Here is a 144,179-nt window from a genome sequence, read left to right on the forward strand (position 1 = left end):
ATATATATATATATATATATATATATATATATATATATATATATATATATATATATATATATATATATATATATGTATGTATATAAATATATACAGGCCTGGATCCAAGGGGGGCTATAGGGGTTATAGCCCTCCCTTGACGCTCAGGTATACACTGGATAAAATAGCCTTCAATCCTGCTTTACACTACGTAAAGCGGAAAACTATGGAAAAGCTCCTCCCTTGATCATATCTTGGATCTGCCACTGTATATATATATATATATATATATATATATATATATATATATAGATAGATAGATAGATAGATAGATAGATAGATAGATAGATAGATAGATAGATAATATAAATAAAATAAGAGTTTGCGTGTTTGTCCGTCTGGCTGTGTGAGGTCTGGGGCCTGATGAATGGTCCGAGAGTTGTCAAATTTTGGTCATGGATACCTTGATCCAGGCCCCAGACCAAGACGAAGTGTTTTGTTTTCAAACCAGAGAGTCTCAGGGGAAGTGACTTCCAAATTCACCCCATTAGGCTGTGGTCGCTGTGTTTTCGCGGTATGCGAGTCAATTCCAGTTTTTGCGGTCGCTGAGATCAATAGTGACACTTCCATAAGCGATGACTTTCAAATTCAGCTACCATTGTATGCGACCGGGGGGCCGCTTACGGCGTGCTTACTGATAAGTAGTAGAAAGTGACCGATATTAGTGTCGAATTCATAGTTTTCTCGGTCGCTGAGATCAATGGTGACACTTCCATTAGCGATGACATTCAAACTCAGCTACCATTGTATGCGACCCAGGAGGTTCCTAACACCACAATCACATAGCAGGCATATACCTATCATGTTTTCTCAGGAATATGGGAATGTGTCCAGTATGTGCCTTATGTATCTCTGAGAGACAAATCATATGGATGGCAAGTGATAGTCACAGTCCATGTCCGTCCCTAGGCACATGAATGACATGTACCTGGGGTACGTACCTAGTAGGTCTATGTTCTATGTATGTTCCTCATACCGTAAGCGTCAATGAACAACAAAATTACTCCCCAAAAATATGTTAAATCGCCTATATGCGTAATGTGTTTATATTAAGGAGAGTCTAAAACCACTTTAAACAGGTAAAAAAATGTACCCCAGAGTGGGCGCGAACCACCAACCTTTGGATTACTATCCGCGTGCTCTTCCGACTTGGCCACGGAAGTTTTTTTTTTAAAAAAAAGGAAAAAAAGATTACCGATCATACCTCAGTTTCCTGAGCAACTCGAGTTTCCTCTATAGAAGGCCCCTTTGATCTTTGACCTGGTATACGGACAAAATCTCGCGGCCGAAACATCGCCGCCCAAAATCTCGCCGGCCAAAACCTCGCGGGACAAAATCTCGCCGGGCCAAAACCTCGAGTGGCCAAAACCTCGCCGCCCAAAACCTTGCGGGACAAAATCTCGCCGGGCCAAAACCTCGCGTGGCCAAAACCTCGCCGCCCAAAACCTCGCGGGACAAAATCTCGCCGGGCCAAAACCTCGCGTGGCCAAAACCTCGCCGCCCAAAACCTCGCGGGACAAAATCTCGCCGGGCCAAAACCTCGCGTGGCCAAAACCTCGCCGCCCAAAACCTCGCCACCCAAAACCTCGCGGGACAAAATCTCGCCGTGCCAAAACCTCGCCGCGAATGAAACTTTTCTTTAAAATTTACCCAATGTGTTTCCTAATATGCAATTCCACATTACAAATAATAATAATAATAATAATAATAATAATAATAATAATAATAATAATAATAATAACATACAAAACATCGTGTGCGTGGGTTTTCTCGGATTATTCCCGTTTCCTCCCACTTTCTTTATTCGATCATTTCCTTCATCCTGGTCATCTACGTCTTCTTTAACCTATAGGACATAATCAAGGGATGTCGTAAAAACTCATATATTGTTTCATATTTTCATAAATATTATTAGATTTTTGTTAAAATTTTAAGTTTTTGGATGTTCCAAAGTTCAGGAAACTAACCTCGTTAGTTGTCATTACTTTCCTTATGCAGACTTTCTTTCCCTATAACCAGTTTAAAAACATCCTGTCGCCCTACCTTCACATTGAAATCCTCTAATACAGAAATAGAATTTTCATATGGTATCGCGGGACTTGGTCAAATACCCGTGATACTTCTTCTGAAACAGCGTCTTTTATACCGTCATCCTTATCATCTGTTGGAACATTTACATTTTGGTCATTCGAGATTTTGGGTATGGCGATATTTTGGGGCGCGAGGTTTTGGCCCGGCGAGATTTTGGCCCGCGAGGTTTTGGGTGGCGAGGTTTTGGCCAGGCGAGGTTTTGGCCCCGCGAGATTTTGGCCCGCGACGTTTTGGGCGGCGAGGTTTTGGTCAGGCGGGATTTTGGCCCGGCGAGATTTTGTCCCGCGAGGTTTTGGGCGGCGAGGTTTTGACAAGGCGAGGTTTCGGCCCGGCGAGATTTTGGGCCGCGAGGTTTGGGAGGCGAGGTTCTGGCCGCGAGGTTTTGTACCCAAACCCTTTGACCTTATTCGACAAGGACACGAACACATACATATCCAGGACAGTTAAAATTCCGACCTTGCTCTTCAGAGGGATTCGAACCCCCAGTGGATGCACCTCAGGATCCGAAGCCGAACGCTCGAGACCACTCGGCTATCGCCACCGGCTCAGAAGTAATGAAACGAACGTCGCTTGTAGAGGGATAGATAAATTCATGAGGTCTTTTGAATTTGACTAATCAGAGTTTTCCTTTAACCGCGTATATTCGACGATAACCGTTTGGGATCAGGAAAAATCTGCTCACCATGTAATTTTATAACAAAATGGCGAGTGTCTATTTACTTTATTTCATGGTTCTTACATATTCACTTTCAAGTGATCGGCGACAATTGCCATCTAATAAAGTTGATGCGTTTATTGCTTCTAGTACACAATCGTTTAGAAAAAGAAGTAACAAATGCATCAAATGTAGGAGATCAATTTAGAACACCTAAATAGCGCATGCCTACACATCTTTACTGTTAGGTTATCCGCAACAGTATGTACCTAAAGGACGTACTTATAACATGACACATATATGTCCCAAGCGACGACGTAAAAACAAATGACTGATAGAGTGCAAAACTGGGCCAGGTATATGAATGCTCTATTTGTGGTACATAGTTTCAAATATCAATTAGATGTAACAAGTAGCTGAAGTACATACATAGCATATGAATATCATATGTACCAAGTGTTGGGTACCTAAAACGTAGCTGGGACACCTAAATGGCACATACCTAGCAAATCTTGTGCTGTTAGGGCAATTGCGGGGTGGTTACCGATATGTGTAAAAGTAGTAGAATGACCAATATTAGTGTCGAATTCATAGTTTTCGTGGTCGCTGAGATCAATGGTGATACTCCCACAAGCGTTGAGTTCCAAATAAAGTCGCCATCAGCTGGAAAACAGGTGGTCTCAGGGGGCGTTTACCGGGACATGTAAAAGTAGTATTGACTGATATTAGTGCCGAATTCAGTTTTCGCGGTCGCTGAGGTTAATGGTGAAACTCGGATCGCATTTACTTCCAAATTCATCCCATTCGGCTTCGGGCCGGGGGTCACCGGGATTTTACCGAGAAATGTAAAAAAAATCAAAAATGACCGATATTAGTGCCAAATTCATAGTTTTGGCCGTCGCTAAGTTGAATGGTGATACTCCCACAGGCGTTGATTTTCAAATACAGCCCCCATAGGCTTGGAACCAGGGGGTCTCAGGGAGTGTTTACCAGGATATGTAACAGTAGTAGAAAATGGCCGATATCTTTTTCTTCCGTTGTTCTGTTTTGTTTACATAGATATTTTTTGTGATCCGTGCAAAGAATGGGTATTTCAGCTAGTGTATATATAGACCCTAGTGATACTGTACTTCCGTAGTACAATTCGTTTTCCAGACACGAGTCATTGACACATTGACTTTTTGATCGGCCATATTTGGTTCAATACGTCAACGTACGCGAAATTTCAAACCAATAGTGTTCATACTTATATCAATCTGCAAAAAATTAAGTCAATCTGCCCATGGGAAGTGGATGAGAGATTGCTTGCAAAAGTCGATTGGAATGACCTCCGTAACAGCACAATTACATAGCAGGCATATGCCTATCATGTTCCCTCAGGTACATGGGAATGTGTCCAGTATGTGCCTTTTATACTACTGCACACACAATCACAAGTGATGCAAGTGATAGTCACAGTCTATGTCTTCACCTAGGCACATGTCTGACATGTACCTGGAGAACGTGTCTAGTATGTTCCCTATGCAGAAAACGTCAATGAACCACAAAATTACTCCCCCAAAATGTGTTAAATCGCTTATATGCGTAATGTGTTTACATTAAGGTAAATCTATACAACACTTTAAACAAATAAAAAATGCAGGGATAGCCTAGGGTGGGCTCCAACCACCAACCTTTGGATTACTAGCCGTCTGCTCTTCAGAGATGACCACAGAAACGATAAAAGAAACGTCGCTTCTAGAGGAATAAATTATTCAGGTCTTTTGCATTCGGCTAATAAGAGTGCTCCTTTAATCGCATATATTCGACTATAACCGTTTTGGATTAGATAAAATCTACTCGCCATGTAATTTTATAACAAATTGATGAGTGTCTATTTACTTTATTTCATGGTTCTTACATATTCACTTTCAAATGATCTGCGACAATTGTCATCTAATAAAGTTGATGCGTTTATTGCTTCTAGTACACAATCGCTTAGAAAAGGAAGCAACAAATGCATCAAATGTAGGAGAAGAATTTAGAACATCTAAATGGCAAATGCCTAGCATATCTTGAGCTGTTAGGGTATCTGCTACAGTATGTACCTAAAGGACGTACCTATAACATGACAGATATATGTCCCAAGTGACCACATAAAAACAAATGACTGTTAGAGTGTGAAACTGAGCCAGGTATATAAATGTTATATTTGTGGTACATGGTTGCAAATATCAATTAGGTGTGAGAAATTTTAGGTACAAGTTTTAGTAGGTTGCTGAATATCATATGCGCGAAGTGTCGGGTACATAAACAATAGCTGGGACACCTAAATGGCACATGCGTAGCAAATCTTGTGCTGTTAGGGCTTCGGGTGGCCATATTGGATTTATCTTTTGCTGTCAGCCCGGCATATTTCCCCAGTATTCCTTCGTGGCCCTCCTCTATCTAAATATATGCGCAGTCTCCGAATCCCCGATTCTTGGGAGAGAACCTTTACTTGTTAGGCCTGGTATACACTTTAGATTAAAACCGTGCTTAATTAAAAGTTCTAATTACATTAGTTTAACCATCGACCGCCTCAAACTCGATCCATATCATTTAGCTACAATGAAAAAAGCGAAGTCCAGGTATAAGGAGGAAACGAGGATAAAATGCTTTCTGTTGGGAACACCATGACAAGACGGTGATGTCAATTGTAATACTGGGTGCAACACTCTTATTTCATGTGGCTACGTACGTCAGTAAGTGAGAGCACTAATTATTCCTGTGAAAACCGTAAGCACCGCTCTCACTTAATGAATATATCGCCATAGGAAATAAGGGTGTTTCACCCAGTATTACGATTGACACCACCATCTTGTCATGGTGTTCCCATCAGAAAGCATACGGGGTTTTCATAAAGTCTGGACGGATTTAATTCGCTTGTAATTTACATAAAAATGCTCATATTGAAAAACAATAAAGTGCAAACTTTAGCGGAAGGATTAAAGTTTTACCTGTAATCTGCACCAGCGCAGTTCATTCACCGCCACACCTCCAACTGGGCGCCATTTACGTCCACACATTCGCGTAGGCGGCGCTGGAATCCACTCACAGCGTTCCGCCGTGTTTGATCCGAAATGCCAGCCACAGACGCCCTGATTTTGTCCTTGAAGTTCTCCAAAACACTTGGCTTCTTTGCCTAAACTTCCGTTTTCACATGACCCCAAAGCCAGAAGTCGCAGGGGTAAGGTCGGGTGATCTTGGCGGCCAAGCGCTCGGGCCACAGCGGCCAATCCATCGGTTAGGGAATTTATCGTCAAGGAACTGTGCACTGTACATTTTATTTATTTATTTCTTTAAAAGACTCACACCAATACAGCTTACAACTTACTTTTAACAGTCAACATTGAAACAAGAATGAAAACAACAATGGATGGAATTTGGAATGGATAAGACACTGACCCTTGCCCTCCCTCTCCCTCTCTCAACGTGTTCAGAGTTGCCGCTTATCTAACAGTGTTGCCAACTAAAAATTTGATCCTTCCCCTACCGTTTGCACTTTATTTGATTTCATTATGAGCATTTTTATGAAAATTATAAGCAAATTAAATCCATCCAGACTTTATGAAAACCCTGTATTATCCTAGTTTTCTCCTGAAATCTGGACTTGGCTTTTTTCAGTGTATATGCAATTATTCAAATACTTATACGTAGTAATATGCATTGTGTTGGTTTTTGGGTTATTTTGTTTTAGTTTAACGTCCCAGGGTTATGCTAGGGCAGCTAAAGGAGATGTGGAGCTACTGATTATAGTGGAACCATTTCGGTCGTTCAATTGTACCTACACCGGGAATCCAACTTTGGACCACGCGAATTGTAGTCAAGCGTGCTGCTTACGGCTCTGCTGTAGCCAAGCGTGCTGTAGTCTGCTTATGTCTCTGCGTGACATCATTGAAATTCTATGGTTAATCAGAATAAAAAATAAATAAAATAAAATAAATAAATAATTTTTAAAACTTTTTTATACTTCACATAAACTACTGCAAAGAAATTATTGTTTTGTCCTACTTACATAAGTAACAATAACTCTGTGGGCCCCCAAAGCTGATTTCGTCGCCACCGAGGGGCGACATTTTTCCTGGTGTACAAAGAGATAGATTTGCAGTTTCCATGACAATTTATTTAAATTATAGCACTAAACTCTTCAATTTCTTACGTATTACCCTTCCTTTAGTTCTCAGAGTAGAAATTTTGTAAACCTGACTGGATTTTTCGACGTCCTTATGGGTGAGGATCCCGAGACACTGTCCCAATTGCTCCTGCCTAGTTACGGCTCTAGATATATGCTTATGTAATGCATTCCGACCTTATGAACTTGTATAAGAAACAGAACGTACTTAAATTGAGACGCGAACTATGCGAAATATCGGACTTTGAATCTAACTTGTTTGGTGATCCAACCCAAGACCACACATAGCAAAGGTGAGTCCCTTAGCTTCCACCACGAGGTTCAGGAAGTTCGTATTATAAAGTGTAAATTAAACACGGAGATGTGAAACGCTAATAAAGCATTTGGTCAATTAGAAACAAAATATATTGTAGTAATAATTTATCCTATTTGTTAAGACCATGAATGTTATATTCTGTTTTTAAAATGACAGTCAAAGCAGATTGTATTGGATAATAAATGAGAGATTGTAAAATTTCAATTTTGGTGCGATTTAATACATTCGTGCTGTTATGTGTTGCGTTATCCATTGGGAGGTATTGATCAATTCTGATTCAAAGGAAGGAAATAAACTACTGTATAGTACTGGAGTTAATTTAATAGACTTTAATTGTATAGGCAGTACTGAGGCTATATGAGACAAAGTCTATTGCTAAAAAGTGAAATATGGGTTACTATTAGGGTTTTATCCCACATGTGATATACCCACTGATGATTGGACCTGGATGATATACACACATGGAAAGCATTAGCGCTAGCAAATTAGCTATGAAGAGGCACAGCATACCATAATTGTCAAACACGAAGGCAAAAAATAAGAAGCGGAAACGACAGAATGTACAATAATAATACTTTCACAATTGTAATTTCACACTATTTATTTCGAGACTTTCGAGACGAGACCGAGACCGAGATCGAGACAAGCATCTGTTGACCGAGACGAGACCAAGACGGTAATTTTTTACTCGAGACGAGACCGAGACCGCTATTTATCAACCGAGACTGTACCAAGTCTCGTCTCTTCTCGTCTCGATACCATCCCTAGTATCCATGGAATTGCAACATTTTGAAATAGATTCTCCGTCGTCATCAATGACTTAATTCTGCGCAATACCAGTGCTACCAGGTTCACTGGGATTAATTTCCGATTTGACTTAGTCAGTTATGTAGTCGGATTAGGAGTCGTGGGTGGAGAGCATATCGTCGTTCTATGACGTTCACAATGGAACTTACAACATCAAATTCCTGTTCGTGGCACTGTTTAACTATGATGAACACAATTGTTTCTCGGGATTTCTACAATGTAACTATTTCAAAATTGATTTACCTTCAGCACAATTACATACTTCACATAACATGACTGTTTTTTAGTGTCTCAGTGGTGTAGATTTCATGTTTTTGCTCTGCGTCATGCGCATACCAAGCTTACCACCCTCAGTATGAGGACAATACTAAAGTTAGAACTATACTTACTGACAGTTATTCTTATATGTTTTAGTTATTCACTTGTGTATCCCTAATTTTCTCATTAATAAATTCCCTAATCAAAGATACAATTATAAAGATATAATTCAAAACATATTCAACACAAGAGGGAACACTCTGCCTTAATTGGAGGGCGCGGACCTTTTGCGCAGGGCATTGTAGGTTGATCTCAGTACATGTGAGTTTATTGGGAGAAAAGTATACTTGTGGCTATTGTTCTTCTCTCGTGCCCATCAACATTCTCATTCTACCATTTTCCATAATCATACGTTTTCATTGATCATATCATCCCTGTCGAGAGAAAGAGGCGTATTGAATTTTCTTCAAATTTTCCAGGAGAAAGGTTAAAACATGTTGTCATAATTTATTCTATCTTGTTCGGTTAAAATTTAATTGGATCTCCATAAGTAAGAGAAAAGGTTAAAACTTGTCTCTTGCAAATGTTAAGAAAATGCTTAAGAGGGACGATATGTTCTCCTTATTCTATACGGCATAATCGTAGGATATAAAACTAGAAGTAGAATTTCACATTTAATGTAAAATATTACGTAATTAAGATATATAATTGTATTTGTAATCCATTTATTGGTTAATTCATATATTTATACATCCATGTTTACAATTTATTCCCTCATTCTTACATTCACAGTAAACAATACGTTGAATAAATGGAAGATGTCTCAAATCAAAATGTATTTAATGATACCTGTTACTGTTAATTCAATCTCTTCTTCATGTATTTATATGTACACTCTTAGAAGAGTAAATTCAAAGCAAAACATTAAAATCAGGAAAATACAGACAGTGTGATCAGAATAAAACTAATACATTGAAATCTGTTATATTTCTTTACAGCATTCTTCCATTATTTGATTTTTAATTTAAGTATATACATAACTGCGATTAAATTATATTCAAAACAGTCAACAAACACATACTAGTTTTCTCTTCATACTTTGAGCATATGTCATGGAGGGGTCCTTAACTTCACTTTGATGCTAGTGGGATGAAAGCAGCATTTCTGTTCAAGTTAAAGGTATTTTCGTAATTCTTATGTTTTGTGTAGAACTGTTTGTCAAAATAGAATAACGAAAATGTCCTACTAATGTTCTATTTCTTAGCGTAATCTTTATTACAAATAAACGCAAAACATTTTGATTTATTTGTTTTAATTTATTTTTTGCTTTATTAATAATTTTTAAACACCTGCAAAACAGATATCCAAGAACAAACTCTTAAACACCTGTTTGACGTCGTAGAATCTCAATCGCAAACTGTGGATTATCTTTAGGAACCTAGAAAAAAAGTGAATAAACAAAGAATAAATGTAAAACGTAATTACGAATAAAATTATAAGATTTTCTCGGGGTTTTCCCCTTTCTTCTTACATTCTCATTCCACTAATTATTTCAAAGATATTTGAAATTATTAATTTTCCCTCTCCTTTAGCTTAAGGAGCATAAGCGTGGGTCATAAACACTGATAGGCTTCACTCCACTTTTCCACCGTTTAATGTCTTAATAATGCAGTATGAAGTTTGTATAAACAAATGTTTTAATATGATTTATTTAATTTTGTATTTTTAGTGATTACTTTTGTTGTAATGTAGCTTGACTTCTATAGTTATTTGCTGATTGATTATTATTTTATAATTTAGAAATTATCAATAAAACTAACTGTTGTTTTTGCTATAAGCACAAGTGTTCACAAAATTTTGATATTTACTGTGTGACACAATAATACGGATTGCTAACTTGATTGGAACAATCCAAGAAATACGGATTGCTATTAGATTGGAACAATTGAACACTCTATCTTAAGTTTGGTGAGAGACCATCTTCTGTAACACAGCAAATGGATGGACGAAGAACACCTGTATGATGTAGCAAATTCAGTAGATTTTCAGATTACAGACAGGGCGCGCAGCCAGTCAAGAATCTGCATGTTATTGAACAGGGCCGTGTGAAAGTGCACGAAGAACTCGCAATTGTGACTAATTTTGCTTCATGAGTTCTAACTTTAACATTGAGCACATCATCTGCGGAAAACGTCAATTGTGCATTTGGACCAGGAATGATGAGCAAACGCTATGCCATGTTGGTTTGTGAGATTTAGTGCTGGAGACTCAAAAGTGAAAAAATGAACTAGGCCCATCAAGTAATAGAATGTTATGAATTTCTCACAAACACTATGGAAGCAGACTCTTGGAAAAAAGTTTGTGAAATTGTAGGCGTGTTACGAATACACCATACCATTGTCGTTCAGCCCTTATACGAAATCGGTAAAGTGAGAATGTTGGACTCATGACTTATATAAGTTGACACCTGATCACTGTCTGCTTGTCTGCAGTTCTCTAAATGTATGGAATAACCGAAAAAGTTGCTTCATCAGATCATTTGTCATGCGAAGTGGCATGGATTCCTGCGGCAATTCTAAAAGTTGAAAACATTGATTGAAATGTGATCAAAGTCCAGAATGGTTTGCAAAACCAACCTCCTCCGTAGAAGTTGTTGTTTGTACATTGGTTTATAACAGACGTGATCTATCATCTCTTTCCCTGTAGTGGTAAAACGATCACTGCGAATTTTCGATAATGCTGAGATCCATGAATTACATCGTAGACTTGTCCGCAAACATCCAACAATGTTCAATAGGCGTAATGTCCTTATGTTAGATAGAGTCTACAATCCGGAAATACAATTAATTTGATACCGTTAATTTGATAAACTTAAAGATGTCGAACTTGCTTGAAAGACGATTAGAGTTGTAACTTATAAAATACAGCTGTAAACTATATTAAAATGGTTGATGTGACGACCCGCTTATAAGATGGTAGATATGCAACCATTTTCTGAAGTCAATGCCAACACGAATACGTTTATAATAGAAGTTCATTACATTCTGAACGAACATTTAGAGGTGGGATGTTACTGGATATTTTTCCTTTTGGGAACACAATGTATGTTCCGAGACTTACTATTAATTTCAGAAGCTGTTAGCTCATTATGGGGTTGCTCATATAATAAAATTCCACTACCATTAGGTTTAGCTAGGCTGGCAGTTGCAATTTCAATGCGCAAGAGCAAGTTTCTTTTTTCATTTTTCACTGGTACTTGTCACAGTTAATCTTCAACAGAAAATCAAAAGGTGCAGAGCTTTATACTGTATAATTATTTTTTAAAATGAAACCAGGTAGAAAGCTACCGATTTTCAGCACAGCTATCGCTGCGTTACAGCATTTCGGATGTCACCACCAACATGCTCCCCCAAGTCTCTGAATGATCTGGTCCCACTATTCCATTGAAATATCAAAACGGTAGAAAACCCACACTAGGAAAAACACATAGAGCTACAGGTTTCAAGTATACAGAGGTATAATTATCATGAAAGTAAATAGGATCAAAGATGCCTGTAGTGTGAGTTTGCGAACGGAGCAGAGTACCGGGAGTGAGATAAAAAAAAATAGCCTATTGCAGTGAACATTTCTGGGTTGACGTGCATCTTTCAAAGATGGGTTAGGTATTAACAAATTTACGAATAAAATGTAAATTAATGTTTAGTATTTCCATTGGTATAGTAGCTAGTGCGAAAGACACTTGAAAAGTCTTGAAAAACTTGAAAATATTACGGTGGTTTGGATTCAACTTTAAACTATACTGTAGGTTCCAATGTCATATACCCTCTGTGCTCAATCGTGACGCTGAGATCCAATAATTGAACAAACATTAATTTGGAAGAGTTATCTTTATTTTCATTTCATTACAAAGTCATTGCACTAATTAAAAATAGCATTTAAAACTAACTTTGTAGTTTGTTTAGTACCTACGGAACTTCAACCTTCTTAGCCCCATTGATGTTACAGATAGTGCTCTAAACGGGTCGGGTCGGGTTGAAGACCGACCCGTGATCCGACCCGAGCTGACCCGATTGAACACACCCGACAACTCGACCCGAATAACCCGACCAGAGCTGACCCGACCCGATAACCCAACCAAACTAACCTGGCCCGACAACCCGAACGGTAATCCGACTCGAGTCGGGTCATGGGTCGGGTCGGGTAAACCCGACCCGTTTGAGAGCACTACAGTCACGACACTGGGTAAAAGCCAAAATGCACTCCCATTGGGAATTAAACCCAGACCACGTGTACCGAAGTCTTACACGTTAACCACCAGCAAGATCAAGCGGGGGATTTGTATATGCATCTTAGGGAATATTTGACACTTTTGAGGTTTGGTTATTTCTTTTTATAACTGATACCAATGTCCGACGTGGGAGATTTTTTTCTTGCTTTAGTTCTATGTGACGAAAGTTTTCTTGAAGGTCAGTGTTCTCACCTGCTCGCAAGGCAGGGGGTCTTGTCGGAAGGCAGTAGCAAGAGTCTCTTGGCGGAGACAAAAGGAATTCGTTTAACTACAATAATAAGGGTTGAGGAAACAGGCGAACACCTGTTATGTTTTCCAACACTTCAACTTTCATTCCAAAATAGGTTCTTATGATTCCGGGAACCGCGCCACTTTGATGTTTCTTTCTCGGTAATTAAACGTATTTTACAGTATATATAATAGCAGGTAAGAAGATACATAATATTAATTTTGTAATTTAAAATTTAAAAATACAGTATGATAATTAATTATAAAGTACTAATTATATTTCATCACTTTCAGCCCACCAAATGAAATTCAAACAATTCGCACCTTGGGTCTTAGTCATCAATACTGCATCTTATTCTTTGTCTTGCACAGTCTTGGTCCTGCATTCCGTAGTCTTGGTGGCCTTTAATGATATACAAGAGCCAAGAATGCTCGCCTCACCGGTACAAATGAAGACCAAGTGTGATTTTGATTATGGTCTTTAACACTTTACGGAAAGCAAGAAAGTTTGCTCATCGCTACTTGGTGATCACCAAAACAAGGTCAAGAGCAAGATTACTATGCACTTCGTCTTGCATATCCAATCTTTATCTCGTTCTTGTATCGACGTTGTTGGGCTTGGTGAAACGAAATGAAATATTCAGTTTAAGGTCCCTCGATTCTGCACCGAGGCTAAGGGGATGGTGACTATGAGAAATGGCTTGCGCTTCGTTGTCCATATCTAATCTTTCTTTTCGCCTTGCTTAAAAAAACTTCTAGTGTTGTTCTAAATCCAGACTCCATATTGGCGTAGATATTAATGTTACAGTCGATTGGTAAAATCAATCTTACACATTTAAAAATTACAGTACACACAAGTACAAAAATAAGCATTTACCATAAAAACACTAGCTGTAAGTGTTCAAAATAGTTTTATGGTTTCTATAAGATCAATTGAAAATTGCTATTTTTAATTAGGCAGCTAGTGAGAAACAGCAGCTTTCGACTCCAGCCGAGTTTAAGCTCAACCTAAACTCAGTTGACCAAAGTCAACTGACCCGAGCTGACCCGACTTATCCGACCCGACAACTCGACCCGAACTGACCCGACCGACCCGACCCGAATAGCCTGACCCGACAACCCGACCCGAGCTGACCCGACTGACACCACCCGACCCATTTGAGAGCACTAGTTACAGTGTTTGCTATATTTCAAAACGTGCGTTTAATGAAATAAGAATTATTTAATATTATGCACATAAAAGAATCAGTTTTTTTCCTATGACAACAAGTATATAATAGACAATGAAGAGATCGACATTAAGGTGGCCAGAAGGCATTGAATAAAAAGCTGGACACTTTGACTTAGAAAGCCGGACTCCATGAATTTGCAAATCTTTTTTTTCACATATGACAATTCATTAATTGCATTTAAGCATCTTTGGCTCAAGTAAACTGGGAAAGGTACATTTTATTAAAATTCTTACTTCGTTTATACTTCTCTGCTCCTCTAGCAGCTTTCAATAGACGCTTCTTTTGTAAGAATTCTTCAAACATGTCATTGCAAGTTCTGTTCTCATTTTTCCTTTAAAGTTGAAACAAACAAAGACTCAGTGTGGAGATATTTTGTCGGTTACGTTCTTTTATCCAAGCAGTATTCATTAATGAAAATACCGGTTCCAATAAGCATTAGTAATTTGTATGGAAATAATAAATAAACCGACCTCCTTCGAATTCTCAAAACCTTTTTCGCTTGGTGTTTTCGTACGTTCGAAAAGTTTTAAATACCCGTCTTCAATAGTTGCATAGTTCTTGACATATATGAGGCTGCTACTTGTTGCAACACCTTCAATTCTTTGTAAAGCCCGTCTTTGCCAATGGACTTAATATTACACGCCTCAACAGAACTAACAAAATTTTCAAAAGAACAGTCGAGATTTCCAACGAAAGCAACCAGAGTCTCATATGTAAACTTGTTTCACTGAAATCATACCTTCGATTTTCTATCAAATTTCGGAACTCCAAACTTTTTTTTACCTTAAAACCTAAAATATGTACTGGGATAATTTGCAAATTCTGAAATATCTGAGACTGAAGCCATCGAGCAAAGGAAAGTTAAACATTTATAATGAGACAAAAGGGTGTCCGGCTCGACTACTAAGCCGGACACGAGACAGAACCTCCAGAAGCAGGACTGCCTAGCCAAAAGTAAGATATCTGACCATCCTAATATAAATGCGATACTGTACTTGAATTGTTTGTTTAAAGTTCTTTTTCTGATTGAAAATTAAAGTTCAAGAAAGAATGATTATTTAACTATTAGCAACAAAAAATGTAGATGTGATCAACATTTTATAATATACTCAATTACAAATTGAAGGAAACAGAAGGTAGATACGTAGAACAGAGCCAAATATTATGAGCGATTTGATTTGGTTGCTTTGTCATCTCTATTTTTAAATTGAGCTAAAGCTTTCGTATCCCAAAACCACTCCTAGGGCAACGTTGGATCAAGTTCTGTCAGGTATGCTGCGCAGTGGGTTAGCAGGCGATCTGCCATTCGATTTGCTCCCGAATCTAGTTATTAAATTAGTACAGGAGATGATACACGAAATTTAATACTTATTCGTCAATAGTAAAGACGATTGGAGACTCAAAATTGGGAAAAGGACGCTTACCGTTATCAATGTATTGTGAATGTATCAAAGAGGAACTCTTCCTTCATTAAATATTTCATTGTCAGTCAGAAACGAAGTATTTCATCCTGTTAATCACTATTACCTTTCTCAAATTGAAAGTTTAGAAAGAATAGGTAAACTCCTCTCCGATTATGACACTAACATAGTTTTCGTAATATACGGACTAAAATGTTCGCTGGTTGCGGTCTTAAGTAGATACTTCTTGGTAGGTTGTATCATTTCATCGGTCAATGTTTGCAGATCACCGTAGTAATATATATTGCATTCATGCTTGAAAACTTGATCATAAGATTTTTAATACTGCCTGCATGTTAAATTACTTTGTCTACCATGTGCGTAGATCATCGTAGTATTTGTCATATTCACACCAGAATACTCACTTAACCGTATTTTAAATATCACTTGTATGTTGTACTATTTCAAAATAAAGAGGCGATTGGGTTACTAGGGAAGAAAATTTTCATTGTCAAATTCCTAACATTGTTGGAATAATAATATATTAAAATAATATCTAATACTGTTTTGCTATTTGTTGATTTTAACTTTACTTTCCTGGCAATTGCTATAGTTTTGATTTCGAGTGTGAATTTAGTTTTCTATGTTCGAACTATTTTATACGACATCACTTATGTAGAGAAAATCTCATATTGGGACAGCAAGAGCTTCAATTAAATAAGAAAATGTTAGCGTAACTTTAAAACAATTAAATGGCGCGTCAGTTCCATTGTTTCAGAGGTTCAGTACCTAACCATAAGTGATAGATTTATCACACTCGGGATAGTTGATATTCCTAGGACACCTAGTTAATTGAAACACGTATATCGAAACTGGAAATCGTCAATTTATGAGTTCTATTTTAAACGTACAAAAAAGGGCAGAAATGAAATCACATTTGAAATGTTGGAATACTCGCAATTTTTTATAGCTTTTGCTCCTCAGGGATCCAAAACACAAAGTGAAAGTATCAAAGGTAAATATAGGAACCAATTCTTTGAATGTTTAATAAAAAAATGATTTGACTCTGATTAAAGATTTGATTGATTACAGAAGTGGTTCTCAACCTTTTTCGACTGAAGACACACTTTACTGTACATCGACGACATCGCGATACACTTGTTTGATATTTTTATTACAAATAATAATAATAATAATAATAATAATAATAATAATAATAATAATAATAATAATAATAATAATAATAATAATAATATATTTCTTATAATAGTGAACTCAATTAGTTTTTATAATGAGTCTCCAGTATATGACACTGAGCACTACTGGTACAGCTGGAGGTGATGAGCCGTACAATATGTCTTGATTTTAATTAATTATCATTAAATTTTGAATGATTTTTAAATTCTAAAATTTTGCCGCACACCTTAGAGACCTGCCTGCCACACCAGTGTGTCGCAACACCAGGGCCGGCCTTAGCTGGTGCGGGGCCCGATCGGGAACATTATGCGGGGCCCCAGGTTTACAATTAACTTGCAGCAAACGAAGGTCTATGGGACGAAGGTGTATATATATATATATATATATATATATATATATATATATATATATATATATATATATATATATATATATATATTTATATATATATCCCTTAGTCGGTAATATCCGTCTCCTAGGCGGATGTACGATATATTTTTTTAGAGTTGGTAACCATGTTCGCGGTATGTACTGATATTTTACCTATGCTTCAGTTGTGAGTTGACTGTGCTGTTTTGTGCAGGTGGTCACGTGTCTGGCTCATTGTTGCGAACTTCGAAGTGTATAAAGTTATTCCACGCCACCTTGCATGCGGATATTACTGTAAAAGAAATATATTTTATCCGTCTAAGGGACGGATATTACTTTATACTGACAACAATTAATATTTGCGTGTTTCTTTCGTTTCAATAATCTCATTATTTTAAGATGCCAAGTACCAAAGGTATACCACAAAGGAGCAGGGCTATACTACAAATGGATCTAGAACATTTAGAAGAAACTGATGATAATTACGGATCCGATGATTCGAATGTTCCTGAAGAAGATCATTTATCCGATACAGATCATGACAGCAACCCGGAAATAGATTTGAATGATGTCAAGAACATATCGAATGAAGAAGAAAACAGCAGGGATCAGAATAATGTGAACCAAAGTACAAGCGAAACTGAAGGGACGGATATTACTTTATACTGACAACAATTAATATTTGCGTGTTTCTTTCGTTTCAATAATCTCATTATTTTAAGATGTCAAGTACCAAAGGTATACCACAAAGGAGCAGGGCTATACTACAAATGGATCTAGAACATTTAGAAGAAACTGATGATAATTACGGATCCGATGATTCGAATGTTCCTGAAGAAGATCATTTATCCGATACAGATCATGACAGCAACCCGGAAATAGATTTGAATGATGTCAAGAACATATCGAATGAAGAAGAAAACAGCAGGGATCAGAATAATGTGAACCAAAGTACAAGCGAAAGTGAGGGACGGATATTACTTTATACTGACAACAATTAATATTTGCGTGTTTCTTTCGTTTCAATAATCTCATTATTTTAAGATGTCAAGTACCAAAGGTATACCACAAAGGAGCAGGGCTATACTACAAATGGATCTAGAACATTTAGAAGAAACTGATGATAATTACGGATCCGATGATTCGAATGTTCCTGAAGAAGATCATTTATCCGCTACAGATCATGACAGCAACCCGGAAATAGATCCAGTACTAAAACACCTCAGAAAAACATTATAAAAATTAAATTGTCATCATGGTTTGGACCTGCGAATCAGTTAGGCAATTCTCAAATCCAGAGGACATCTGGCGTTTGTTCTCTAGTGATGACATTTTGAATGAAATTGTAGACCGCACTAATGCAAAACTGGAAGCGATGAGAAGTAAGTTACATAATTTGCCCTCAAGTTATAAGAATACTGATAAGACTGAAATTTAAGCTCTTATTGGTTTGATGGTTTTATGTTCCATTTTCAAGTCTGGGCGTGAGAGCTTGGCGTCACTTTTTTTCTGCTGACTGTACTGGACGTCATATTTTCCGTGCAACCATGTCTCTCAAAAGATGTGAAGTTTTGCTGGCAGCTCTTAGGTTTGATGATTCATCTACTCGTGAAAAAAGGAAAAGAGAGGATCCTGCAGCAGCAGTGTCTAACATTGTCAATAAGTTCATATCCAATTGCCAGAAGTCATATCCTATTGGGGCGCATGCATGTGTTGATGAAACTCTAATTCCATTTAGAGGACGATGTACATTCCGTGTATATATGCCAAAGAAACCTCTCAGTATGGTATAAAAATAATGTGTCTAACTGATGCTCATTCATCATATTTATTAAATGCTTATATTTATGTTGGAAAAGACAGTGATGGGGCAACATTATCAGAGAAAGAAAAGCAATTCACAAAACCCACTCAGTCTGTGATTCATCTTGCCAAATGTATATACGGAACCAACAGAAATATCACAGCAGATAATTGTTTCTCGTCCATGTAGTTAACTGAAGAATTACTGAAAAACAAACTAACGTATGTTGGAACACTCAAAGCTAACAAGAGAGAAATTCCTCAAGAGTTTCTGCCCATTAGACAGAAAGAAGTAGGTTCAACCATGTATGGATTTACAAAGAACGTTACAATTTTGTCATATGTTAAAAAAAAGTCAGTTATAATACCCTCATCATTTCACCACTCTAAGTTTACGGATGAAAAGACAAAGAAGCCAGAAATAATTAGTTTTTATAATACCACCAAGGGTGGTGTTGATGCTCTTGACATGAAGTGCAGTAACTATTCAGCTAATCGACGTACCAGAAGATGGCCACTAGCAATATTTTATTTCCTAATCTCAGTCAGTTGCTCAAATGCCTACGTGATGAATCTTCATAAAGGCAACATGACAATATTTTACTTCATGAAGGAGATAGGAATGAGTCTGTTGGGAAAACTTTTGCAGAGAAGACTGCAAGCACCTAATCTTTCAGATGACCTGAGGAAAATAATTTCAGAAGTACTAGGAAGTGGACAAAGGGATCAAAACTTGGTAGTACAAGGAAAAGAAAGAAGTGACAAATTAGAAAAGTGCAAGAATTGTCGATATTGTCCCTACACCTTGAACAGAATGACAGCATACAAGTGTGTAAAGTGCGAAACTCTCTGATTTTTGCAGTGCTCTAGACAACTGTGCAAAACTCGGGTGAGACTGTGAACAAAGTGTATGGAAAATGAACATATATATATATATATATATATATATATATATATATATATATATATATATATATATATATATATATATATATATATATTTATTATACGTAGAAACTTCTTGTGGATATTTTTATATTAGAAATTATAGTGAATATAATATTATAATAATATATCTAAAACTGGACAGAAACGTATGAAAATTTAAAATATTTGTCATAATATAAATGAGAGAGAAACAATGTACACAGAACATGACCATTGTAAATGTATGTAAACTACAGTATGTAAGTTAGAATAACACTATTGTATAAAATTATTCGATAAGTAATTATTATGTAAATTTTATCAAGGGAAATAATTAATTAAGACTCGTGAAAGCAAGTAGTGTGAGTTAGTTTTCAGTACGGGCGTTCCTGGCGGAGGCACAAGGGTGACGCATCCCCCCCAATATTTTGAAGTATAAAACATTCAATTTTATTCTAATTTACTTCATTTAGTAACGACAGAATAACATATAAATAATAATAATTATGTTTATTTTTAATATAATATTCAGGCGGTGAAACGATTATAACAGAGTTCTTGATATAGCTCAGGGGGGTCCTTGAGGGTATGCAGAAAAGTAACAAATGATGTCGAAGAAAATATACAGGTTGGGCTAGGTAGTGCCATTTAAATCACTTTCTTTGAAGCCCCTTTCCCACAAATTTTACATACCAGAGAAGCCAGTGGTTTTCAGTAAAAGGTATAATGTTTAGAAATGGATTATCAAGTGAAATATCATGTGCTTCAATTATCCAGTTTGTGAATTTTATTACGTAGAATCAATTTTCTGAGTGTAACTAAACCTTATTGAAAACTAAATTACACCGCTTTGACTTCAAGTGCCTCAATTATGTTTGTCCGTCTCCCAGGCGGATGTTACTGCTATAGTTTATTTTTTGGATGTTACCAACTAAGGGATATATATATATATATATATATATATATATATATAGTGCTCTCCCTGCTGATCTAGTGGTTAGCGACGTGAAGGGGGGAATCCATTGCACCTTAATTGAAAACTATCAATAACATAATAGAAGCCACGGATATATTTACATATGTATTTTTACATATAGTTTCAGTAATAAGCTTTGTAGCACTGATAACAGATGTCTACAAATTTTGACTTTCAAAAATGGGCAGAGAGAAAACAATGGAATCCTTACTAAATGAAACATCCTGAAAACGAAAATGAAGTCAGTTTTTTCGTCTCACACTCAGATTTTCTGCTATGATAGTGATGATGATTAACTGCTGAGAGGAGTAAATGTAATTTGATATACAAAATAAAAGGTGTTTATGAAGATAAATTCTAAGTTTTAATGAAATAAATACATGTACGTGATATTCAACATTACAAACACATTTACAAACTTATGCGTATATCGTTATTACGTATTCATATACAGAATTTTCCAGGAAAAGCGGACAAACTTTGCATATGTGTTCAGAAATTTAATACAAGAAAAAAATTGCAACTTTGTCGAAAACGCTTACTTACGGAGATAGGCATAATAAAAGGGTAAGAAGAAGAATATTTCCAGTAATTACTTTCAATTAGCTGTCTCTCCGCAATTAAGCATTTTTGACTAAAGTCGCAGAAAAACATTCTTCTTGTATTGAGAACCCGAACACACATGACAAGTTTGTCAGGTTATCCCCAGAACACGCTACATGTTTACATATAAGCTTAAGAAAAATGATTAACGGCAAAGACAGTTTCGAAACATTTTCCAGTTTCTACGTTGTGGAAAGTTGTGCAGTCCTCTTTCAGGAAGAACTAACAGTAATCTCTCATCATGGACGGGTCCCATTTCCCTTTATAACGTCTTTCCATCTGCAAAATGTTCTGGGAAAACGCTCACCTTATTCATTGCTTACATCAGGTAATTTTTCAGAGAAATAACTCAAATGGAAATGCAGACAGTGAATTAATTTTAAAATACATATTTTATCCTTGTGCCTTGCAATTTCTCAAGAAGTTTCTTTACCAGTATTTCATAGTTTTTTTCTCTTACAAGTAAACCCATCGACGTAGAAGTCTAGTTTCTTGACCAAACATGGCAGAGAAGTGTGAACTATCAAGAAACGAGCGTAAGCAAAATTTTAAATGTTTCCGTACATAAAGAGGCCGCAGTGGCGAAAAACCTGATTGATTAGAAGAAGCCCACAACAATGTGTTTCAAGTTTGAAAATTTCATTTTATTTGTAAAACGGGGTAAGGGATGAAAAACAAAAACGCATTAACCGACACCGGAAGGAAGTAGAGATGTATGTGAGGACATGATTATCATGGCCGCCATCATGAAGTCGGCCATCTTGTATCTCACTCGAATTTTTTAAGTAGTAAAGAGGTCATGTTATACACCAAATTGGATTAGAATTGTACGAAAAATACAATGGTGAAGTTTATGTTTCCATAAGTTTATATTTGTAAGACAAAATTCCCATTGATATGAATTAGTTGGTTCAAATATTCCTTAACAGCTGTATCTTTTTTCAAAAGAATTCAAATCAGGAAAATATAATGTACACTAGTGAGAACACCATATGTAGCTACTTACGAAGAGTATAATCAGCTTGAAATCATTAAAGAGTGCAGACAAAATGAAATGATGATGAGACGATCATAGGAACTAATGGAAGATGGATGATATATTTTCCATCGGATTATTCGAGTTAGAAAACAAACTAGCATAATTTCATAAGCAGCCACCTATTCATTACGCAAACAGAGAAAATCCGTTCTCCGGACAGCAGTATGTTGTACAAATATACGGTATTTTCTTGCTTATTATAGAAATCAGTACGGAGCATACGTTGTCCGTATGCTACATAGGACTGCCCTTAGATGTTACATCGTGCCGTTGCAGGATGTCTGACATCTAACAGTTTTCCTTATGTCACATGTATATACTTATGTTACCTTCGTCAGCTATATGTTATATACATCCATTTGTATGTGAGATCCTGACCGCCTACATTGTTTTATACGAAAAGTACGTATAGATGGAACACTTATACAGAAAGTATTATAAGACATGCGTTTTCAGTTATACGTCTGGTGTACGCTAAGTCCAAAAACTACAGGAATTACGCATGTAACCTATCTTTTTAAGTACGCCACCTATTTTTTTTCCAGTGTAATAGTATACATTCGGTTTCCTGATCTGATTTTTTAAAAATAAAATACATCCACAGTATTTTTCGCAGGAAAGAGCGAAGTTTGTTTTCTGGTTTAGTATTTTTAATATAGTATAATAAGAGAAAGGATATGCAAAGAAGTGGACTGAGGGTGACTTACTTGATATCTTGGTATTCACGGTAGTGTCACATATCATAATCAGTAAGAAACGAGGAACATTTAAACTTTTACTTAGTGAGGTGTTCAAAATAAAAGAGTGTGTGCACCCAGAATAATGATATACATTTTTACTCAAACTCAAAGAAAACAATATTTTTATGCCCAGGGGGTGTGTAAGGAAATTTGGGGGAGTTGGGAGTGTGCAGAATACGCCCTCGACATAATATCTATTTTGCAACAGCAGTTTTAAACGTAAAAGAAATAAAAATAAAAATAAAAATAAATAAATAAACTACTAAATAAATATTAAACTCAGAAAATATTTGCTTATGCCCGGAAACTTAGTATAAACTATTCATTTACTTGTAAGGGAAAATATATTCTCCCTTGTGGAGTCCATGGATGTACACTCATGTCCAAAAGTATTGTCGTATGTCTATAAATGTGTTGTTGTAAGAATAAAATTTGATAAATAATTCGCCCGGTATTTCTTATAATGTTAGTATGTGTATAATCGGCAAAGAAATGTATGTGCAAATTTCATGTCAAAAGACCAGTAAGTAAGAATAATAAAACAAAAGTAAAACATTCTTGTCCATTTAGCAACATTTCGTTTTACTCATTCTAATTTTTGTATTTATAATTCTTTATAATCTACTCATTCTAATTTATGTATATGTAAACGTACCCTACAAAATCATTATCAAATTATATTCTTTTAAGATAGTTACAGTTATCGACAATCATTTTGGACATAAGTGTAATTGTATTGCAATATGTTCTTGTGTGTACTTGACAACCGAGAGTAATACAGCCATTTTAACGGTGTCATAGGCACTTGGCCGGGGGTCACGCAAGCATTGGGGGCCCCGCGAGCAGAATCGCTCGTATTAGTTACTTGTATTAGGAGCAAAATTTAGTCATAGGGACTATAACACACTAGTGTGCTCTGGGGCCTAATATGCTGTTAAAACGGCAATCGAGAGTAGATTAGACTGGAGAGTATAGTAGACAGCACTAGCACGGGGCCCCCTTAGGTGCGGGCCTAATTGGATGCAATCGGTCCAATCGGCTTAAGGCCGGCCCTGCGGAACACATATGTTGAGAAGCTCTAGATTGGGTTTTAATAGTCACGTTTTCGCTCAGGCTTTGTTCTTTCAGTCAAAGAAAAGGCTGTTCGCCTTCGTATGCACCTCATGACCTTAATTAAATAAACGGTGATCAAAAGAAGAACTAATAAAATCTTTTTGAAATATATTGTAAAACAGTATAATATTCTTAAAGTCATCAAAAACAAACACTAAAGCTTAATTAATGCGAAAGTTAAAAAAGTAAATAAAAAGCAAAGAGAAAATTCGCAAGATAACTAGAATAATATAGTAAGAATAAAACAAAACAAAACAGGTAAGAGCTGAGAGGAATAGCATCAAAGAACGATAACAACTTCAACCTTACGAATAATAATGAGAAGATCTAGTAAAAGTAGCGTTTTTGCCGAAACACAGACGGAAGTATTTACGCCGAGTAAGTTGTGAACGTTATCCGAGATCTTAGTTCTCGGGACATTCTACAAAAATATGCCGATTAATCAGACGATACTGTCTTTACAATAATGACGGTTGACATTACGCAGTAAACAAGAATGTGTGAGATTTACTGTAAATGATTAATCTAGTTAGAGTATGGAAATCGAAAATTGAAAGTGAATGGATTTTGCAGGATCAGAACTTCCGATTTTAATATAGTGATCAGTATGGTCATGGTATCTATTCATGGAGTGTTTAGTTCGAAACTATTTCCCGGTATGAGTTATTGTTCTAACCCTTTAGTGATCGAATATTTAAATTGGAAGCAGTAGATAGGTGCTATTTTTATGCTTAATTTGGCTTGGTCAAGATCACGTACAAGTTCGACTGAACTCACTCCATCGTCATTCAACTTAGCATGTAATAGACCATGACTTGATCTATAACGGGAGTGAACTGTTGTCTTGTGTAGACTTTCAGTTCGTCAGTTATGTTTGCCACATTTTCGTAAACAAAATGCAATACACCAAAGCTCATTCGATCGAAATCATACTTGGCATGGTGGTAGACTATAGCATATTTTACAAGAGTGCGAAACATTATGAGTTACGTGATTCAGGTCTCTAAGCTATTTACAAGGATATAAATCAATATATTGGGAAACGTAGTAAACAAAATAAATAAATAAATAAATACTCTTTAAATAGCTTAACAATAAAGTGAAGAATCAAAAATCAAGGAAAGAAGAGTATTCGAAAGAAAAATCAATTGGAGAATATGATTTACGATCGTGTGTATTTCACGTGTCTGTTTAAATACGTATAGGGGAAAGGTGGAACTATTATCTACTGTTGAAACACTGAATTCATATTGAAAGCCGTACTTCGGTGCGCCCTACCATTTTTGCTCTGTTATAATCAAGTGATAGTACTTTTATAGAACTCTCGGATTTAACCAGATGGTTAAAGAAGTAGATGGAAGTTATTTTTGGAAAGCCGAATTCCTATAAAATGAAGAACATTTCCAGTTATTTCTTACCGTTCTTGCTCTTTGGCAATTACTATTGAAAGCTGAAGATGATATATTGCTGTTACTTCTGTTACATAGGGATTGAAGTTATACAACTGACAATGCGTGTACTTCGAGCGCTCAATCCATATCAGAAAACTAATTTTCGCTAGATCTTACCGCTTTTACTCAAATACCTGTTAATGGGAAAACGAACGGGCATAGCCGTTCTAGGAGACTTTCCATGCACTAAGTAGGAACTAATTTAGAAGTTTAAACAATTACAATAGTACTTTCCGATCTGTATAACATATCATTAGATTTTGCAGATATGGCTTCTTAGTGGAAGATAGATAAAGATGTATTTTGAGCTTGTAACGTTCTTCTGTGTTCACCTTTTTATGTAGGACATTGCAATAAATTGTTAATCATTTTTCTTTCTCTTAATCGACCTTATACACTCATGAACCACATACACATCTTTCACGAAATAGCAAATTGTGAAGTAATGTCTTTTTCATCAATATACGTTTCTTTCGCAATACTGTATAGTTTATGCTCAAACATCCATACCAGTGGATTGTATGGAAGCTACAGTAATGATATGGAAATTCTATGTTAATTTAAACAAATTGTTAACAATGTTATTTTAACTTCGCTACTATTCTAAATTGAAAACTTACGACGTGTCCAGAGCGGCTAACCCAGTAAACGTGTAACTGTCCATAGCTCTTGACATATCCTTCTAGTGTGCCATTAATTCTAACACCTTTACGGGTGGCTTTCTTCCACTCTGTGGACCCTGGCCACTTCAGCCTCTCTAACCAATTCATCATTCCTGAAAAGTATGCAAGAAAACAACTTCGTTATCAAGATAATAGTAAACTTGGTACCGTTATGATCCAAAACAACTCTTTTCACTTATTCAAGAACTCTTATTTTGAAAGTGCACACTACCACTCATTCTACTGATAAGTTAGCCCACGCTTTGATAAACTTATAATTGCGAATAAGTAAATTTTCGAATACAGTAATTGTCTTCCTCTACCTGGTGTGTCTCACAATAAATATAATAAATAAATGCATTACTTGTTGTGCTATTGACAATATTTTCCATTTAAATTTGAAAACCTTCTTTGGGTCTTTGATCGAATCTCTGTCATCGCAAGTGTATGTTAGAGTGAAAGACTTGTCTACAAAGGTGTATTTCAGGTTAACATTATAGGCCTATTACCAATATTTTTTCGAAATATAAGAGAAAGTATTACTGTTTTGAGTTTATGCAGGAATTAACAAGGAACGTATTTGAGACCACAAAGAACTAATAATTTGACCACTTCCATTTGTAGAATCATCTTAAAATTACTTATTGTAAAATGAGTGAACTATTAGAGAAAAAGGCTATTGTTTAGCTTTGGGGCACCAGCTTTTTCACCTACTTTTTTGGGGGTGGATATTCCATTAGAATTCGTCCGTTTTATGGTTTCATACGTTAAATTAGGTTCCATAATACAGTGGAACATCTGAATAAAGGACACCAATGGGACATGAATTTTTGTACGTTACTGAGAGGTGTCCGTTACATAGAGGTGTCCGCTATAGAGAGGTTACATAAATTTAATTTCTCACAACGGTAACTGTATGCAGTAATATACAGTAAATGCATTATGTCTGAGCGTAAATACGTAAAATTCAATATGAAAATACTCTATTTAGTTCATTACTAAGAGGGATGAAGCAGAAATTCATTTCTGCTAAATAATATTATTGCTGGGGGATGTGTTAGTATATTCGTATACTGCAAAAGATAACGTGTGTATGGTAATTTTCTGAAGTACATGTCATCACCCTATAAAATATCCATTAACTTACATACCGCCTATCAACTGATGAATAACGTGCCGAAAATGAACGGATAATTTCCTACATGGGAGGGAAAAGCTGGAAGAAAAGCTTTTTCATTTATTTCAAATTCTCAGAATCCTCTTAAAACGCGTTAGGAACCAACTAAACGGTTAAACTCTTTTGTTTAGCGAAAAGGGCATGCTTTTTTCTCCCAGAAAGCAGTTTATTGCAGTCAGAAAAAAATTCAAGTTCAGCTTGAAGAGTAATATATGATGGTTAACTAGGTCTATACTTATGATAGATACACTTGTGGGGAAAAGACTTTTCTGTCTACTGTATCGCAGAACCGAGAGTAATTCCTGTCCTTTTTGAAGAGGTTATTCAAACGTTTTGGGGGGAGAAAGGACTGTCCGCGTCCGTAAATGAGAGAGTTTTGTTTTGTAAGAGAACATATATTTTTGCCAGGACTAAAAAATCTGTCCGTATTATAGAGGTGTCCGTTAAGGGTGGTTTCACTGTATAAGTAGTAGTAGTAGTAGTAGCAGTAGGAGTAGTATTAATAGTAGTAGGAGTAGATGTAGTAGTAGTATTAATAATAGGAACGGGTTAGAAGCCGCATGGTGGCACCAAGTAGATTGCTAGGTAATTGGCTGGAAATATCGCAAATCCAATGACAAAAATTCACAAATTCACTGAATATCAAATCTTCTACTTACTCGTGATTTTGTGTTTTAACTGTATTATGTAGTACACTTACATAGACATAATTTACACGATCAGTGATTAGTGTTGGTCAACACATATAATTTTTTTATATTTTATGACCTTACTGCCAAGAAAAGATTGCTCATGTCTGTAATTTAAACTAGTAAGATAACTTGTAATCGGTCGTTTGAGAAATCTGACTTGTCCATGAAACCTCAGCATATACAGTGACAGATCCAGGATATGAACAAGGGAGGGCTAAATCGTAACTTGCAGCTTTATCCACTGTAAAGTAGGAGTGAAGCCCATTATATCCAGTGTATACCTGAGCGCCAAGCGGGGGGCTGTAGCCCTATAACCCCCTTGGATCCGCATATATATATATATATATATATATATATATATATATATATACAGGGGGTCTCAAAATTTTCATGACATAGGGTAATTCTGTTATTATCAAAGCTAAAACATAATATAAAATATAAGAGGAGAAACCGTCTCGAAATATGATGTTTTCAATCTAAAGTGAAAGTATTTTTAAAGTCGGATTTGTCATTTGCGCTGTACACTCTTTCTGTGCCCAATATTAAATGAAAATGCATGTTGCCGTTTACATGGACCGACTTGAAATGGGGTCATCGACACGGTAGCGTAGAAGACTGTAAGTTCATTCACTTAAGTTGCGGCGTCCAGGTAAATGACAACGTTACATTTTTATTTAACATTGGGCGCATAAACTGTGTAGAGCCAAACGACTAATCCGATTTTAAAAATTTCTTCACTTTAGGTTGAAAACATCATATTTGGAGACGGTTTCTCCTCTTACATTTTGTTGTAACTCTGATAATAAGAGAGTTGCACTATCTCAGGAGGCTTTTGAGACACCCTATATATATATATATATATATATATATATATATATATATATATATATATATATACATATATATATATATATATATATCTTACTTGTTATTTATCTCTTGCTTTCTGACATGTCCATACCTATTACAAACAGTGTCTATACACCGCACAAGTAGATTTTCTCTTGATATCTCTAATATCGGGTTTCGAAATGAGACATACATGTCTATGATGTTAAGATATCAATATTAGTAATAGAGGCGACCATGTTAACACTATGAGTGATTACTGCAAACATATCGTTGTGTCTTATTTGAAATTTCTTGACCTACGGCAGGGATGTAACTTATTAATGGGGTCGATTTGTTGTTTCACATTCAACCGTCAGAGTTAGAGTGTTCAATCTTGAACGATAGTACTTTCGTAACATGTGTGGAAAAGATTTAATGTTATATTTATACAAGGAGGCTGATGGATGGCTCGTTGAACATACGAAGAGAAGCTTTAAGTAGCTTGCAAAAATTTATAACTATATAATACAGAAAACACCTTTCTTCGTCTACCATGCTATAAGCTATTTGTATTTGTAAGCTGTTTCTAGTTGTTCTTGCGTGTACCGATGTGACCGCTTTTGCGGTGGAGATGATTAGTATAAGAAACTGCTGCTGTTTTGTGCACTGTTCTCTTTTTCTCTTATCACTAATGATTTTGGTGTACCGAAGTAGTCCGGTAAGTTTGCAATCGAGAAATTACTAAGTTTGTTGTAGCCTTGGTTGTGTATCCAGCCGTGTAAATACAAACTTGCGCAAGGCTACAGACTTAATCTTCAAGACTTAAGTGAGACTATTAAATGTTTGGAATGCTATTAGGGTTCTTATTGATATTGCTATCGCTGGTACGCCTCCTCATAGTATCGAGTTCACAATTCAGTCCATGGTCGCACACCATACGCTTCACACTCTGTATAATTAAAAGACGAATCACAAAGAAAAAGCATCATGTCACCAGTTCGCTGACATTTCATGTATGATAGTATTACTCAAGTATCATCACATGTTAGTATCATCATTCAAGAAAGACAGCACACTTTATTTCCCACTATTGCATTACCACATTAAATATGCTATTGCACTCATAGCTCAAACTTAGTTATCATATGTAATACCTTATCTCTTCCTACGTTACTGTTCCTTGGATTTTCTTTTTGACTTTTCTGAAACATCCTAACTGAAACTGGAATAGCATATGCCTACCTCTGTACTTGAAATCTCACACTGAATTTAAAACAATGGATTTCAAAATATCGATTGGATATGTAACTCAGCGTGTTTCATCTTTATTCAGTGCTCTATAATACTATGGGAATAAGACTACTCTACCAACAAAACGTTTCACTATTACGAGATATCTTTCGTACATTCCAATAGTACAGTCTTACTATCCTCCTATCATGTCCTAACTAGTGATGGGTAAATTCCCGGGAATATATTTTTTGGGAATATTCCCTGGGAATTTTCCCGGGAAGATTCCCAAAATGGGAATTTATCCGGGAATTTATGTTCAATCAGAAAGAAAATTACATTCTATTACTATATTATGATTTCAAAGTTGAATTAATTTTTATATCACATCATATTATTACTGTTGTCCACAGAGGATTCTTTAAAATGTATATTCTGAACAGTACTATGTTCTTTATTAACACTTTATTACATTTAGAGAGTACGCATAAATGTATATTTATTTATAATATGTTCTATCAATTAAATATGTGTGAAAAAATTATATACTAAATTATATACCGTTAGTAACAGTTTAAATTTATGTGTAAGTAGATTTCCTTAATTTGACTCTATTACTGATATTATGAACACATTAAATTTATAAATGTTATGAAGCAATTAGATTGGGTAAATGCTAGAAGATACATGTCTCACCAATTTATCAACATTTGCGCATACATATTTATGTTCAAAAAATTTGCAAGATACTTACTTATCTTTATATTTTAGCACGTAACATTGCCATACACGACCTTTCATTCTACCTATTCCTCGTAATTCCATACGTTAATTAACATGTAAAAGAAGTCTGAGTACCTCTTCAGAAATTCGAGTCAGAGAGAGGAGACAGACCGACGTCTATTACTAATGGTGGTTCAGGGTTTATTAATAATACATCATCTCTATTTCTACAAAATTCTAAATTACTTTACAAAATGTTTCCTTTTCATCATTTGTAAATTAGTACTTTGCTAATTTTAGCTGTTTTTTAGGATTGGGGGCCAGCTTTTGCACCTACTTTTTTGCGATATTCTATTCCGATGCGATTGTTTTATGGTTTCATACGTTAAATTACGTTGCCAATATTAAATTCAGACAGCATTGCAGAGCGAGCGTTAGCGAATGAAGGCGGGTTAGAACCCCGTATGGCACGTTGTTTTCTATATTCATTACCAGGAATTCACTTTCTTTTCTCACATAAATCACTTCCACTTACCTTTCCGTTTTGTATAAATCCCCTACTGCCCTAAACAAAATGTGTTCGATACTTTCTTGACTACTTGAACATCACTATCAAGTCAGTTCTTCCATAAATCATCGTACTTTTTGCTAGTTTTGGCCCCCCAATAGTAAACAATTACCTTACTTTTTAGTGCAAATGGAAATGAAACTTAAAAAATCATATTATTAGTTACATAAAATACCGTCAAATAATTTTAAAGTTTTTAACCTCCAAACTCTTTAAAACCTGGAAGTAAATCATAATATATTAAAATAAAGTAATTAGTCATATGGTTCTTATAATTTAGAAGATAAAGTAAAGAAATGGAAATAAATTCCTTCCCGGGAATTTATAGGCCAGGGAAAAAAACCGGGAATATTCCCATTTTTTAAATTCCTTCCCACCGAGAATATTCCCACTGCCCATCACTAGTCCTAACCCAGTTAGTCGCATTATTTTGTTATAAAGTAATTTTATTTTATGAGCGGATAATGGTAAGACCCACTTCCGGTGAAATAGATTTATTAGATGGAATGGATTGAGACTGGACCACAAAACAATACGTAGGTAGTTTAATTTCTGAAATGCATATGTAGATGTCAGAGAAGCTTGTTTGATATGTCATATTGTTTTGAATTACATGGGGAATGATCAATCTTCATTTCCCGTTTAATCGAAAGTTAGGAAATGTGACATACCCTTGTGTTCAACAAGCCGTTAATGCGTAAATACAATAAGGCAAAACGTAGTTCTGATGTCATCAAAACCAGTTTCGGCAGATATGGTTTACCAACGTTATTGAAGTGTAATCACGAATTTCTTGGAATGCGACTTCCTTAATATAATTCAACAGAAGTCTCAATTTTGTGAGAAATATAACCTTTACATTAGAATAAAGGTTTTAAGACTCCATATTAATTATGTGAGTGCCACTTGAATATGGAGTTCCAATTTATGTTGATGATTTCTTACTCTCTACATATACTTAGATACATTAATAAACATGATTTTTAGAATTGTTAACTAAGTAAAAAAAGAGGTAGATCGTAATATGGTATTTAAAATCAACACTAATATCGCATTTTCTAAAGAACAGAAATATGCAGTTTTCTTTTCCTTTTTTTTTAAATAAGTTTAACCACTTACCTTCAACGTTAACGAGAAAGTCAAGAACTCCATTGTATATTACTACGTTGATATTTGTTTTGTTGAGCAAAGTTTCAACTGAAAATTAATAACAGGAAATATTCATAAGTATTCCTCAAATGGATGAGAAAATGTTAGCAAAACATTTATAGAGGTACGTATATGATATTGAGAGTACAAAAATTAGGACATCGTGTGTCCATAATGTAATAATAATAATAATAATAATAATAATAATAATAATAATAATAATAATAATAATAATAATAATAATAATAATAATAATAATAATAATAATAATAATATATGGGATTATCTCTACTTGGTTTTGTGATAAAGGTTGCATAATTCAGATTGTAATAGTAGAAGGGACTGACGTTTAGGATTATGCCTACAGTAACTAGTAAATCTCGTAAATGCTGAGTTTACTAAAGCTTATGTAGGTTGAGTTTTGCGTAAGTCGAATTTTTCAAGTGCTTAAGTGCCTCCGAGAAGGGACAAGTATGGTAGGATTTCGTAGGGCTGGTCTACAGAAGTGACGGGGCTGGGTGATATTCTGATGTACGATTTCGTTTGATAATTACAATAGTTTGTTCAGTGCAAGAACAAATACAGTGTTACCAGAACGTATCAGACTGTAGGAAATAATAAAATGCTCTACATATCAACATATTGTATGTATGCACCATTCGCAGGACGCATTCGTCCCGGTGATAATCAATTTCACACCAAACATTAACGAGCAATCCTGGCACAACAGTGTCAATCGCTACATTAATTTTTGTTTCCAGTTGGTTAATATTTACAATTTAACACTGTACACAGTATCTTTGATACAACCCTATAAGAAAAAATACAATTCTGTAAAATCTTTATTTTTTTCGTGGGGGGGGGACCAGGAAATATTTCCTAGATGTTCGATTCATTGATATCGAGAAAGAACATCTAACGTAAAACAATGTGAGTGAAGAGGTGACACATTGTATCCATGGTAAAATAAGTTAACTATTTCCATGGTTTGGATTTGTAAGGAAACCAACACTTCCAGCATACAAGATGGCCAGCTGTGAATTAGAGACTACGATTTAATTGATGTAGAGAATCGGTCCAATAATTTGATTTTTTTGCCACGCCACACCAGACCTTGACGTTGAGTAAGTTGTGTTGAGCTGATTTTGAATTTACCGTCGGCAGCGAGACATGGAGCTAGTGATTAACGAGGAATCCGAACCACATGAGCTCCCGCATGACGTTGAGTGAGTTTACATATTCTTGTATGACACGGTTGTTCACATCCATTATATTTGAACAGTTCTGTCCATTACTATAACATATAGGTTCACATGTAATATAGCTTCATTAAAGATTATCTTCTTGTTCACCTCAACCATAGGTTGGTGGGCAACATGGAAATTTTAAAACCTCTCTAATTAGGGAGAGCTGTTTTATACTTTGATAAGGTCTCTTCTTCCTAACTGCATATACATATTCTACCCTTAATCTTCCTCTTTCTAGTTTTCCTTCCGCCTTTCAATCTATCAGCACGGTCAAATAATCAGAGTGACGAATAAAATGGTCAAGCATGGTGTTGCTTCTTTTTCCTATTATCTTCATGATCTGTTGTCCATCAGTAGCTTTCTCCATTACATCTTCATTCCTTTTCCTTTGAGTCCATGATATGCACAGCATTCTGCACAACAATACATTTCAAATGTTTCCAGTTTGGATATTTCAGCTTTCTCAATGTCCACGTCTCTGATCCGTAAAGCGCCACGCTCCATACCAGGATCTTAATAAATCGTTTACGAATTTCCAACGACACATTTCTTGATGTTAGCGGATGATACGAGATAAAAGTTTATAATTTGCATTAATTCTCTAAAACACGGTCACACCAAATTCACGTCTCCATGTTTTTTCTTCTCGTTTTAATTCCTACTTAGTACACATACAATTGCAACCTCTTGTGAATCATATTAAAGACAGTCACTAGTGCGATGATCTAACTAGGCACTGTGGCATGCAAGTAATTTGTATTAACTGCGCACAAGAGATTGTCATATTCTCTTCACAGTTTCAGCTGATTCACATAGTCTGCCAGTAGAAGTTGTTTTGTCACAGTACCTGCTTGCTCAAATTGTTTATATCATCGCCGTTCGCTCTAAGCACTGATTTTTGTTCCGCCAGCCATAACACACAGTACGTTTTTCGCGGTCATACTTCCCGTGCTCTAAAGTATCTTTCTGCAACCGTCCGCCAACACCCGAAATGCTTCGCGATTCCACGGGCCATTTAAATGATTTTCAATAGTCTATATTGTATGCAACAAAAGCGTATAGCATCAGCTATATTGTGAATAGAGACATGAAGTAAAAAGTATTTTGTTGTCTAGAACCTCTACTTTAATGTTTTCTGGTCTCCACGATATTTTGTTTTCAAATTCAGGGGGGCACGTGGGCCAAAATCCGAAAAATCTTCAACAAAGAATAAGTTTTTTGGGAGACCTACCGCCAAAACACCCCCGTTTTCAATTTGGTTTGTAAATAATTTTATTCGTACAACTTTCCCAATGTGAAATCTGTTAGGTTTAGGTATTAGGATGAAATAGTATTATTACTATATTTTTTTTCTGAAACCTTGCAATTTCGAAAAGAATGTGTTAAATTTATGTCATTGTAGTGCTTTAGGATTTTTTTTTTTTTACGTTCCGAAATGAGGCTAAGTTATGAAATCACCATTATATTGTTGGGTAAAGTTCCTGCTATAATGTTAGGGGGCATCCATGATTTATTTTCAAATTCAGAGCGGCCATGGGGGCAAAAGCCGAAAATTCTAGAAAAAGGGATACATTTTGGGAGGAACCATTCTCAAAACAATCCTATTTTCAATTTGGTTTGTAATTTTATTTGAAATGTAGCTACAACCTTTTCAATGCGAAATCTGTTTGGTTTAGGTGTTAGGATGAAATAGTCTTATTACTATAATTTTTTTTCCTTAAACCTTACTAATTCGAAAAAATGTGTTAACTTTATGTCATTGTAGTGTGCTAGAAAAAAAAAAATAAGTTGCGAAATGCGACTAAGTTATGAAATAACCTCTCTATTGTTGAACAAAGTCCCTGCTATAATTTTAGGGTACATTCATGATATTTTTTTTTTCAAATTCAGGGGGAAAACGAGGACCAGCCGGACCGACTCCAATACTCTCAGTATCTGTTTCGTTTGTTGTGTCCCATACTAACAAGGGACGTCACCCAATTGTCCGGCTCCGATTTCAATGAGTTTTTTTTTTTTTTTTTTTTTTTTTGCTAACAGAGGACATATATTCATTATTTGTGATGACAGAAATTTTTGCCATTTTGCATGTTTTCTAGTTTATATATATAGTTTATATGCCCTAAATGGGCGTATCTGAAAACTAACTTCACCATTGTCTTTCTAATTAAATTCTAGCCTGAAATTATGTATCATATTACTCTATTCCCATTTAAAAAAAAACTTGACCTTAATTAAAAATGGCGGATTTCAAGATGGCTAACATCAAGGTCATACCTACCATACGACTTCTCTTTAGGCCTTATATGTATCTACATGGTTGTTCTTTTATTACCACTACGTTTACAAAGGTAGTAAGAGACTTCTGCAGTAATCTCTAATAACCACATCACAACTCTTAAAAACAAAGTCACTTACCTCCGCTTCTAACCCGCGTATTAATGATAATAAGTGGATCAAAGCCTCGGTAATACATATTATGCCTGGAGGGAAGTGATACGGTAATAATATCCTTGACGGCAGCCATCTTGAAATCCGCCATTTTGAATTAAAGTGATGTTTTGAAAACTAAACACCTTAGTATATGATACATCATTTTAATAGTAAATTTTCCCAAAAAGTCAGTGGTATGCTTATTTGTTTTCTATAGTTAACCAGTATGAATTTAGGACTGCTTCTAATGTGCACCAAACGTGCATTATTCGATATTTCAAATTCGTAACACTTCTAATTTCCACTGCAAGATTTAAGATTCCAACTGGCAATTTTGCAATTGTTGCCATGGCTCATGCTTTCTAAATGTATTACATTTTTTTAAGAGTTGCGATTTGTCAGTTCATGAATAGTGTTGGAATAAGTATCCAGCAATCTTTCTGAATTTTGAAGAATTGACACTTAATTATCTATTTCCTATGGAATGTAATTATTTATTTCCTACCTGCCCTTCGAAAGCTCGTTTACTCAGATGAATCATCGCACAACGACACGCTCCAATTTTGCGTTCAGGTAATGTAGAAGACTGAGTTTGTAATGGATAGTGGATGACATTAGAAATCAAACGAAAATCCACTTCAAAAAGGAAAACGAAATATGATTGTTGTGTAAGTCAATGGTCTTTTGTTTTGTTTTATATTTATTTCTTTATTGTATATTTATTTATTTATTTTCTATGGCAATAAAAGTCATTCGTTTTTTAGCGATTGTTGTCGATGGTTTATATTTGTATTGTCCGTTCACTCTAGGATGGAAAATTGTTTACAAACAACAACTTTAGTGCGAGCGTCAAAACCTTGCTTCTCACCCCTACATGGTTAATTCATGGTTGCCAGGCACATGATCGCCGAACCGAATGTACCTACTTCTGCACAGTCGTGGACGAAGTGCTATTACTACATAAATTGCTGATTTTGAGATGACTGAGATATTAACGTTATGACAAATCGAGTTAGTAATTATGTAATACAATCTTACATATAATGCACACTCAATTTTGTACAAGTGTTCTTGTTCGAAAGTGTGCGAAAACCTTATACGCCTGGCAATATTGGAAGATGGTAGTTTGTGTTGTAAACAATAAACAGAGAGAGAGAGAGAAGACCGTTAGGTTCGCTGGACAGCGTTGTTTTCATGACAAGGCGACAGAAACATATTGTACTGATTGTAAACAAAGGCTGGGAATTTCGATGCGAGTATAGTGGAAATATTCTCGCCACATATTGCCTGTTGGTGAAAGTTTGCAATGTTGCAAACTGCTAAGTTCATACTAATTGAACGAGCTTTGAGAAGGATTAGTATGATGCAATAATTATATAGCTACTAACAACCATAGACTTAAAGTATTAGGAAATAGACCATACTGCTGTAAGAAGAATATAATACACATTGAATTACGTGTTCAAAGTACAGTATAAAGCGAATTTTAACATTTAAACATTTTAAAGTTGTACACATTTGCCCTGTTTGGGCGCCCTTACCAGACACTGTACTGTGCACCACAAAAAAAAAAAAAAAAGGCATTAAAATAGGTAGATGGAGCGTGGGCATGAACCCGGCTCTGACCGGTATTCCTTATTAAGGTTTTCCTCAGTCCCACGAGATGAATGACTAGATGGTAGCTTCTGTAAGGCAGGGGCGAATCCAGGACGGACTTCTGGGGGGCGGTGGTTTTAATACTGCTACTTAGAACTACTTTTAACAGCTCCAAACTCTGGGATTGGGTTTTATTTAAATATATAAAATGAGAAAGTTTCCTTTCCTGGGGGGGGGGGGGGAAATCGCCACGATCGCCCCCTGGATCTGCCACTGCTGTAAGGTCAGAATTGGGCCAAACACTGAGGCCCCAGAATTGGCGGGAAATATATTCCTTCAGAATATTATGTTGCCAACACTTCCACAAACATCGTGGTGGGTTCCAATATCCGTTTTTCGTTTATATGTGCTTAAATTCAGTATGAAGTAAATGTAGAAGTGTTTCTTTCATTCTCTTTCTTTCTTTTTTCTTATCTTTCTCATCCTCGCTCTCCTTTCCCCACCTCCTTAAAATTTGAATACTATCCTCCTGTAAGATTGTTTCTCTCCACAGCCCAAGGTTCAAAGAGACCAACCTGATATAGTTAACTATTAGCAGAACTGTACCAATAAATTCAAATTAGAAGCAGCGCCTTAACTTAGATTTTTTTCTTAAGCATTAATACGTGTATTTGGGCCTCCTAGAAAAAGTTGATTTTCTCATTCTTGGGCCCCCCTCTTTCTATCTTTCTCTTACTATTTATGCCCCACCGGAGCCTGTGGGCCCTCCTTCACGGCAAGGTCTGCAGGGCCGTTACTTACGCCCCTGGGCCCGTTCCATACATGACAAATTAATTAAGGGGACAATATTGACAAATCTCAAAGCCATACGAATAAATGTTATTTCTAGGGCCCCTAATAATAGACGTTTCTTACTGAAGTGGGCCCACGGCTCACTTTTGTTTTATTTACCTTTTGTGCGCTGCTTTATGTAATAAAGTGAAACTGTTTGATGCTTCATTTATAATTTCATGTTCGTATTGTATATGGATTAAGAAAATTGTGTCTCCAAATTGGCCCCTTCGAACGGCGGAGAACCTCCCTGGGGGCAGTTGCCCCTCCCCTGCCCCACACAAGTTACGGTCCTGATTAGAGAAAAAGTAAACTCTTTCGAAATTTACGCAACTTGCAAATACCAAACCCTACTAGTGCTAAAATTGATGAGTTAGTGTCACTGTTACCACTGCTATAAGGGGAAAGTAGGGGAAGGGCTGCTAAGATTCGCTGGCCAGTTTTTGTGTCAAAACACAGCGCCAAGCTACAGTAAACAGACAATAAGATGTATAATCAGAAATGATCGGGAACTCGATAAAGATACACCTCTCTATAAACAAGTTACCTGTTTTCATATTATGTTCATGGTACAAACAGCGTGTTGGGAACATTCATATTATGCCTCTTTGATATTTTCAATCATTGCTGCTGTTCCTTTAAAGTTGTGTTTATTAGGTATATGTTATTGCTTGTCGTTTGCGCAACATCTAGGCTACATTTCCTGATAATTTTGTGTTCGTATACCACCAATTTGTTATAATTTCATTTGTATTCCTTTACGTCAGATAGATCCATATGTTCCTCATGTATTCTTGTTTAAAATAAATAATTACATTGCAAGTCTTCAAAATTCAGAAAGATTGTGGATGCTTATCCCAACACTACTCACGAACTGCCAAAACGCAACTTTTAAAAATGTAATAAATTTAGAAAACATGAGCCATGCAACAATTGCAAAGTGCCAATTGGAATCTTAAAACATGCAGTGAAAATTAGGAGTGTTGCCAATTTGAAAGATCAAATAATGGACGTTAGGTGCACATTAGAAGCTAAATTCATACTGGTTAACTATAGAACAAAAATAAGCATAGCATTGTTTCTTTTTTTCTTTCTTTCTTTTTCTTTTTCTTTTTCTTTTTTTTTTTGGAAAATCGCTATTAAAATGCTGTCACGAGCTAATGTTTTCATTTTTCAAACTTCACTTTAATTCAAAATTGCCGATTTCAAGATGACTGCCGTCAAGGTCATACCTACCATATGACTTCGTGTTAGGTCTTATATGTATCTACGTGATTGTTCTTTCGTTAACACTCAGTTCACAAAGGTTAGTAAGGGAAATCTGCAGTAATATCTAATAACCACATCACAGCTCCTAAAGATTATAGAAAAATAGAAAACATACACCATGGCAAAAATTTATGTCATCACAAATAATGAATACATGTCCTCTATCAGAAAAAAAAAATCATTGAAATCGGAGCCGGACAATTGGGTGATGTCCCTTGTAAGGTGGACAGTAAAAGAAAAATACATTTCGTCCAACGTAATGGGTGCCTCTATTTTGGATCGCTTGTGTCTTGCAACATATTGCTGGTAAGATCTATTTGATTCTTTCAACAGCATGTTGAATAAATTAACTTGTCTTACTTAGTCTACACACTAAATTTCTACTTGCGCAAGTGAAGGAATTAAAATTTATGAAGGTCTAAATTTTGTCAAAAATATAGGCTGGAGTTATAGGACTTGTGATATTTTGACTTCAAAATTGATGCCAGTCAATTCTACACGTCTTACAACAAAGTCTACATTCTGAATTGCAGCTTGCGCAAGCGAAGGGATCCAAAATTATGGGCGTCAAAGTTTTTGCGAAAAATATAGGGGATTTTTAGGGAAATAGTGTTCGAGAGCGCATTATATTATTACATTCTGCAGAAGAAAACAAATTTTGTAATTATCTTTATCGTTTGTGGGGAAGAAGGACTTATATTTCTGGACTGTCGGCATGTTTGGCCATTTAGCCCCTCAAGTTTATGAGGGATGACGTCCTTCGGCGAGCACACTATCCGATCATAGGAAAGGAAGAATAGATTGAGAAAGTAATAAAGGGCCTTGAGACCTATATAGAAGATACCATCCGGGCAATTGCCTGGTGTGAATGAGGGAAACTCAGAGAAAAGCTCAGTCAAGATGGCTGGCCTGAAAAAGCTGTTACACTTTTTCGACTGAGTGTTCCCACCGGGAATCGAACCCGGTACCGTTCGCACCAAAGACGAGAGCGTTAGCCACTACCTTACGTGGGGCGGCCTTTATCTTTCGTGCACTATTGGATCCACATATTACATTTCCCTTTTCAGTGGTTTCTATGTCGGAATAAGATTATATTTTGAAAGGAACGCAATTGCATCTTCTTCATTTTTGAAATAATAATTAAAATTGGTTTCATCAATGCCTTCTAGTTCTGAACACTTTTCCATTATTGGAGAAATGAGCTACGTATAATGAAAATAGAGCGTGGTTTGTATATGATTTCTCTCAGAACAGTATTGGTTTTCTACAATCACGCGAACAACAATAGCTTTAACGTATGTGAAGTTGCCCCCCCCCCCCACTTTCAAATTTCGATTCGAAACTAAAGCCAATCGATTGTTTTTCGTTTGTTATTGATTGTTTTGAAGAAAAAACCGTTTGTTTCGAAAAACGTACAGAAATATTCAAAAAATATAGTTGGGGGGCCAACTTCACACTAGCCCCCCCACTTTAAAATTTTGATTCATAACCGAAGCGAATCGTTTGTTTTTCGTTTGTTATTGAATGTTTTGAAGAAAAAATCGTTTGTTTCGAAAAACGTACTGACATATTCACAAAATAAAGTTGGGGGGGCAACTTCACGCTGCCCCCCAACTTTCAAATTTCGATTTCAAACTAATGTCAATCGTTTATTTTTCGTTTGTTATTGACTGTTTTGAAGAAAAAATTGTTTGTTTCGAAAAAGTTACGGAGATTTTCACTAAATAAAATTTGGGGGTTGGCAATTTCCCGCTGGGCTTTCTAGTATGAAATGTCGACTCAGAACTGAAGTCAATCGTTAGTTTTTCCTTGGTTATTGATTGTTTTGAAGAAACAATCGTTTGTATCGAAAAACGTACAGTAATATTCAAAAAATAAAGTTGGGGGCCAACTTCATACTAGCCCCCCCTTTCAAATTTCGATTCGAAACCGAAGCCAATCGTTTGTTTTTCGTTTGTTATTTAATGTTTTGAAGAAAAAATTGTTTGTTTCGAAAAACGTACAGACATATTCAAAAAATAAAGTTGGAGGGCCAACTTCACACTAGCCCCCCACTTTAAAATTTTGATTCGAAACCGAAGCCAATCGTTTGTTTTTGGTTGGCAATTTCCCGCTGGGCTTTCTAGTATGAAATGTCGACTCAGAACTGAAGCCAATCGTTAGTTTTTCGTTTGTTATTGATTGTTTTGAAGAAAAAATTGTTTGTTTCGAAAAACGTACAGTAATATTCAAAAAATAAAGTTGGGTGGCCAACTTCGCACTATCCCCCCACTTTAAAATTTCGATTCGAAAACGAAGCTAATCGTTTGTTTTTCGTTTGTTATTGAATGTTTTGAAGAAAAAATTGTTTGTTTCGAAAAACGTACGGACATATTCACAAAATGAAGTTGGGGGGCCAACTTCTTACTGTCCCCCCCACTTTCAAGTTTCGATTCCAAACCAATGTCAATTGTTTGTTTTTTGTTTGTTATTGATTGTTTTGAAGAAAAAATCGTTTGTTTCGAAAAAAGTTACGGAGATTTTCACTAAATAAAATTTGGGGGTTGGCAATTTCCCGCTGGGCTCTCTAGTATGAAATGTCGACTCAGAACTGAAGCCAATCGTTATTTTTTCCTTTGTTATTGATTGTTTTGAAGAAAAAATTGTTTGTTTCGAAAAACGTACAGTAATATTCAAAAAATAAAGTTGGGGGGCCAACTTCACACTAGCCTCCCCACTTTCAAATTTCGATTCGATACCGATTCGAAACCCACCAGCACGGTGTTTGTCCACCACAAAGTCCACACGGCGCGAGGTGGGATCGAACTAGGGACCACAAGCACCGGAGTAAGTAATAAAAATATATAAACAAAAGTATTGGTAAGTGGAAGAGTATTACTTGCGTCTAACAAAAGTATATAAATTGAGAAGTTAATGATACAGGCCAGTTTAGAATCTTCGTTTCTTCCCTATAGGTTTCTTCTTTTTGAGCAGCAAAATATGAAGAAATGCTTGCTTACTCTTAACAACCATTTCTCAAATTGGAATAACTTGAGACGGCGGAAATGCTTCTACGGACTATATGAACCGGATAGTCGCCGAATGGATACTGAAATCTCGAACCATGAACGGTTGTATGTGTGTTTCTGCGTGTTCGATGTATTTCTGTGTGTCTTGGCAACACCACTCATAACGTGGGCAATAAAAGGGGGGGGGGCAGAAAATAAGAAGCCTTGGTACCTGCTGTCGGTTGCTCGTCTTTTCACAAGCAGTGGCGCAACTCAGTGTTTCCTCTCAGTGGTCGCGAAAGAAGGGGACCTAACAGTCAAATTCTGGTCGCCCCTTAACGTGAGTCAATTTAAACCTCAATAGTTCACCAATAATTAAGCTAGGAAGGAAATTTTAATATCAATGTGTTTCTGAAGGATGAAGCTTTCGGCTGATATATATTTCATGTATGGGAAGGGTACCACGGTGGACAGGGCAGGGTAACTACGTGTTTTTTTTTGTTTGTTTGTTTCTTGCATCAGGATTTTGGGGAAGGCTTTTCTTCCCCAGGAGCGTCATTTCAGACTTCGCTTGAGGGGGGCAACAGCACCACCACATAAGACTTTCACGTTTTGTACTAGTATATTAGTAGACAATTGATTAAAGTAAATATATTCCTCAAACTCTTGGGAAGGCAATTGCCCCCTCCTGGCCCCCCTAAATGACGCCCCTGTACTTCCCACTTCGGGGTACACTCAAAAATTTGGTATGTCAAGCAATAAAGTAGTCCACTATATGAAACCCCAAGGGTGTGGTTTGATTATGCCAACTTGTATTCTTGGCTCTGATGATGCACATTTTGTGTTCGTAATTGTACTGATTTGAACAAAATCGTGAACTCTCACAATGGGAACTCTGGTGACACACTTAATTACTATAGAGTCATGATTCATACGTCGTTGGAAACTCTAAAGAACGCAGATCTCAACAGAAAAAGTCGCCCTGAAAATAAATGTACTTTACGACAAAAAACTGAGACTCAAAAACTCGTCCAACTTTGGCCTCCTCCCCCATACAAGCAACAAGTACGCATATAAGGGTATTAGCATGTAGTGAACTACTTCATTGCTTTGTAAACCAGTTTTTATGAGTGCACCCCAAGGGGGAAGGAACACCATCTCCAAAACCCTGATGCAAAAAAAAAAAAAAAAAAAAAGGAGTTTCCCATCCCCGTCCGTTGAAGTACTGTCAGATACATGAAATACATATCGGCGGGATGCTTCATCCTTCATAATCACATTGACACCAAAATTATCTTCCTACCTTAATTAGAGAGTAAGCTATAGAAGTTTAAATTGAATCACATCAAGAGACGACCAGAATGTATTCTACAGCATGAAACGCCTCAATGGCTCCCCTAGCTTTATTTTTTGAATATTTCTATACGTTATTCGAAACAAACGATTTTTTCTTGGAAACAATCAATAACAAACGAAAAGCAAACGATTGGCATCAGTTTGGAGTCGAAATTTGAAAGTGTGTGGGGGGGCAGCGTGGTTGGCCCCCTCCAACATTATTTTGTGAATATGTCCGTACGTTTTTCGAAACAAACGATTGTTTCTTCAAAACATTCAATAACAAACGAAAAAGAAACGATTGGTTTTGGTTTCGAATCGAAATTTGAAAGTGAGGGGATAGTGTGAATTTGGCCCCCCAATTTTTCGAAACAAATGATTTTTTCTTCAAAACAATCAATAACAAACGAAAAGCAAACGATTGGTATCAGTTTGGAGTCGATAGTTGAAATTGGGGGGGGCAGCGTGAAGTTGGCCCCCTCGAACATTATTTTGTGAATATGTCCGTACGTTTTTCGAAACAAACGATTTTTTCTTCAAAACATTCAATAACAAACGAAAAAGAAACGATTGGCTTTGGTTTCGAATCGAAATTTGAAAGTGGGGGGATAGTGTGAATTTGGCCCCCCAATTTTTCGAAACAAATGATTTTTTCTTCAAAACAATCAATAACAAACGAAAAGCAAACGATTGGTATCAGTTTGGAGTCGATAGTTGAAATTGGGGGGGGGCAGCGTGAAGTTGGCCCCCTCGAACATTATTTTGTGAATATGTCCGTACGTTTTTCGAAACAAACGAATTTTTCTTCAAAACCTTCAATAACAAACGAAAAAGAAACGATTGGCTTTGGTTTCGAATCGAAATTTGAAAGTGGGGGGATAGTGTGAATTTGGCCCCCCAATTTTTCGAAACAAATGATTTTTTCTTCAAAACAATCAATAACAAACGAAAAGCAAACGATTGGTATCAGTTTGGAGTCGATAGTTGAAATTGGGGGGCAGCGTGAAGTTGGCCCCCTCCAACTTTATTTTGTGAATATGTCCGTACGTTTTTCGAAACAAACAATTTTTTCTTCAAAACACTCAATAACAAACGAAAAACAAACGATTGGCTTCGGTTTCGAATCGAAATTTTAAAGTGGGGGGCTAGTGTGAAGTTGGCCTCCCCAACTTTATTTTCTGAATATTTCTGTAAGTTTTTCGAAACAAACGATTTTTTCTTCAAAACAATCAATAACAAACGAAAAACTAACGATTGGCTTCAGTTCTGAGTCGACATTTCATACTAGAGAGCCCAGCGGGAAATTGCCAATCCCCAACTTTAATTTTTGAATATTACTGTACGTTTTTCGAAACAAACGATTTTTTCTTCAAAACAATCAATAACAAACGAAAAACTAACGATTGGCTTCAGTTCTGAGTCGACATTTCATACTAGAGAGCCCAGCGGGAAATTGCCAATCCCCAACTTTAATTTTTGAATATTACTGTACGTTTTTCGAAACAAACGATTTTTTCTACAAAACAATCAATAACAAACGAAAAACAAACGATTGACATTAGTTTGGAATCGAAATTTGAAAGTGGGGGGCAGCGTGAAGTTGGCCCCCCAACTTTATTTTGTGAATATGTCAGTACGTTTTTCGAAACAAACTATTTTTTCTTCAAAACAATCGATAACAAACGAAAAACAAACGATTGGCTTCGGTTTCGAATCAAGATTTGAAAGTGGGGGGCCAACTTCACATACGTATAGCTTTAAACAATCGCGTTGTCAAATCTATACATTATCGAAGTGGCGTTGCCAAATCTTGAACTCATTTTCTGTTCAATTTATAAGATGAATATTATACCAGTTTGCAAAATGATCTCCTCTTAACCCATGACCGTTTTTAATTTGGGCGATTCAAAATTTCAAGTGAAAAAAATCAAAAGTCCTAAAACCGTCTTTTTTTGCGGCAAAATTTTTATCCTACATAACTTTGGATCCTTTCATTTGCGTAAGTTGAAACTTGGCGTGTATACTAAGTACGGTAAGACGTGTAGAATCGAATAACATCAATTTGAATGAACAAAATCAAAAGTTCTAATGCCCGTATATTTTTGGCAAAATTTTGACCCCCATAACTTTGGATCCCTCCATTTGCGTAAATTGAAATTTAGTGTGTGGACCAAGTAAGACGTGTAGAATCGAAAACATCAATTGTGAAGTCAAAGTATCAGAAGTCCTATAACTCCTTATATTTTGACAAAATTTTGACCCCTTTATGAGTGTGGGTCCCTTCACTTGCGCAAGTTGAAATTTAGTGTGTAGACTAAGAAACACGTGTAGAATCAAATGGCATGAAATTTCAAGTCAAAGTATCAAAAGTCCTATAACCTCTTATATTTTTTTGCAAAATTTTGACCCCCATAATTTTAAATCCTTTCATTTGCGCAACTTGAAATTTAATATGTCGACAAAGTAAGGCGCGTAGAATCGAATGCCATTAATTTTGAAGTTAAAATCAAAAGTTCTATAACCCGTCTCTGAATCATTGGAACTATTCCAATGTTCTTATGAAATTTTGTCCCATCCACTTCCCATTCTCCACCCGCCATCTACACCAAGTTATTGCGTCTGTGCAATATTCAACTTTCAAATATGGAAACCGGATCCTCTACACACTGGTTTATTCTTTGCAATGCATAAAAGAGGAAATATTCTTTGTATAATCAAGTCCAAGTAACACTAAAGCCAGAAGGTCCCTACATTGTAGGTTCGTTTTTCATAATATTGGAAGGAAAAGGGATTATCAAAAGAATTCTTAATACTTATATTGATATCAAGAGGTACATTAAAAAAGATATTTGAATAGAAATAAAGAATGTGCTCCCACATTTACTAAAACTATGTGTAAATGGATACTATATATATACAGGGGTGGACAAAAAATCTAAAACGTTTGCAAAACTGTGAAAATCATACCTAGTATGGTGTGGGGCCTTCTATTGCTTACACAACAGCTTGGATCTGACGCGGAATGGACGTATACAGCTCCTGAATCGTGGTGTGTGCAATTTTGTACTAAACTTCCTCCAAAACATGCTCCACTTCCTTAAGGGATGCTAATGGAGGGTAATGAAACCGAACACATCTTTCTAACTCAGATCACAATGGGTAAATGATGTTCAGTTCTGGTGATTGTGAGACCCAGGGGAGGTGTGATAGCTCGTGGTCATGCTCCTCAAACCATGATTTCACCGTTTTTGCAGCGTGACAGGATGCCAAATCATCTTGTTGGATGGCATCACCATCAGGGAAAAATATTTGGACCATGGGTTGAACCTGGTCCCCCAAAATGGACTCATACGCCTTAGCATTTATCATTCTATTCAGAGCTATGAAGAGACCGGCAAAAATCCACGATATCACTCACCATACTGTAAAAGAACCATCCCTATGCTTTACAGTTGGGAGCAGACAGTCTGTATCATAGGCCCGCGACGGTGTTCTCCATACGTAAACACGACTGGTTCTTGGAAACAAGGTGAAAATCGATTCATCAGACCACATTACGTGTTTCCACTGCTCATGAGTCCACGCCTTGTGGTCCTTGCACCACTAGATACGCCTCTTCGCATTTACTGCTGTGACCAGGGGTTTAGTAATAGCGGCCCTGCCATGAATTTTCCTTTTATGAAGTTCCCGTTGCACTGTTTTCGATGAAACTGGGTTCTGTAGGCCGGAATTGAGTTCAGATGTAATTTTCATTGCAGTAGTCTTCTTGTTAGCTGCTACAATTCGTTTTAATGCCCTCCAGTCCCTATCTGACAGGATTGTATTTCTACCACTGTATGCTTTGCAGACGTCGTTTGCCCATGAATTGCGTATGCCCTCGTGACATTGGACACAGTGCCTTTCGATACACCCCAGAATGTTCGCCACTGTTGCTACTGAAGCTCCAGCCAGACGGGCCCCAACAATCATGCCTCTTTCGAAGTCTCTCAGGTCGCCCATTTTACCACACCACGACACTCACAGGTGAACTGGTTACTGCTGACGGAAGAAGGAAGTCCACATGATACATTGAAATAAAAACGATCGGCAACCGCAACACGTGTTGTACAGTGGTCGGCCAACTTACGTGTCCTGTATGATATATTTTTAGATTTTTTGTTCATCCCCTGTATAACCCATATAATGTAATAAAGAAGGTTTTTTTCTATGCACTTATCCTGAACATCATTACCTTGTTCTCTGAACTTCCTCTATAAAGTACTAGAAAACATATATAGCTAGCTATTGGTTGTATTTTTGTTTTTTCATTTATTTTCGTATTTATTTTGGCTCCAAACATGAATATAGACATTCAATGCACTTCAAGGTCTCAAAGGGTACTAATATATTTTAGTTTGAATATTAATTTTAAATCACTACAAACCTTTCCAAATTAGCAGCAATCCGTAGTGAACTAAGGAGTGACGACATGACCTCAAATTACTTGGTATATTTGCAGAATTATAAAAAAAAAGTATTTTTTAAGCTAAGGAGCAGTGTTCCATTAACTGTTAAATACACAAGCTAGCGAGGTCACTTCCTGAGCATTTCAAGGGCACCCAATTATTTTAAGAAGCTTATTTTTAAGCCAGTGTAAACTATATTACAAATTTCGTTTTAACAAAAATAGCTGTAGCTGAAAGAAAGTGCTAATTTTCATTACCTGTGTCTGTAACTGGTTTCATAAAGACGGAACTCATTTTACTAAATACAGTTACATTAAATTCAGTCCAGTCAACATTCGAAGGAATTCCTAGCTGTTTGGCTATTGGTCCTTTCATTACACACTTGAGTTTTCGTATAAACGTGTCTGTAAAAGAGATGGAAATGAGTACATAGTGTGATAATTAGGAAATGATTCAGTGTCTGTAAGGAATAAAGGAGTAGCAAACGGAATCAACTTACCTCGTTTTATTCAAAGTAGGACTCCTATTTGTTCACACAGAGTTATACGATTTAGTTAAGTCATGAAACGACTTTTGGAAGTTTTGCATTGTGAAGTCCTCGTCAATGGCTTTGTGCATACTTCATCAAAAAGCAAATCTTGATGGTGTTTTTAATTTTAAAAGATAAAGTGTTCACATATTTACACGTCTGCTGGCGTGTCCGGTGAATGTAGTAAAACAAAAACTCTTTTTGGGTCAAAAACTCACTAATAATCACAGAGTTTTGTTTTTACTCCTCCGTTTCGTTGCTTCAAAGGGCTACAAAACGTGCAATTTCTTTCCGCGTGTTTAAATCATCCGTTATTATTTTGGGGAAAGTCATTTTTCATTCTTACGAGGTCTGATATTATCCTGTGATTTGCATGTCTGCCATTATAAATGATATTCAGAAGTTAATCAATCATTTCGATTGTTCTGACATCTGCGTGGGTCTGTATATTTGTCATCTTTATAGATTCCAGCGTACACTGAACGTCTTATGCCATAAAAAAGAAACACGGTAACAAGAAAGGGTCGCATTGGACTTCATATATGTGGTATGTTAGTAAAGTAATGAGAGTGCAGCACAGGACACGTATTGGCAACCTTGGTGCCTCCACCCTCACATATCGTTAGATAAAAGTCTTGCAGTTGACTAAGTACAAGTTTCAACTTCCTCCACGCTGTTGAGAGTGTCGAGTGTCTAAAGTGAAATTGTGTTGGGAGATGCGTTACAGAAATGGACCAGGAAAAAATTTGGGCAACGTTATATCATCAAATTTTGTATAGAACTTGGCATAAGCGTTACTGTGGCGTACGAAAAGTTACAAAGGGCTTACGGAGAACACTCTCTTTACAGAGCAGAAGTGCTCAGATAATACAAGTCCTTCTTAGGAGGCGGAGAATAAGTGGAAGACGAATATCGTACAAGAAGATCTCCTACCTCAGAAACGGACGACAATGTGGAAAAAGTGGAAGAACCTTGTAAAGTTAGATCATCTATTGATGGTGAGAATAATCAGTAGTGAGTTAAGTTTAATCGGGTCCATCAAAATTTAACACAGGATTTGGACACAAGAAAAGTATGTGCCACGATGATTACAAAGAATCTCACGATTAAGTAGAAGGCCAATTGGAGGGATATGTGTCTTGATCTTTTTGTCCGCCTTGAGAAGAACATTCTTATGGCTCCTAAACCCCTATCACTGCTATCAGTTTCTGTGGCTTATATTTAATATCCTTGCTCAAGAATTACTTGAAAGAGTGTCATTATGTATTTTTAATAATTTTCTGAAGCGCGTGACTGATGTATTAAAGTTTCAGGGAAAAAGCCTTTCGTCACCGCTAGGAAGAGTGGAAACTATATTTCCATCTCTGTGTAGCTTCTCAAAAGATGACTATCTGAATGAGTACAAATTTGATTTGTAAAAATACTAAGGTTTATCGTTAAAAGAAACTTATGCACCATACTGTCGACCAGTCGAGCATAAAAATGTGACACAAATTTCCAAGATCACACTTCAGATTCGCTTATATTAGGATGTTCCGTTAAGAAGCTAATTTCGCAACATTAACCTTAGTACAATAATTACCATAATTAGAAAGAAGTAATATTCAAAAGAATATTCAGAACTGAGTTTATTATTGTATTTTCTGATATTTAATAACATCAAGAAGTAGGTATTGTAAAGAACTCAAAAGAAATAATGAAACTGATAATTATATATAGTAGAAAATAATTCTTCAATAAACGACAAGGTTCAGTAATACTGTATCACTTATGTAGTATTCAAATGTCTTATATAATTATCTTTCTCTATTAGTATATTAGGATCAATATTAACTGACGAAAATCATATTCACGAAGAAATTAAATATCGACTAAAAGCAGGGAATTCGTGTTATTATTCAGTTCAAAATCTCTTGTCGTCACGAATTCTGTAGAGGAATTTGAAACTTAAAATATTGTATGAAACGATAATCATGCCTGTTGTTTTGTATGGTTGAGAAATATAGTCGCCTGAAAGTATTTCAGACCAAGATCCTGAGACAAATATTTGGACCCAGCAGGAACGCAAATGGTGGAAACTTCATAAAAAGAAATTACATAATTTATACGGTTGAACGAACATTATTAGGGTCATCAAGTCTAGGAGGTTTAGTGAGTAGGTCATGTAACCAAGGTGGAAGAAAGCAGAAACACTTTCAAAGTATTGACTGGAAGATCAATCGGAAAACAACCATTCGGAAGACCTAGGCGGAGATGGGAGGACAATTTTAAGATGTATCTCGCAGAGCTAGGAATAAAAAGTAGAAACTGGATTCAGTTGGCTAAGGATAGAATTCAATGGAGAACTTTTGTGAACGCGGCATTGAACCTCCGGGTTTCATAGGCTATAGCATTAATCTGTTACTTAATATATTCGTTGATTATTTCCACAGAAACACACAAGGAGAGAACCTAATGCTTAAAGCGAAAATATAGCCTTCGGTTCAATACAAAAAGAACGAAAAAGTAAGATGAAGCTTCAAATGTCTGATTACAGGCTTCTATTCTTTCTGTCACTGGTAGAAGAATGCAAAATATAAAAGTAACCAAGAAGGTTCTGTGTTCCATTGGGAATCACACCGTGAGTTGAATGCGAATACAGATAAGGCGAATGTCAGTTGTTGGTGTGGGTATATCCAACATACTACCTGGTTGTGGCAGTTCAGGTACACTGCGTAATGAACTTGCGTAATGACAGAGTGAACATGGAACCTCCATAGAGCGTCATACACTGAGAAAAATCCATTACCCGGACAGCGCTATATTGTACAAATATACAGAATCCTATTACTAATTACAGAAATCAGTACGGAGCATACATTATCCATATACAATATACGCACTGCCCTTAAGTGTTATATTGCAGTTTCAGGATGTCTGACATCTAACAGTCTTCCTTACTTTACATACATATAATCACATTACATTTATCAACTATATGTTATATACGTCCATTTGTATGTCAGATCCTAACCACATATATTGTTTCGTACGTAAAGTACGTATAGAAGGTACACTTATGGGGACAGTACTATCAAACATGCATTTTCAGTTATATGTTTGCTGTACATTAAATCCAAAAACTAGATGATTTACATGTGTAACATACGTTTCTAAGTACACCACATAGATTTTTCTCAGTTTAAGGGTGTGTATGCTGTACGAGTGCAAACTGGGGTGTAAGGCACTGCAGAGGGGCGGAAGATGTGCCAAGCCTTTGGTGAGAGTGTCGAGACTACACGGACAGAGCAGTAGTGGTTTAACAAGTTTAAGGACGGTGACCAAACACTCGAAGGGGCACCACGTGTCGTAAGAAAAACACATGTACAAAATGAAGATTTTCATCCAACAATTGAGGCGAACAGTGGCCACATATGTGAGGAATTGGGAATAGAGTTCAGTCTGAGTGAAGAAATCATTCTACAATAGCTCCATCAACTTGTTATGCACTACAAATTTGGTCGATGGGTCCTACTTAACTTGTTATGCATTACAAGTAGGGTCAATAGGTTCTACTTGATTTGACTCCGAGCCAGAAGGCAACACGAGCAGCACTTCTCATCTGAGGCAGGTGCCATTTCTGAACAGGGTATTGACATGTGATAACTTGGTCCTGTACGAAGCACCACGGTGCAGTCATCATTGTTTATCATCGCATGAACCGGTTCCAAAACAGTCGAAACCAGCATTGTACCAAAAGATCTTCCTGTGTTTTGATTATCTGTTCGCGGCATCGTGCATCGGAAACTGCTACCAGATGGTCAGAAAATCAATGCAACTGTGTACTGTCAGCAGTTGAACCGCGTTCAGGAAAAACTCAAAACACTTGAAAAAGCACTTTTGAATCGTAAAGAAGTCTCCTGTTACAGGACAACGTTAAGCTCAATGTGGCTAGGATGATCCGGGACACCATGGATGGGAAACACTATTGCATCCGCCATATTCCCCGGATGACCACATTAGTTTACTCCAGTTCAAATCACTAGTAGAGGTGCAAAACGCACTTGATACCTTCTACCGTATGCAGCCTAAATTGTTCTATCGCGATGGAATCTATGGCCTTCCAGAACGTCAACAGAAGGCTGTCGATGCTGATGGGCACTATTTTTAATCTTCCAGGCATGTCTTAGGTGATATATCGATGTTCGAAGTTGGTGGGTGAAAAAGAGACAGAACTTTCTTGATTACCTTTAATAGGATTATTTATTGGTATATATATTTATAACCGAGTGACTACACTTTTGGCACTTAGTTTTCAGACACAACGCTTGAAACAACTAGAAATACGCGTGAACCCAGATTTGGGGCAATGTCATTAAGCTCTAGATTGCTCATCTTTGATACGAGATATCGCATGTTTGTTCCCAGGTCATGTGGGTTTGTGGAAGACAAGATAATGTTCGTAGGTCTCCTCTGAGTTCTCCCGTTTTTTCGTACAATTTTATTCCATCAAGTGTTTCATAATCATTCACTTGTATTAATCATCAGTTTTCTTTACACTAAAGGGCACAATCTTGAGACGTGTAGCAAGACATAATTTTATTTTGCTTAAGAGGCAAAAGTTGACGCTGTCTCAATATGTTGTTCAAAAATATATTGCGGTAAGAAACGGTGTTTTGTAAAATTCACCTGCTTCTATTGAGAGAGTTATATCTAGTCTCGAAAATTGACCAAAAAATTCTGTGTCATTTTACTTCGTGTTCAACACTAAGTGGGACACTTAATGCCTCACTGTAACTGAAGCTATTAATATTTTTGGATTTTGCAATAGAGATTCTTAGACGCCGAGAGAGATCCACAATTCATAACTTGAAGTTCTTGGATAGGTTCAGCCATAGCCCAAGCTGATTTAGTGACAGCTATTCTTATTTTGTTATGTTACCATAGAGTATGTAGTATGTTTATATAAAGATTCTGTTAATATATCAGAGAATGTGCGACAGAAATAACAAACAGTTTAGCCTCGAAGCTCACAAGGAGATTCATGAATTCTTTTAGAAACAAGAAATGATAGATCAGAAGCTGGCACACATTCCATGTCTACTGGTTAATTAATGGAATCTATATTCAAAATAATCTCAAATTTAACACGTATTACCCGACCTTCAACCGACATTTCATTCCCGACTTATGATCTTTTTTACGAGGTAGACAATATCTCGTATATCCTTCTAAGCCATTTTCGGCCGGCTATTGATCCAAGATAACACAATGCTGACCTATGTTGATGAATATTTATTTCAATGTTTTCGTGTAAGCATTAATTTCCCAACGTATTTTTGCATTGTTTCTGAACACCCTGTATAAAATAAAGAAAACCCCTAAATTTTAATTTGAACTTAAATGTAATTTAGATGTAATACTGCGGCAAAAAAATATGACTACATACGGATTAAGTCGGGGAGATCATTAGCGTTCTGGCAGTAAAATGTCCACTATAAGTGAGTATTATGACTAAATTTTCTGGTGGTTTTGGAGATCGCCGGTTTCATTATGTTTTGTAAAATATAATTATCTATCATAGTACAACGGCATTGCTTCTATTTGATTCTATGAATATTAGTAATCTGGCTCCATATTAACACCCTAATAAATGAATGTGTTTTATAAATCTATGTCTATCCATCCACCCATATATATATATATATATGAATGGTTGGATAGATAGATATAGATATATCGAACATATTCATGTATATATGTAAGATATGTTACCTCAACTGTGTCCAGTCGCAATTTCTCGAGAATTATGAACTTTCATTGACAAATAAGAGTATCAGGTAGCTATGATTTGATTTTAAGTTTAGCGTCCCTTTCAGCAGCTAGGCCATATGAAGCGTAGACCTTCAGCTTAACATATGATCCGAACCATATGAGATCCCGCCGGACCTTCCACATCAAAGATGCGTACTCAAATCTTTAGCCACGAGAGAGCTCAAGTATCAGGCAGTTTTCTCGCACAAGTCTGTTAACAGCACAATGTTGTGTCGAAGTTTTCGTGCAATAAGAAAAACTGTTCTTATAATTTTTGCAACAGGGTAAGTTGCATTTTTTTCACCATTTATTTGAAAGAAACTGACGTAATGTACATTAGTCATATTATTGTTTTATAATTAGGAATATATTCAATTTACCTAATTTTTCCTCAAGGTTTCAGAGATGGAGCTTCAAAATAACATAACATGCGATGGAACTCAATAAGGAGCGTGCGCCTTATTGTATTAGTGAGTTGTACCTATATTTTTTAGTGGAGTGTTCTATGGTATGAGAGAATTTTTACAAGTTGCATAGTATCATGCTATAACTGAATACTAGGTCGGTGAAAAGAAAATACTTGAGGAAAGTACTTCATTTTCAAAGACCCCTCCCTCTCCAAAAGGACAATTACATTAAAAAAAAAACAAAAAAAACTGGCTAATCGATATAGTCATCTTCTTGAACCAGACGTCTTTGTCATCGCACAGCCAACAATTAGATTCCTTGGCGAAATGAATCTTTAGACTGCGGATCATCATCACCACCGGATCATCAGAGATTATGAGAGGGATGTGGAACGAATATGGTGGTGGGTGGGAAACGGTTTTATATTGCAACACATGGAGAGCCTGCAGTCTGCTTTCCGCGACCAGTGACCGAACTTTGTAGTGAAAGATGACACCACGCTTTCTGATCATTTCTGGATGCTTGCGAACAAGTTCACAGTGCATTTCATGATATTCAGCACTGTAATAGCCTTATAAAGACATAATAGATAACTCTTGCTATAGACCACCATAGCAGCAACAACACTTTCTGTGAATGGAGCAGTGGCTTAATAAACGTTAATCACGAATATTTCATAAATATATGATTTTCGTACACAATATATTTTCAGGGACAAGAAACAGGGCTCTATTGTGGTAACCTTACTGTAATAAGGCTCATTAAAAGCACTTTTATTTTGTATGGTTTAATCAATCTGGAGTTGGGTCTGCCTCTTCAGATTAGCATATATTATAGACAGCATAGCAAAGATCCAAAGTTAAAAAAAGAAGTTAAAGTTGGATTTTTGTCTGCTACGTTGTTTTATATATAGACAAAGGTTGTTACGTTGGCTTTATCTTTGTAATATATATATATATATATATATATATATATATATATATATATATATATATATATATATATATATATATATATATATATATGCATGCTTACAAATTATATTAAAAAAACTCAATACCTACCACTAGCCATATGTCTTGAATATTTATTGCACTCTGATTTGTATAGTATGTTATACACATTTGCTCCATCGCTTAGTTCATATAGAGTAGAAAATAATTGGCCATAATACTTAAATGCGTCTAACCAACGGCCAGAATCCGCAGCAGCTTTTACTGCCTTAGCGTAAGTACTTATTTGTTCGTAGCCTCTTAAGTCGACGTAACCCTATAAAGAGAAAAACAGTTCTGTGCAAGTACATTCTGTAATATATTACTAGAGTATAATTCAAAAAGAAATAAATGTTCAAAGTAGGTAAGTTTTAGTAAGTTGATCAAAATGATTTAGGTGAGTGTAAATTCTTATGCATAGTTTTTGAGAAAATCAATTTTCTGTAAGTCTAAGAAAATGACTCCGTACGCTAACCAATGTTACTAGTACTGAACTAAAGTGAACCTTCATCAACTTCTTTATTATGACAATAGCAATGCTGCAGGACATAAAATGGTTAATGAAATATATCCCAAAATTATTATAATTTCTAAACTTTTTTAAAGTTTTAACTATAATGTTGTCCTAAGATTAGAAACCTATAAATCGATAGTAGACATCACAGTAAACAGTTGAAAATATTAAAGGTAAATTTTCATGCGTAGTTTTCTAGAAAATGCAGAAAATGAGCTTCTATGACGCTAGAAAATATTTCGTTATTGGCCAATAATGATAGACAGTTTTTGTTCTCGTTGGTTTGTATAAAACACAGAAAACGAACTCCCCTAACACTAAATAAATAAATAAATAAATAAATAAATATTTTGGTAGTGGCCAATAATGTTATATAGTTGTTCTTGTAGAATTGTCCAAATTCAGAAAACGGACTTTTATGACGCTACAAAATATTTCGTTAGTGCCTAGTAATGTTAGGTATTGTTTTTCTACTAGAAGAGTACAATTTATTTACTGAATATGTTAAAAGGTACATTTCTAGTTAACTAGCAGTTTGTATCTAATGTTGTTTATCTTTTCCTAAACATGACATATATTTTTAAATGTGACGCAATACTTCTAATAGTGACGCATATATTATTGCAAAAATAGTGTTGTACCAACATACTAAAGATCAATAACAATACTGTAACAAGTATATATTTGAGCATATATCTAATATGAATAAAATAAAGAGCTTGTTTGTATGTATGTCTGCCTGTGTGTAGCCTGGGGATCACACGAGTGGACCCAGAGTTACAAATTTGGGTCATGGGTACCATTTTCCAGACCCCAAACCAAGACGAAGCGTTTTTTTATAATTCGAACCAGGGGACCTCAGGTGGGTGTTTACCGGAACTTGTAAAAGTAGCAGAAAATGACCGAATGTGAAATTCATAGTTTTCGCAGTCGTTGAGATCAATGATGAACCTCCAATCGCACTAACTTCCACATTTACCCCATTCGTCTGCGGGCCGGGGGTCACAGAGGAGATAATGAGAGATGTAAAAATAATCCAAAATGGCCTATATTAGTGTGTAATCCATAATTTTCGCGGTCGCTGAGATGAATGGTGATACTCCCACATGCGTTGACTTCCATATACATCCCGCATGCGAAGAATGGTTATTTCAGCTAGTATTCAATAATGTACGGTAAAAAGATCATTACATTGTACAGTTTACTAAATTTGCCGAACATCGTATAAATAGTAATATGGTAATCATATACAGTATCGTAATGCAATAATAAAATGAACGCAGTAACACGTACTCGCTTATGGCAAACTGTCTTGTAACATGAATAAAATTTCAGTAACAAGTCACATGATCCTACAGGAAGTATTATAGGCTAACGTCAATTTCGGATAGAACGAATTACGAACTGTTTTTCAGTCCGTTGTGTCATTAGATTTTCTTTTTTATTTAACACGAATTTTGTTTTTCATATTTTTTTCTTGTTGTTTCTCTGCCATGGTTGCATTCAGAAATGTTACTTGGTAGGGAAGGAGACGTAACTTAACGTAACGCAATGGGAAATAAATTCCGTTCCATTATGTCCCATCTCGTTCAATTGAAAATTTTAGATAATATACTGTATTCTTTAAACTATAGCCAGCACTAGTAACATTGATGGACAATCGTAAACATCTCAGCAATGAGCTTCAATCAACAAATATAATTCTGTATTTAAAAGTTCATTTTTATTCTTCAAAAGCTAGGTAATACGAGTAACGTTAAGTTGCAAGCAGTAAAGTGGGAATTATGGCCAAGATGAAGCAGAGATATATAAATCTAGAAACAAAACTGAAAATTCTCTTGACAGTAGACCGTGGTATATTGAAGAAAAATGCATTTGAAAAAAGTATGGAATTGCTCAACACACCTATTCCACAATGATTAAAGTTCCTCGTAAAAGTCCTAATGCTGTTGCATCATGTTCCAGAAACAAACTTTAACCGCCTTGGCATTGCTAAATAAGAAGATATCAAAGCTTTACTTTCAGAATTGCTCAATCACATGTCACTTCCAGTGAATCTTCAAGTTGACGTATAATGCAGTCAAAAGCAAACGAGATAGCAAAATATTTGACATTCAAGATGTCAGTTGTTCCACAGGATGGCTGTAAAAGATACTCAATTTTAAATTACTAATTTTTAGTGAACCAATTAAAGTTGATGAAAAATGAGCAAACCACTTCTTGTATGAATTTGATCAAGTGAGAAAAAAGTATGTTTCATGTGATATCTACAATATGGACGAAACTATGTTTCCTTACAATCTTTTTCCAAGTCGTACCATCGGAATAAATGGTAATACGTGCCATGGTAGAACACGCAGTAAACAATGTTTTAATTTTGTCCTTGTGTGTAATGTAGATGGCAGTGAAAAACACCGTCCTTTAGTGATCTGTAAGTCCTAGAAACCACGTTGTTTCACGAACATAACGATTGACACTTTTCCTTACATTTACTCTCACAATAAGAAAGCTTGGACCGTCAGCTCATCATTTCGTAAGTGGTTTCTTCCATTAAACTCGAATGATGGCTCAGAATAGGCATGTTTCATGACGTTGGACAAGTGTACAGGCCATGACATACATGATCTAAACACAGCTTATATAAAGACTCACTCCCACTTCCCCAAGCGCAACATGTCATCTTCAGCCTTTGGATAAATATCATTGCTCTTATGAAGAAGTCCTATCGCAAGCAACTTGTAAGAGCAAAGATTCTCGGTGCTGAAAAGGAGACGGAGACGCTAACTTGGAATGTGCTTGATGCAATAAACCTATCGCCGCATCCTGGGAATCTGTGTCATCACAACACATACAGAACTGTTTCAGCAGAGCCTGGAAACATGAAGACTAATCCCATTGACAAGTTATGGTGACAATGACATACGTCACCAGACAAATTGAATATTCCACAAGAAGTTGCCTACCCTGAAGTTAGTTTTGAGGAGTGTGTTAGTGCAGATGACGATATTGAAGTGTGTTCTCCAGTGAAATCTGATGGAAAAATTTTATTAGAAGAAAGTTTGGAGGACAATACCATTTCGCTCACCCGCCAGAAAGTGTTACACGCCTTGACCGCTAGAACATTTTGCTACAACATCCTAATGAACCGGTAGTTGGACTGAATGCATGACAACAGTTTGCCGTAAAGTGACCAGGCGTTTGCATTCCCATGTGCGTTATATAAAGAAATATAAAAGTTATATAAAGAAATTGTTAATCAGAAAATGATCTATAATTTTGTCAGTAATTCATGTCGTACTGTAGTGTTTTCTATGACAATAGACACAATATACTCAATTACGTATGTACTTATACACTGTAAATGGTTAATATGTGGAAGAAACTCTTCCAAAGATAAAATTTCAGTTTCCAGTTAAGAAAAATTCTTGACTTTTCACTCCCTTGAGATAATGAATCCCATTAGCAATGATTTACTGTAATACCAAAGAATAAGATGATTCAATGTAGGTAAAAGAGATTGTCTCTATTATACGTTTCCAGATAATGTAACATTCTATGCTGTAGTTATTATTAACTTTACTAACAATATAGAAAGATCACCAACACTAACTTTACAAAGCCTGCAAAAAAAGTCGATGGGAGGGGTTGAATAAGTACTAGAAAATTACAGACTACAGCATCATAAAACCAGTATATTTTTCATGATGTGAAGAGGAAGTTGTTTAGATACCTTCCATACATAAACACAGTATCTTGTTTCAAATAGAGTGAAAAATAACTTATCGGACTATTCTTTCAATTTCAAATCATTGTCTATTGACCTTTCATGTTCTTGGCACTAGTTTCTTTGCGTTAATACGTTGCTGGCAGTGATAAAGGGTGTAAAAATTGCAACCCGGCCTAAAATGATCAGGGAAAATACCTGTATCGGACTATGTTTTGTCATGGCACCGTAGCGTTTGCATATGCTGATTGACATCCATAGTCCTTTTGTTGCATTCGCTCTACGGTTCTTAGCAACATTATTCTTGAAATATCGTAGATCCCTCTAACTGAATCTTGCCTACCCTCTATTCTTACTTTTCATCGATGTTGTTTTGTCATGAGTTCTCAAGGCCGTCAGCACTTCGGATGCTGCTCCTCGGGACATGAACTACACATTGGGCCTTTCGAAACTCAGAAACTCTTAATTTTTCATTACCACTCTGAATTCATTTTAACTTACAGTTCTGTTGTACCACTTCAGACGATCACCTTATACATCGTTAACAAAGATCAGATGCTGCACGTACATTCTAAGTCTTTCTAGATAGTAGTTCTTACACATTGAAAACTTAAAGTGTTTTCATTGCTTGCACAACCATATGTGTATGTATAAACCGCAAAATGGCAATCAACGTACTAAACTGTGATCTATGCTATTTAGTTATTGCTACCAGTTAGTTCTAGCTTTCTAATTAGAATAAAATAAACTTACGGAACACAAGGCCATTGATTGATAATTTAGTACACTGTCAAGAATTGATATCGATGCATCTCCCAAGGCAATACCCACCAGGTTCATTTCGATCTTATTACACTGGATTGCCTGAAACAATAAAAAGTATATTTTATTGATCAAGCAATAATTTGTGTATATTCCAAAAACTTCTAAAACAATTCAAAATTTTTTATTGTTATTAGGCTAATGTGTATACAAAACTCCTGAAACAATATAAACTTGTTAGCTTTTAGCTTCCTCGTTGAGTAAATTGTGAGTACACCTTTAAACATTGGTACATGTTTCCATTTATTAAACATAATATTTTTGAATTCTTTTATAGTAATTCTTTGTTTACTTGTTGAGGAGAAAGAGAGGAAGCAGAACTGATATATTTTCTAGTGTCATGTGAAATCTTTTATTATTAGTAATAATAACCGTAGTATTTACAGAATGCCAATTCTTCGATCATCATCCTTCAGAATTTGAGTACATAACAATGTATGCATTTCCAGGTTTCTCATCTACTTGTTATCAGAGTAGTATAGTAAATAAGAATAATATGAACTTTTGTTGCAAATTTTGAATAATCCAATATTTTTTCTATTCCATACACACTACAAGTATGTATAAACCAAAAATCAACTTCAGTTACTATTCTGACGAGACTTTGCATGATTGATATACCTGCAATAATTACGTTAGAAGTTCAATTAGTGAAAATGCAAAAGACAAAAAAAATGAAGAAAAGTAAGATTGGAAATACATCTACTTCTACAAACTCTCTCTATATATAATTACACTATTCAAAAACAGTATTTCCACTGATTTGTACGTCACCAGAAATGGAAAAGCATTAAGTGGAAGATATTAAAAGTTTTAGCTAATGTTCTACTTGGTCCTGGGCAGTGGTTTAGACTGATTTATGCGAGATTTGACTCCGAAGTGAATAAAAAGAGTTCTTTTCACTTACCTTTCTCTGGAGCTATTCGGTGTGCGAATTCAAGTTGTGCATCTATACCCACTGTAAACTCTAGAGTAGGATGAAGGTGTTATTTAGTGAAATGTAATTCCTATAGGATAAAGTTTTAAACAGAATCTTGCCTCTCGTCAGATCTTCGAAATGGTAGAGTGGAATCAATTGAAACTATCTTCAAATATTATTTTTGACTCTTACAGTGCGGTAAGGTGGAGTTTAGTGAAGTTGAAAGACGAACAGAGTGGAAAGAATCGTGAAATGTCTTCTCGCTCTTAATCATGCTTAAGAACCGTTGCACACAAGAAGTTAAACCTTTACAAATATCTTTCATTATATCTACACTATAGGAAATTAGAGAAATTTTTCCCCACACGTGATCAGAGAACTGGAAGATTTTCTATTACTTTTGGTCGCTTTATGTGAAAAACGAATCTTAGACAATTGAAGATATATTAAAACAATTCTGTTCTTTGTGTAAAGGTCCTATCTAAGTTTCACTATTTCTACGTTATTAGCATGTAACTTCATCTACTTTCACTTTGACGAGAGTATATACTTATTTATTAAAATTAAAATAAGCCGTAAAATTTCCAAGAACTTAACACTATTTTCATCAAACGTTAACTCCTTCAGTTAATGTCTGAAGAAGATAATACTAAGTTATTGAAACTATTACACCTTGTTTCAATTTTAATAAATAAGTATATAATCTGGTTAGAAAATTATTAATTATTTAAGTTATCAGCATTTATAATCTACTGGATAAAGCAATTCAATATAAGATTTGTTTGCGAAGTGTAAAGCAGTATCAAGAATAAAGAATCAATTTCTTTCAAGCAATTCTGATACAATCAACTAGCAGTTTAATTACTACTCCAAACGTTATTATTATTATTATTATTATTATTATTATTATTATTATTATTATTATTATTATTATTATTATTATTATTATTATTATTATTATTATTATTATTACTTGTAATAATAATATTATTATACAAAATTGATGGACTTTGTATTGGACGAACACAGTGCTCGTGTGTTTTCTCGGGGTTCTCCCGTTTCCTCCCACTTTCCTCATTCCACCATTTCATTCATTCCTCAACATTACTGTCTCCTTTAACCTAACCGGCATAAGCGTGGGACGTAAAACTCAAAGATTTCATTTCATTTCATTTCATTTGTACAAAATTGAAAGTAGAAAACTTTCCAAATTAAAATTATTATAATAGTTAATGCCAGTACTTACCTCATATAATTGAAGAGCGAACAAAGCTGTTATTTTTCCACCATAGGATTGGCCGTATATATAAACTGCGGAAGACACAAACTCACGATGTTCCTCCATAAATTTTTGTATGAAAACAATGAGGTCATCGACAACTTCTTGATCGGTTGTTGACAACAGCGTAGAGGCGGTCACATAGCTGAAACCAGTTCCAACCGGGTAATCAATGAAAAGTACATTGACATAGTCTACCTGTAAGGCAAAACAAAATTAATTGAAAATATTTATTTCCCATAATTGGTTATGGCGAATGACAAGCCACAGTAACATTTTTAATACATCTTCCTATTCTCTGAAAGCTTATGGAATAAATAAATATAAATTGTTGGTTAGTAAAGTTTCAGTTGAAAATATCCACTGCATTATATTATAGTATAATTATTTCTGTAAAATTTGAGAGAAGATTGGCCCATACAAAAATAAAGGTGTCTTGTCTTGAAAAGTCGTAAAAGGGATGTCTCCTGTGGGAAGTATTTCCGTTTGTATTAGAAGGGCTCTATCTTGTCTCTTTTCGCCCCTGAAAAACTCTCCTTCAGCCCATACTATCTCTGTCCGTTAGATTTGGTAACTGTTGGAAAAGTTGAATTAGACTGACATAAACCTTATTATAACATCACATTCTCTTTTCAAAATGAACTGATTCAAATTGGTTACCTCTTCACATAAGTACAATGTGAACAGCCTTCGCGGCTGTTAATGATGCAGTCATTGCAGTCTCGCCTGAGTTTGTCACAATTGAGGAAGATTTAACCGTGAATTAGGATATTTGTCATTACAAGGACTAACACTTGAATGGACTCGCTTCATTATTTGGCAACGTTATCATACTCATTAATTATTAAAAACGTGTACGCAATTTTCATATGTCATATTTGCGAATAGAATGTGTTCTTCTTAATTGCAAGATATATTTATATGACCTAAATGAAGAAAAATGTTCTATATTAACAATTATATGATGCGTTAAAGTTTAAGGTGGTTTCAAAAACTAAATGGGACAACTATAGTACTGATCGAAAGAGAAGGAGAAATATTTTCGAAATATTGTGGGCTTTATGTAACTCAATTCAGCGTATACAGATATTTAAAAAATACCCATCATTTAAAGAGATAATATACTTATTTTATTAAATATACTGCACAGTTTGAAATAAGTTAATGGAGATTGTGTGATCTGGTAAAAAACGTAGACACGAAGAAATTAAGAAAAGGACTTGATTACAGTAGTCCAACTTTACAAATGTTCCCTATCTTCTAATCTTCTAATCTTAATAAGTGTGACATGACATTTATCTTATTTAAAAATATCCACCTAAATTTAAGATATCTGCCATGATTATTGCTTCACCCATCATAGTGTTCCCTCCCCTAATAATCCCTTTCTAATCTCTCCAATACAGACTTTGATCCATCATAAACATATTCAGTATACACATACACGAACAGTATATGAACGCTATAGTATGTATCGTATATACCGCAAATACCCATTAATAAATTAGTAATGTATAATGCACTACATATTTGCTACGAAATATAAGTTAAACAATTTTGTCATTGAAATGATCACTAATGTTTTCATTAGAATCATACATGTTTTTGGGTTATCTATCATAATATTTATATTCGACACAAGTGACTAATAGGACAAAACGTGAAGTATTGAAAAACTGAGTAGTAATTATTATTTTTTTTGGTCAATTTTTAGATTCTGTACTGATTGCCATGAACTAAGATAAATCCATCGCTCTGTTTAGAACAGATGAAACGATTTTCATAACACTTGAATTTGAACAAAGTTTACTTTCACGTCTACCAATAATTGTGGTGTATTAGTGGTTAGTGTTACTCACGAAAAATGAATTTCTTCGCGTCCCATGAGCAATATTAGTTCACCCAAATCTTAGATCTTGAACATCATCTGATTTTTACACGATTTGCAGTATAAAAGGCTATAAATTGATAAAGTGGTTGTACGAACATCACGAACAGCATTTACCAGCCTTTAAAGATATGTAAGTCATTACATCACATACTTCAGCAATAATTATGATTTTGAATCACACTTTTCGATGAACTCATTACTACTAACTAGATTCTAGATTAAAGATATGTAAGTCATTACATATGATACTTCAAAAATAATTACGATTGTAAATCACGCTTTTCTATGAAATTACTACTAACTAAATCTTTTCTATGAATTAAGCAAAACATCAGGTTATAGATTTTGTAAATGAATTTATCTAAATGGAACTAGAAAAATTTTCCGATAATCGAGAGGATACGAACTTCCGCAAAATTTATGAAAATGAGACGAGAAAGTTTTAGTCGTCGTTAGAGTTGCATAACTAACAATTTTCATGAAATAGACAAATCATTCATTTACTTGTGCGATAAATCAATTCTGATACATTAAAACTTTGTTAAAAGTCTTGTATGTAAAAATTGATAAATAGTCTGCCAGAAGATCTAGCAACTACAATAACTGCAGGACATAGGGAAGTAACGAGTTTCGTGAAACTTCACATAATTTGATTTTTTAATAAACGTTCTTTGGTATACAATATTCATTATTATTACATATAGGTAGGTGATAAACTATTATGTCTCTACTTTTAAACGTAGTACACTATAGATCTATCACAAATAAAGATACAAAGTCACCTTCAATTGTATAACGTACTGTGCTCCTTGTCTTTTTATAACTCAAAGGTCCACTAGGATTAGCAACACACTGGTGCAGGTAGAGGCCAATCTTTGTTATACACCATTGCAACCATTACTTGAAAAGGAATCACCCTCGTTCCCAATCTTTGCTTCCAAAATATTCAGGAGTCTTGCCTTTTTTGGTTACCATCGGTTCCATCGAAAAGTGGTGAACTTTATGCACATGATTAACTAATAGAAAATAAGAACATTTCGAAGCAATAAATATTATAAATTGTAATAAAGGCCTGTATATTTCTAATCTAATAATGAATTCTATCTTCGCATCCGTTTGCGTATATAGAAGTTCCCTCGCCATTATGTAGTTAGTGTAGACAGTATTAGGGCGGGAAACTCACATTCGCCTTCTATAATTTTGGTACCAACGCCTCGTTTATTTTTGTAGTAGTTACTTTTAATGGATAACCTCTGTCCCTTTCTTCCTTGAGTTCATTGACCTTTCGAAACACAAGAGCAATAGAAATGCTTTGTACATTGAGGAAAACTGTCTATGGTTTAAGAATTCTTGGATAATACGTTTTAACGTGGAAACATCTTACCAGGAGTGGAATGCAATGCCCTTGGACAATAGCGTATTACTTAAATAGGAGTGGAACACTCGTATTTAGCATGGTAATCATGTATCTTGCAATGTGTGTCACTATCTTAAATTCGCATACTTTAACCCTTGTATGCATGGTTCAGTAAATATACGCTAATGCATATGCAGGGCCTCCGAGGCCCTGTATGGTATTTAAAGGGCTCTATTTGGAATTTGATGCAAATTACTACTTGCAGCCCTATGGTAGCTTAATTTATTACACAATACATAAACAATGGGCATTTTCATAACTATAAAAGTTTTAAAACAACGTTTACAATAATTTTATATTTATTACAATTAGTAGGAAATACAAAAAAAAAAAAAAACACTGTAACAAAATTTTTTCTTCAAATATACTTTTGTCAGTTTACTCATACACTTCATAATTTTCTAATTTATTTTAAAATTCTAAACACACCTTTGTGAAATGGTACTATAATCATCAAAAGAGCAATAATTATTTAATTTCTGACATTCTTGTATGCAAATGACATCATTGTTTAGCAGTTTTGAGAAAAAGGTATCTACAAAATGCATGAATTGCAAATCATTTTATGTGTTCATTGCAAATGATTTTGCCACACTAGCAGCATACCAACGCTCTCTTTCTATGAATACTGTATGAACAAAATTCATATTATTATTTTTTCCTGCTTATTCCTCTTCAGTTCCTTATATCTTCAAAACATTAATTGTTGCTAGTGGCAAGTTGGGTATTTGTGATCTTAGAATCACCTGGTTTCTCATTAAATTTTCTGCCAGTTCCTGCAAGAATAATGGACGATTGCCTTTCTTTATTTCATAGAAATTTGGATTCTGCATCCTGAAAACAATGTGACTATTTATCTGCCACATCCATTATATTTCACCAGAGAGCAAAGGGTCATCTTCTAATTCTTTTGCATGTATAGTCTCTAACGTCTTAACCCATAACATCACCTCCACATTTAGTTTTGTTGTAATAGTTTATAATCACTGGCATTCTTTGGGGCTATTTTCATCAACTGTCTTATCATGATGCATGCTGGTTATCAAAATCACTGTCTTCTTTTTCTTTGGCACTTACCTGACCATAGTGACATTTTGCTTGAATGCAAACATTGATGAACCTACTCCTCAAAGAGATGAGGCTCTCTTTTCAACTGGAATGTCGCGTTTGTTTCGCCCTAATGTTCCCATAACCGTATGTCATTGTTGTAGCATATACTCTGTCAGATCAACACTATCAAAGACATTATCCATAGCAATATTGCGTGAAGTTTCAGAAACGGTTTTGCAGAGGTATTTTACCACATTCTTCCCAGATTTCTCTTCAACTGGTTTCTTTTGGTTTTCTTTCTGTGTATACAAAACCATCAACGGCATATGATGATTGAGCGCCGCATAACCAAAATATTTTTATTACGTACTTTCAAGATTTTCGAGGCGTGTCAATATACGTGTCAATGAACCCACACCTACCTCGAAGTGGCACTAGCTGTTAATCTACAGTAAGTTCATCAAACGGAACAATCACTTTTGTACAGTTTCACAGAAATATTTCCTACACAAAACGAATAGGTGCCAGTATATCATTTTCAAGATAGATTTGCCTTGTACGTTTATTGTCAATCGTAAGGCTTTCTTTATGTCTTCAGACCTGTTGACAGACATAATATCTTTGAACATTGGTTTGACTTCATAGATATGAACAGTTCAGTGATTGGCACATCTCAGTTTTTTTTCTATTTGTACTAGTAGCAAAATGTCAAGAAAAGCATTCATTTAGTCCACACTATCATTTTTCCACTCTTTTCGTTTCAATGTTGCAACTCTTCTTCCCTCAAGTTTTCTATAATATAAAATTCCATTCAAGATTTCCTTTTGAAATGAAACAGTCAAACGCATCTTTTAGACGTATTCTTTTCACTCCCTTTGAAACACCTGGAGAAAACTTTATTATATTATGTGCTGGAGTCCGTGATGGAGGTGTTTTCTTTTTCCAAATTGTGTCGTTTGGACTAAACTGTGTATCGGAATCACTAATAGCCTCATTCCCACTGGTGCTTTCAGACCGTGATGATGTATCGAAATATTCATCACTTACACTTACACTTCCTTGATGAACTGTATTATTGGATTTTTCATCCAATGTAACTGGGCATTGCAAATTGCATCTAGTCACAATATAAAAGCAAAAGTGGAAGACATATATATATATATATATATATATATATATATTAGAACTTTATTGTATCAACTCTGTTGCTGTAATTGTTCGAACAAAGGAAACAAGTTAGCAAAAAGCTCTAATAAATGGCTGATAGATTATATAAACAATCTTATATACAAACGATTGATAAAAGCTTGCATATGTATTGCAGCGCTATGTACTGGGCATAAAATAAGCAATTATAAATAGGACTAATTGCAAATAAGTACAATAATAATAAAAAGAAGTAATAAAACTAAATAACATATTAATTTAGGACCAATTTTATTTACAAAATTATGTCAAATAATTCGCATACAATTATTATTTCATTAGGGCCTCCCAGGCCCTGCATATGCATTTAAGGGATTACTAAATTAAATCAAATATTATTGTTTTCCAGATAATGCAAAAAATATTCTAAAGCTACTCATGAATGCATAAAAGAATGTTAAAAGAATACACAATGAGCAAGGCTGATTGATTGAATAGATTTGCAATAACTTTGAAAATGAAACCCCACAGGGCCTGAGAGGCCCTGCATATGCATACAAGGGTTAATTGTATTTAAGTAGAACACTACCACCTTAGGACGTAGCACTCCAGTCTCTTCATGCTTTTTTCTGGCAGAAAGCGCAATAACCTAGAAGTCTCCTTAAATCTTAGACTGTTTTTTCAGTGTACTGCCGAGTATTCTGACATCCAATCTTTTCTCAATACAGAGGTAAATTAAACACTAACAGTATGAGACTGATATGTGTTCAAGTCCCAAGATAGACAATTGGCCAACTTATAGAGTAATAAGTAGTGTATATCTTAAAAATAGAGGTATTTTAAAGATGGGGGCAAGATAGAAAGATGGCCAAATTACCGAGGTAGTCACGTTAACAAGTTAGAATATATTGGGTCTAAACATAATATGATAGAGCGATCCAGTAACTTACCCAGGTATGTTTATTAGGTTCACAATTAACACCAAAAGGACCTATTTCCAAGAAACTTCCAAAACCAGTTCCCGAATTGCCGGGCCCTCCTTGAAGCCATATCACTAGAGGACGTTTTGCGTAATTGCTTGTTCCTGTTGTGTAATGCAACCAATAGAACATGTGAGCTCCAGGACGTACTGTTACATAACCCCAGTCTTGATTACTAGATGAAACAATTTGATTTATGTTTTCTGTAAATGAATAAATATTCATTGCGTAAATTAACGTACAACTCTCTAGCTTTCTGGGAACACGTATTTATTTCTAAATTGACTAAAATACGAAGTAAATACTCATTATAAAGATCTTGAAACCCTTCTATTTTAGTTCAGAAATGATTTCAAAGTAGTTTATCAAAATTCATGTTGATTCTTTTATTAAATATTTTCATATCTAGTGATTCGGTAAACTAGAGTATCTCGCTTCAATGACTTGGTCTGGAATCATATCAAACGAGAAATTTTACTTTTGTTTACATTCGTTACAGTTTGTTTAGTCTTCAAAAAAGATTGATCTTGAATTATGAATTCCACTCTACGTATTTCAGTCTCCTTGTTTGCCATGTTTACCTTTACAGGAGTGTTTTACTTCTACTCATCTAATCATTCCCTACATCATCAAAGACATTTCACTCCCGCCATAAACTGAATTTAATATGAGCCGAAACTATTTATAAAATCTACTATGTTGTATTCTGAAAATATTTTTTCTTACATTCAAATTTATAATAATTTTCTTAGTTTCCTCTATTTCCGTAATGTTGTAGTTCATGTAATTTTGTTTATCATAAAGTTCACGTGTACTTCGATCTTTATTATAATCATGCTTAGTTTTAATCAATCTTCTATTAGTTATTCGCATTCCTTTGTTTATATCAGAACTATTCCTCACGTTTCTTTTGTATGACGTATAGTATACTATCCTCAATCACTTTTTACACGATATTGTAGATATTTGAAGCTCCTAGTATCAAAAGTCTGAAAATCATTTTTTTTTAACGGAAATTGAAAAAACTGAAATCTTTGAGTTTTACGTCCCACAGTTATGCCAAAAGAGACTATGATGATGAGTGATGAATGAAATGGTGGAATGAAGAAAGTGGGAGGAAACGGGAGAACTCCGAGAAATCCCACGCACACGGTGTTTGTCTACCACAAAGTCCACTTGGTGGGGGCTGGGATCAAACCCGGGACCCCAAGCATCAGAGGTAAACTCTCTACCACTGAGCCACCGCGGCCCCTTACCGAAATTGAGTTATAAATCGCTTGTTATATGTTTCATCTAAGAATTCCACAGTAACAGAATTTTGTCTAAAAGCATACTAAAAAACTAGTTCAAGTATGGTACTTTGTGCACGTGTATATGGAGCTTCTCTGCATGTTTTGAGAGATTACTAAGCGAAACTAAGCGAAATGGATATGAAAACATTTGATACTAGGCGCCTCACTTGTTAATGATCTGGTAATATGATAGCTAATTTCTTTCAAAATTCTTTTAGTTCTGAGCTGTATATTGTAAGAATGCAAATCGACTGTCTACCGTAAGTTGAAATACTTATTACTAAAATTTCTTCCTCATATTTTCCAATCACCACAGTGAGGTCCGATTACCAATCTACTATCTAGGCAAATTTACACATATAATGTTGGTTTGTCCTGCACAATTTATTAACATGAAATTCTTTCTTCTTCTTTTTCTTCTTCGTTTTATTAAATATCACCATGCAAAGTTCAGGGTATGTCATGTTTGCAGTTGGTTTTGTTTCCGAAGTACAAAGACTTACCTCTCAATATTTTTAAATTGCTTATTGATTCATATTGACAGGAGAAAACCTAACGTGAAACGTAAAAATTTTCTAAAGCAAAAAAAAAAAAAAATAATAATAATAAAATAAAAGACAAAAATAAAATAAAATAAAATAAGTACACGAGAATGGGAAATAATAGGTGGTTGATTCAAGAAATAATTTCTATCGGGAACAATAAAACAATTACCATACAAAAATACGAAACAGTTCATATATTATCTAAAAATTACGTTCCTTGGCAAATTATAAGATTGTTCTTGTATGAGAAAACACATGTAATTGCTACTCGAAAAGTGAAAAAAATTCTCAGAATCATTTATGTATAAATAGTAAATGTAAAACCGAGGTATAATATGCTAATTGTATAAAATACAGAGGTCGGCAGTTTGAATTCATGACTGATTTTTCGTCAACATATGGCGCAACTGTGCAAGTGATCTATGGTGGAAACAAATGAGGAATGTTTCGTGTTTAACTAATACCAAGTACATTGATCTTGATTAAAAGTTATGCGCGTGGGTGTGGTGTATGCTTGATAACGATTCCTGTACTGCTCGCCTTATCCCGTTTCGCCTTATGACCTCTGACAATAAAACTTCCATGTATATCCTGTTAATACTTTCCATCTTGATGTAAGGCGGAACGGAATTAGTAATGGGCAGTGGGAGTATTCCCAGTGGGAAGGGAAAAATTGGTATATTCCCGAGATTTTTCCCTGGCATATACATTCCTGGGAAGGAATTTTTTTTCCATTTTTTACTTTATCTTCCAAATTATAAAAACCATATGACTTATTACGTTATTTTCATTTATTAGGATTTACTTCTATGTTTTAAATAATTTGGAGGTTAAAAAAATAAATTCGTTGACTGTGTTTCATATAATTAATAATGATTTTTTTAAGTTCCATTTCCATTTGCAGTAAAAAGTAGCAAAGTACTAATTTACAAATTGTGAAAAGGAGCATTTTTGTAACGTAATGTAGAAATTATGTAGAAATAGAGATGAAGTACTATTAATACACCCCGAACCACCATTAGTAATGGAGGTTGGTCTGTTTCTTGTCTTTGATTCGAATTTCGGAAGAGATGCTTGAACTTCTCTTACTTGTGAATTAACGCATGAAAGTTGGATAAATAGGTACGAAGAAAGGTCGTGTGCGGCAATGTTACATACAAAATTATAAAGATAAGTCAGCATCGTGCAAGTATTGTGAACATAAATATGTACGCGCAAATGTTGATACAATGGTGATACATGTGTTTTCTGACAGTTACCTAGCTTAATTTCTTTATAACATTTAAAAATTTAATATGTTTATATCAGTAGTAGGGTCAAGTTTAGAAAATGCACTTACATATAAATTTAAACAGTGTAGTGGTGTAAAAGTATGTGGACATACTATACCGTTTCTCCACATATTTACTTGCATAAGAACATATTATAAGTAAATATACATTTATGTGCACTCTCTAAATATAATAAAATATTAATAAAATAACAAAATACCGTTCAGAATATGCATTTAGAAGAATCCTCTTGAGACAACAGTAATAATATACGGTGACTAAAAAGAACGAATTTAACTTTGAAATCATAATATAGTAACAGAATCAATTTTCTTTGTGATTGTACCTAAATTCCCGGAAAATTCCCATTGTTGTGAATCTTCCCGGAAATATTCCCCAAAAATATCCTCCCGGGAATTTGTCCATCACTAAACGGGATATCAGGATATGCATTTTCCCGTTTCGCCTTACGAACTTTATGTTGGTAGGCTTGCAGATACAATTGTATTTGTTTATTTATATAACAAAATAAGTGCAGTAACTACAAGAAGTACAGAACATCTATACAAGATGCTATTTATCTCCCATATGTGTACAATGAGCAAAAGAATCTATGTGCTGCATTAGAGAAATCTGTTTACTACTCAGTCTACATGTCAAAGTACGCAGGCGAATGTTTAATTGTCTCTACTTATATTTCTGATGCCTTGTAGCATGTCCTGATAAAGGTTGTGTAAAATGGACCTACAAAACTATTAATAAAAAAGAGAAAAATATTTATGAAAGTCAATTTGTTTGACTGTCTTTTATGGGTATAAATGAAAGAAAAGAACACGAAGAAAATTAAACTAGCTCGAAGATTAAATTCAGTCAATATTATACAACATGTAGTATAGCAATAAATTCGCAACTGTGCATCCAGTTAGGCAAAACAGAGTATTACAGTGGATGGTTAAAAAAAACTTCATTTAAATTAAATTCTTCATTCGCTGTAGGCAGGGGGTGTGTCATGGGATTCCAAACACTCTTCTGAAATCTCGACTTTTTTTTTTATAAATTTTGTATAATTTTAGGGGTGATATTAAAAATTTTAATACAATTTGTCCTCATATTGAAATTGTACACCTTCTTCCTCGAAATGAATTCCTTTTCACGCCCGTGCCTGTAAGTAATAAACAACTTTAATAAACATGTAACAAGCGAAACTCATTTGGCGGGATATGGTTAAGAAGGCTAGCTCCACATTCTTCTCTCCGGCTACTTCTGTATATATCATTATTGTAAATTCCTTGTTGCTATCCTATTTTTAAATGTTAACTTTACCAAATAAAACTATATTCCCTTTGGGTTGTGGGAGAGCTTATTTATTTTTCTATCGAAGTATAGTCGTACACGTTTTGTTTGAAAATTTTTGAGAGCTATCATGTCACTGCCAATGGACTAAAATAAGATCCGGAAAAAGTTTTGTCGAACAGAAAAAAATTCATGCTATAATTATCTCCATGTAAATTATACGTACAAAAACAGAATCTTACGCACACTAAGATTTGTAGGACTACGTCTATGCCGTTTTTCTTTCTTCCTTTCTTCGTTTTATCTTTTCTTGTGATTACTAATTAGGTATAACGTTGTTGCGGTGAATTACAGTAGGCCATCGAAAATTCGGATTCGTGAGCCATGATGGTCGGATTCGTTGGTCAAAATTTTGATCGTGGGCCCAAGTTTCAGTCCACCTCTGCCCTCTGATCATTAATTCATCCTGAATTCCAATTCATTACATTGTTACCTTCTTTTTCAATGAAACTTGTTTGTTTTCCGTTTCTCTGTATCCTTTTATTGGTCATTTTAATTATTTTTATATTTGCTCAAGCGAGGCGAACAAAATATGTAAATTATTGTAAGGCGAAACGGGAATTTCCCTTTTTGCTTTACGATGACAAACCATTAAGTACCAATTTTTGATTGACATTTTCTGAGATAAGAATCATAAGGCATAACGGGAAAAGGCGAACAGTGAAGACACGTTTGATAGATGTTGCTAAGCTACGTCATGAGTCAACATAGAACAAAGGGCGAACATCAAGTTTTGTGCTTGTCTTGTAAGACTGCTACGGAAACCAGTCAAATGTTGCAAGTCTATAGGCCCCACTTGTTTATCGTGTGCGCGAGCATTTGCATAGCAGAGACGTTTCTGGGAGAATGAGAGTGAATTGAAGAACGACGAACATCCGGATACGGCAAGGAGAATGAGAACACAGAATTGGTGCAGAAAGTGAGGATCGTAATCACGAAAGAGTGAAATACGACACTGAGAGTCCTTGCTGAGAAGACATACGTGAATAAAGTAATTTTTCGGCAAATACTAATCGGCGATCTCAATAACATGAAGGTATCTGCGTTTTTGGAGACTCATTCCTTGATAAACATTCAACAAAGATACAGGGTTGATTGCTGCGAAGAACTACTTACTACTACCAATGAGGATCCTAATTTCCCCCTAAATATCGTTACTGGGGATGAGACATAGCTTTTTAAATATGAGTGGTCGACATAACATTAAAGTGCAGAATGGAAGTTTTCTAACTCTTCATAAGATAAAAATCTGCACCAGCGAAAAACCAAAATCAAGCTTTTGCTATTTTTTATTTCATTTACTAAAGTAAGGACATTGTGTGTAAGGAATTAGTGCCTATATTACAAATTTTTAATGCCTCATTTTACCTTGAAGGATTGAAGCGGTTGACGCAAAGTATTACGAGCGTGAAGCCCAAGTATTGGGATGATGTTCAGTTGTGTCTGCTGCATGACAATGCCCCAAGTCACAAGACTGTGATTGCTAAAATCTCTATTTGTTGTCAGACCTCCGTGCTATTATTTTCTATTTCCTAAACTCAAGTATGCACTCAAAGGTTCGTACTTTGATGACATACTGGTCATCAAGATAACTACGACAATGGTTTTCAATAGCATTCCACAAAAGGACTTTCAGCAATCCTTGTATGTACTGATCGTCAGCGCCCAACTATATATGGATGCAGGACGTTCGTACTTTAAATGATCCAAGAAAATAAACTTTCTTTGTTTACTCTTTTTTTATCTCTGTAAAGCTCTATTCTCTATTTCAAATTGCCGCAATGTGTAGTTAAACAAATTGATGAATGTGAATAAATGTGTGGTAATACAGATAACACAGGTCTAAAAACATTTAAGAGTATCGGACTAACTAGCGGAGTAAAATTGCAACAGAAATGTAAATATATTATTTTAGAGCACTACAAAATGGTAATTATTAAAGAAATCTGAAACACGTTTTAAAAGAAATATTAGGATTCTTTCTTTCTTTCTTTCTTTTAAGTTAGGAAGTGATATAAACTTAACTAACGTCAATCATACTTATAACCATGTATAATGATAAAACTTACCGCAGGTTTGGCAACTTTCGTCATCTTTTTCATCGCAATTGGATGCTTCAGAGTTTTCATTATCACATTTTGAAGGCTCTGTAAAGAAATAACAAACATTCTTTTAATGTATTTACTTCACATGATAGCATTGGAAGCATGGACTAGCAAACGTAAAATGAGTTGATAAAAAACAATAGAAAAAAATGCATAAAATTTTATCTCTGAGAGAAATGTGTTTAAAGTTGATTAACCCCATAGAAAAAGTGCAATACTAAACTGTGGTATCAACTGCAAAAAGCAGTATTCTGCTTAAATCTTTTTGATACACGAATCTTCTAGTAGGAAGTTATTTAAAAACTTACTTGGATTTTGATCAAAATATTATACAATTACAATTTTTACTCTTTGAAGTTGGGCGAAATGACTTTGCTACTGGTGTCTTATCAACATAATAATGCAAGTTGAGAATTTGAATTCTACAGTAGATCAACAATAGTAAAACTAAACTATTCTCTTTCGCTCTAATATCAGGGGTAAAGTGACAGGGATCACGCGGGGGGATGTCGTCCCCCACCTCGAAAATATATATGTGGCTTCCCCCAGTTCCTAAAAAAAATACAATGGGCAAAGATAGGCAGGGGGAACGGCGTGCCGTCATGCCGCTACCTACCATCCCCCCAGCTTTTCAGATCAACTTTTACCCCTGTCTAAAACAACGTTCTTCTTAATTACTAGATACACTGAAGCGAAAATTGCAGTACCAGGAACGAATGATGGGAATGTGTATAAAAATGCAGCATGTACATGATTGGTACTGACGTACAAAGGATTACTGTTCTGCGGAGCACCTCCTAAGAGAAACATGCTTTCAGTGTTTCAATTACCACAGCAAGAGGTAATTTTACCCAGCAATGAGGTAGCGCTGCATGGAACATGAAAAGGAAAAGTGAAAGAAATATCAACTACGACTTGGGTCGACGTTAAAAGACGCAACATAAACATGTAACTACATTTAAATAGCTTGCTAAATTGGTGTGCATACAGAGCATGATATTGGCGGATAGAAGAGAGCAATCGTAATATTTCCAGGACTAACTCGGGAGAGTAATACTCTCGGAAGTAGAAACTAAGAACACGATTTTGATTGATTGGCGTTATCCATGTCTTGCCACGTAGCGTACATATAGGAGGTATCAGGCACATGCTGCCTAGCGTGATAGTAACGGAAATCAATTTTGGCGTAAGTTCAAACCCGGCTCAAGGAAACTTCTCTAAATTTTTAAAATTTTCATAACAATTTTTTCATTAACGTAAGATGAAAATAAAACTTAAAAAGTGATTTATTTATTTACTTTTGTGCAGATAAGTAATGGTAGTAGTTGTAGTAGAAGTAGTAGTAGGCAGAGATGGAGTGGGTCAGCGGGTCGGTGGGTCAAGTGGGTCAAGTTTTCTGAGTGGGTCCGTGTGTCATGGTCAACAGCATGTGACCAACTTGCGACCCACCACCCACCGTGACCCACTGCGACCCACCACCCACCATGACCCACTGCGACCCACCGACTCACTCTGCTCACTGCATTGTAGACAGTATCTTCTGAAGACTGGTTAGTTTGTCTTCGTTTTACTTTCAAAACCTTCATTTCCTTTGCTTCTGTCTACTTACGTGAGGTCTTCGTAACTACTACTTGGTCTTCGAAGCCTGTGAGTTTTTAGAGGAGCTAACTACTGAAAAAAATACGTTTTTGAATCACTGTAATATATAAAGTATTAGTCAATATTTAAAAACAATTAATGTAACTCTGTGTACCCGATCATCAAGGCCAAGTTGCAAAATCAAATGAAATTACTTTTGGTATATAGTTAGGCCTTAATCCAAACTGGGATATTATATTGCTTTCATTATAATACCTATCCTAAGGAGGTAGTGAGGATCCGATTTTTTGCGAAAAAAAAAATGAGTATCTCGCAAGGAGTTAAACTTACGGAGCTGAAATTCTGTGTATTAACTATTTATTGAAAATAAACAGAATGTGTCTTAGCACTTTTTAAATTCTCCTTTATGGGGGGGGGGACTTTCTATATATGGGAAATTGGTAATGACTTGGCTTTTAAAAATGAAAAAGACGATCAATATTAGTTTTTAAAAAGTTCAGAAAAAAAATTGCAGTGCTTCACTTCATACATCCATTGCTTCGTACTGTAATAATAGAAGGTTATGTTTGTTATATGGAGCGCTTACAGCACAGGGCAATCAACCCATAAAGTTGTGAGAAAAATAGACATAAAATTTGTGCTGTAAGCTTAATTACACGAAAATTTTAAGTTTGATTGTACGCATAATTATACGGAAAATTTTACACTATTTTTAACCTTTACATTGGTCTACTTACTTTGATTCGGGACTTTCAAATTTCATCTTTTCTTCCACTGAAAGATATCGGTAATTCAACCTTATACTATGATAATATAATTGAAATTCAGAAGGAGCGAAATTCCCATTCACCTCTAAACACTTCCCCGAAACCTAGTTCGCTTTTGCTTTCTAGGGGTAGGGAACTTCGTAATGACATCAAACCTTCATGTGTAATTACAAAAATTAAATTTATAAGCAAATAAGAAATCATGATTTTATCAGGCTTTAATTGATAATTTATGCACAAGATTCCCTATCGAAGGCTTGATAGATGATGTTTCTGTTCTCCATGAGTCGACATTGTCAACTGACATGGTCTATATGGAAAAGATGTTGTATGGTGATAGACAGGTGACACCTCTTGCTGAGTATTTCAAAACTGACCTAGAAAAATCGTTATCAGACTTAAGTCTAACAAGCAGATTGTCGATGAGAAGTTGGAGAAATTTCTACGTCGGGTAGAAGTATTATCAATTTTCACGACAGGGTGCGCACGGGGATTTCCCCTTATAAATTTACAGATGGCAGATATTAGAAATACACTAAGTGCTCAAATATTGTCTAACTTGTTGTTCATCAATGTTAATGGATCACCACTAGACAAGCTCAAAGTAGACGAGCTAGTTGTTTCTTGGCTGAAGGATGGACATTATTCCGCTGCAGATGATTTACCACCGGAAGCCCACAGGATATAAACCCGATTTCAGATTATTTTTTTTTTAAGTTGGCAAATTACGAGTTATGGAAAATGTATACTTGTATTAGTAATTGCTTATTTGTTTTATTCAACTTTGTACCTAATTCTTAATAAGTTTCTTTTTTGCTTTCTTATTGTAACAGAATGATGCTTGAGCGATTGACCGTAGAAATTCAAACACCGATTACTGACAATTTCACAGTCTTGTTTTATTAAAAGTGTAAACTTTAGTCAGTAGAGAAGAGGCCATGGATCATGTGTCAGAGGTGATGACGATGGATTTTGGTAAGTCAGAGTAGGCTACAGTGAATGAGAATGGATCATGGTGGGTGGTGGGTCGTGGTGAGTCACAGTGGGTCACGGTGGGTGGTGGTTCATGGTGGGTCCTGTGTCAGAGTGGGTAATGGTGGGTGGTGGGTCAGTGGATCGTGGGTCAAGTTTTCATTGACCTACACCAACTCTGGTAGTAGGAGTAGGAGTAGTAGTAGTAGGAACGGGCTAGATTCCCCAGAGGACTCGTTTTGTTCCACCTTGACCCCATGATATAAGTTTTTGACCAACTTAAAACAGTTGTAGTGCGCAAAAGAACACTGGCGTCTCTGACATGTAAAATTTGGGGGGGGCATCAAAGAATGTGATTTAAATGGTACTACCTAGCCCAATCTGTGTGTTATCTTCGATTCCGTTTCTTACCTTTCTGCTTACTTTCATGAATCCACTGAGGTATATCAAGAACTCTGTTATAATCGTTTCACAGCCTGAAAATTATATTCCAAATAAACATAACTATTATTGTTTATAATTTATTCTGTCGTTAGTATATAAATTATATTAGAACAAAATATTGAATATTTTATATTTCAAAATATTGCGGGACGCTTCCCCCTCGTCCCCAGACAGAGACGCCCGTTTATTTATATTTATACTAACTGAAAATACCCATACTATGCATAGGGACTCTATTTGGAAGTCAACACCTATGAGAGTATCACAATTTATCTCAGCGACCGCGAAAGCTATGGATTTGACACTAATATATAGGTCTTTAGGTATTATTTTTACATGTCCCAGTAAACACCCCTCCTTGAGACACCTCTAGTTCGAATTTTGTGGAAAATGGTACCCATGACCAAAATTTAGTAACTCCCGGTCCACTCATCTGGTGCCCAAGTCACACACAGACAAACAAACTCTATTTTAATTATATTAGATTTTATATATATATATATATATATATATATATATATATATATATATATATATATATATATATATATAATCATTTGGGGCAATGCCGACACCCTATGGACAATTGCACAACTACAACATTGTAACGAATTATTGAAGAAACGAATTATAACCCATGGTTAAGTATGCTATTTCAACTACTTGATAGATACATGTTACATAAAAGCAATGTGTGGCTATGGAGTCACAATTTGAGGAACGATGAAGAAGTGTCGATCTTCTCCAGCTCTATGGGGAAGACCGAGAGGTTGTTGTGGTAATATCGACATCAACATTAAAACCTTATGTGGGATGGTAATGTCAGTAATAATTGCAGAACGCCCATTACTGTTCGTAAAGTAGTTCATGTGCTATAAACAAACACGGGAATCTACAAGTTTAGGAATGTAGAATTCCTTTATTTACAGCTACAGAAAATATTTAAAAATGTCACTGAGTTACAAACGAGGAAAAAAAATAATCACAAAATTTATTCAGTGACAAGAAATATATAAAACAAGAATTTCTTTTAAAAAGTGCGTAATATGCTAAATGTGAGCTACTGCAGAAAGCACAAAATTGTTCTTCATAAAAAGAATTTGTTAATTTATGTTAATCATATGTTATCGATATTATGGTTATAGATTAAAATATTAGTGTTAGCTCATATACACAAAAGAGCAAACATTATACTCATATTTGTCTGAGAATTCACACTGTTGGCACACAAGAAAGGGATCGTCTGGATGAAGAACACGGTCCTCGTTAAACTGCTGAAAATATTTTGTAGATTGTACAGATCACCGGAATTGTTTTTGCCGTAAAACCAACTTCGGCAGATAGAAAAATAATTTTCTTTTCGACTTCTCTCATTTTCGTTAGTGTGTTTTGCAACATTTTTATTTATCTGTACATTCTTTTATGAGTCACTACCTTTTGATTTTTCTATTTTACTATTTTTCTGTTCAGGTGTTAAAAGTTCGACACTATTGTTCTTCGATTTACATTACCACATCTTATATTTTTGGGTGAACCTATAAGCGTGAAATATAAATAACTTTTTTCTAGTGCGTGTTCGTCTTCTTCAGCAAATATTGTATGTTCACCAAAATGTTTCTTGCTGTTAAATTTGAATAACCCTTCACGTAACATATCCGAAGGATTCAAAAGCTCTCGAAGCAGTAGCAAGTAGCATTGCATTTTTATGACCTCTATGGCTATTGACATTTTGTTCAAATTCGAGGAGCATCTCATGCAATGGAGAAAGGATGCACAAATACTACTATTTATATGTTAATTATAATGTAGTAGTATTTTTGATATATCATTATTAAAAATCACCTGTCGAAAGTGCCCCAAATGCGAATGTCGGAAGTACCCTGAATACATATGTTGAACCTAACTATATTTTATGCAAGCTAGAAACACTGCACACTGAGCTTACTACCTGTGATTGCACAACTTTAAGCTGTATGCTGTCCACCAGAAGTACTGAACAAGACAACTTTTACTTTCAAACAAGAGTTTAACAAAACATACTCAAATTTCACAATGACCTATACCTTGGCACATATCTGTCTCACCTTATTTTATAAACTTCGACTTTTGTGGTCAAATTATTCTACTTATTTTTAAACTTTTATAAATATACATTTCATCCACCCCAGTTTCATTTGGTACTGATTTCGCCAACATCCTCACTTCCAGGTAGAATTAACAGTGTTGTAAGCTTAGAAGTGTCGGTATTCCCCAACTGTCGGTCTTTTCCTGAATGACTGTATATGTTGCGCTCTCCCTGCTTGTCTAGTGGTTATACCCATTTCTCTTTATAACGTTTTTCCATCTGTAAAATGTTCTGGTGAAAACGCTCACTCACTCTGTTCATTGCTTATAGGAGCTACTTTTTTTCAGTAGAATATCTAAAATGGAAATGCACACAGTGAATGAATTTTAAAATGCATATTTCACCCTTGTGCCTGATAATTTTTCAAGAAATTTCTGTACCAGATTTCATAGTTTTCTTCTCTTACAAGCATGTCGAAATCTAGTTTCTTGACCAAACTTGACACAGAAATGTGAAATTTCAAGAAACGAACATAAGCAAAATTTAAAGTGGTTCCGTCCATAAGGACGGCTGCAGCGGCCAAACATCTGATTGATCAGAATAACCCATTACAATGTGTTTCAAATTTGAAAATTTCATTTTATTTTTAAGACAAGTAAAGGGATGAAAAACTTAAATAAATTAACCTTCACCGGGAATAATTTGAAGGTATACTTATCATGGCCGCCACCTTGAAATCGGTCATCTTGTAACTCGCTTGACTTCTTTTAATAGGAAAAGTCTCATGTAATATATCGAACTGTGTTAGAATTTTAAGAGAAATACAATGATGAAGTCTACGTTTCCATAAGTTTATACTAGTAACAATATTGAAATGCACATTGACATCAATTCGTTGGTTCAAAGATTTCTTAACAGCTGTATCATTTGATAAGAATTTAAGTCAGGAAAACCTAATGTACGCTAGTGAGAACATCGCAGTTAACTATTAATGAAAGGTATAATCAGCTTAAAATCGATATTGACTACAAAGAAAATGAAATGGTGATGAAGCGATCACAAACCTTAACTGGAAGTTGGATAACATATTTTCCATTTGATTATTTGTGTTAGAAGACAAGAACCTTCATAAGCAGATACTTATTCAGTACGCACTAGTATACATTCCGCTTGCTGACTTGATTAAAAAAATACATTCACGGGATTTTTCGCAGGAAAAGGCAAAATATGTACTCTAGATTCGTATTTGTATATAGCTATAATAAGATAAAGAATATGCGAAGAAATCGTACTGAGGCTGATTTATTTGATACCATCTAAGAATTCACGGTAGTATTACACGATATAAGCAGTAAGAACGCCAAGGAATTTTACTTAGTGGGGTGTTCAAAATAATAGAGAATATGCACCCAGAATAATAATATACATTTTACACAATTTCAAAGAAAAGAATATTTTTACACCCAGAGGTGTGTGTGGAAATTTAGGGGAAGTGTTAGGGGTGTTGGGGCGTACAGAATAATCCTAGGCATAATATCTATTTTTACAACAGAAGAGTAAACGTAAAAGAAGAATAAATATTGCAACATTAAATTCAGAAAATATTTGCTTATGCTCGGAAACTTAAATTCATTTACTTGTAGGGAGAGGCCATACCCTCCCTTATGGAGGAGTCCATGGATGTACCTGCATTGCAATACGTTGTGTGCACTTAAAAACCGAGAGTACTAGAGCCATCTTAACGGTACCACTTTGCTTGGGGCCCCGCAAGCATTGCGGTCCCGCGAGCAGAACGGCAATGATTAATTACATGAATGATGAGTAAAATTTAGGCATAGGGACCACATCACTTGTTTGTTATGGGGCCTAATATGCTGTTGAAACAGCACTGGAGAGTAGATTAGACTGGAGACTGGACAGTAGAGTATATTGCACTAGTTCGGACCCCCCTAATGGGCGGGGCCCAATTGGGAGCATTCGGGCCACTCGTCTTATGGCCGGCCCTGCAGGTACTCTTGCTTCTCTATGTTCGGTGGCGTATCGAATGTATGTGACATTTAGTGAATCGGTATACTATTCGTTACGCTCCACAGCAAACATTTTTGATATCTTGTGAAATCGCTTACAACCAAAGTGACAGGTAATCCGCCAGGAATACTTCCAACTCCTATTGGATTCAATGATACAATATAGACGTTCTATTCCCTAGCGAGTCTCAAGTCATACTGATTTATCAAGGTTAAACATGTGCAGTTATGAAATTGTAATAATTTATCATTTATGTATAGTGATATTGCGAAAGTATTATGTAAATTTTATTCCAATTCTACATATCTTATTTGCTGTTGCAATTAAAAAAGAAACCTTGCCATATTCTGTAAATACCAAACGATGCAGATACAAATTACATGACAACTGATAGTTAAATGTGTAATCTTGAATCACTTTCAATTATCTAATGAGAATGTGATTTATATAGCAGATTTGTTACATAGGCACACATACGTTTTTGCAATTTTCTTATTGTAGAAGAGATTTAAGGTTCACAAATTAGTATGATTTGTAGCCCCCACGTAATGCAACTCAAATCTCCATATGAAATATTAAAAAAAAAACAGTTAATTCGATGTGTTCCTGAGGTATTGCCTAGCACACTGATTGTGTGAGAGTCCACCAGTCATCTACAATTTCTATCTACGATATTTCACACATAGATTATACTGGCAACATATCAGTCGACAGTGCAGGCCAAGAATATAAAGAACCGGTTTCCTCGAAGTATGCTTGCATATTCCGGAATACATGTACCCAAGTATTGCTCTGGTGAGATATGGCGTTCCAAGTTGCAAGTTGTATGAAGGAAGAATATGATATTAGCTCTATAAACATCTTCTATGTAGCGGTCGCTGATGAGGCTGCCCTCAAGAAGTAACACCTAAAATTACGCGTTCTGATAAATTGTGTTCACATGCACCATTCTGCCACTATGATGCTTGACAATGCACGCCTTCAATTTGTGCTCATAAAGTCGAGAATACAACCATCTGTCACTCAGCATTTCTACGAAATTGCTATCCTGACTGTTTCGCCCTAAGGTGTTTGAAGTACTTGATCAGTTGAAGTCGACGCAGTCCCAATCCAGACTTCAGACCACACAGTATCGTAGTGGTTGAAGCCAACCTCTCACCTTTACCGTAGTCCACTTGAACTAAAATTGTAAATGATGGTTTACAATTTGTCATGGGAATGCAGACAAGATGATTATCATTTTAAGGTGTAGTCAAATATCGAGGCCTAATTCGCGATCGTCACTAGGTATTTCTTCTATGCATTGTTTCTACAGAGCATCGCTGTCGTTGTGCCATCCCATAACTCTCACCAATATCATGCCTTGAGAGGCTGCTATCCCTACTCCAAGCAATCCTGCCATTTCGTTCAAACTCAGTTTTAGTTAAATTGCGGCCTTTGATGAAGACAAGTCATAGTTAGACTTCGTTACGCTTCATGTTACCTTCTTTACCTACGTGCTATGTAAACCACCTCCTTAAGGTACTACCGTAAGTAACGAATTGATGACGCTATACTGGGGCCACATCAACATCATTCTGTGAGTATAAACTCATTTCCATAACATTTCCTTGTATTACGATAGTAGCCCAAAGTACATAACAACTACACAATGTCTTCAATTATATTTGTGCTAAAAATGTGTTATTTTCACATAAACACTAACATAGAGATCAGTGGGAAAATACTTATAATTTATTTCTTCAGCGTCAGAAGATTTTAGAATTACTTACCACATTTTGCTTTGTTTTGATCACATCTGTCCTTGCAGATATTGCTTTCACACGATTTCGAGTTGCAGGCCGTGTCACTGCCACACTGGTGACTCATATATATGTTCGTTTCTATTTTATCGGTAAAGATAAAATTAAATTATTAGTAAAATTGTAATATTATAAATGTGTAATTTGTGCTTTATATGAATTGAACGTGATATTAATCATTGTCATACCGTAACAGACTGATAAAAAACACACTACCGTACAATTAATTTTACTAATATAAATATTTTATGCATCGAAATTTCATTGGTGAAGACCATACATAATGATGTGGCAAATGGAAAATCCCAATACTATAGTTCAATCTATCATTGATATTCATTTCTACAAGACGTATAATCACTCATAATATGTTTCATAATATATTAGACCTAAATTTATTTTTTGAAGTGGTAAATTGCGATATATATACCCCGTAACTGGGCGCGTGGGGATAAATTTTACTCCCAGGTGTGAACATTTTTTGATATAGACATTTGCTGGTTGGCCACACTGCTGGTCCTCCTAGTACCTTTCTAGAAATGTATAAGCTTGCCTTCAAAATCATTCAACTCAGTAGTTGAAAAAGAATCGTGACGAAAATACGTTCCATATTGACTGGGGGTAAAATATACCCCCACGCGCCTAGTAACGTATGTCATTTTCTTTTTTTTCCTTTTATCTGAATTTTTGCTTTTAGCATTCATTGTTGCAAGTTATTTTTATCCGTGTTGAATGGTGACATCTGTTGTTTAATTCACTGAACTTCTTATCTTATGCTGTATCAGTGATTGTCTGTGTTGAACAGCGGTATGTTGAAGCTGAAATTATTCGTGTAAGATATCGTGGAAATTACCCATGAAAAGAACAGGCGCGAATGCGGCAGCTTTTGGAGGAGACGTGGAATGAGGAAGAGCCAAATTCATCCGTAGTGTTCGAAACTGAAGACTTTGATCAAGAATCTGACCACGACGAAGAAGGTCACGTAAGTGAACCAGAGCACGATACCAACTCTGAGACCAGTGACAATGATGAGAGCGATATCCTCGTAAATAAAGATGGAAACTGTTACGTTTTAGTAAAGACAAGTGTAAGCGATGGAAAAAAGTCCCGTATTCTGGCCCTAATGTTACGAGAAAAAGTGTGAACATTGTTCTACGGTTGCATGGACCATGTGCAGAAGCTAAGAACGCAAAATCTGCTCTTGAGACATTTTCACTTTTTATAGATGATTCTATTTTGAGAATTGTAACAGTAAATACCAACAAATTCATAGAAAAGTTACGGGGAGTATATATGAGAGAAAGAGATGCCATCGTGACAACTTGTGAAGAAATAAGAAGTGTATTTGGTTTGCTACTTCTAGCTGGATCTCACCATGGAGGTCATCAAAATCTCGAAGATCTGTGGGACCAGAACGGCTTTATCATTGAAATCTTTTACACTACTATGTGTCTAAAGCGATTCTTGTTCTTGCTACGGTGTATACGATTTGATGACATTTACGATCTGCAGCTTTCCGAGAAGTGTTAGAGATGTTTGTTGCAAATAGTGAAAGATATTACATTGTTGGAGAGTACACCAAAATAGACGAACAGCTAGTTCCCTTCAGAGGTCGCTGTAGTTTCAGGCAATATATGGCCAACAAGCCAGCTAAGGTTGGTCTGAAACTCTTCACTCTTGCTGATGCCAAAACAGTTTTCACAAAAACAATGGAAGTCTATGTTGGATGTCAACCTGAAGGATCATATGTGCAGTCCAATCGTCCTCAAGAGATAGTTCTGCGCTATGTAAGACTGACAGAGAACACTGGCCGAAATATAACAGCTGACAATTGCTTTTCTAGACTTCTTACAAAGAAAGACAACGTATGCTGTTACGCTGCGCAAAAATAAACCAAAACTTCCTTTAGAATTCACCAATGTGAAAACTCGAGAAGTGAGCAGTAGTCTATTTGGATGTGGGCCTAATATGACCGTAGTTTCTTACAAAGCGACCCAGAAGAAGAGTGTTAAATTGTTGTCCACCATGCACTACGATCGAGCAATCGATCCGAAGACTGAAGACCTGATCATCACCACCTATAATCGCAGGAAAGTGAGAGTCGACACGCTGGACGAGAGGTGCTCAACGTACTCGTTTGCAAGATGATGCAGAAGATGGCCACTTATTCTATTCTATCGTCTGCTTCACATACCTGGAGTAAATGGGCAAGTAATATTCTTATTCAATTACCCAGAAAAGAATGTTGCTAGGCGTCTGTATTTGCGGGAAGTCGGCATGAGCCTGGTAAAATCGCAACTTATGAAAAGAACAGCTACTACAAACATTCCAAGATGTCTGCGTGAAAAAGCAGCAAAAATTGCAAAAATTGAGCTCCCTTACCCTCAGCCTAAAGATTATTGTGAAATGGCACTCCCAGAGCGATCACGCTGTGTACGGTGCCCAAGGAAAAATGTCATAAAAGTGAAAAGTTTCTGTTTCAAGTGTCGAGCCAACATGTGTGCTTCTCACATGAAACCCGTGTGTGATCAGTGCCTTAGTGGTCAATCTCCAGAGTAAAAAGAAACATTTTAGCTGAAGCCAAGTGCCTGACTTCAGAACAGAAAATAATGTCTTGCTGAGTTTGAAAAGGTGAATAGACATACGTAGGCACGCTCTTTTCTGGAAAAATAGTTCTAAATTTTAATTTTGAGTATACTAAGAGAATCCCATACAATATTTTCATATATTTTGGTGTCTGTAATGCTATTATATATATATATATATATATATATATATATATATATATATATATATATATATATATATATATATATATATATATATATATATATATATATATATATATATATATGTATTACAGATCAACAAATATCAATTAATGTTTACGGTGTAGATGATGACAAAGCAACAATTTTTCCTTTACGAATTAGTGATAACAATTCAATTTGTAAACCTATTGATTCATTATATTATAATAGTTGTTACTGTTTAACTACAAACTTAAATGGATTAGTCAATGTTCAGTTAACTACAAGAAGTAAAATACTTATTTGTACAAGATGTTTGCAATATTTTATATACACTTCAATGTATATACACTTCATTTTTATATACACTTCATTTATATACACTTCATTTTTATTTACACTTCACAATATTTTGTTTCCTTCACTGAAATTATTGCTACAAAGGAAAATAAAAAAAGGGGTAAAATCTCAATTGGAATTCCAAAAACCAAGACATTGTAATCAACTGCATATACAGAAACTAGATTTTTTTCAAAGAAAAGAGTGATAAAAAAAAGTATTTTATGGTTTTAAAATCACACTACTCTTAAATAAACAAATATCAGGTTGTATATTCAAGGGAAAAGAGTATTTCGTTATCTTAACATTTGCCTATTTTTATTGTTGTAACTTAAAAATGTATCCAAAAAAAAACCGAAGAAGGAGATAAAATGCCAGCAATTTTATTTTTAATTTTTTATTTCGTTGTCATCTCATATTTTATATCAAAATCTATTTCTGCTGGCTGGTAATAATCTCTGTAATACCATATTTTTTCTGTCAATAAATCTAAATAATAATTTAATGAAAAAAGTAAAATAACTTTGGGGGTAAAATTTACCCCCACGCGCCTACTAACGGTTAAAAGCGCGCCTGGTTAAGGGATATATATATAACTGTTCATCTGATGATGTTCATCAATACACGGGCAGATGTCGTCCCTTCTCTAGTTGCTTCGTGCAAAGTTTCGTTTCTCTGTATCTTTAGTTTCTAAGTTATCGCGATTGGACATTCTAAATTATATTATAGTGTGGAAATGTCATTTCATGACTTTGTGAAGTCGGCATGGGTTAACGTTCTTGTAAGGAACCGTATTTCTTGTGTGCGTGTTTACGGTCACATGGACTATATTTAGCGGATGTGTGTATGGCAACTTGAAACTTCCTAAATAAGATACACTCTAATATACATACATACATATATATATTGTGATTTCTCACATCAAAATAAGAGAAAGAGTTCATATCGATCTGTGGCGAAAAGTGTATAGTTTCAGAACTAGTGCTGTCCAAAATCGGGAAGAAAACTAAATTTCAGAAGGCTCTATTGGTCTATTATATATATATATATATATATATATATATATATATATATATATATATATATATATATATATATATATATATATGTGTGTGTGTTTCTGTGTTAAGATACTAAGCTTTATTAAACTTTAATTGCAATTACCAAGGTTATATTCTACTATATAAAAGTATTTGAGTGCGGATTTGAGCAACTGTAAAATTCAACTGGTAATCCTCCGGAATAGTGTTTCCTTTTTTCTTCTTTCTGTTTTCTTTTTTCTTTCTTTTTTGTTACATGTTTCTTTCTGCAAGAATATATGTATTTTCTTTCTGTATCTGGCAATCGTAATTAGGTACTGACATTTTATATCTTGGCATCATACAACTACGCTATAGTTGAATTCAGCTTAACTTTGTGTGTGGGAAAACAAATTACATAATTCTTCAAAGCCCTACTTGAATTCAGAACATTGCTTTTAAAGTAGGTATCGGTATATATATATATATATATATATATATATATATATATATATATATATATATATAATGAAATTAAAAATTAAAAATTTATAGCAAAACTTTTTATCTTAGGTATCGCTGTGTCTTAGGGTATCGTGTGGTAGTATCAAGGGTGTAGAGAGATTGCTTTTGTTATAAGTTCAAAATATACCTAGGTAAAACGAATGAAGTACTAGTGATAAAATAATTTCCTTCTTTTTATCCAGTGTATTAACTGTGTGATCCAGATGCTGATTTCTAAAATTTGTATGAAGTTCCGTGATGATAGCGTACTAGATATATTTGTTTCTAATGCTATATATTTGCTCTATCTATTTGTTTATATCTTAATTCTTCGTATCTTGACTCCGCAGTGAGATGTGAGATGCAAAATTATAATGCTTGCCAATTCAATGTGAATCAGTGAATTGTCGTATGAAGATACGACTTTTCATTATTATTGTGAATTTGTAAACATAATGTTTAGTATCTGTAAAGAAGGTGTTTACTGTACTATACTTGCGATCTCCTAACAAATTAACATTTTTAGAATAAACGTTTCTGGTACAATGAAACCTATATTTTATAATTAATATCACTGGGCGAGTGTCGTGTTGTATTACGTATACTAATAAATATCACCGTAACGAAAGAGTTTGAAAGTACTCGTTTAGAGAACGGACAATAGTGTATCTAATATTAGAAATATGTCTCTTGCGTGATAGGAAAGTACATGTAATATTGAAAATAATTGCACCCAATTAAATAGCCAGCCGTGATAGTCGTTCTGTGTGATATGCGTACTATTACAGCTTATTTTCTGGGATAACATAATAAAAATAACGCTGACATATCTGGTAAGTTTTAAAATGGTCTTTTAGGCCGAAATATCTACAGCTATCATGTACGGTATATGAGCTTCTATTTGAACATGACCATCATGAAAGAAGTTCGTGTTTCCCACCACTACTGTATTCATTCCACCCATAGTTTTACCCAGGGTCGAAGAATAGTAATTCATTATTATCATTCATGATCATTTCTTACAAATATCCCTTACCTACGTGTAACATCCCATCATAGCGTGAATCCGGAATTCGATTAGAACATTCAGCAAGACATGCAATCACTAAAAGTATGTTGGTGATGCAAAAGGGCGTTTCCGGCAATTTCATTTTTGCACACTGAAATAAAATATAAATCTCATGTTATTCTGAATAGAATTTTTGCAACAACAAGTTGTACAATATTATTAACACTTACTGAAAATGAAAATTTTCCAAAGAACACTTATACCAAGAACACTTGCTCTAATCGAACTGAACAAAATTATACAGTTGAGAGTAAACATACATGCTTTTGGAGAGAAAGGAACTATTTTTTGTGAACATAAAACATGATGATGTACTATAACCATATAGCCCATTAAAACAATAAACGTTGACAAGCCTTTCCTATTAGGACATTAGCAAAATGACAGCAAACAATATGGTTGATAAGACATAACTGAAAACTATGATTAATTATTACATTTCAAATTTTGTTTAAATACCAGATGTCCGAGAAAGGTTGTAGCCTTTTCAAAATAATTTCCTCGGGTCTCTAGTGTGATATTGGAATCTTATATATGTCAAAAGCAAGATAATATATCAATGTTATTTTATCTACCTTACAAAGATTCAATAAGAGTGCCTTTCGTGACATGGTAGATATCCATGCCATAGTCGATAGTCCATTTCCGATAACTTTGTTTCGTAAATACAATTTGGAAAAAGTAAAGTTCTCTTTTGCAATTTCATTATTTCCTCCCCGCTTCATCACCTTACAGAGCGAGGTTGGAGAGATAATTCTCTAGGAATTAGAATTCTTCCTTTGCATTATGGCACTCTCATTTTAATCATCTTTTCCTCTGTTTCAACATTGTTGAGCCGTGGAATGAAAAATACACTCTGTGATTTCCTATTCGAATTGGGGCCGCGGTGGCTCAGTGGTAGAGCGTTAACCTCTGTTGTATGGGGTCCTGGGTTCAAACACTGCTCCCGCCAAGTGAACTTTGTGGTGGACACACACCGTGTGCATGGGTTTTCTCCGGGTTCTCCCGTTTCCTCCCACTTTCTTCATTCCACCATTTCATTCATTTCTCATAATCAACGTCTCCTTTAGCCTAACCGGCATAACCAATTTCATTGCATTTTTTTCCTGTTTGAATTTTTGTTCGGTTAATTTTTTATCCTTAGTTCTCCAGTAGCCAAGTTGGCGGAAATCATAGTGATTGGTACGGCAACTTGGACATTAGTCCCAGGCGTGGTCAGAGCGACTTTAACGGCTGGGATACTGCGGGGTGGAAGGCAACGGGAAACCACCACTCTATTTTCCCTAGTTTGCTGGCAGCAAAAAAGAGAACATATGAATAATGGTCTCTCGCAGGTCAAAATGTAGTTCCGGAAGTAAAATATCGCCCCATTCGGATCTCCGGGAGGGGGATGGCTTGGGAAGGACTATTGGACGAGAAAGTAATAATGGGGGAAGACAAACAGAGAAAGAATGACAAGGAAGAGCAAAAGGTTTAGGATAGGGACATGGAACGTACGTACTATGTTACAGGGAGGAAAATTAGAAAATCTTAAAGAAGAAATGAAACAAAATAATTTAGATTTGGTAGGCGTTTGTGAAGTTAGATGGAAAGGTAATGGGGTATTGAACAGCGAAGGATATAGAATGTTTTACTCAGGTAATGAAAAGGGCGGTCATAATGGCGTAGGAATAATTCTTGGAAAGCGCTTAAAGGAGAAGGTAGTGAAAGTAGAATTTATTGATGATAGAGTTATGATGTTAAGACTTAAAGGGAAAACGAAGGATCTAGTGGTGATACAGACATATGCACCGACGACTTCACATGCAAATGAAGAAGTAGAGGAAAATTATGAGAAAATAGAAGAAATTATAGATAGGGAGAAGAAGGGTGCATGTATAATTCTAATGGGAGATTTCAATGCAGTTGTGGGAGAAAAACTGGAAGGTAGTATCGTAGGCAAATATGGTTTAGGCGAAAGAAAAGAAAGGGGAGAGGGACTGGTGAATTTCTGTAGACAGAATTCACGAGTAATTGGGAACACTTGGTTCAATCAGCACAAGAGAAGAAGATATACATGGAAATGACCAATAGACGGCGGAAGATATCAGATAGACTATGTTATGATTCAGGACAGGTATCGGAATAGCTTAAAGAATGCGAAGACCCTTCCCGGGGCTGATATTTTCTTTGATCATAATCTTGTGCTGGCCGAACTAGATATTCAACTGAAAAATGTAGGCAGAAGAAAAGTGGGTAACAAAGTGTTGAATACTGAAAAGTTGAAAAACGAGGAAATAAGAAATCTTTTCGCTGAAAAATTCGAAGAAAAATGTTCAAACGAGGAAAGGATAGGCGCAGGTAGTAACGCACGGTGGGAACATATTAAACGTTGCTTACAGCAGGCTGCAGAAGAAACAGTAGGTTACCGCGAACACAAAACTGCTAAGAAACCATGGGTTACAGAGCAGATGTTGCAGAAAATGAGGGAGAGGAAGATGTGAAAACAGGTTGATACAGAAGAGGGCAGAAAGATGTACAGAAAGTTAAATAATGAATTACGAAGAGAAACAGACAGAGCGAGGGAAGAGTTTTACAAAAGAAAATGCGAGGACATAGAAGAATTAAAAAGAGTTGGGAAATATGAGGAAATGTACAAGGAGGTGAAATCTATAGAATTTCGGAGGAAACAAGGGAGTATTATGATGGCAGTAGAAAATAAGAATGGGAAGGTAGTCAGCGAGAGAAATGAGGTCATAGGAAGGTGGAAAGAATACGTTGAAGACTTATATGAGAGTAGGGATAGACCGTGTAGCCTAAATGTTGAAGTGGAAAATGAAGCAGGCGAGGATGTTAAAGGATTTAGTATTCTTCGAGATGAGTTTGAAAAGGCTATACCCGAGATTAGGAATGGAAAGGCAACAGGAATAGATAACATATCAATCGAATTCATCAAAAATATAGGAGACAAGGGAAAGAAAGAATTGTGGCGACTATGCAATGAAATATATGAAACAGAAGAATGGCCAAGAGACTTTCTGGAAACGATCATGGTACCGATGGCTAAGAAATCGAACCCAAAGAGATTTGAGGATTATAGAACTATTAGTCTCATATCTCATGCAGCTAAAATTCTGCTCCGAATACTGAACAGAAGGTTATATGGAAGAACAAATAAAGACGTTGAGGAAGAGCAGTTCGGGTTCAGAAGAGGTAAGGGCACAAGAGATGCTATTGGATTATTAACGGTGATCGGTGAAAGATTTATAGAAAAAGGGAAAGAGATGTATGTTGTATTTATTGATCTAGAAAAGGATTTTGACCGCGTGAATTGGGAATTGTTGTTGGGAGTTCTAACAAAGATAGGGTTGGAATGGAAAGATAGAAGACTCATAAGAAATTTATACATGAACCAACAAGTAAGTGTTAGGATAGGGGAAGAACTGGCGGAAGAGAGTGCAATTGGAAGGGAAGTTCGACAAGGATGCTGCCTCTCGCCAACATTATTTAATGTCTATCTAGAAGAGATAGTGAAAAAGAGCCTACATGATGATGATGACATTTCGGTAGGAGATAGAATGATTAGATGCATAAGATTTGCAGACGATATGGCGCTTGTTGCAGAATCTGAAAAGAAAATCAATAAAATGTTAGAAAAAATGAGAAAGGGCTTTGAAGAATATGGGATGAAAATAAATGTTAGAAAGACAAAAGCCATGGTGATTGGAAGGAGGGGTTTGTGTCAAATATAAAAGTAGGAGGGGAGAAAATAGAACAAGTGAATAGTTTTCGATACCTGGGTAGTATTCTTAGTAATGACATGAAATGCGAAAATGAAATAAAAGCAAGGATAGGAATGGCGAAAGAAGCCTTTAAAAGAAAGAAAAGTCTGTTTTGTGGGATCTTGAACAAAGAGTTGAGAAAAAGACTCATAAAATGCTTCGTGTGGAGTGTTGTACTGTATGGGGCGGAAACGTGGACAATACGTAAAGGTGATGAAAATCGACTTGAAGCCTTCGAAATGTGGGTGTGGAGAAGAATGGAAAGAATTAGTTGGGTCGAGCGGAAAACGAATGAGAGAGTGTTAGAAATGGTGGGTGAGAAAAGAACACTTTTAGATATAATTAGGAAGAGGAAGAGAAACTGGTTGGGACATTGCCTAAGAAGAGATTGTATCATGAGGGACGTCCTAGAGGGTATGGTGGCGGGAAAGAGAGAGAGGGGGCGAAGGAGACTACAATTAATGGATGATATTAAAACAGAAAGATCATACGCGAAGACGAAAAGGTTAGCGGAGGACCGTGGAGCATGGAAGCTTCTCTGCTGCGCCAAGTGACCTGCCAATAAAGGCAGAATACCTATGATGATAATGATCTTTAACCGTTTTCATATTAGTGGTACTGGACGCTTTATCTGATACACGTACCATTTCATTTTGAAACTGTGACCCATATGAACAATCTTTAGCAACAGTACTCTATAGTTTTTAAAGATAGGTTGAAAGAGGTATCATATACTTCATGTTTCCATTTACAATTTTGAAGTTGGGAACTGGGCCCCCATGAAGCGTGGTCTGGGCTTTACCATGATAATACCAATCAATGTGTCCCATGACATTTTCTATTTAAGTTTTTGTTCGGTTCATTTATGTTCATCCGTTTCCATATTAGTGGTACTGAACGTTTAATCTGATACAGGCAACATATCTTGGTGGCCATTTTGAATACAGTTACCAACATAAATTTTTTTGCCTCAACGCTTTTTAGTTTTTAAAGATCTATCAAACGAGGTATCACTCGCCCCATGTTTCCATTTAAATTTTTAAATTTATGCCCTGGGCCCATGCACGGTGACCTAGGTGGCACCGCGACAACAACATTCGATTTGCCCCATGACATTTTCTATTTAAGTTTTTGTTTGGTTCATTTATGTTCAACAGTTTTCTTATAAGTTGTACTGAGCGATACGTTTTAGTGAAATAGCAGCTTCCTACGAGAACATTAACCAGTGCGACCTTCACGAAATGACGTTTCCACATTATAATTTAGAATGTCCAACCGTGATAACGGAGAAATTAAAACAGACAGAGTAACGAAACTTTGCACGAAGCAACTAGAGAAAGAACGACACATGCTTGTGTATTGACAAACCACAAACCACGTTAAAGGTTATTGGGCCACCAAAGTTAAAGGTCTACCATTTTCCTCAAATTGTTTTCGATCCTGTAAAGGGAGGCATTTTATCATTGAATAACGTGAACCCTCAAACATGCTTCCTTCCAGAAAATTTTGTTCAAATGAGTAGAACTAAATCAAGTTTTGGTGGACTGCATTGAACATAATTTTAATATTGACTGGAATATTTGGATACAGCAGATTCGAACGAAATGGATTTTACTCCATCACCTTTTATATTATTACGTGTATTTACAATTGGGGAAATAGTCTTGCCAACTCAACTTTCTTATATAACCAAATTTTCGAGCTTGCTTATTATTATTATTATTATTATTATTATTATTATTATTATTATTATTATTATTATTATTATTATTATTATTATTATTATTATTATTGTAATGATCAAACTCCACTTCAACCCATCATAAATAGATCTCCAATAACGTGATTTTGCATAACACGAAACCAATTTCCTGCATTATGCAAAGTGTCCCTGTATATTCATTTTGCCCACTAAAATCTTAGGATTTGGTATACACGGGCTACTTTTCTGTCAGACATTTTTTTTTTACTATACAGTGCATACAGTTATGACTTGAGCTGTAAATAATCTAAATTTATGTAGAAATTCTGTAAAGGACGCCTCTTATTTACAGACAAATAATTATATCTCACCGTTTTCCGTTATTCTAATGTTTAACTATAATTACGTTGGAATTAGGTGGAAGATAAATTCCTATTTACGCTTAAAAATAATAATTGTTATAAATAAAGAACAACATACAGTACATAATAAGAGATATTACGTATTTTAAAAAGAAGAAGAACAAAGATAGCTTAGCAGTTACTTCTCTGCATAAAGTAATACATATATGACATTACATTCGAAAAAAAAAATCTTCACAGTTGGGGCTGAACAAACAATTTAACTGAAATATAATCAACTGATATACGATTTCATAAAATTTGGGATTGTTTTCTAGTCGTATACTCATTAACTTCGAACCCGCAGGCTTTCTTTTATTTTTCTGATAACTAAACTAAGCACATCTGATCTCATGCTACTTAAATCTACTTCTCATTATTATTATTATTATTATTATTATTAATATTATTATTATTATTATTATTATTATTTAATAATAGTAATAATAATATATTCAAGATGGCACCAACTGACGACACGTTTGGTATGTACCGTAAGCCATTTTTTGGAAAACAGACTAATTTTAGCACGTTGTCTATACAACAATAGATATCGTGTAAAGAAGTGTCTGAAGTTTGGACGTGTTGAATACGAAATGTATTCGGAAAAAGGCATTTCAACATATAAATGTCAAAACTGCATAAGGCAACGAGACGACAATACGGCAGTTACTCCTACATTGAAGAAGCACGTAAGTTCCATAGACACTGATCAAATAGGCAATATTATGGTGGTGATTCTAGTGATGATGAAGTTTAAGAACACGAGGAAAACAAATCCGCAACTACTAATTGTTCAAATAGCAAACTGAAAAGGTGTTTCATGCTGTAGTGTAGTGAATGAAAAGTTAGACCATGTAATATCTATATTACAGGAAATATGTGACAAGTATGAGGTATTGAAAGCAGAATTATAATCTGTAAAGGAAAAAAGAAACATCAAATAAAACGAATTAGTGAAAGCAAGTAGTCAGAAAGAGTTAAGAAATTTGTAGAAGTTGTAAATAGACCACCCACACCTGACCATGTTATAGTGCAAGGGTGCATGAATGAAAGCAATGTCAAGATCAATGAGGCGAACTACTTGCCATTGGAGCGAGTTACAAAAAATACAAACGATAGTGAATGGAAGATTGTAAGCCAACGCTCCAGACGTATTAATCCAGCAAAACAGCTAGAAATTTTAACAAACCATGACTCACGCGAACCTATAAGATGCTCAAATCTAATGCAGGAAAGAGATCCTAGTGCTAAACTGAAGGTAAAAAAAAGAAAAGAAAAAAAGAAAAAAACTTCGTGCATCCGCAGGGTTTGTGACTCGACTTGATCCTAGTGTTTCGTGTGATGAGCTTAGTGCATTTATTAAAGATGGTGCAAACATTGAGGATGTAAAGTGTGCCAAATTAAAAACAAAACACAACAGTTATTCATCCTTTTACGTTAGTGTACATGAAAAACATTTTGATACTGTGTGTACTCAGACATGTGGCCCGAAGGAGTTTTGTTTACAAGGTTCATGGGACGTTTAAAGGATGAAATAGTGGTACACACGTCGGCAAGCGATTGGAATGGAAGAGAGCAACAACAGGTAACTAATGCATAATCAATAAATACGAGATTTTTACAACTATACTTTTAAAATTCTAATGGCTTGGACACAAAAGAAAAAGAATTTTCAGACGAAATAAACTGTGAGAACTATGATTTCTATTGTATAACAGAAACGCGGTTTACAAAGGAAAACTTTTTTCTTTCTCAAATCTCCAGAAAGTACAGTGTGATACGAAAAGATAGAAATCTAACCCCCACAAACAAGTCTAAAGGTGGGGTGTTTACCCTTAATAAAAAATGAATATTCTTACGAAACCTTTAATCCCCCTCACGAATCCTTAGACATTATTATAGCAAAAATTTTAATTCCTGACAGTACCCCATTGATTTTATGTTTAGTATATTCCCCTCCTGACATGGTACTCCAGATTTTAGTAACTACTGTGATTGGCTAATTTTCTTTTATATTGACGAAAGACTTTAATGTAATTATATTAGGAGATTTTAATGCAGGAAGTATAGATTGGGTTTTAGGTAACATAACAACTGGTAATTATTATTCGAAGAAAATAGCAGAAAAATATTTGAATTAAGCAATATTTTAAATTTAAACCAGAAGAACAAGTCATATGATCATAGTAATCCGGGAAGAGTATTAGATTTGTTGCTGACAAATATAGATAACAGTTTTATGCATTTTCACATCCCACCACTGACTAAAGTCGATCGCATCCATCCCCCATTCATGTTTGAGTGGAGAACTATAGATAGTGGCAAATATGGTCCAGTTCCTCAGTACAACACATATAATTTCAAACAAGCAAATTCTAGGTATTTACAAGGGCATTAGAGAAATTAACGTAATACATAATTGCAGTAACAGTGTCAATGAAGGTACTGACCATTTATATAATTTAATTTACTCTTTATTTAACGAGCATGTATCTAGGAAGTCAATTGATTGTAAACAAAAATATAAGGATCCGTGGATGACGCGAGAATTGAAAACAGTAGTAAACAAAAAAATACTAAATATTTTGTTAAAGCCAAAAGAACAAATGATGACGTATGGTATCAGAGACATTCAGACCTAAGAAAACTTGCAAAAAAGAAATACATTGAGGCAAAAAATCTTATTATTCAGCTTTAGAAAATAGTATTTATAAGAAGAGCTCATATTTTTGGAACGTTTTTAAAATGTCTGACTGTAAACAAGTACCAAAGCAAGATACACCCTCCATTCTAAAAGAAACCGAACGTTTAAAAAAAAACAAAAAAAGCAATGTACATTTTGGAACAAATCATTTTTATTAATCAATGTATTCCCCTTCTGCATCGATACACATATTTGCACGCTCCAACAACTTGTCAAACGACTTCTCCATGTCCTTTATTGGAATGGTCTTTAGCAGTGGCGGCGGTTGGACTTCAAAAGTGGGGGGGCAAGACATGATCTCAATATTTGTATATCAATGTTAGTTTTTTGGTTGTTTCTAACATTTTGTTTGACGAAAAGTTGTATAACTATTAGGATACTGTATTTTCCAGTTAAAATACCGTATATCGCGTTTCATATTTTACTAAGTAAATTGACAAGAGCAACACAAGTAGATACTAGCCCTTTGTACTCTTAAACAACGAAGGTGTAAGAAAAGATTTGATTCCTTGCTCATGAACATCTTAAAATTCTGTCTGGAAAATTGTGTGGTCAGATTAGGGGCTTATTTGATAAATTCGCAAAACAAACAGAAAGGATAATATTAATCGAACAGTAATGAAAAATGAGGCTTGTTTCGCAAAAGTTATATTGAAACTGGGAATTAATGAACAACTTATATTTTTAATTCCATGCATGTTATTACATGTTATTACTCTTAGAAAAACAATAATTACAACAAGCATATGCTGCGACATTTAAAGAAATACTTATGCAACTTCCCGAAAAATGTTCGTTGCCATTAGGTACAGTTTTCACTTTCTTGGAATACATCAAAACTCAACAATACTTAGAATCACCCCACACTCCAGTTATGGAAAATAATCCTAAAACTAGGGATGTCCACGATTTGAGGCTGTTTCGTCTCGAAAATGTGCTGTAAAAGTGATGTGTCGACTCGAAAAATGTATTCTTCTCTACTGGAAGAGCTGTGTCTCGACTCGAATTTTGTCAGGAAAATTCTGTCTCGACTCGTCTCGTGTGCATCCCTACCTAAAACCTAGAATTATGTTGAATTCACTAAATTGTATACTGTATATATATCAGTAAATTCATATATTACACTGCAAAACAATGTCGCGCCTTTGACGTGGGGGACCCGGGTTCGATTCCTGGCGGGAGTTCATGTGGTTTGTATTCCACATTAATCACTAGGTCCACGTCTCATATAGCCTCACTGCTGAACGGGATGTTAAACTCAAAAAAATCAAATCAAAATATTCCTTACCATTAGAAAGAAGAAAAGACATTTTAGAAACTGTCGATTTTTGTGCAATTAAAGAATAATTTGTTAACAGTGTTTCTTTCAGACATGCTTTTGGGAGGCACCCCGAAGCTCTGAGAGTATGCCACCCCCCGAACGAGACCAAAATAATACGTCTATAATATAATAATAAATAGAATAGTACCAGTAGTGCTCCCCCGGAATACTAAGTGTGCGCCCCGGTACATTGTTTCTGAAAGAAACACTGCTTGTGAAGAACTTCCTTTTTTGCGAAATGTTATCTCATTTAGTTCTAAAGCAACTGACTAACATATCGAGCCCTTGTAAGAAGAAATGAAAGTACACTCGAATTGTGGCACTCCAATAGGTTAATTTTTGAGCCATTTTCCGTGGCAATTAAAACGCAATTCATGTAGCTTTCTTCCCTGTACGGGAAGACAACCAATACGTACTCACGGAACGGCAAATATTTTATGGCACCATTTTTATTTTATGAACCATTAATACATACAAATACTTTATATTTCCAAATGAAATTATATACATTGATAGGTCATTTCAAAAAAGTGGGGGGGCAACTGCCCCCCTTTGCCCTCCCTAATCGCCGCCCATGGTCTTTAGGACGGCGGTCGTCGCCTTCTCAATGGCATCAATCGATGCGTGCCACTTTCCTTTCATCGCCAAATGCAGTTTTGGGAACAGATAGAAATCGCACGGAGCGAGATCTGGTGAATAGGGCGGATGATGCAACCGAATAATGTGATTTTTGACCAAAAATTCAGTTACAAGTCGCGAACGATGTGATGGTGCATTATCGTCCAAAAGAGTCCAACTGCCGATTTCGCGATATTCGGGCCGAATACGACGAATTCTTGCCAGCAAACGCTTCATGACGCCCAAGTAAAACTCTCCAGTGACTGTCTGGCCGGGCTGAACAACTTCTTTGTGGATAATTCCTTTTGAATCGTAAAAACAAATCAGCATCACCTTAACTTTTGACTTCACCAAGCGACTTTTTTTGGGCGTTCCTTCATCCGGCGCTCTCCATTCAGCACTTTGCCGCTTTGTTTCGGGCTCATATTAAAAACACCACGTCTCGTCACCAGTTACAATCGATTTCAAGAAGTTTCGATCCTGCCGAGCACTTTTAACGATGTCTTTGCAATGAGCAATTCGATCAACTTTTTGGTCTTCGGTGAGTTTGTGTGGTACAAACCGCGAATTAACCTTCTTAAGGCCCAAAACTTCGGTCAAAATGCGGTTGTTTGAGGAATGCCTAATTCCATTTCAATAACTTTCACCGACGATTTTTTGTTATGTTTGATGAATTCACGCACTTTTTCGATGTTTTCTTCCGATAATCCGGTGCTGGGACGGCCTGATCTTTCGTCATCATCCAGCGTCTCTCTACCCGATTTGAATCGCCTGAACCACTCGTAAACTTGGGTACGGGATAGACACTCATCACCATATGCATTTTGTAGCATTTGGTGCGTTTCACTAAAAGTTTTACCCAGTTTAACACAAAACTCAATTGCAGCTCGTTGTTTGAAACTCATTTTCCGACCGATGTACACAACATACTGACAGTTGAAACGCAATAACTTTGTTGCCGTGCATCCAAATGTCATGACATTTATACCAGTTGTCAATGAGGGACTACGCCATCTACCGGTAAAATATTACAACAGATGGCACTAGTGGTACTATTTGTTTTCAAAAGTTCGGTTTCTTTTGGAATGGAGGGTGTATGCTAATTCAAGACACTGTCGAAATTGCTGAAGCGTTTAAGAGTGTATTTTATGAAACTTTTAAGTTAGAAGTAAGTTAAGAGGTGTTGCCTGAGAATATCGTTAGTAATAATGCTCTAATCGGAATTCCTACCGTTACTGATTTAGATGTAATGGAAGCAAACTAATTAAACCGAACACTACTCCAGGTCCAGATAATATTCCTTATTATGTAATAAAATCTTGTGCAACTGAACTTTCAACTAATTTAGCAAATACATTTAACGTTTCATTACGTACAGGTGTATATCCTTCAATGTGGAAGCAAGTATATGTTGTTCCGGTATATAAATCAGGCGATAGACAGATTACTAGCAACTACAGGCTAATAACTCTTATCAATACATTCTCGAAATATTTGAACTGATTATCCATAAACACATATATTTTAATGTAAGAAATATTTTCTTTATTTTTAAATGATCTTAGAGAAAAAAATCAAATACCCTAAAATTCTCCTATATGCTGACAATATGAAGTTGTTCAGATTAGTCAACAATGAGTTCGATAATTATTTACTGCAACAAGACTTACATGCCGTAAACACGTGGTGTATAAACAATTTTCTAAAAATTAATGATAAGAAAACAAAATTTCTTACATACACCAATAAAACTCAATATTATGTCAGTAAATATGAGATCAACGGTGTACAAATAGAGAACTTAAGCATTATTGAAGACCAAGGTATTACATTTGACAGTCAGTTAAAGATTTCATATCATGTAAATTGTATTATACAAGGCGCCAGAAGGATAATAGGTTTTATTTTTAAACAGTGGCCTATATTTCAAAGAGATAAAACGTATGTATTTCTATATAAATTACTTGTAAGACCAAAATTAGAATTTAGTTCGGTAGCTTGGAACAGCATTTCAAAAAACTTTGACAAACAAGATTGAATCTGTGCCAAAATGTTTTATTCGACTGCTATGTTTTAAAATGAAAATGAGCTACTACTCACATAGTTATGAATATTGGATTGATTATTTTGGTTTGGAAAGTCGTATGAATAGACGAAAAAATTTTGACAGAGTATAGATACAAAAATACTAGATAACGTTTATATCAGTGCATATTGTTTACAAAATATAGATTTTAAAGTACAAAATCATAGCATAAGAAATACTATGATTTTAGTCCCTCTGGATTGGAAATGTGAAATTTTAAAATGATTGACATATTCTTTAAGCTCATTTTAAACTTTCTGTATTAAACAATGTGATCTGACTGATATATTTTAATCAATGACGTTTAGAAACATTAAGCCAAATGTAATTTTATGATTACTGTTCTTAGCTTCTTGTTGTTTTAGATGGATGGAGAACTTGATAAGCTTTACTGCATTGACAAGGATTATTTCTACCTAACTGACTTTTATCTACATTGTGTTTTATATTAGTACCCTTCTTTTTATTGTTTTCTAACATTATTATTTTTGGTAGTATTATTATTCCATCGCAATGTAATTCTCTGCTATCATACTACTGTATTTTTGCAAAAGCTGTTCGCGGCACTAAAATAAAGATTCTTATTCTTATTCTTATTTTTCTTCTTCTTCTTCTTCTTCTTCTTCTTCTTCTTCTTATTATTATTATTATTATTATTATTATTATTATTATTATTATTATTATTATTATTATTATTATTATTATTATTGATTCTCGAGGTTTAGGGTGATTTGGTTCTGACTACCCCAAGGTTTCAGGCGGCGATCAAATTTTAGCCATCTAAGATTTGGGTGGCAATGTTTCTGCTACGAGATTTTTCCGTATACCGGGTAACGTGTATAACTATTTTCTTCAGCCAGTATAGTTAACCGTTAATTAAACGGACATCGAATCAGCAGTCTTCCGATTTAACGGACAGAATCTGATTACTACAGTAAATGTAAATGGAAGGATGAAATTGTAAGTTAAAAGGTTTGGCGAGATTTGTAAAAGGTGCGGCGACGAATGCGATTAGAACATGGTAGTAGACTAGTAGTTTGAACATAGAATAGCAATGTCAGCACCACTGGTTTTTGGAGTCAGATATTCGCTTGCTATATTGATAATCCGTATCCAGGTTTTTTCAAAGTCCCCGATCTCCCTGAAACTGTATAGAAGGCTGAAGGAAACGTCAATGAATAGTGGGAGTAGGTGATCTAGGCTGCCACGAGACCATATGGTCAACTCTATCGTGTATAGACTTCTTTAATTCCGGAAGTGTTGTCTTATTTCCAACAATCCATACAATTCAGAGTGTTGATTATTAAAAAGAAGCCCTCAGCACAAAAGAAATTAAAATCGAGGTTTCTTTTCTGTTTTCTAATATGTAATTATAAATTGTTTATTATTTTAAACCGTATATACAGGCTTCTTGGAAAATCTTGGTCAGGTTCCATAGGCCATAGTCTGGCCACAGCAAGTAAGGAATTAAAAAACTTTTTCTCTAAATAAAGATCTCAGTTTCACTAACAAAATTCACATTTATTTGATTTAATTTGAACCGTAGTTAGAAAGTTAAAGCTTCTTAATTAATGCTGGGTGGCCAGTTTCTTTAAATAAGAAAATATATTATATATTTTACAATTGCATTATCTGGGATAATTTGAAGTGTATGCCTAATATCCTTATTTTCAATATTTTTAATAACAAAATCTGCGACTTAACATACCACATATTTTACAGAGTCTATTTCGATCCAAATAGTTCATTAAACGAAGGGTTTACTGTTGTTACTTACCTGAGAAGTTCACACAACGTAAACACCTCTAGTATCAGCTAAAAAGTCTGCTTTCCGCCTTGATGATTTCTTCACAATGGAAACTAAAATCCCTTTGGTTGTATTTCTTGCTCATTTATTTATCAAAAAGTTTCCATTCAGGTTAATATTCTGTGCTTAAGGGAAAATGATAAAATGGGAAAAAATATCTAAAAGTATCTAGTTCCACTTGTTTACTTCTTGTCTGTAGTAAGAACTTATCTTCACTTAATGATAGAATTTAAAACTTAATTTGTATAGCAATTTTAGCGAAGAAAAGTTAAGAAAATTTGTTTGTAATTATTATTAAACAAGATGGAGATTAAATATAGTACTGTTATTTTGAATTTGATTCAACAAAATTGAAAAGCACTCTCCTGACAAATATGTTTCAGCTCTCTGTATAATTACAAAATAGATCATCTGTGTATACATTTTTATAACATTTTGCAAAACAGAAACAGAGTTTTAGTAAGAACTTTACATACAAACATAAGACCTTCCCATTACACACAAACTTGTTACTCATTTTCACGGATGAATATGCGTGAATATGACATGGATTTTGTAATCAGCATATCCCAATATGATTTAAATTAAAGCCAAAAGTGAGTATATTACTGTTTGATATTACAGTGCCTGAAGGACATTATGATCAAAAGGATGCAGAACAATTTATTTTGTTGTATTGGATAATTTTGTAATTTAGAAATCATTGATGCGCCTTTACGGATTTAACAAAGTATTTTATACTATATATTTTTGTGTCTCCATTATTGATTTGTGCAACTAAAACTAGCTTACTTGTTCCATATATAAAATACTAATATGTGTAACTACCATGTGGAAAGTAGCTGATGAAGAAAAAACGTATTTAGAAGTCACCTGAATATCTTTGACCTGCATTGCTCATTTATTTATTTATTTATTTTATATTGAAAACAAGAGGTATAAACCCATTGACAGTATTCAGTAGTATACATAAATGATTACATTACATAATATCTGTTCTACATGCTAAAATATGTAGCCTAAGTATGTTTATATGTATATCAAGTATATATATATATATATATATATATATATATATATATATATATATATATATATATATATATATATATATATATATATATATATATATATATATATATATATATATTGATGGCACTATATTTGGGCACTATTATATATTGTGCGCATTCTCGTAATATTCGATATATTTAATGCACTGGTATGCTGGGGTGGTTCATGAAATGTTTGCATCCGCGAGCGTATTTTTCTGTTCGGAACATAGAGGGTCATTTGGAACAATAATATTGGCGAAACTATCATTATGTATAAGTTTATGCAGAACACGCAGAAAGAAATCAGCTTTTCTTGCGTCAAGAGAATACATCGAGTAGCTTGGTAAGAGTTTAAGATATGTTACGTATCGAAGATATATCCCCGTGTCTTTATATATTAAATGACGAGTGTGAAGTAGCTGTGTATTAGACGTGAAGTCACCACGTGATAATTGTATAAAATCTTAAGTTAATTCGCCAAATTTAATTATTTTATTAAATTACGTTTATCCACAACAGTATCATGAACTTTAAAATCCAAGGGAACAAAACTTTTATTAATGTGTACATTTCCAGAGAGCTTGTATAAACATGCATTTGTTAATTTTTACTTTTGAAATTGCCAATAAACGCGAATAATTTCCTTCTTGCTTTTCCGCATTACTTTCCGCCTAGCTTTACATATACTAGTTCATTGAATGTTAGACTCATCGTTTTTCGATTAAAAAAAAACATGGAGGACATATGGACAAGGGGTATTCGTCATACGATTCGGACAGGTGCAGGATAGACTAGAGAAGCACACCGCACCATTGGAGGACAACCAACTCCATGTCTCGAGAATACCATTCTGTTGTTCATCACCATAGTCACATTTGAGTTTGGCATCTGAGTAGTGGAATAAAGGTAAAGAACATCGTAGAACACGTACCGTAAGGAGAGAACTCAACGCCCCTAGCAGTCCAGCAGGAATGAATTCCAGTTGGCTAACTCCAGTACATCCAGACTCCTCCAGGGAAAACCATTCATCATCCAGATAATCAGGACGACACCAGTCTTATTCGATCTGTCAGGCTAGTACTCATCCTTAATGTCTTAATTATAACCAATCCCTCTCTCTTACCTTTACCCCAACTAGTCATTCTCAAACTTAAAGAATTTGAATTTTATTTAAATTCAACCATAATTTTGTAGTTAAATACCATGTTGTGCATCAGTTTCATTCTCAATTGTCACATTTGTTCAATGAGTGCTTTAAAGATTAATCTGAGCTACAACTGGTGGCGAAGCACCGACACATTATGGAGATGCTTTGAGGCTTACGCCCTTGGAAAGATTCCTTAAAACATAGCTCATAGTTATTAAGATTCTACAATTTTTTGATATTAAGATCGTTATTTTTTTCTTCGAAGAAAACTACAGTTCATAGAAGTAATAGATAAGTCTGGCATATGAGAAATTTTAGAAGATAAATCCCATTGAGTGCAACATAATGACGCATTTTGAGTAACGAGTACTGTGTAATTTATATTTTTTTTCTGAGGGAAATTGAGTAGAGTTACCTTTCCGGCATAAAGCACCGCCACACGAGCGAATGTTGATTGAATTCCTTCTAATTGGTGTGTATATTTTTGTGCACAAAGATTCCATATTCTGAACGCGTATTTCAATTTGGTACATACATATGGATCATATATAATTTTAAGAACATTAGTGTTCTTGAATTCACTTTCCTTATTCATTACAAATTCGAGATTTCTGTGAGCCTAATTTACAATTCAATTTAGGTGAATATCAAATGAGAGATTAGTTACTTGGTCAACTTTTTGCAGTGGTTTGTCATTAACACTTCTCTGCATGGCTCAGAAAATATACGCTAATGCATATGCAGGCCCTATATGTTATTTAGATGGTTTAAAAATTTTATTGCTATTATTTTGCAAATTATTTCTTGCAGGCCTGTAATGGCTTAATTTATTACACAATAGAATAACAATGGACATTTTCATAACGATATAAATTTGAAAACTAAGTTTACAAGTATTTTATATTTAATACAATTAGTAAAATACAATACAATACAATACAATACAATACAATACAATTAGTTTAATACAATACAAAAGAAAACACTGTTATAAAATATTTTCTTCAAATAAACTATTTTCAGTTTACTCATATACTTGAAAATGTGGAAGTTTATGTTAAAACTTTAAACTCATCTCTGTGAAATGGTACTATAATCATCAAAAGAGCAATACTTATACAATTACTGATATTGTTGTATGTAAGTGACATCATTGTTTAGTAATTTCAGAACGATTTTTTGTATGTACAAAACGAATGAATTGCGTATCATTTTACTGTGTTCTTTGCAAATGCTTTTGTCACACTTGAAGCATACAAATATAATATTTCTTTGAATACTGTATGGGAAAATTTCACATCTTTTCACCACTTGTCCTGTCTTGCCACCTTTTCAATTCCGCACATATTGAAAGCACTAATTGTTGCTAGTGGCAAGTTGAGTATGTATAATCTTAGAATCATCTAAGGTTTCATTAAATTTTCTGCCAGTTTCTGTTAGAATAATCGACGATTGTCTTTCTTGCTTGAAATTACGTATATCATCGAATCTTAAGGCTTTCTTTATGTCTTCAAATCTGCTGACAGACATAGTAACTTTGAACATTGGGTTTGGCTTCATAGAGAGGAATAGTTCCCTGATTAGCACATCCCAGCTTTTTTTGTACTCCTGCTAGTAACAAAATCCCAAGAAAAGTATTCACTTCGTCCAGACAAACATTTTGAGATTCTTTTCGTTTCAAAGTGGCTAGCCTTCTTCTCTCGCGGTTTGTACAGTGTAAAATTTCTTCCAAGATTTCGTTTGAAATGAAACAGCCAAACGCATATTTGGACGTGTTGTTTTCACTCCCTTTGAAACACCTGAAGAATTCTTCGTTTTATTATGTACTGGAGATAGTGATAGAGAAGGGGCTTTTTTGCCTACAAGGGTTAATGCATACAAGGGTTAATGCATACAAGGGTTAATATGATATTCAAATTCTATGTAGTTTCTTTTCCTCGTATAAGATATGATATTGCACTTATCAATATATAGTGGTAACTTGCTAGTTTAAGACCACTCATGAAATGAATTGATGTCATTCTGCAAATAATGCAATCTCTTTCTGAATTATGGCACGTTAAATTTTTACATCGTCTGCGCATAACAGTTTTTTTTACTTTATTACCTTAGGTAAATCATTAATATTTAAGAGGAAAACAAATGATCCTACTGTCAAGTAGCTGTGTATTAGATGTGAAGTGATTATGTGAAATTGTGTAAACACTTAACTTACTTCGTCAAATTCAATTATTTTATTAAATTACATTTATCAACGACAGAACTATGAACTCATTAAAATCTATCGGAACAAAACTTTTATTAAGATTGTACATTTCCAGACAGCTTCTCTAATCACATATTTGTTAATAAACACGACTAGTTTTCTTATTGTCTTTCCGCATACCTTTACACACAGCCTGATACTTCCCCATTCATTGAACTCCAAAGTCATCATTTTAGAGCCAGACAAAACCACGGAGGACACATCGACGGGAGTATTCGACACACAGTTAGGATAGGTGCAGGATCGACGAGAGAAGCGAATCACACCATTGAAGAACAGGCAGCTCCATAACTCAAGAATACCAATTTGTTGGTTTATCACCGCAGATACATCGAGTTTAAGTTGAAACTACTGGAATGAAGGTGTAGGAGAACATCATTGTAAAGTCGCATTGTCAAGAGAAAACTCGACGCCGCTAGTAGATCAACAGGGTAGAGAACCAGATGTTGACTCACTCCAGTTTATCCAGGCTCCTCCAGAGAAAGACATTCATCGTTCCAGATGACCAGGAGGACGCCAGCCTGGTTGGAACTATCAGGCTAGTACTCATTCATTTATCTTAGTTAAAACCTTTCTCTTTCCCTTGCCTTTCCCAAAACTACTTATTTATTTCAAAACTTAAAGATTTGAATTTCATTAAATTCAACCATAATTTTACAGTTATGTACCCTGTTGTGCTTCAGTTTCATCCCCATTTCGTTGCTTTCATTTAATAATGTATTCTTACCTACAACCGATGGCACAGCACCGGCACAGTACGTTCGAGCCCTGTGGAATACCTGAATGAACTAAAAATTCAGTGGTCCGGACATTTTTGCAGTTAATATGCTGTCTGCGCTCACGGAGATATGACGATAAAATTTTACGTAATGTATGAAAAAATTAAATGTTACCAGCTTGCTCAGAAGAATATCGTATTTAATAACATCGAAGGCCTAACTGAAGTGAACTTGATTTTTTATTGTCAATTTCTCTTACTCGTAAGTGAGTGAACTCGGCAATATTAGCTAAAGTTGATTTTTTGGGTTGAAACTCATGTTGACTTTCTGAAATATCATAAGGGACATATGAGTATATTTTTGTCCGAATAATAAGTTCAAATATTTCAGCAGGTACAAAGATTACAGATAATGCTCTATAACGTTCTACAAATCAGTATTATTTCTACTGATTTCAGGAATCGAAGAGATATCAGATCAGATATTAAATATGGCCTGCAGTGGATGTTTAAATAAATGGCAGCAACCCTTGATCACAAACGGTGGGATTTTGTCAGGTCATGGTGAAGTTCGAGGTCTAAGCCGCTTAATAGGATCTACTACTACTTCGACTTCAATATCAGAAAATGTTAATTGATTAAGCAGATCAGAGTTATCATAATGTGATAAAGGCTCAAGATCATACTCAGATTTATTATATGAGACTTAAAAGTGTTGCATATGTGCATTAGCGACATGTATTTCAATTTTTAATTGGCGGTCATCATAATTCAGTCTTGTGCTGTCAGAATTACGTTTTTTTTGTTTCTTTGTTTTTAACATAACTCCAAAATAATGCTGAATTTCCAAGAATACTGGATTCGCATTCGCTTAGGTATTTCTCATGAGAGCTTGAAATTTCCCGTTTAGATATTGCTTGTAATTCTTTAAATTTATTTGAATGATACATAATATCCCAGATTACCTGTCTCCATTTTCTTCGATCATGCTCTTTACTCTTTATCAATTTGATTATGTCAGGTGTGAACCTAACAGAATATTTCTTATTAATTCTTACTTAGTACACACGTCAAAAACATCATTCATTATATACCAACAGGGTCGTGAGCCGTTGAACTATTAGCTACCGTTTCGAATATAGCAGATACCAGTTTCTTATTTCACTGCTCAAAATTGGTTTAGCAAAAGTTGTATTCTGATTTACTGCGTTCACATTTAGTACGGGTTCCCTTATTATAGCGAAAATCAATAAGCAATGCAAGGTGATGATCATCTTCAAATCATAAAGTTTGGAATTCAAGTGTTACTTCAATATCATTTATATTAGCAAGAAGTAACTTATCTGTGGTACATATTCACTTAAAAATAGTACAAATCAATGATATTATTTGACGACGTCATTTTGTCTAAGTATTGTGTTTCAAAATGTCGAGCACAGCTATTTTATTTCTCATAATAATGATTTACTTTATTTTTACAAGGTGAATCAGAAATATGATTACACGTTTGACAGCGTCGTATGATTACACAAATCTCATTGTAAATTAAATAAGATGAGACGTGGTATTGGAAAGTCTATTCTATTATTTAAAGTACTATGTCAAGGAAACTCATTTTTATTGTCTGAAACTGCTTGCCGTTTACAACCATGCATAAACGAAAGTGGTCAATTTAGCCGCGTTGGTGCTACTGCTAGGGATGCGCACGAGTCGAGTCGGGTCGAGATTTAAGCCTTTCTCGACTCGTCTCGAAAATATGTTGTCTCGACTCGAAAATATATTTCTGTATCGACTCTTGTCTCGACTCGACTCGAATTCGCGAACTTTAAGTCGAGACAAAATACAACAGTTAAGATGTACGCACACTTCAACCAGAACATTATGATTACCTACCTATTTGTCAGTATGTCTACCTTTAGCACAGATAACAACTGCGACACCCCTTGGCATGGAAGCAATGATCTTAGGTAGGTCACTGGAGAGGGTTGGCACCACATGTGCACACACAAGTAAACTAATTCGCGTAAATTCCGGGGAGGATTGCGATGAGCCCTGACGTCACTATCAATCACATTCCAGATATGTTCGATTTGGTTAGATCTGGCGAGTTGGGTAGCCAGCACATCACCTGGAACTCGCCCCTGTATTCCTCGTACTACTCCATCACACTCCTGTCCTTATGACATTGTGCATTATTTTGTCGTAAAATGTCACTACCGTTGGGAAACATGGTTGTCATGAAGGGGTGTAAGTCTGCAAGCAATGTGCGATACACCTCGGCCGTCATGGTCCCTAGCTCCTCTAGACACATACATGCTCACGTGAATGTTCCCTAGATAATAATTAAGCCGCCGCCAGCTTGTATCCGATCCGCAGTACAGATGTCAATAAACTTTTCCCTTCGAACAGAAAGATTTCGCACACTCCCGTCGTCATAGTGAAGAAAGTATCGGGATTCATCAGATAATGTAACGCTCTGCCACTGCGCCAAGATCCAGTAGCGATTGTCACATGATTCCGACGTCGTGGCGTTCATATTCGCACATGGATGGGTCGTAGGCTGCGGAGGTCCATCGTTACGAGTGTTCGATACATTGTGTTGAGGCTAGTGTTGAGAAGGCCTGGAAAAAACAGGAAATTTTCGATATAAAAAGTTTTTACGTGTTTCCCGAGCTTGAAAAAAAACGGAAAATCTGGGAAAAATTTAAATTTTTGAATATTTTATTATATTGTGTTTTCAGAGTGAAAACTTTTATATTCACTAATTTAAAGTTAAGCTAATTGAGCACATATTTTTCTTGTGTTAGATTAGGGAAATTTTGAGCACAACTCATCCAAACACTTTAAAGTTAGCACCCTGATAAAATAGAGTTATGCTAACAAAATCAAGTAAAATATAATCCTAGTTACCTTAATTAGTAGAGACGCATTAAAATTAACTTGAGCAATCTTATGAAGTTCCGCCTTGATGACGAGGAAGTGTTAAAATAACGGGACCACAAACATCTTAGTTAATATGTTAAATCAAACATATATTTTATAGAGATATATTTTTTGTGCTTTGTAAAATTCTCGGAAAACTTAAATCGATTAGAAAAATAGTATTCGTTTTTCAAATCGAAAATTATGTATAATTTTAATTTTATTTTTAATCAATGTTTGTGTTGCAAACATCGCGTTTTATAAAATATTAAGGTTAAGGTGAATAAGTGTTATGAATTAAGTATAATGCAAGCTGCGGAATATTATTATTCAAGACTCAGCGAAATGATGTAAATAAAGTGTAAATAAAATGTTTCATTGAGAGTCTGGCAATGCAGGAAGGCAATGCAGACAATGCGTCAATTCTTGCATATGCCAAATACTGTACATTGTGAAAAGAGAGATTGTAAGCTTTTGTGAACATTTCACACATTCACGGATATGGGGATATTGCTTAGAATCGAGAAATCAGAGTGTGTCGAGAGTTGCAGTTTTTGAGTCTTGACACATGGAAAGAATTTGTTTTTCCAAGTGAAAGGGGGTCGCACGTGCCATCCAGCAGACGACAGGAGTAGGACCAGGTTGAACAAAACTGGGAGACGAGAGGTCTTCAGGACAGTCGATCCCAGAGTGACAGTCGGATCTGGAGTGACAGTCGGTCTTGAACAGTTGAGGACAGTTAGTCTTGGAACAGTCTTTCAGATCAGCGAGAATTAGTCCTTAGTAGTCTACATGATCAGTCTTTGAGTATTCAGTTAAAGACAAGCGGGACAGTCAAATGACAGTCAACGGACAGTCATCATAGAATACATTTTTTTATCCACGGAGTACTTCGAGACATCGTTAGCATTTGGGAGTATCCTAAACTCAATGCTCGTCTACCTCAATCTCTAACTGGGAGTATCAACTTCGAGGAACTACATCCAACACCTAGGTCATCATTAGAGCATCATCAGAACCATCAGGTATGTGTTACTCCTATTCAGGGCTCAAAGGCTCAATACTCGATCAGAGCGATACTCATCTGGCAAATATTCCGATTATCCGTAATTAATACATCACAACACTTACAGTCATAAATCTTATCTATGAGAAATGTAATTGTTGTTAGCTGAATGAAGTTAATGTGTTATTATTAGTATTAATCCCCATTTCGTATATGATAATTAAGTTAACCTCTCGCACATGAATATAAGATCATTCCCACTCATTCTAGATGGTGAGTTGAAGGCGCTCAGCATCAGTCTAATTGCATCCCCAAATCAGGCACAGAGTGACTGGGTTGTCATGGTGGAAATACTTAGGGTTCGAGTCCCGGAGCAGCTACTATATGCGATTAATAAAGTCCCTCCCAACCCACCCATTTTGAATTATGCTATATTACGTTATATTAGTAAATAAATCCCACCCTTCCAACCCTGTCAACGATGAAGTGTAATATTAGGAATATTTAAAGAATTTTCTCAAATTAGCGATTTTAGTTTTAAGGTGTTTAGTTATAAGGTATTAGTTTTAAGTATGATATTATGAAACGTGATTATAAGTTTAAGCAATAAGACGATAATTTATCCGACCCTCCTGACCAATTAGTTATAGATGCTCGAAATATACGTATTATATGAATAATAATTGAAGTAATTAATAATTAAATGAGTGACGATACAATTCGTACGAGAGCACAAAGAGCCGGAAGAGGGGTACAAGTCGGAACCTTATTTAATATTGCCACCTCAAGTAGGAAAAAGCAAGTTAAAGTTACAGAGCAAGAAAGTGTTAAACCTAGTTTAAAATTAGGGCCTGTAGAAAATTTTCCGACGAGTCCTGTAACAAAGTCCTACTCAGAAGATTTTGAGTCTATCTTTCCGTTCGAAAGTAGCGTGATAAGTAATAAACAGTCCAGTGGTTCGCAAGAAAACAACATGGCGACAAGTGTAATGTTTTATTCGGACGTGAATAAACTACCAAAGTTTGATTTAAGAGTTGACAACGACATAGTAGGGTTTTTCGATGAGTTTGACGACGCGTGTCAAATGGCGGGCGTGAGCGAGGACAAAAGAAAGGAACTGTTGCCAAGCGTGTTTAAAGGAAATGGTAGACAGTGGATCAAAGTATTTTTGAATAGACGAAATACTAGTGATTTTGGTTACAAACAATTACAAAAGAGTATTGTAGATGAATTCACAAGAACGAATGTGACGTTAGATATAGAAGAAAAATAAGGGAGAGGTTACATCTTGAGGATGAACCCATTATAAATTACGTATATGACATGTTAGTATTATGCGAAAGGTTAGATTCTAGCATGGACGATAAAAAGAAGATAGGAATCATAGTAGGTGGCCTTCAGCCATACTTCATGGAGAAAGTGGGAACTATATCGTATTCCACGATAGACAAGTTCGTGGAAGATCTCCAGAAAATCGAAAAGAATAAGTGTAAAGTGGACAAACGTGTCAAAAGAGAGAATGGAAAAGTTACAGTCAATGATCTACTTAAGAAAATGCGCGAACAAGTAGAAGATGAGGATAGTGACATTGAAGTAGAAAAATTATTATTGAAGAAAGAGATTAGGAATAGGGAAGATGTTAAAATCAAACAGGAACCACAGAGTATCACTCAATTAGGTGAGTTAGAGAAAAAGATAGAAAAGCTGCAGATCACGTTAGTGACAAAATTTCAAGACCAGAATAATAGAGAGGATAGAAGCGATAGAGAATCGAAGCAACAGAAGAATGGAAATAACTTTAGAGGGAACAAGAATTTTCGTAATAGAGGACGAAATTTTTATAGGAACAACGGTAATAGAAATTGGAACTGTGATAATAGTAGCTATAATAGAAATAGAGGTACTAATGAATATAATAACAGAAGAGGATATAGGAACAATAATTGGCGTGGTAATCGAGGTGGAAGAAGAACGAATTATTGGCAACAACGAGGGAATAATTGTTGTGCTAGTCATTCTAATGGTCCATCATGGTGCCAAAATCATGGTCAAATGAGTGGTCAAGTACAATACGTACCAGTTGTACCAAACCAAATTAATGGGACAACATACTATCAGGCTTCGAACGCAAATAATTTAAACTAAGTAATACTGTAAATGACAGAGGCGCATTTACAGGATGTAAATCGAAGATTAGAGAAATAGTAGCCTCTACACTAACCGAAAATAACATGTTGTACGTTCCGATAGAGGTCGACGGGAGAAATCATAAAGCGTTAATCGATACAGGTTCCCAAATATCAATAGTGAATGAAAAACTAGTTCCACTAAGCGCAAAAGTAATTTCTAAACCAACACGAATTCGTGGAATAACACAGAATGTGTTAGTAGTGAATAAGATAGCTATTGTAAGATTTAAAATGGCTGGACAGACAGTTCATTTGGAATTTCGTGTAGTAAAGAATTTTCCGTATCAAGTTTCGATCGGAAATGATTTTCTACAAAGCCAAAATTGCCAAATAAATTACGGATTGAATAAATTAACTTTACAGAGATTTGGAAAGCCAAGGTTTAGGAAAAGGGAAGAACAGGAATCTGTTACTGTATCGGATAATGCATCTATTGGCATAAAATAATGTATTAGACCGAGATGGGTGTTAGGTCATAAGGTACGTTTGTTACCTAGGACAAAGACAACACTGGAAGTTAATTTAGAAAACTCTTGGAATAACAAGGAATACTTGTTAGAGCCAGACAGAAGGATAGAAAGCCAATACAATGTATTAATCCCCCGCGCACTTTTATCGGCTAAGAATAATAAGATTGAAATTGTAAATCCATCAAATAGATCGATTTTGTTAAAAGCAAATGTAACATTAGGACAAGCAGAGGAATGGGTAGATGAGGACCAATTGAAGCAGGAAGGATTGTCGAATGAGGATATAGACGGTATTTTAAGATCACGAAAGAATTTTGACAAATCACGATTGAAATTTGGAACAGAGACGAGACCTGAGATTAAAGAGCGAATTGAGAGCTTATGTTATAATTTTGCAGATGTTTTTGCATGGCAAGATGATGAATTAGGTCAGGTTAAGCATTTCCAGCATCATATCGAGTTGGAAACGAAAGTACCGTTCAGAAGACACCAGTATCCCATTCCAATCGCGCTTAAGGATAAAGTTAAGGAACAGATCAATATTTTGCTAAGACAGGGCATAATAGAAGAAAGTGCTAGTGCTTATAATTCTCCTATGCTGCTTATACAGAAGCCATCAGGGGGTATTCGTGCAGTTCTTGACTGTAGATTTTTAAATAAATGCGTGAAGCTGCATAGCATTGCGCTGCCTCCAATCCATCAAATACTAACGTGCATGGGAGGACATAAATACTATAGCATTTTGGACGTGAAATCGGCTTATCATCAAGTGCCTATCTCTGAGGAGTCACGAGAGTATACCGCATTCAACATACCAGGCGTAGGAGCATATTCATATCGAGTTCTCCCTATGGGGTATCTTCAGGCGCCCGCTATTTACACAAAAATAATGGCGATGACCCTGGCAAACGTAAATCCGGAGTCAGTTTCCTATTATATGGACGACGTATTCCTTTACACTAACGATCAAGATAAAATGGTAGATGTACTGCAATCAGTGTTCAAAAGGTTGAGGCATTATGGTCTCAAATTGTCAGTAGAGAAGTGTCAGTTTGTGGAAAGGAAAATTTTGGCTCTCGGACACATTGTCAGTGACGCTGGTTACGAAGTTAGCCCGAAAATAATACAGGCAATTAAAGCGTGTATAGCCCCGAGTAACGTTAAGCAACTGAAATCATTCCTTGGACTAACGAATTACGTTAGGAAATTTTGTAAGGACTATGCCAAAATTACTTCAATGTTCCAACCAATTTTGAAAAAGGGTCACAAGTTTGAATGGAACAAGTGGTATCAGCAGGCTTTTGAACAATTGAAATCGGCGTTAATGAATGCACCATTATTAGCCCCGTTTCGGGAAGATTTGGAAACAAAGGTGTACACGGACGCATCAACTAGTTCGGTTGGTGGCGTCTTGATGCAGAAACAAGCTAATGGTGAATGGACAACTGTAGCGTATTACAGTCGCGTGCTACGTCCACAAGAAAAGACGAGACATATAGTGGAATTAGAAATTTTGGCAGTAATAAGTTCTCTAAGAGCATTCAATTATTACTTGTTTAATAAGGAATTCGAACTATATACCGACTGTAAAGCGTTAAAGTATTTACAAACATCGCCGAAGTTAGCTCCAAAACTTGTGAGGTGGAGTTTAGATTTGGTCCAGTATAAGTATACGCCGGTGCGTTGTTCTGGAGAAAAGAATCCAAGTGACATTTTGTTCAGGAACACCGACATTGAACGAACAGTGGATGATATTGAGTTGGAAACGTTGAAAGTAAATTCTGAGGATTTACAAGTCAATTTGACCTTTGACAAGGATATCGATGTAGGGGATTTACAGCGAAAAGATGCATTTTTCGGTCCTATAATTGAACATCCAGAAGATGCAGACGTAAAAGCCGAAAAACAAGCTCGATGGTACACTGTAAAAGACAACAGGCTATACAGAACAAGCGAATGGCATTTGGTACGAAGTTATTGTTATGTATCCCATATACTTTAAGAGAACAGGTATTTAGGAACTTACATTGTTCAGTGTATGGTGGTGGACACTTCTCGTACACGAAGTGTTACAGACGTGCACTGAAGATAATATATTTTCCTAATATGAAGAAATTCTTTATGGAGAAAATAGGCGAATGTATAAGCTCTCAAATACAGAAGAGGAAAACAGGTAGAGTCCCGTTTCATGCTCAGACGTATCCATCTTATGCTCCATTTCAGTCAGTCGTAATGGATGAGGTCGGTCCATTTAAGTTATCTCGTAATAACAGAAATAAGTATATTCTAGTATTTGTAGACAATGCTACAAGATTTGTTATCGCTAGAGCGGTACCAACAGTAACGGCAGAGATCGTTACTCAGGTAATTTTCGAGGATCTTATTACGAAACATGGAGTACCTTCTCAACTCAATCTGGATAGGATGTTATCTCACCGTAGCAAAATTTTGGAGGAAATGTCTGAAAAATTTGGGATGGAATTTCATTTCGCAAATACAAGTGCCCATTATTCGATAGGAAGCGCAGAGAGGGCCATAGGCTCATTACAACAAGTAATGAAGCATTATATCGACAAAGATTTTTCAAACTGGGATGAGATACTACCGAGTTTAATATTTGCAATTAATACGCAGGTGCATGATGGTACTGGTTTTTCGCCGTACTATTTATTGTATGGAGTCGAACCAAGAACATTTCTCGAGCAGGTTCTAGACATTCCTTGCGAGTTTGTTGACAATGAGGTGAGACTTCAGAGCATTAAGGAGGCACGACAATTAGCGTATAAAAATTTGCAGAGGAGATTTAGAACCCAGAAAAAGCAAATTGAGAAAAAATTTGACCAACCAAGTTTTGAGATCGGTCAAAAAGTTTTGATTAGAGAAATGCCACGAGCAGGTTTGCCGGCATGCTTCGGAAATTGGTACAATACAAAAGGGGTAATTGTGAACAAAATTAATAATAACTCATACAAAGTGCAGTATGAAACCAAAAACGGTGAAAAGAAGAGTGACACTATAGACATAAGACGATTAAAATTGTTTGTAGCTAGTAAAATGGTGAAAAGTTTGGTGATATAGATCAAACATCGGATGGCGAAGAATAAATTTAAATGTGGTGAAAAAAATTTTTTTTGGAAGCATTTAAGTTAGGGTTTACTGTAACTATGGTACAAATTGGGTCTACCGATGAAGTGTCAGAAAGGGGGTACTTTCTCAACCAAACCCTCACCCCGAGATTGGAGGAAATGCTAATCTCCATCAGGAAATTTCCCGAATCGATAGACACTTTTTTGGATTATAGTTACTAGAGTTTTAAGTGAAGAAATAAATGTATGGAATATGCAATTAAATTAAAATTAAAATCAGGTGGTACCTAGAACATAAAGTGAAACATAAGATACATATAAATAAATAAATTGTTAAAAGTAGGTTAAAATATAAATAATAAATAAATGAATAACAACAAGAGAAAAGAATTAATATTAGGTTTTACTAATTACAGACTTCTTATACGAGACTGAAAGGAAATCAGTATAAAATGGAGTCAACAATATTGGTCATCATTATAAATTTGGTAGTTTTGGTTCATTATGGAAACGCAGACGAACATCATCAATTAACAATGAAGGATGTAGGAATAGCTCTAACGCAAGACGCTTTGGCGGTTCATGCGTCAAATATGGTTTATACGACAATCAGATTGCATGTAAACTTTCACGAAGCTGTGCCTATGCACACAGTATGTAGTGAGTCGTACGATATTTTAGAAGATTACGCAGAGCGAGAAAGACAATTTAGGAATAATATAATTAATTCAATTCCATGTCAATTTGTGTTTATAAACGGCAGTTCTAAATGTATAGAGTCAACGAGAACTAAACGTTCAATTTGGTCAATGTTATTAGGATTTGGGTCTATAGGATTGTCAGCCTATAACCTAATACACACGCAGCAATTGTCAACATCGGTTCAGAAACTGTCTGAACATGAAAACGTGTTAGCGCAAGAAATTCATAAATTGAAAATATTACATAACGAAGAAATATCTATAATGCATGGTGTGGTAGTAAAAGTTCATCATGTACTCCAAAATGTAAGGAGCAAACTGCAAGAGATGTATTGTTACTTGCAGCAAACACAGAGGAAAATTTTAACCAATCTATTTTCACATATGGCTAGGAAGAGAGTTAATAAAATATTTAATGACATACTAAGCAACCAATTATCCTATCATATTTTATCAAATTTAGATGTAAACAAATTTATAACTAGTCATGATATTCTGAAGCATTCTATTTATCGTTTCGACATAGGAATGTTTTATCGTGTGTCATCGATCTACTTGATGAAATACAACTATAACGAAAATAATATTGACTTATTACTAAAAACACCTATTAATTATGAAAATACAGTATCGAAGATGTTTAATGTGATTTCAATGGGTTTCCTAACGAAAAATTTTCGAACATATTACAAGTTTCCGGAAGTGGTGACTTAGCAAATGGAATGTATCTTACGTTAGATCGATCAAAATGCGAATTCAAGAGCTTTTTGTATTTCTGTGAACAGATAACATTAGATGACGAAGCTAAGTGCTTGAACAACATTGTTTTCAACGGATCACTAAGTGGTTGCCAACAACAAACGGAGAAATACCTAGGCAAGGTAGTATATAAATATACTCATGCTGGAGTATTATATTCGTCATTGATAGAAGGATATGTAACTAAACTAGGAAAACATCACGAAGTCACATCGACGAAGGTAAATTTTGGAAATAATTGTTCTTATTTCATTGAATACAGTTCATTCGATAACTTAATTTTTGGAGAATTGGCGATTCCAACGAAAAAAGTAATAAGCGTAAATAATAAACATCTAAGTTTGATAGGAAATTGGACGCTTAAGCAATTAAATTTCAGTATACACCACGAAGAACTCAATAGTCTAGCGGAAAATTTGTTAAAACTCAAAGTGGATACTACTGTACCACTGTTAATAATCAAAACAAATTACATGATGTATGTAATAGCAGCCATTATATTAGTTTTAGTTGTTTCAGTCGTTGCTTTAATAGCACTGTACTGTAGATTGTATAAATCAATAAGAAAGTATAAATTGGAAAACAATGAACCATAATAACAATAACAACAACAAGAATATAATTTAATGTCATACTGTATAAAAATATTCAAGTTCTAGTGCACGGAAAATTCACGAAAAGTTTATAAACAATGTTGTAAACAATAGAGTTAAGGATTGGTAAATTGTGAAAAAAAATATTGAAGTCGAATGTAAACAAACACGTAGGAAGTGTCAAAAGTGTATACAAATCATGCATTCCATACTCACCAAACAGCCATCACCAATAGTAAACACCATCACCGAATGTAGGAATGAAGTCAAGTAAAGAAAGTCTATAGTCTATAATAGTTCGTAATAGTTCATACTACCCAACCGAATAGATTGTATTGTAACACGGTACCGAACGATGTCCCATTTGCGTTTTAGGTGTAAATGAAATGAAAAAAGTGAAAATAAGGATAGAAATAGATGAGAATAGATAACCTAGATAAATCTAGAATAGTAACATCAAACAAGGATAGATAAAGTCAAAAATATTCAAGAAGGGATAAGGAAAATAAGCGTAGAAAGCAATAACATCAGTAATAATAATAATAGAAACAGTTAATAATAGATAAGAATAGACAAAATAGTAATAGATTACTATTATGTTAGTAATAGATAATATTTATACATAAATACTACAATTGTTTCTAGAAAATAATGAAAAATGAATTTTATTTAGTATTTACATTGTGAATTAAAGGGTTAAAATCTATGAACAAGCATAGATAAAGCAAGAAATAGTTCTCAGAGAGTATTGAAGAATGTTCAGTTTAAGTAGTAATAATATACTTAATAATTATTTTTAAAAGTCCAAAAATTTTATGTTTTAGAAAAGAAAAGAAAAGAAAATAATATATTTCACTATAATTAGTAATAATCAATCAATATTGATTGAAAATAATGATTGGAATTTTTTATTTCATTGTTGAATTTATTTTGCAAGCGCTACAAGCAATGCTCATATGGAACTCAGTATTCATTTGCGTCAAAGACTTTCAGGGCGTTCTGAACGCCAAGAGGTGAAAACATGAACAAGGACCCCGCGAGAGGCTAGATTTACTCTCCACTCCAGGCCTCACAGAATACTGCAGACGAAATACGAACAGTTCCGAGTGAACTCGAACGATTACGACCGATATCTGTGGCTCTCAAGCCAAGCAGAGAAATTTCCATCTTCTACGTACAGCTAACCCCGAGCGTAAAGCAATGAAATATACTTTTAAAATTACAGAAAAATTAATATTAAATACAATTAATGATATTTAATCACGTAGATGAATAAAATAAGGTGTAAATTATATAAATACGTACGTAAGAAGATATATAAGTCTAAATATACGGAAATATAGTGGATATAATTTAGTACTATATTTATGGTAGAAAATGACTAAAAATACGAGTTTTTAAGTGTGAAACAAAGTCTACAACTTATGGTTAGATAGATTTGACACATAGTTAGTTTTAACGGTCTTGCACGAGAATTACTGAGAAAGTAGCAAGCGTGCTCGACACAGAAAGAACAAAATGAGACTGCTTTAAAATATGCGAATTATTGTCGCAAAAAGTGTAAGCAGACGCAAGTTAGGAACATTAATTATTTAAATAATTGTAATAAATGTAATTTTCTACGGATTTTTAGTAGGCCTATCCCGACTTTATCTATTTCTCGTCTATTTCAGATAATATCCAAAACGAAGGGAATGGACATCGATACTATATTATTATTAACATCGACGTTAGTTTTAGGAAGTGTATTAGTTGTAATAGTAATTATTACGTGTTATATTTTGGTAAGATTAAATAGGATAGAGAGAAAATACGAAAATAGTGTAAGAAATAGTAAAAATAATGTAAGATCAAATATAGATTTAGAAGTGAGTGGTAGAGATGAGTCTGAAACTTACGCACTTTCACAAGTTTCACCACTCTACGCCACAATATTAAATAAGAATAAACCAACACTTAAAACTATATCACAAAGCACTGATATCACTATTCGTAGTAATTTGCCAGATCGTAGTAAAGCAGATTGTAGTAAGAGCACTGAAACTGAATGGAAGAACACACACATAAACCACATCACTAAAGAAGAAGATGCACACACTAATACATTAATGGGACACAGTGAAACCGCGAAAACCGACGTTTTTGTTGGAAATTTCGACAAACACGGAAAAACTGAGTGCCCGAAGGACATCAACACAGAGTTTTTCTTCCCATATGATGTCATTGTGTTGTAAAAACACAATATTTTTGGCGAAATTAGTAAAACTTCGTAGTGCGTATTAACAGCCAGTGTTCACCGATCCACGCAAACAGTCGCGCAAACAGATTCGTTGGAGCGGAAATAATCTTAACCTTGATTGAATAGAGCTGAAGCAGCAGTTGCTAGCCAGGAACTATCGCAGTGTAGCAAATGCCCTACAGCAGAATTTATTTCCCCAACATTAAAATTTCAGTGTTCAGTTTTACGAGGAAAATAAAACTATTATATTTTCAGTTTGTTTAGTGCTACGATAATAACATCAGTGTATATGTTTTAATAATGTGTTAAAGAGTTTTGTTTTCTAGATTCTGAAGTACATGACAATGGGAATGAACAATCATCATCCTTTACTAATACTGCCAATAAATGCGTGAGTTGGCACGTATGGACAGCAAAATTAATGGAAAATTTCTAAAATACGACACCTAAAAGCTTCCTTGCGAGGAGATTTGCAATGCAGAGTATCTACAAATGTACATACATATATCTTTGCACAGAGTACTTGTGCTGATGTGATCATCATCAAATAACTCAGTAACAGCTCACTAGATGTCGTGAGCGTATACTTTGGTGAATATAGATTCCGAAGTTTTGCTTCATGTAATTTTATTAAGAAAATGATTAAAGGTTAAAAATATGTTTATAATGTTAATGTTTTAGGTGAAGGAAAATTAATTATTGTTTATGTCATTAATCTATATATTTACACATGTCCTACTCAATTTCAAGATTATATTTATGTTTTATTACTCATTTTTATATTCTATATCTACAGGGAGTTCAATAAAATAACGCCCTCTTATGAGGTCTAGGGGCCGCGGTGGCTCAGTGGCAGAGCGTTCACCTCTGGTGCTTGGGGTCCCGGGTTCGATCCCAGCCCCCGCCAAGTGAACTTTGTGGTGGACAAACACCGTGTGCGTGGGTTTTCTCCGGGTTCTCCCGTTCCGTCCCACTTTCTTCATTCCACCATTTCATTCATTTCTCATAATCACCGTCTCCTTTAGCCTAACCGGCATAACCGTGGGACGTAAAACTCAGAGTTTTTCTTATGAGGTCTAGCTTGGATTGCGGAGCAACCAAGATTTTGAGGGGGGAAATGTGGCAGTATTCGTTTTTCAAATCGAAAATTATGTATAATTTTAATTTTATTTTTAATCAATGTTTGTGTTGCAAACATCGCGTTTTATAAAATATTAAGGTTAAGGTGAATAAGTGTTACGAATTAAGTATAATGCAAGCTGCGGAATATTATTGTTCAAGAGTCAGCGAAATGATGTAAATAAAGTGTAAATAAAATGTTTCATTGAGAGTCTGGCAATGCAGGAAGGCAATGCAGACAATGCGTCAATTCTTGCATATGCCAAATACTGTACATTGTGAAAAGAGAGATTGTAAGCTTTTGTGAACATTTCACACATTCACGGATATGGGGAAATTGCTTAGAATCGAGAAATCAGAGTGTGTCGAGAGTTGCAGTTTTTGAGTCTTGACACATGGAAAGAATTTGTTTTTCCAAGTGAAAGGGGGTCGCACGTGCCATCCAGCAGACGACAGGAGTAGGACCAGGTTGAACAAAACTGGGAGACGAGAGGTCTTCAGGACAGTCGATCCCAGAGTGACAGTCGGATCTGGAGTGACAGTCGGTCTTGAACAGTTGAGGACAGTTAGTCTTGGAACAGTCTTTAAGATCAGCGAGAATTAGTCCTTAGTAGTCTACATGATCAGTCTTTGAGTATTCATTTAAAGACAAGCGGGACAGTCAAATGACAGTCAACGGACAGTCATCATAGAATTCATTATTTTGTCCACGGAGAACTTCGAGACATCGTTAGCATTTGGGAGTATCCTACACTAAATGCTCGTCTACCTCAATCTCTAACTGGGAGTATCAACTTCGAGGAACTACATCCAACACCTAGGTCATCATTAGAGCATCATCAGAACCATCAGGTATGTGTTACTCCTATTCAGGGCTCAAAGGCTCAATACTCGATCAGAGCGATACTCATCTGGCAAATATTCCGATTATCCGTAATTAATACATCACAACACTTACAGTCATAAATCTTATCTATGAGAAATGTAATTGTTGTTAGCTGAATGAAGTTAATGTGTTATTATTAATATTAATCCCCATTTCGTATATGATAATTAAGTTAACCTCTCGCACATGAATATAAGATCATTCGCACTCATTCTAGATGGTGAGTGGAAGGCGCTCAGCATCACTCTAATTGCATCCCCAAATCAGGCACAGAGTAACTGGGTTGTCTATATATATATATATATATATATATATATATATATATATATATATATAAAGTATTTCGGTAACGAAAAAGTACTGAAAGCAACGGGTTTTAATTTTACATTTTAGTTTTCTGATTTCTGATAAAATCCCTTTTTGTTCTTTGTTTATTTTTCGAATAATTCAAAACGCGATATGATCTTAATTACACATACACACAAATACCGCACAAGTGAATAAATTTAAGCAGCAAGAAATATATTAAAGGGTTAAGTATTTGAAACTTCCGTTCGTTATTACAGACTAGCAGAATACCCGTTCTTCGCACGGTGAGAATACGTTTCATTTTGGACAGAAAGCACAACCCAAACTGTCGTTAATGAACTTATGGAGTTGCAAAAGTATGCACTCGACATTAATTTAGATAATTTTGAGTTATTTTTACGTCTCACCATTCCCCTTAGAGTACTAATGGGGCTGAATTTGGATTTAAACGGCGGAAGTATCACTGTTCATTGCTCATCTCAGCGAACCCGAAAACTATCGCTTCAATAGTACACTGAGAAAAAAAATGTAGGTGGCATACTTAAAAACGTAGGTTACATTCGTAATTCCTGTAGTTTCTGGACTTAACGTACAACCGTATATAGCATACTGCAGCAAACGTATAGCTGAAGACGTATGTATTATACAAACTGTCTGCATAAGTGCAATAACGTCATTCGTATGACGTAATCTTCAATAACAAGTATATACGGAGGTGATATCTAGCTTTGTGACGTCAGGATCGTATGTAGCATGTGGGTTAATAATGACGACACACACTGACTATCAGGACGGAGCATAATTTCAAGAAGTATGCAATATACGTTCTGTACGTGTGTTTCTTGCGTTCAACCCCGAGACAGCATCTATATTGTACTTGTGCCCCGTACGTACGACTAGATACAGTATACGTATTGTACGTATGTATTATACAGATTTTCCTTATGTCGCACACAGCTTGTCCCGATACAGCATACAGAATATCCGTATGCACCATACAGAGTGCACATATGTAGCTTACAGACTGTCTGCATGCAGCATATAGATTATACGTATGTCGCGTACAGGTTGGCCATATGTAATGTATGGATTGGATGTATGTAGCTTATAGATTGTCCATATGAAATATACGGATTTTACCTGTATCGCATACGTATTGCCCTTGTTGTAATATATGGATTGGACCTATTCAGGATCTAGATTGTACGTACGCGATACAGGTACGCCATTATTGAAGTGCTGCAACATACTGAGAAATGCATGATACATTCTTACTGTAATGTTGTCACATATTGTTTTTCTCTGTATGGAAACAAAAATAGCTTAAAATATGGTTGATCTCCATTGTGCCAATAATAATAAAATTAACAATGCTACACTTTTCAAATCTTAGTTTAGAGCAGTGAAACTGTCCAAAGAAATGTATTTACCTGCAGGGTGTCCTGCAAGTTTGGGTTTCCTGCTAATCCGTTGGAAAGCTACTGCAAAGCCAAGTGTTGAAAAGTGACACAAGCGTTAATTTTAAAATTATGGGCACAAAGAAGGTTAACCATATGTTAAACTATTTTCGTTTTCATACAGAGTAAATCAATATGTGATATATTACTGTAAGAATTTATCATATGGTTTGCAGTTAGTTGCAGCACTTCAATAATAATGCAAAATGCATAGTCATATACAATCCTATATTCAAACTCAAACAAGATTTACGTACAATCATTTATTAAGCTGTTATCATCCATTGTTTGTACGATATAAAGATTATTTTACCTCATTCTTTTCCTTAATAGTATCTTCTTCTAAAGTGCAGTTGTTACCACAAGAGGCCTGAATAGAATTTTCCAGAAATAACTTCTGTGTACATTTTAATTAACAGGTATGTTTTTTTTAATGTCGCAATAATTAAAATATGCTGACAGCCGAAAACGTGTTCGCTCACAAGATGATTCCTACTCAGTACTCGCCATTAAAAATGCAACACCAAGAAGGAGACTGGGTAGCTGCACCAAAGTTCCCAGGCAGATACCTAATAGTAAGTGCAGAATATTCTTAAACGTCCGCTGTATTCGCTGTGTGACAACGTGGTGACAGCGGAGGCGTTGTGCAGCCATCGACTAAACATATTTATTCTTCCCTGCTCTAGACATTCTGCAAAATTTGGACTTTCCTGGATGCATCCTTCTTAGTGCAACATTTTAAGCAACGAGCAGTTTAACAGTCTCATACATTGCTTAAAGAAAGAGCAATGATTCTCAGAATTACTCGGAAGATATATATACACAATAATTTAAAACGGTTATTTCAAACTTTGCAATTCAAAGCACGAAAAGAACTATACATAAAGGAACACTGATATTAGCCAAATAGTAATTAGTAAACTCAATCAAACTCAGTACCATTAGTTGCTTGGTGCTATCCGTAAGTCAGAGATCACGGTATTTCATTTCGTGTAGATTTTTGCATTTGTTTAACGCTAAAAATGTATTTTATCGCTAATTGAACCCAGTACCATATATATACCGACAGGACCTACCTTAGTCACAAGGTGACATGAGTGATACACTAACCTATTCGATTAACACCTGCGGCCTTGTCAACACTAGATAAAGTTACAAAGTGATCAAGTAAATACGGAACATAGTTCATACAAAATATAGCGATGTATGAAGTCTCCGTTTCATATGACTTGGATAAAGGATACATCTGAAATAACAACAAAGAAATATATAATGTTTTCTCTGGATAATTTGGATTAGTCCAGAATTCGAAGACGTATACTTTGGTAAGTCCAACTTTTTTTTTCTTTCTTTCTTCGGATTCCCAATAAAACAACACCTTCGCTAGACATGTTCAGTATACACATTGCCTTACATACAGAACAATACATTAGTTATTAATGCATGTCTGAAATAATAGTGCTTCGTATAGAATTTTACTTCATCCAATCGTAATAGCATAAAGATAAAAAATATTGCGAGGGATAATGTTCTTATTACAGAGAAAAAGAGTTGAAATGACTTAACACTAACAAACACTTTCTTTAAACAGAGATAATATTTTATTCTAATTTATGGGAGAAAGAAATAATTTGTAGTACAGTATCTTTATTAGGGTTATATATTCGTACAAAAGAATGTAAATACAATTGGGTCTGTCTTCAGAAAGGACGTACTTTTAGCTACAACCTACACTGCTTCTTTTCACTGTCTTCCAAGCAGAATCCTGGTTTTGTTTTGATGCACGAAATACCTGAAACAAAAATCAGAAAATATTTAAAATATTAAATTCAGTGTGCTTAACTTGGTTGTACTTAACAATACAAAGTATCTTAACATTTTTGAGATTAAATGGACAAAATTATTCGGTCAGGTATGGACTTTTGGGTAGCACGTAGAAAAACTAAAGTGTTTATTGATGCTGAACAACTCAAAATGTATTACTATTCAAAAGAAAGTGGGTATCCCAATGGTGTTTGGGGTACCATGGGGTACCTAATGTCTGTATTTTTTAGATATGTGGAAATGTATGTCTCTAAAATGTAAGGAACTGACATTTGTTTACCTAAAACCTCAACTCGGTAAGCCTTAGGGATATTGAGATATGGGAAAATAAAGAGCGACACCATAGAAGTGTGGGGTTTGCGTACTAGGTGGTGCAGTTTCGGAAACGTAATTACGAGGGCTTACAACACCTCAAAAGTAGTTTCAATTAAATACACTACACACGCCCTCATGGGGGTTTTCGGGTACCATGATATTCCCAGAACTTTCATTTCTAAATATTCTAAAATATGTCTTAATAACGTTTTAAAGAACGTTAGAGGTGTGTGTTTACCGAAACCGCAAGTCGGTACGCCTAACAGTTACCGATATATGGTGAAATAAAAAGCGACACCATAGGTACGTGGAGCATTCATACTAGACAGTAAAATTTAGAAATTTAATTAAAATATGACTATCAAGATATTGTCAAATAAAGGGAGGATCCATATAGTTATGGGGTTTTCGTGTTAGGTGGTAAAATTTCCGAAACCGGTCATGGAAAGTTAATAAGCATCAGTAGCAATTTCATCTTAAAATAATTAGGTATTTCCATGGAGTTTAAGAACATCATGGGGTCTACCAAGATTAAATTTTAAAAGCTTTGTAAAATATATTTTGACATTTGTAAAGAGTATTAGAAATATGTATTTACCTAAAACTTCCAGCTAGTACATCTAGCAGCTACAGAGACAATAAAAGCGTATTAGATCTTGAAATTTCAGAAAACAATTATTGATCCTAACAAAATTTAAATAAGATGGTACTTATATGGGTTAAGTGAGTGAGTACCTCGTCATTACAATTTCGATCGAAAGATTAATTCAGCTCTAAATTTTCTTTGGACAATTCCAAGCGTTCATCGGGCTCTGAAATAAAGTGAACATTTTTTGTCAATATCTAATATAGCAAGCGAGATATAAGGAATTATGCATTTTATGACGTCGTAAAAATAGAGACCCACATGGATTTGTACTTTTGAGTATTTGCTGTAAGAAGAAGAAATTTCAGAAAACAACCGTATATACCTTAATAGACAATTAAATGGGGGGGGGCACGGGAGCTTAGTGGTAGAGTGCTTACTTCTGGTGTATTGGGTTCTTGGTTCGATCCACGGTCAAGTCAGTTTGTAGTGCACATCGTATTCGTGGGTTTTCTCGGGGTACTCTCTTTCCTCCTACCTTTGCATTCCATCAATTCTGTCAACAACATTCACTTGCTTTAATCATAATCTCCCTGAGACTAAAATGCGTAATCGTGGGTCGCTACACTGAAATATTTCCTTTTATTTAATTTTTAAATTAAATAGGGAGTTAAGTATGATCGTATCTCTACGGGTTAAGTGAATACTCCAATAGTTTCTGCAAAAAAGATTAGTTAAATACCTTACTACTAAGCTACTGTGTCCCCGCCCACTGAATTGTCTATTAAGGTATATACAGTAGTTTTCTGAATTTTTTTCTTATAGGAAAGACCCAAAAGTACAAATCCGTAAAGATCTCTATTTTTACGTCATAAAATATATAATTCCTTATATCTTGGTTACTATCTTAGATACTGACAGCGAATTTTCATTCTTTTGCACAGCTCGATGAACCCTTGGAATTGCCTGAAGAAAACCTAGGACTGAACTAATCTTTCGATCGAAATTGTACTGAGGTACTCATTTAACACATAGAAGTACCATCTTATTTAATTTTGTTGCCACTAATAATTGTTTCCGAAATTTCAAGATCTCGTACGCTTTTATTTCACAGTGTTTCTCCAGATGTTAGATGTACTAGCTGGAAGTTTTGGGTAAACACATATTTCAAACACTGTTTACAAATGTCAGATTATATTTTCAAAAGCTTTTAAAATTTAATTTTGGTAGACTCCATGATGTTCTAACACTCCATGAAGATATCTAATTACTTTAAGATGAAATTGCTACTGGTGTTTATTAACTTTCCATGACCGATTTCGAAAATTTTAGCATCTAACACGAAAACCCCTTAACTGTGTTGGTCCTCCCTTTATTTGACAACATCTTGATAGCCGTTAGTCATATTTTAATTCAATTTCCGAATTGTAGCGTCAAGTATGCAAGCCTCACATACCTATAGTTTATTTTCCCATACCTCGGTATCCATAAGGCTTACCAAGTTGCAGTTATCAGTAAAAAAAAAAAATCAGATCTTTACATTTTAGAGACATGTATTTCCATATATCTAACACGCAGAAATTAAGTACCGCATTGGAACCCCATTGGAGTACTCACTTACTTTTGCATAGCAGGGTAAAAACGCCAGTGGTTCTCACTTTAAGGTTGAAAACACTATTTTGTCTCTTCTCTGAGCATCGTGAATCTGTCGGAGCTGTACCATAGTTGGAAAGACTCACTGATCCTTCCTATAATGACCATGTAGTTAGAATTAAAAAAAGGAGTAGCCGTTGGAGGAAAAACAATATTTTAAAATCCTTGCACCAGTAGTCGTCACCTTAAAATCAAAATGTTCCAGTAGTAGTCAGTATTTTCTACCAGTGTTCGTCACTCAAATAACTTGACATAATTTATTCAAAAACGCACTGTGTAACAGTTTAGGGTTAAGAATAGAATATAAACTAGTAAGCTTAATAACTTTGCATCACTTTTAGCACTCAAGAAATAAAATAAAAACGTTTTTTACATACGTTTTAAAGCAATTTCATAGAGAAAAATGTTAACTGAATTCAAAAGTTAACTGTATATCACTTCCACGTTAAGAGTACAATATTAAATACTATGTTTAATAACTATACGTCACTTTAAACTCTCAAGAATTAAATTAACGTTTGTACATACATTTTAAAAACAATCTGAGAAACAAAATAAGTTAACTGAATTCAAAATTTAATTATACATCACCTTAAGCTTGAGAATACACTATAAAATACAGAGATTAATAAGAAATGAAATCTTTAAGTTTAACGTCCCACGGTTATGCCGGTTAGGCTAAAGGAGACGGTGATAATGAGAAATGAGTGAAATGGTGGAATGAAGAAAGTGGCAGGAAACGGGAGAACCCCGAGAAAACCCACGGGCACGGTGTTTGTCCACTACAAAGTCCACACGGCGCGAGTTGGGATCGAACCAGGGAACCCAAGCACCGGAGGTGAACGCTCTACCACTGAGCCACCGCGCCCCCCTGAGATTAATAACAATGCATTACTGAAGAATGAAAACAAAAATGTTTTAGCTACCTATATTGTATTTACATGTTACCGGTATTTCTCATTAACTTTTTTTTTTTGATACCTCATGATCAAAACTGTAGGGATGCGCAAGAGAAAAGATTTGAGATTGTCTCCTCTCGAAAAGGTGCCGCGAAAGTTATGTCTCGTCTCGAAAACTGGATCCGTTTTTATTGGAAGAGCTCTATCTCGTCTCGAATTTCGTAACAAAAATTCTGTCTCGTCTTGTCTCGTGCGCATCCCTAATCAGGTCCATAGCCAGAAACTTCATTTCGGAGGGGGTTCGATAGGGCTTTGGGATATCCGAATTTAGATATAGATAATCGATATCGACAAACTATCGAAACTTGTTCGAAATATCGAAAAATACAGCAATATCGAAATAGTGCAAAAAAGCAAGGACCAACGTGTTATTGAAATCACCAATTTGGAGAATGTGTTCTACTTACAACAGAATATGTATCAAACACAAAGAAATTGACATCTGCAATATGAACTCTATGTTTAAGAAAACTATTGTAAATGTATTATGTAATACACCAACACTATAATTGGGCTTATGCCTGTTGTGTTGATGGCAAATAAATAAATAAATAAATAAACAATATCAAAAATCGAAAATATAGAAATATGAAAGAGATAAAAAAATATGGATATATCGATCAAAAATGGATATATAATCTTGGAATACGATTTGGTGGAATAATGAGGGAGAAAAATAATCATTGATTAAATATTAAATTGAAAAGAAATAAGAGCCTGACGCTCAAATACTTATCTGTCCGGCACCCATCTTGATCCCCATAAAATATCATGAAGTGCTTGATTGATTCTAAACCCAATAATAGTAATAGTAATTTAACAATAAACACAGAATATATAATTTACGCACCTTGAAATGTAGAAATTAATGATTGTAATCCCCAGCTTTCCAATAGACGTTTGATTTCTCCAAATGAAGATTCGGATATCTTGTTTCTTCTCAAGCAATAATGGGTTACAATAATCAGTTGCAATCCAAAGCCAAGTCACTAAGTTAAGCATGAAAATAAAGAATTCATTAGTTAGATGCATACAAAATCCTACGCATGTAAATCCGAATCTACTTGTATTAAATTGTAAATTTAAACAAACTAAATTATACTACTTTGGAAAGCGTCTCCAAATATAATGTTTTCATTCTAAAGTGAAGGAATTTTTAAAATCGGATGACCCGTTTGCGCTGTACACTCTCTATGCGCCCAATGTGAAATGAAAATGCAACATTGCCATTTACCTGGACCCACAACATAAGTGAGTGAAGTTACTGTCTTTCACGCTAACATGTCGATGGCCAGCCCCCGTTTCAAACAGTAACTTCATTCACTTATGTTGTGGGTTCAGGTAAATGACAACGTTGCATTTTCATTTAAAATTGGGTGCATAAAGAGTATACAGCACAAACATCTCGTCCGATTTTTTTAAAAAGTGTTCACTTTAGATTGAAAACGTCATATTTCGAGATGTTTTTCCTGTTACATTTTGTTGTAACTCTGATAATAACAGAGTTACCCTATATCAGGGAACGTTTGAGACATCCTGTATACATCATAAGAAGTTCCTTTCTAAATTCTACACGGATGTGGTTTCCTTGAATGTGAGGTGGGTGATACACATTAGGCCTTTTGGGAGTACGTCACACGGACGACCGTAATTTTGTGTTCAAAATTTTTAAGAACTGATGGGATATGTGATACATATGGCCACGGGCTAGAATTTTCTCAGTATGTCAAATATGCAATCAGATTTCATGCAGCTTAATTTGGTGAAAAGCTATTGCCAATTGAACGTCACATTTACCTCTTTCTTGCAGATGTTGAACCATGCCGTTAGCACGTGAGGAATGGATCGAAATAATCAAACTGTGGGGCGGGAGGAGTATATGTGCAGTGGTTGCCGATTGTAGAGTCATCCAAAATGTGTCTCTGTGTCACATGTTTCAGTGTCACAGTAATTAACTAAATTTGAGAAGACGGGCACATTCGTGAACATACATCGTAGCGGTTCAAACTCGCGGAACCTTTTTCCTTCTCCATTTTGAACCGGTACATAAAAATGCGATTTTCTCCATGTTTGCCTGCGCCGATATTGAAAATTCCTTCACTAATCGATTTCTCTCGTCGAGTACTACAAGAATCAGTTAAGATCTCGCGGGCCCTTTTTTTCTTCCCCATTTTGAACTGATACATGAAAATGCGATTTTCTTCATGCTTGCCTGCGCCGATTTTGACAATTCTTCACTAGTCGATTTCTCTCGTCGAGTATTACAAGAATCAGTTAAAATCTCGAGGTTCTTTTTTCTTCCCCATTTTGAACTGGTACATGAAAATGCGATTTTCTTCATGCTTGCCTGCGCCGATTTTGACAATTCCTTCACTAGTCGATTTCTCTCGTCGAGTACTACAAGAATCAGTTAAAATCTTGCGGTCCTTTTTTCTTCCCCATTTTGAACAGGAACATGAAAATGAGATTCTCTCTATGTTTGCCTGCGCCTATTTTGAACATTCCTTCATTAGTCGATTTCTCTCGTCGAGTACTACAAGAATCAGTTAAAATCTTGCGGTCCTTTTCTCTTCCCCATTTTGAACCGGAACATGAAAATGAGATTTTCTCTATGTTTGCCTGCGCCGATTTTGAAAATTCCTTCATTAATCGATTTCTCTCGTCGAGTACTATAAGAATCAGTTAAAATCTCGCGGGCCCTTTATTCTTCCACATTTTGAACCGGAACATAAAAATGATATTTTCTCCATGTTTGCCTGCGCCGATTTTGAACATTCCTTCATTAGTCGATTTCTCTCGTCGAGTACTACAAGAATCAGTTAAAATCTTGCGGTCCTTTTTTCTTCCCCATTTTGAACCGGAACATGAAAATGAGATTTTCTCTATGTTTGCCTGCGCTGATTTTGAACATTCCTTCACTAGTCGATTTCTTTCGACGAGTACTACAAGAATCAGTTAAAATCTCGCGGGCCCTTTTTTCATTCCCCATTTTGAACCGGAACATAAAAATGAGATTTTCTGCATGTTTGCCTGCGCCGATTTTGAACATTCCTTCATTAGTCGATTTCTCTCGTCGAGTACTACAAGAATCAGTTAAAATCTCGCGGGTCCTTTTTTCTTCCTTATTTTGAACTGGTACATGAAAATGCGATTTTCGTCATGCTTGCCTGCGCCGATTTTGACAATTCCTTCACTAGTCGATTTCTCTCGTCGAGTATTACAAGAATCAGTTAAAATCTTGCGGTCCTTTTTTCTTCCCCATTTTGAACCGGAACATGAAAATGAGATTTTCTCTATGTTTGCCTGCGCCGATTTTGAAAATTCCTTCATTAATCGATTTCTCTCGACGAGTACTACAAGAATCAGTTAAAATCTCGCGGGCCCTTTTTTCTTCCCCATTTTGAACCGGAACATGAAAATGAGATTTTCTGCATGTTTGCCTGCGCCGATTTTGAACATTCCTTCATTAGCGATTTCTCTCGTCAAGTACTACAAGAATCAGTTAAAATCTCGCGGGCCCTTTCTTCTTCCCCATTTTGAACTGGTACATGAAAATGCGATTTTCTTCATGCTTGCCTGCGCCGATTTTGATAGTTCTTCACTAGTCGATTTCTTTCGTCGAGTACTACAAGAATCAGTTAAAATCTCGCGGGCCCTTTTTTCTTCAGCATTTTGAACCGGAACATGAAAATGAGATTTTCTCTATGTTTGCCTGCGCCGATTTTGAAAATTCCTTCACTAATCGATTTCTCTCGACGAGTACTACAAGAATCAGTTAAAATCTCGCGGGCCCTTTTTTCTTCCCCATTTTGAACCGGAACATGAAAATGAGATTTTCTGCATGTTTGCCTGCGCCGATTTTGAACATTCCTTCATTAGTGATTTCTCTCGTCGAGTACTACAAGAATCAGTTAAAATCTCGCGGGCCCTTTCTTCTTCCCCATTTTGAACTGGTACATGAAAATGCGATTTTCTTCATGCTTGCCTGCGCCGATTTTGATAGTTCTTCACTAGTCGATTTCTTTCGTCGAGTACTACAAGAATCAGTTAAAATCTCGCGGGCCCTTTTTTCTTCCCCATTTTGAACCGGTACATGAAAATGCGATTTTTCTCATGCTTGCCTGCGCCGATTTTGAAAATTCCTTCACTAGTCGATTTCCCTCAACGAGTACTAAAAGAATCAGTTAAAATCTCGCGGTCGTCTTTTCTTCCCCATTTTGAACCGGTACATGAAAATATGATTTTCTGCATGTTTACGTGCGCCGATTTTGAAAATTCTTTCAGTAATTTATTTCTGTCGTCGAGTACTATAAGAATCAGTTAAAATCTCGCGGGCCCTTTTTTCTTCCCCAAGCCAATATTTTTGTATATTTTGAATGTATTCAAGTATGGAACAAAAGTATTATATAATTCCCTTAGTAGGCTTCTCAACTTAATATTTTTCAACTTAAATTTTATTTATTTTAATTATTTATTTTCTTGTGACTCAATATTTAATTGCAATCGTTCATTGGGTAGAAGGGTGGCCATTCTCAATTATATAAATATAGTATTCTTAAAATTTATGTGTTCTCGTACTATTAGTTTCTTCCACTAGACCTGGAAATTGCAAAATTAATACCTGGAAAACCTGGAAAATTCAGGGAAATTGAGTTCCATATTTATCTATGAACACTGCTATTTACAATTTTTTTCGAATAGGGAGAACTGTACAAAAGGGTGTTTTGGGAATGGTATAACAATAGGTTTCTGGGAGTGTTGTTCGAAATGAAATCTTTAAGTTTTACGTCCCACTATTATACTGGCTAGGCTAAAGATAACGGGGTGTTGTTCGGTGGGGGTCAATGTTGCCAATTTTGGGTAAAGTCGCTAAATAAGGGGAATTCGACCTCGACGATAGCGTAGGTTGACCATAAAATTTTCAGTTAAAAACGGGACAGGTTCTTGCAACTTTAGACTTTTAGATCTACCTTTGTTCTTATCAGTGCCTTGATATCAGATTTCCTCCTCTCTCTCTTTGTTACAGAGCGGGTACTTATGAAAAAGGAAAGACACGTTGAAATTTGTTCAACACACAACCAACTGCTAAAACCTCTGCTGCCTTTCGAGCAGTACTGCGAACTATAGAGTATGTTTAATATAGGGAATTTCAGTTCAATTTTTGCCTCTTTGTTATTATTAATTATTAATACTTTTAAGAGGAGTAAAGGTACTGGGTTTGTTATTTACTTCTTTCATTTACATAAAACGGGACGAATACTAGTTTTTTCCATCTACTGACGGGACGGCCGGAACACGCCCCTAAAACGGGACTGTCCCGGTAAAAACGGGACGTATGGTCGCCCTACGATAGCGACAAAAAATATTTTTTTTCCGATTGGAGACTTTTTTTGGGTGATTTTTAAATGACGATTTACCTACTTACACATTTAGCGACTTTTTGCTGCATACAAAATGTTCATCTGTAGAGAAGCATTATTAGTTCAAAACAGTTTTTACGTTCTTTTTTTCTGTTTGTTTGTTTTAATCAGCGCAACTGATGAAGAGTTTGGAAATACAGCGTACTCACTGCCCCACAATCCTGCATTGTTATGTTACTCTTGCCCTCTAACGAAGAACAACTACAAACTTGATGTCCTTTAGTTCGCAGAGTTTCCGTTCAGACACACACGTAATACATCATTACCGATAGCAACAAGATTAGCTATAGATGCGTGAATAAAGGCGAAGAAGATGTTTGTTATATTTGCCCTTTGGGGTCTTTTAATTATTCTGCACTTTTTCTTTTACAAAAAAATTGCTTAACGTAAGTACTGTAGTGTTAATTATTTCAGAACTATTTTGACCACAATATGAACAAAAGTACCCGAAACAATCTGAAATGATCCCTGAATTAAAGGATTGGTTGCGCCCTGTTTACAAAGATGTGAGTAGAACCAGCGGCGCAAATCTGTCTTCAACATTGGGGGGGGGGGGGTAAGACCGTTACCATACTTTTTTTTGGCGATGTCCGAAATACTTATGAAGTTGAAAAACAATGTTGTGGAGGATCAGAGTTGTCTTCAGCGTTGGGAGGCTGCAGATTTGAGGCTTATTCTGGGGGACATCTATTTTATCTCACGTTCCTTTGTAGCAATCGGACAAAAATAATCAAATTTCTCCCAAAAACACATTTCGGTTATAGTTAAGGAGCCGTACTTCTCATTTAGGGAAGGACGAGAAACGCCATACTTTCAGGAATTATTCATTGACTATCTAGGATGTTAAAAAGTAGGTAATAGACTGTGTTCTTGCCCTTGTACTTAGGGTGTTTCGGTAGTGCAACAGTAAGATGTATCCTCGTGCACGGGAGATGAGAAGTAGCTGTTCTTAACTATTACCCACATTTCAAATCGGATTATTGGGGAGAAGTCCCCCTCAGTTCCAGGATTGGAGGGGACATGTATCCGTCATCCCCCCCCCCGGATATGCGCCAGTGAGTAGAACATATTGTTTAGTTTACATCTACAACTTTAAAACAATGCTTATAGACAATGAATTTCTCGATTATTTTTTATAGCGACTTTTCACCTAAAATTGGAGTCGTCACCTCTCGTTTCGCAAACTTATTGCCAACATTTTGGAAACTGGTTGCGAAGAGAGCTACAATGGATGAGTAGAGTTATTTCGTTGCTTCCGCTGTGAACCTAAGTACAAGATTCCAAAGAGATTAAGAAAAAATGAAATGAAACCTTTGAATGGTGGAATGAAGAAAGTGGAAGGAAACGGGAGAACCCCGAGGAAACCCACGCACACAGTGTTTGTCCATCACAAAGTTCATTTGACGGGGGCTGGGATCGAACCCGGGACCCCAAGTATCGGAGGTGAACGCTCTACCACTGAGCCACCGCAGCTCTTAAGAGATTAAGAGTCACAAACATAGTCACTTTCAATTTTGTAATATATATAGGTCTATATATTGCATCACTGACTGATAACTAAAACCCTTGGATTGCATATATAAAAGTCGCCCCCTGCCCGTAAAAAGCTTCATTCGAACTCGGAATCGAACAATTGCATCTGTAAAACAGTGCTGAGTTGATTTTAACGTTCCTTTCAGCAGCAAGGCTGTATGAGACGTGGACCTACAGATTAACGTGGAATCCCAACCACATAAGCTCCGGCCGGGAATCGAAAAACTGAAATGAAATCTTTGAGTTTTATGTCCCACGGTTATGCCGGTTAGGCTAATGGAGACGGTGATGAGTAATGAATTAAATGGTGGAATGAAAAAAATGGGAGGAAACGGGAGAAGCCCGAGAAAACCCACGCGCACGGTGTTTGTCCACCACAAGGTTCACTTGGTGGGGCTGGGATCGAACCCGGGACCCCAAACACCAGAGGTGAACCTTCTACCACTGAGCCACCGCGGCCCCCGGCCGGGAATCGAACCCGGGTATCCCACGCCAGAGGCGTGTTCACTAACCACTTAGCCACGAGGGAGCTCATCTGTAAGGCAGTGTAAGCAAACAAAAAAACGCACACTGGATGTTTGCGCAACTGAGGATCAAAACATTCTCAATGGAGTATGAGAAATAGTTAACGTCAATCAAAGTGTGCTTTTGCTTATTCATTACTTCGTTAATACTTAATTCCTTCTAGAAATAGTGAAACTATACTATGAAAAAGAACACTAATAAACTAATAACAATTACGTTGTATTTCTTACCACACCACGAAAGTAATATACCATTTTTACCACCCACAGAATTTGAACCTAGTACTATACTGCATTAGTCACGCCGTAACGAAAACTGAAATTCAAACACCTGGCACTCGTGGCTGTTGAAGCTGTGTTGTAGCTACCTGTATATCACGCGGCCTGCGTTGGTACTCCTCAACATAAGTACATCACAGCCCAAAGCCAGGAAACATCACAGACAGAAGACAGAAGCACAAGCAGTGCCTGACACTTCACGAACTCAAACCCGCCAAGACTCAACTCAACATGACCTTCAATTACGTTCTAGAAACCAAACCAATGCTAAGGCACGAACTTACCAACTTCCTATATGAAAACACAAGAAAAAAATCTAACTTTTTTGGTTCCAAAGTGATGACATAACAATAATACTAAAAAGATTTTAATTTTCAGTAACCCAAACATTAATTAACTAGGGAACATAACAAAGCAAAAATAAATAAAAAAAATAAATTAAATAAAAAAATAAAAATCTGACAAGTAAACTCTCCCTGACTACTTTTTTTTTAATTTCAGTGAGGCTGTAAAATTCATCAATATCTTCGTAAAATATATATATTTCAATGTAAATAAGTTCTTTAAACAAAAGAAAGCTTTGTAGTAGAGCGCTTACCTCTGACGCGTTAGGTCCCTGGTTCGATTTCTGCTCCCGACAAATAGGCTTTTGGTGAACACTGTAGGTGTGGTTATTCTTAAGACTTTCCAGTTTCCTTACATTTTCTTGATTCCACCATTATCATGTATCTCATCTCCCCCTCACCTTCTCTCTTACATTGATGTACAATCATGGGGCGTTAAACTAAAAGAAAAAAAATCTTGCAAATATCCTAGTAAAAATGAGTTTTCTAGACTACACAAGTGGCCCCGCGTAGGGTAGTCGCTAGCGCTCTCGCCTTCGGTGCGAACGGTCCCGGGTTCGATCCCGGGGGAGAACTCGGTCGAAAAAGTATCAAAAGATTTTAATTCCAGCCATCCTGAATGAGGTTTCCTTGGGTTTTCCTCATTCACAGCAGGCAAATGCCGGAGTGGTACCTAACATATAGGTCCCAGGCCGTTTTCTTCCTTCCCCAATCCTTTCTTCCTTTCCTTTCCCCGGATAGTGTACTCACCGAGGAAAGTCATTCCTCATATGTGACGGAATAACAAGGCCATTGATGTCGAAAACCCAGAAATCTAAATCCTAATTCTTCACTACACAAGGAAATTTTCCCGCTGAAAACGGTTTATTAGCAATTATGTTAAGCAGTCCTGTAGTAAATCTGCACCAAGTAATAAATCGTCACATATAAAACGGAATGAATAAACACATAACATTCATTTTAACATACATAACGTAAAATGTTTCAAAACATTAATATTCAAAGATTTCTCAAAATTCAGATACACCCATTCCATTCTCCTCAATCATTAACGAGTTACAATAGTAAGAATTGTCATAAACTACATTACTTAGTACTATATTAAAGCAAGTTACACTAAAAGAATATATAATTAATGGAATATTTAACTAAAATAATAGTTAACTATT

At 35.4% G+C, this 144,179-nt stretch overlaps 1 protein-coding gene across 1 annotated transcript; it reads right to left on the minus strand.

Moving 5' to 3' along the window:
* Nucleotides 1-9,634: 9,634 nt before the first annotated feature.
* On the minus strand, nucleotides 9,635-106,773 carry LOC145680803 (retinoid-inducible serine carboxypeptidase-like). Its single transcript, XM_081751853.1, has 12 exons — nucleotides 106,622-106,773; nucleotides 92,216-92,339; nucleotides 86,538-86,648; nucleotides 76,855-76,932; nucleotides 70,295-70,527; nucleotides 63,808-64,038; nucleotides 61,574-61,684; nucleotides 56,655-56,859; nucleotides 49,118-49,264; nucleotides 32,691-32,768; nucleotides 26,306-26,460; nucleotides 9,635-9,757 (listed from the first exon to the last, which is right to left on the minus strand). Exons 2-12 carry the CDS (start codon nucleotides 92,328-92,330, stop codon nucleotides 9,698-9,700), a joined length of 1,524 nt encoding a protein of 507 aa, XP_081607979.1. The 5' UTR covers nucleotides 92,331-92,339; nucleotides 106,622-106,773; the 3' UTR covers nucleotides 9,635-9,697.
* Between the last annotated feature and the right edge of the window lie 37,406 nt (nucleotides 106,774-144,179).

Source organism: Thermobia domestica, chromosome 3 (assembly GCF_964235325.1).
Source record: "Thermobia domestica chromosome 3, izTheDome1.hap1.1, whole genome shotgun sequence".
Lineage (NCBI taxonomy): Eukaryota > Metazoa > Arthropoda > Insecta > Zygentoma > Lepismatidae > Thermobia > Thermobia domestica.

Bases quoted from the DNA above. Each gene is read 5' to 3' on its own strand.
- LOC145680803 (XM_081751853.1), bottom strand. From the start codon at position 92,330: ATGAAATTGCCGGAAACGCCCTTTTGCATCACCAACATACTTTTAGTG. The intron at 86,649-92,215 runs GTAAGGGATATT...CCGATAAAATAG, and splicing joins TGATGGGATGTTACACGTAG to AAACGAACATATATATGAGT. The intron at 70,528-76,854 runs GTAAGTTTTATC...ATTCATTTACAG, and splicing joins CGAAAGTTGCCAAACCTGCG to AAAACATAAATCAAATTGTT.